This window comes from Solanum lycopersicum, chromosome 11 (genome assembly GCF_036512215.1).
Source record: "Solanum lycopersicum chromosome 11, SLM_r2.1".
Lineage (NCBI taxonomy): Eukaryota > Viridiplantae > Streptophyta > Magnoliopsida > Solanales > Solanaceae > Solanum > Solanum lycopersicum.
Window position 1 is genome coordinate 28558655 of NC_090810.1, and position 144179 is coordinate 28702833.

General features: G+C 36.3%; 3 protein-coding genes across 3 annotated transcripts; 1 reads left to right on the top strand and 2 right to left on the bottom strand.

Annotated features, from left to right (window-relative positions):
- Positions 1-18311: 18311 nt before the first annotated feature.
- LOC138339340 (uncharacterized) lies at positions 18312-31658 on the bottom strand. The gene is made up of 16 exons (XM_069290933.1): positions 31195-31658; positions 31047-31140; positions 30650-30806; positions 29818-30560; positions 29020-29172; positions 28526-28639; positions 27991-28050; positions 27766-27879; positions 21634-21873; positions 21455-21550; positions 20948-21038; positions 20688-20898; positions 20371-20591; positions 19148-19224; positions 18602-19055; positions 18312-18490 (listed from the first exon to the last, which is right to left on the bottom strand). Exons 1-16 carry the CDS (start codon positions 31656-31658, stop codon positions 18312-18314), a joined length of 3468 nt encoding a protein of 1155 aa, XP_069147034.1.
- Positions 31659-48814: 17156 nt separating this feature from the next.
- Positions 48815-50331, bottom strand: LOC138339341 (uncharacterized). The gene is made up of 2 exons (XM_069290934.1): positions 50152-50331; positions 48815-49003 (listed from the first exon to the last, which is right to left on the bottom strand). The coding sequence occupies exons 1-2, from the start codon at positions 50329-50331 to the stop codon at positions 48815-48817; spliced, it is 369 nt and encodes a 122-aa protein (XP_069147035.1).
- Positions 50332-117392: 67061 nt separating this feature from the next.
- LOC138339342 (uncharacterized) lies at positions 117393-120081 on the top strand. Its single transcript, XM_069290935.1, has 5 exons — positions 117393-117757; positions 117854-118142; positions 118717-118788; positions 118848-119165; positions 119593-120081. The coding sequence occupies exons 1-5, from the start codon at positions 117393-117395 to the stop codon at positions 120079-120081; spliced, it is 1533 nt and encodes a 510-aa protein (XP_069147036.1).
- Positions 120082-144179: the final 24098 nt, after the last annotated feature.

The window sequence follows — 144179 nt, forward strand, 5'->3', positions numbered from 1 at the left end:
AACTGACCAGTTCGACGGGTCACGCGACGGACCATCATGGTCACGACGGACCGTGACGGACTCCGTCGTCCCACACTTTTTGTAATTCTCCTGTTGCTCTCCTCATTTCCCTCGACGACAGGTAGGACGAACCATCTTAAGTACAACGGTTCGTCGAGGATCTCCGTTCCAAAACACATAAACTCGAAAATCTGGGTGCTAGGATCAACTCTCTGAACTTCATGACGGAACTGCAGCATGGACCGTCGTAGGCACGACGTACCGTCACAGACCTCCTTACTGAATTTGACCCATTAAACTTTGTGACGGATCTGCAGGACGGACCGTCGCAGGTACGATGGACCGTCACGAGTTGCGTAACCCCGACTGGGTCGGGTTTCTGCTAAAGGTTTTTAAGGGGTGTTTTGTACTATTCATGACAAACTGTATGAAATTAGTGGGGTAAGTTTAATAATTTGTTTACTTAGGGGTTAAAGTAGATAACTTTAAAATAAATAATGGGTTGCTTTTATCATAATGAATTATATGATAACTAGGGTAAAAGAAAAAGAATATTAAGAAGGAAAAATAAAAAGAACAGTGAGAGGGAGAAACGAGCGAGAAAAGTGAGAAGTGAAGAGGAAAGTAAAGGCTTTGAGAAGTATCTTGCTCGATCACGATTCTTTGGTGGAGGTAGGTTATGGTTGATGCTATTTCATAGTAAACTCTAAATAGCGATTGATATGTATTGTGTAGTATTGTAAAGTCTTCTATGTGCTTGATTTTGTTGTTGTATGTTGTGATTGTGGAATCCTGAATCTTATCCCTCGCTATTAAGATTATGCATTGAGATAAAAGAGGCTTGATGAACTAAAGCAATGAGATTAGTGGATCGGAGTGTCACGTTCCGACACGTAGTAATAGGGGAACGGGTGTCACGTGTTCTGACACGTAATAATAGGGGAATGGGTTTCATGTTCCGACAAGTAGTATTAGGGGATCGGAGTGTCACGTTTTGACATGGTAGTAATAGGGGATCGTAGTGTCACGTTCTGACATTATAATAAAGAAGAGGATGAATCTTGAACCATGTTAATGTACTCAATTTCAATGAACCTACTTCCAAAATGAGTATGGTGTGGAGGCTTGAGTCCTCATGGGTGTGCTTGGTGTTGTTACCAATGATTCTTGTACTTGTTGTTGTCACCAGTTAAGTAGTGTAGTTGATTTTATATTATTATTCAATATATATTGCTTTCTATTTTGAGTTGGCCGATGATACCTACTCAATACGTGTTTCTTGTAATGACCCCTACTTGTATTTTTATCTTTGTTAATTGTGGAGAGCAGCAAATGTGCCATCGACTTTGACTCGTCCGCAACTCTAGCCAGTCTCCAGCATATCAGATTTCAGGGTGAGCTATTATTCTTAGCTCGGACTGGAGTCTCGCCTTCACGTCTTGATGTCTTGAAGTTCGGACATGGACCATCTCTTTTACTTATGTTAGCTTCTCAAGTACTCTTAGGTTTAGAAATATGAGGATAGATGTTCTTGGTGTGATGACTTCCAGATTTTTGGGATGATAGTTGATAAATTTTAGAAGCTTATTTACTTGTTATATTAATAAGATTTTGAGTCTTCCGCATTATATTTGTTTCATTATGGTTGAACAATTGGGGTTTACATTTGTTGGTTCGCTCACATAGTAGAATAAGTAGGGGTGGCACTCGCAGCTCATTTTGGGTCGTGACAAACTTGGTATCAGAGCATTAGGTTCGTTGGTCTCATCACACAAGAATGAGTCTAGTAGAGTCTTGAGGAACGGTAGGTGGAAGCCCTTACTTTTCTTTGAGAGGCTATAGAACTTTAGGAAAAATTCCATTCTTTCTTTCTTTCGTGTTATTACTTGGATCCAATTGGTATTTAGGTGATACAAATTGGTATCTGACATCCTCACTCTATTTCGCAGATGGCTAGAACTAGAGCAACGACTGTGTCAACACCAAAACCAAACAGACAGGGTTCACCTGAGCCTTCCACTAGGGTTGTAGGTCGAAGAGGAGCAGTGGCAAGAGGCCGTAGTCGGGGTCGCGGGAGGACGTCCTCTAGAGGAAGAGGACAAACACCTGGTCCAGCTAGTACTAGGGCGGTGACTCCTCTAGTGTTTTCTGCACCAGCACCTCAGGCTCTAGGGGTACAACATGCAGCTGCTATGGATCCCCGCATGGATGCCTCATTGGAAGTAGGCACGTTTCCTCGGTTAACTACAGGGCCTATAATGACTAGTGATCAGCATGAACTTTTCATTAAATTCTTGAAGTTGAACCCTCCAGTCCTAAAGGGTGCTGAATATGAGGATGCATATGATTTTCTGGTTGATTGTCATGAGCTGCTACATAAGATGAACATAGTAGAATGATTCGTGGTTGAGTTTGTGACCTATCAGTTTTATGGAAATGTCAAAATGTGGTTGCGGTCGTATGTTGAGTGTCAACCAGCACAGGCACCACCTATGACTTGGGTATCATTCTCTAGCTTATTTATGGAAAAGTATATACCCCGGACGTTGAGGGATAGGAGGAGAGATGAGTTCCTGATTCTAGAGCAAGGCAAGATGTCTGTTACTACTTATGAGGCTAAATTTCGTGCACTATCAAGGTATGCCACCCAGCTTTGCTTCAGTCCACAAGAGCGGATTCGTCGTTTTGTGAAAGGATTGAGGTCAGATTTGCATATCCCAGCCTTTCAGGTAGCTGCAGCAGCAAAATCCTTTCAGGAAGTGGTTTACTTTGTGATAGAGGTGGAGGGGGTGAAGCTAGATAACTCCACCATGGCGTCGACCTCTAAGAAGTTCTACACGGGAGGTGAGTTTAGTGGTTCTTACTCCAGAGGGCAGAGTTCAGGAGGTTACCCAGCCCGACCTATTTAGTCTTCACTACAGGTTGTAGCTGGGGGTCCATCGTAGACCAGTCAACATTTCTCTGAGTTAAGGTAGTTAAAGGCCCAACTTCAGGAGTTGTTAGGTAAAAGCTTTAATAGGCCAAGTGCATCCCCATGGGGTGCTCCGGTTTTATTTGTGAAGAAGAAAGATGGAAGTTTTCGGATGTGCATCGACTACAGGCATTGAATAAGGTAATTATTAAGAACAAGTATCCTCTTCCTCGCATTAATGATTTGTTCGATTAGTTACAAGGTGCTTGTACCTTCTCAAAAATCGATTTGAGATCTGGTTATCATCAATTGAAAATACGGGCAGCAGATGTGACAAAAACTGCTTTTCGGACAAGGTATGGCATTATGAATTCTTAGTAATGTCTTTTGGACTTACGAATGCCCCTGCGGCTTTCATGAGCTTGATGAACGAGATTTTTAAGCCATATTTGGATCTCTTTGTCATTGTGTTCATTGATGATATACTGATATACTCAAAGAGCAGGAAAGAACTTGAGGAGCATTTGAGAATTGTGTTGGAAGTGTTGAGGGAGAAAAGACTTTATGCCAAATTCTCCAAGTGTGAGTTTTGGCTAGATTCAGTGTCCTTCTTGGGGCACGTAGTTTCTAAGGATTGAGTGATGGTGGATCCTTCTAAGATTGAAGCAGTGAAGAGTTGGGTAAGACCTACTAATGTTACAGAGATAAGGACCTTTGTTTGTTTAGCTACTACTGTCGATTTGTCAAGGGATTTCTTTGGTTGCTTTCCAACTGACAAATTTGACTAAGCAGAGTGTTCCATTTGTATGGTCGGACGAATGTGAGGAAAGCTTTCAGAAACTCAAGACCTTGTTGACTACTGCACCAATTCTTACCTTGCTAGTGGAAGGTAAGAACTTCATTGTTTATTGTGATGCCTCCTTTTCTGGTTTAGGTGCAGTGCTAATGCAGGAGAAGAATGTAATTGCTTATGCTTCGAGGCAACTAAAGGTGCATCAACGTAACTATCCGACCCATGATTTGGAGTTGGCTACAGTCGTGTATGCATTAAAGCAATGGAGACATTATCTATATGGGGTTAAGTGTGAAGTCTATACAGATCATCGTAGGTTACAATATGTTTTTACTCAGAAAGATTTGAATTTGAGACAGAGGAGGTGGATGGAACTACTGAAGGACTATGATATTACTATTTTGTATCACCAAGGAGAAGCTAATGTTGTGGCAGATGCTTTAAGTATAAAAGCAGGGAGCATGGGAAGTCTAGCTCACCTACAGGTTTCTAGACGCCCATTGGCTAGAGAGGTTCAGACTCTGGCTAATAACCTTATGAGGCTGGAGGTACTAGAGAAGGGTGGATTTTTTGCCTATGTGGAGGCAAGATCTTCTTTTCTTGAAAAGATTAAGGGAAAATAGTATATTGATGAGAAGCTGAGTCGAATTCAAAATATGGTGTTACGAGGAGAGGCTAAAGAGGGAATAATGGATGAGGCAGGCGTTTTGAGAATTAAGGGGAGGGTATGTGTGACCCGTGTTGATGATTTGATTCACACTATTCTTATAGAGGCTCATAGTTCAAGGCATTCTATACATCCTGGTGCGACCAAGATGTTTCGTGACCTAAAGCAACATTTTTGGTGGAGTAGGATGAATCGTGACATTGCTGATTTTGTTGCCCAATGACAGAATTGTCAGCAGGTAAAGTATTAACACTAGAGGCCCGGAGGAACACTTAAGAAAATGCCCATTCCTGAATGGAAATGGGAAAGAATTTCAATGGATTTTGTGGTTGGTCTCCCAAAGACATTGGATAAGTTTGATTCTATTTGGGTAATTATTAACAGATTAACTAAGTCTTCTCACTTCGTTCCGGTCAAGGTGACCTACAATGCACATAAGTTAGTCAAGCTCTATATCTCAGAAATTGTACGATTGCATGGAGTTCAACTTTCCATCATATCAGATAGAGGTACGCAATTTACTTCTATGTTTTGGAGTACATTGCATGCTGAATTAGGTACTAGGTTGGATCTTAGTACTGCATTTCACCATCAGACCGATGGTCAGTCTGAGCGAACGATTCAGGTGTTGGAAGATATGTTTCTTGCATGTGTGATAGAATTTGGGGGTCATTGGGATAACTTCTTACCCTTAGTAGAGTTCTCATACAATAATAGCTATCACTAAAGTATCGATATGGCCCCATTTGAGGCACTGTATGGGAGGAGATGTAGGTCTCCCATTGGTTTGTTTGATGCATTTAAGGTGAGACCATGGGGTACCGATCTTTTGAGGGAGTTGTTAGATAAAGTGAAATTCATTCAGGAAAAACTTCTAGCCGCTCAGAACAGGCAGAAAGAATATGCAGATAGAAAGGTTAGAGACTTAGATTTTATGGATGGTGAGCAAGTCTTGCTGAAGGTTTCGCCCATGAAAGGAGTGATGCGGTTTGGTAAGCGAGGTAAGCTTAATCCGAGGTACATTGGTCAATTTGAAGTTCTGAAGCGCATGGGGGAGGTGGCTTATGAATTGGCATTGCCTCCAAGACTCTCAGGAGTGCACCCGGTATTTCATGTGTCTATGCTGAAAAGAAACCATGGGGATGGAAACTACACTATTCGTTGGGATTCAGTTCTTCTTGATGAAAATTTGTCTTATGAGGAGGAGTCTGTTGCCATTTTAGATAGAGAAGTACGCAAGTTGAGATCAATGGAGATTGCATCCATCAAGGTTCAGTGGAAGAATCGGTCAGCTGAAGAGTCCACTTGGGAGAAGGAGGCTGACATGCAAGAGAGATATCCACATCTTTTTACAGATTCAGGTACTCTTTCTCGCCCTTGTTTTCTTCTTGTGATCGTTCGAGGACGAACGATGGGTAAATGGGTACCTATTGTAACAACCTGTTTTGTCGTTTGGAGCAATAGAATTACTTTTGATAAAAACTGACTGGGTCGATGGGTCACGCGACGGACCGTCATGGTCACGACGGTCCGTGACGGACTCCGTCCTTCCACACTTGTGTAATTCTCCTGCTGCTCTCCTCATTTCCCTCGATGAAAGGTAGGACGAACCGTCATAAGTACAACGGTTGAACGAGGATCTCCATTCCAAAACACTTACACTCGAAAATCTGGGTGCTAGGATCAACCTTCTGAACCTCAAGACGGAACTGTAGCACGGACCGTCGTAGGCACGGCGTACCGTCACAGACCTCCTTACTGAATTTGACCCTCTGAACTTTTTGAAGGATCTACAGGACGGACCGTCGCAAGTACGACGGACCGTCACAAGCAGCGTAACCCCGACCGAGTTGTATTTCTGCTAAAGGTTTTTAAGGGGTGTTTTGGACTATTCATGACAAACTCTATGAAATTAGTGGGGTAAGTTTAATAATTTATTTACTTGGGGGTTAAAGGAGATAAATTTAAAATAAATAATGGGTTACTTTTATCATAATGAATTATATGATAACTAGGGTAAAAGAAAAAGAATATGGAGAAGGAAAAATAAAAAGAACAGAGAGAGGGAGAAACGAGCGAGAAAAGTGAGAAGCGAAGAGAAAAGCAAAGGCATTGAGAAGTAGCTTGCTCGATCACGATTCTTCTGTGGTGGTAGATTATGGTTTATGCTATTTCATAGTAAACTCTAAATAGCGATTGACATGTATTGGGTAGCATTGTAGAGTCTTCTATGTGCTTGATTTTGTGGTTTTATGTTGTGATTGTGGAATTCTGAATCTTATCCCTCGCTATTAAGATGATGCATTGACATAAAAGAGGCTTGATGAATTAAAGCAATGAGATTAGTGGATCGGAGTGTCACGTTCCGACACGTAGTAATAGGGGATCGGGTGTCACATTCCGACACGTAGTATTAGGGGATCGGAGTGTCACGTTCCGACATGGTAGTAATAGGGGATCAGAGTGTCACGTTCCGACATGATAATAAAGAAGAGGATGAATCTTGAACCATGTTAATATAGTCAATTTCAAAGAACCTTCTTCCCAAATGAGTATGGTGTGGAGGCTTGAGTCCTCATGAGTGTGCTTGGTGTTGTTTTCAATGATTCTTGTACTTGTTCTTTTCACCAATTAAGTGGTGTAGTTGATTTTATATTATTATTCGATATATATTGCTTTCTATTTTGAGTTGGCCGATGATACCTACTCAGTACGTGTTCCTTGACCGACCCCTACTTATATTTTTCTCTTTGTTAATTGTGGAGAGCAGCAAACGACTTCGATTTGTCCGCAACTCTAGCTAGTCTCCAGCATATCAGATTTCAGGGTGAGCTATTATTCTTAGCTCGGACTGGAGTCTCTCTTTTATGTCTTGATGTCTTCAAGTTCAGACATGGACCATCTGTTTTACTTATTTTAGCTTCTTAAGTACTCTTAGATTTAGAAATTTTGGGGATAGATTTTCTTGGTGTGATGACTTCCAGATTTTGGGGATGATAGTTGATAAATTTATGGAGCTTATTTACTGGTTATATTAATAAGATTTTGAGTCTTCCGCATTATATTTGTTTCATTATGGTTGAACTTTTGGGGTTTAGATTTGTTGGGTCGCTCACATAGTAGAATAAGTGTGGGTGCCACTCGCGGCTCGTTTTGGGTCGTGACATCTAATTAGTCTAGTTTTAGCTTAACTCCAACAATATATTCACCAGCTAAACTACGTTATATATTTTAACTTATTTGAAAACTTAAAAACATGATAAGTCTAATTAATTTAGTTTTAACTTCATTCCAACAATATATTCGCCAACTAAATCACATTATATATTTTTTTTACTTTTTGAAGAATTTAAAAATGTTTTAAGTCTAATTTGTTTAGTTTGAATTTAATACCAACACTATATTGAAAGCTAAATGACATTACATATTTTAACTTATTTGAAGACTTTAACAACTTTCTAAGTCTAAATAGTTTAGTTTTAACTTAATGCCAACTCTAAATTCTATAAGTAAACCACATTATATAATTTAATTTATTTGAATAATTAAAAAAAATTAAGTCTAATTTGTTTAGTTTTAACATAATTTCAGCATTATATTCACTAACTAAATCACATTACATATTATAACTTATTTGAAGAACTTAATAACTTTAAGTCTAATTAGTTTGGTTTCAATTAAATTTCAACACTATGTTAACTAACTAAACCACATTATATAATTTAACTTATCAAACCAGATTTAAAACATTATAACTTAAATTACTTTAGTTTAACTTAATTCCAACACTATATTCACCAACTAAACTACATTATATATTTTAACTTATTTGAAGAACTTAACTACTTTTTAAGTATAATTTGTTTAGTTTTGATAATAAAGCAAACATTATATGCTCAAACTAAATCACGTTACATATTTTAACTTATTTGAAGATCTTAACAACTTTCTAAGTCTAATTAGTTTCATTTTAACTTAATGCAACACTATATAAACCAAATAAACCACAATATATAAATTAATTTATTAGAACAACTTAACAACTTTATAAGCCTAATTTGATCAGTTTAAATTTAATTTGAACACTATATTCACCAACTAATCCATATTATATATACATATATATATATATATATATATATATATTAACTTATTTGAAGAACTTAACAACTTTATAAATCTAATTAGTTTAGTTTAAACATAATTCCAACAATATATTCACCGACTAATTAACATTATATATTTTAACTTATTTGAAGAACTTAAAATTTTTTTAAGTCTATTTAGTTTAGCTTAACTTAATTCTAACAGTATCTTCACTAACTTAATCACATAACATATTCTAAGTTATTTGAAGAAATTAACAACTCTTTAAGTCTTATTTGTTTTTTTTATCTTAATTAGTACACTATATTCCCCAACTAAACCACATTATATTTAACTTGTTTGAAGAACATAAGAATTTATAAGAGCAAATAGTTTAGTTTTAACCTAATTCTATGTCACGATCCAAAATGATTCGTGAGTGGCACACACACTTACCTCCTTAGGTGGGCTAACCAACACATCTAAACCACAACATATACCAATAGTTCAACTTTAAATGATATAAATAATGCGGAAACTCCAAAAGATACTAACCACCAATTAAATTTCTAAAGTTTAATACTTATCATCCCAAAATCTGATAGTCATCACATCAAGGACATCTATTTCCAAATTACCAAGTCTAAGAGTGTTTAAGAAACAAAAATAAGCAAAAAAGATGGTCCATGTCCGAAATTCAAAGACATCAACATGTGAATTAGAGAATCCAGCACGAGCTAGAATTAATAACTCACCCTGAACTCTGATGTGCTGGAGACTTGCTAGAGCTGAGGGAGAATCGAAGTCGATGGTACACTTGCTGCACTCCACAAAAGAAAAGAGAAGAAAATACAACTAGGGGTCAGTAAAAGGAACACGTACTGAGTACGTATCATTGGCCAATTCAAAATAGAAACCAATATATATTGGATAATAACATAAAATCAACTACAATACTTAATAGGTGACAAGCAACAAACACATGAACCATTGAAAACAACACCATAATAGGTAATCCATTAATCATAGCATCAAGCACACCTATGAGGACTCATGCCTCCACACCATACCCATTTGGAAAACAGCTTCATTGAGAATAAGTACATTTAGTTACTTCAAGATACCCTCTTTAATGTTATTGTGTCGGAACGTGACACATCGATCCCATATATCGTGTCGGAACGTGACACTCCGATACAATAATATCGTGTCGGAACGTGACATTCCTATCCAATTATCTCATTACTTTATTTCATCAAGCCTTCTTTATTCAAGGCGTCATTTTAATAGAGAGGGTTTAAGATTAGAAATTCAACAGGCTCATAATTTTAGGCCAACCACAAACCACTAAATCAAAACATACTACCATACAATCAAGTACATAGGAGACTTTAGAATATCACTCAATACATATCGATCACTATTTAGAGTTCATCTATCACATAGAAGTACACCATAACCTACCTCCACAAAAGAATCGAAGTGAAGAAACTAGTCCTCCAATGCCTTTCCTTTCCTTATTGCCTCCGAACTTCTCCAATCTAGCAAGTATATGTTAACTTGTAAGCCAACGAGTCTATAAACACTCACTTTTATTTTATCTCTAGCCTAGACCCAAAAACTCATCTAATTCTATTACCAATTTACTAAAGGGCAAACCTAGGGGTAAATCTTAGTTCCTCCAATTAGCATAACTTAATAGCGTTCAATAATATACTATACTTAATATATAATAAACTATCTCAATATACTAAAAATCAATTTGTAAAAAGAAAACATATATTAGCATTGAGGATTAAAGTCACTGGTTTTCAAAAATTAGTGCTTACTCTAACATAACTGCATAGTATACTATAAACAAACTTTATAACCTTATTAGTCAATCATTACCTTAATAATTATGTCATCATTATCATTTAATTTAGAATCCCCCACTTACATACAATAACAACTTTCCTTCTCCTTCTAGTTAGTATAATACAGATACGATTTTTCTCAATTTTCTTTCTCAATTGAAACAATAAAACAATGACAATATAATATTGACTTGTACTCACTGGTTAACCATTTATATGTATGAATATATGATCGGTATCTTGGATGAGTATTTTTACCGAAAAGGTTAGCCGCTCCAATTTCCTTTCGTTCAACGCCACTCTATATTGTTCTCCTCTTCTCCTCTCATTTTTTTTACAAATTATTATCACTCTAATTATTATATATTAATTATAAAAAGTAGTAAAAATGACCCACTATTTATTTTAATATTATTTTCTTCATCACTAACTAAATAAATTAGTAAAACTACCCCATTAATTTCATAAGTATAATTATGAATAGCCCAAACCACCCATTTAAAATCTGTCCAAAAATATTTATGAAATAAAAATCTCCAGTACTTAAAACGACCAAAAGAGTCGTTACATTCTAACACTTTATTCACCAACTAAATTACATTATACATTTTAACTTATTTGAGGAATTCAACAACGTTACGAATCTAATTAGTTTAACTTTAAATTAATTTCAACACTATATTCGCCTACTAAATCACATTATATATTTTAACTTATTGGAAGAATTTAACAACTTTATAAGCCTAATTAGTTTAGTGTTTACTTAATTCAAACACTATATTGACCAACTAAATCACATTCTATATTTTAACTTATTTTAAGAACTTTACAACTTTATAAGTCTAAATAGTTTATTTTTAACTTTGTTCAAAGACTATATGCACCAACTAAATCACATTACATATTTTAACTGTTTTGAAGAACATAACAACTTTTTATGTTTAATTTGTGTAGTCTTTACTTAATTCCAACACTATATTCACCAACTAAATCATATTACATATTTTAACTTATTTGAAGACCCTAACATTTTTTTAAGTGTAATTAGTTTAGTTTGAACTTAATGAAACACTATATTCACCAACTAAACCACATTATGTTCTGTAACCTTTTTGAAGAACTTAACAACTTTATAAGTGTAATTAGTATAGTTTGAACTTATTTTAACTTTATATTAACTAACTAAATAACACTATATATTTTTTAAGTTATTTGAAGAATTTAACAACTTTATAAGTCTAATTAGTTTAATTTTAACTAATTTGAATAATTTAATGTAACAACCCAATTCATTGTATTGAGTACTAGAACTTTTTATTTCATAAGGACTCCTTCGATAGATTCTAAATGAATTTTTTTGGACTATTCATAATTATATTTATAAGATTAGTAGGGTAGTTTTAATAATTAATTTAGTTGGTGGTTAAATAAATAACATTATAATTTATAGTAGGTTACTTTCACACATTTATAATTATCCATTAATAATCAGGGTTCCTATCTTCAGGCATAAACTCAAAAGGAACTTAACGATGGCGACACGATTCGGAAGAGGTGGACGAGCTCCCCTGGTAGAAACTTCAATACTTGAATTTGTGTATTGCTAATATGTTAGAATGAAAATATTATTTTAATATTAAGTATTAAATTAGTTAATTGTGTTTAATCCCTATAATAGTGTAGGACAACAACTAGTTGTTTATATGTTGATTGTTTGTTTGGGCGAGAATGCATTATATTGTTATTTTATTTTATAGGAATTACAGGTGGGTACATATATTGTTACAATTGAAACGTGGGACGATATTAAAAGTGATTGGTTAAAGGGGAATTATTTAATGATTATAGTAATTGAAATTATTATTAAAAAATAAGTGGACTAAAGGTGAAAAATTTATAAAATTGAATTGTCAATGTTATTTTCGTGATTCTGAATGTATTTCATTGGTTTTGGTGTGATATTGATTTCCTCTGGTTAGTTTATTTGACAATTTCATGTGTTGGCTTCCAGGATATCATGACAGTTGTAGCTTTACCACCTTATAAATAAAAATTTGATATATTGAATTAAATATAAGGTGTAGTACATGGAAGTTATACAAATAGAGACTTACCCTTAGATTTGAACTTTAGGAAATTGATTATAGAATTAGAAGATTTTTTGGTCTAAGATAGACATATTACAATATGAGTATTTATAGATTTATTAACTTACAAACTATGCATATAAACTTGATAGATGGGAAAGGTTTGAAAGCATTGAAAAAACTAAAAGCCTTGGAGAAGTAGTTGGTTTACTTCAGTTCTTCGATAGACTTAGGTTATGGTTTATGCTCTTTGATAGTGAACTCTAAATAATGACTGATATGCATTGAATGATATTGTGAAGTTTTCTATGTACTTGATTGTGTGATTGTGTTGCTTGGTCGTGTATTGTCACGACCCAAAAATGGCTGTGATGGCACTCGTCTTATCCCACCAAGGCAAGTCAGCCTAAAACCCAATATCTAACAAAGTGCGAAAGTAAATGACAATCCAACAACAATTCCTATTATGAAACAAAGTCGTATTAATCCAATCCCCAAAATCAGGTTGTCACGTGCACAAGCCTCTAATGTAAATATTAGAATTGAAATAAAATAGAACTCTAAAATGAATTTGTGTTTAAGTAAAAACAAAGTCATAAACAGGTGTAGGAATGTTCGCTGAGATGAAAAGCAACTACTCACAATCCTCCACAAGATGCCTCGGAAACGAAGAGAATGGAAGGAATCATAAAAATTTGGGCTCGTAACCTACAAAAATTTGTAGAAGCAAGGGGTTAGTACCAAACCACGCGGTACCCAACAAGAAAACGTCTAAACACAAGTTAAGTGAACAGTAAATCGGTACTTCTTACGCCCTATGTAAACCTACACGCTATAGCCTAACAGTTTACCAAACACACAACTCTATAACCACACTCTATCAGATTACACATTCTTAATAACAACTCAATATTCAACAGTCACAAGCTTCACAGAGAAACAAACACAAGATCAACAAAACACGTGTTCAAGTTCATCAATAATAAAATGTGCAATGCCATGAGATGCAATGTAAAATATCGTGATGTGTGTCTTTCCTAACGATATACACCCGCTGTCTCTCAATCCGGAACCCATGAGGGACATATCTGTCCATGCATCTGTCGCGGTGCTCGACACGACCCCCGATAATAGTAACTTTCGCAGCGCACGATACGTCTCTCGAAATATAATACCATGGCGGCGTGCGATACGATCCTCGAAATAGTACATCTTCTCATCACTTAACTCTTATCACAATCATGTCTCAGATACAATGCAATTGACATGCTCAAATTAGAAACGAGGAGATAACCATTTTGATAACAAAGCACAATTTACAGCAAGGAATACAACAATAACAAATAAGCAACAAGTCTCCAAGTCACTCTCAATACCACTAAAGAAAATACACGAATTTCATAAGCTTAACAAGGGTTTAGAAATCTATTTTGCCTTAACCACTTGAATAATCGCTCTGGACTTGAGCCTTTCCTTTCCGTTGTGCTTCCAAATCAATGCAATCTATGCAAGTATATATATTCACAATAAGGTTTCAGAACTAACAACACTCACACTTTTGTGTGCTTAATCTTTACCTAAAAATTCACCCCAAATTTATAATCAAGTTAGTACTTCTTGGAGCCAACTAACATTTCAACTACTATATTTTTCATGTTCCAAGTCTACGGTTAAGTTCCTCTTTTTTTTTTCAATACCAACTCTAATAATTCACCAACAATTAAATATCTATGATAGTATAACAAACTTAAATTATTATATGCTAACAATAGTAAGGATATTTCTATAAATTTATTCTCCAATACTTTCATCTAGTCAAAGGCTTAATCAGTAGAGGTCACTATCCTGATACATTCTCCACTGTACAAAATACAAATTTTTACATATATTTTCCTTTCCAATCACTTCCAACAACCCAATTTAATAATATCTTATTTTATTATGTGAACAAGAAGAAAAAAAAGAAAATATTAAAATTGATGATTTTACGAAATGGAAAAAATAATAATTTGCAGATTTAATAATCCGCATCCAAATTTTCCAAATATATAATATTAGATCATATCTTGGCAATCATTGCCAATAATTGGGTTATTATTATTATTTTAATTTTTTTTCTTTTTACAACCATAAAAAATATTATAAAATAATTAAAATTTTAAAGGTTGGTAAATTCTCTTTCTTCCTACCATACATTCTTATATATATACGTATGTGTGCAACAATTAAGGAAGCCATGAGCAATTAATGCAGGGAGAAGAAATTATCTGGAGAAGTTCGTAGCCGCAATGACGAAAACCCTTCGCCCTTTTCTTATTATCCTTTTTATTATTTTTTTCCTAAATTAATTATGTACTAAAAGTGATAAATTTTACTCAAATATTTTGATATATGAGGGACAAATGGTATCAGAGCCCCATGTTCATAGGGCTCACGTGTATACAAGCCGAGTCAATGGAGAGTCTCAAGGATCAGTACGGAGAAGTTTGTACTCATCTAAGAGTCTATAAAGATTACTAGGAAACTTCCTTTTGTTCATTCTTTCTCATCGTGCGTAGTTTTGTGATTGGTCTTAAATCCCGAGACCGTGGAATGTATAATCTTAAACCATCTCTATTTAAGTAATGCCTTGAATAAAGAAGGCTCGATGAAATATTATTAACGAATGAAAAAGTGGTGATATTAAATGATAAATTAATGGTATGATTGGATCGGAGTGTCACATTCTGACACGATATTCTTTTGTCACGACCCAAAATGAGCCGCGAGTGGCGCCCACACTTATCCTCCTATGTGAGCGAACCAACAAATCTTAACCCCAACATTTACCGGTACATCAATTATAATGAACAAAACATAATGCGGAAAACCCAACACTCGTTAACAAAATCAATTAAATAGACTTCTAAAATTTAATACTTATTATTCCAAAAATCTTGAAGTCATCACATCAAGAACATCTATCCTCAAATTTCTAAATATAAGAGTATTAAGAAGCTCAAATAAGTAAAAAGATGGTCCATGTCCGAACTTCAAGATATCAAGACGTGAAGGAGAAAATCCAGTCCGAGCTAGGAATAATAGCTCACCCTGAAATCTGATGTGCTTGAAAATGGCTAGAGTTGAGGACGAGTCGAAGTCGATGACACGCTTGCTGCACATTACAAATAAAAAGGAGAAAATTACAAGTAGGGGGTCAATAAAAGGAACATGTACTGAGTAGGTATCATCGGCCAACTCAAAATATAAAGCAATATATACTGAATAATAATATAAAATTAACCATAACACTTAACAGCTTCCAATAAACAAGTACAATAACCATTGGCAACAACACCAAGCATACCCTTGAGGACTCAAGCCTCCACACCATACTAATTTGGGAAAACAGGTTCTTCGAATTTGAGTATATTAACATAATTCAAGATTACATCTCTTTATTAATATCGTGTCGGAACTGGACACTCTGATCCTCTAATACTACCGTGTCGGAACGTGACACTCTGATCCCCTAATACTATGTGTCGGAATGTGACACTCCGATCCAATATTACCGTGCCGGATCGTGACACTCCGATCCCCTAATACTACGTGTCGGAACGTGACACTCCGATCCCCTAATACTACATGTCGGAACGTTACACTCCGCTCCATCTATCTCATTATTTTATTTCATCAAGTCTTCCTTATTCAAGGAAAAATCTTAATGGAGAGGAATTAAGATTTAAGAAATTAACAGTCTCATCATTCTAACCCACACATTTATACAATCACATCATACAAACACATAATCAAGCATATAGAAGACCTTACAATACCACCCAATACATATCAATCGCTATTTAGAGTTTATCTATCACATAGAAATAAACCATAACCTACCTCCACCGAAGAATCGTGATCAAGCAAGCTACTTCCCAATGCCGTTGCTTTCCTCTTCGTTCTCTCTCTCTCTCGCTCGTTCTCCCCTCTTTCTGTTCTTCGTATTTTTCTTCTCCAAATTCTTTTCTTTTACCCTAGTTATCATATAATACATTATGATAAAAGTAACCTACTATTTATTTCAAGGTTATCCCCTTTAACCCCCAAGTAAATAAATTACCAAACTTACTCCACTAATTTCATAAGGTTTGTCATGAATAGTCTAAAACACCCCTCTAAAACTTTTAGCGAAAGTCTGCCCTAGTCGGGATCACGAAGCTCGTGACGGTCCCTCATCTCTATGACGGGCCGCCCTGCATGTCCGTTACAAAGTCCAGAGAGTTAAATTCAGTAATGAAATTTGTGACGGTCCGTTGTATCTACGACGGTCCGTGCTGCAGTTCCGTCGTGAAGTTTAGAGAGTTGATCCCAGTACCCAGATTTTTGAGTTTAAGTGTTTTGGAACGGAGACCCTCGACGGACCGTTTTGCCTATGACGGTTCGTCCTACCTGTCGTCGAGGGTAATGAGGAGAGCAGCAGTGGAAATTTCACAAGTATGGGACGACGGAGTCCATCACGGTCCGTCGTGGACATGACGGTCCATCGCGTGACCCACCGACCCAGTAAGTTTTTATCAAAGTAATTCTACTGCTCGAACCGACTAAACAGGTTGTTACAATAGATACCAATTTACCCATCGTTCGTCCTCGAACGATCACTAGAAGAAAAACAAGGGCAAGAAAGATTACCTGAATCTGTAAAAAGATGTGGATATCTTTCTTGCATATTAGCCTCATTCTCCAGAGTGGACTCTTCAACCGGCCGATTCTTCCACTGAACCTTGATGGATGCAATCTCCTTTGATCTCAACTTGCGGACTTCTCTATCTAAAATAGCAACATGCTCCTCCTCATAAGACAAATTCTCATCAAGAAGAACTGAATCCCAACGAATAATGTAGTTTCCATCCCCATTGTATCTTTTCAGCATAGACACATGAAATACCGGGTGAACTCCTGAGAGTCCTGGAGGAAATGCCAATTCATAAGACACCTCCCCCACGCGCTTCAAAACTTCAAATGGACCAATATACCTCGGACTAAGCTTACCTCGCTTACTAAACTGCATCACCCCTTTCATGGGTGAGACTTTCAGCAAGACTTGTTCACCCTCCATAAAATCCAAGTCCCTAACCTTTGGATCTTCATATTCTTTCTACCTTCTTTGAGCCTCTAAAAGATTTTCTTGAATATATTTCGCCTTCTCTAATGAATCCCTCAAAAGATCAGTACCCCATGGTCTCACCACAAATGCATCTCATGATCAATACCTGAGTTATAGCTATTATTGTATCAAAACACTGCTAAGGGTAAGAAGTTATCCCAATGACCACCAAATTCTATCACACATGCATGAAGCATATCTTCCAACACCTGAATCGTTCGCTCGCACTGCCCATCGGTCTGAGGGTGAAATGCAGTACTAAGATCCAACCTAGTACCTAATTAAGCATGCAATGTTCTCCAAAATTTAGAAGTAAATTGCGTACCTCTATCTGATATGATGAAGGGTGGAACTCCATGCAATCGAACAATTTCTGAGATATAGAGCTTGACTAACTTCTCTGCATTGTAGGTCACCTTGACCGAAACGAAGTGAGCAGACTTAGTTAATCTGTCAACAATTACCCAAATAGAATCTAACTTATCCAATGTCTTTGGGAGACCAACCACAAAATCCATTGCAATTCTTTCCCATTTCCATTAAGGAATGGGCATTTTCTGATGTGTTCCTCTGGGCCTCTGGTGTTCATACTTTACCTGTTGACAATTCTTGCATTGGGCAACAAAATCGCAATGTCACGCTTCATCCTACCCCACCAAAAATGTTGCTTTAGGTCACGATACATCTTGGTCGCACCAGCATGTATAGAATACCTTGAACTATGAGCCTCTGTAAGAATAGTCTGAATCAAATCATCAACACTGGTCACACATACCCTCCCCTTAATTCTAAAAACGCCTTCCTCGTCATTATTGCCTCTTTAGCCTCTCCTCGTAATACCATATCTCGAAATCGGATCAGTTTCTCATCAGTAAACTGTTTTTGCTTAATCTTGTCAAGAAGAGAAGATCTTTCCTCCACACTGGCCAAAAATCCTCCCTTCTCTAGTATCTCAAGCCTCATAAGGTCATTAGACAGAGTCTGAACCTCTCTAGCCAATGGGCGTCTAGAAACCTGTAGGTGGGCTAGACTTCCCATGCTCCCTGCTTTTCTACTTAGAGCATCTGCCACAACATTAGCTTTTCCTGGGTGATACAAAATAGTAAGATCATAGTCCTTCAGTAGTTCTATCCACCTCGTCTTCCTCAAATTCAAATCTTTCTGAGTAAAGACATACTGTAAACTATGATGATCTGTATAGACTTCACACTTAACCCCATATAGATAATGTCTCCATTGCTTTAGTGCAAATAAAACTACAGCCAACTCCAAATCATGGGTCGGATAGTCACGTTCATGCACTTTTAATTGCCTCGAAGCATAAACGATTACATTCCTCTCCTGCATTAGCACTGGACCCAACCCAGAATAAGATGCATCATAGTAAACAGTGAAATTCTTACCTTCCACTAGCAAGGTAAGAATAGGTGCAGTAGTCAAAAAGGTCTTGAGGTTCAGGAAGAGTTTTTCACATTCGTCCGACCACACAAATGGAACATTCTGCTTAGTCTAATTTGTCAGTTGGGAAGCAACAGAAGAGAATCCCTTGACAAATCGACGGTAGTAAAGCTCCTTACCTTTGTAACATTAGTAGGTCTTACCAAACTCTTCATTGCTTCAATCTTAGAAGGATCCACCATCACTCCATCCTTAAAAACCACGTGCCCCATGAAGGACACTGAGTTGAGCCAAAACTCACACTTATCAAAATGCTATACCATTATCAAAATGCTCCTCATGTTTTTCCCTGCTCTTTGAGTATATCAGTATATCATCAATAAATAAAATGACAAAGAGATCCAGATATGGTTTAAAAATCCCGTTTATCTGGCTCATGAAAGCAGCAGGGGCATTCGTAAGCCCAAAAGACATTACTAAGAATTCATAATGCCCATAACTGTTTCGAAAAGCAGTCTTTGGCACATCTGTTGCCCGTATTTTCAATTGATGATAATAAGATCTCAAATCTAATTTTGAGAAGGTACAAGCACCTTGTAACTGATTGAACAAATCATCTATGCGAGGAAGAGGATACTTGTTCTTAATAGTTACCTTATTCAGTTACATGTAGTCTATGCACATCCGAAAACTTCCATCCTTCTTCTTCAAAAATAAAACAAGAGCAACCCAAGGGGATGCACTTGGCCTAATAAAACCTTTAACTAACAACTCTTGAAGTTGGGCTTTTAACTCCCTTAACTGAGCTGGGGCCATTCTATAAGGGGGTATGGAAATGGGGCGAGTACCCGGCTCCAGATCAATACAGAAATCAATATCCCTATCAGGTGGCATACCAGGAAACATTGCGGGAAACACATCCAGAAACTCACGGACTATCGAGACAGACTCAATCGAAGGTACTTGGGAAGTGTCATCCCTGAGATGTGCCAAGAAATCTAAACAACCCTTACTAACCATTCTCTTATAACGAAGAAAGGAGATGATATGAACTGGGGTGTAAATATAGTCACACTCCTACACTAGCGGATCTTTCCCAGGCTTGGCTAATGTCACAGTTTTAGCATTACAATCTAATATTCCAAAATTTTGAGAAAGCCATGTCATACCCAGAATTACCTCGAAATCAACCATCTCTAGAATAATCATATCTACATGAGTATTGCTCCCCACAAAAGTCACAAGACAAGACTATACACCTTCTCAACTATCAAAGACTCACCCACAGGAGTAGAGACACGAATAGGCATGTCAAGCAAATCATAATATAAATCAAGACCATTAGCAAATGAGGAAGATACATATGAAAATGTGGATCCTGGAACAAATAATATAGAAGCCATGGAATCACAGACCAAAAGATTACCTATGATAATAGCATCAGATGTATCTGCTTCCGATCTCCCAGGGAAAGCATAACAATGGGCCCTATCACTTGTCTGCCCGTTGCCCCTACCATGTTGCATGATATTAGCTCCAGCTTGCTCGCCACCCCGGCTGATTTGGTGACTACCGTCACTTTGGCCACCACGTCCTCCAGAATGGCGGCCTCTCCCATGACCACCTCTACCTCTAACTATTGGGGGTCTGTAACTTTGTTTTGGACAATACCTCCTAATATGTCCAGTCTCTCCACATCCATAACAATCTCAGGAGTCAAGCATAGGTCTCTGCGAGAATGACGATGTCTGGGGATAACCTCCAAACTCAGAGAAATGTTGACCGGTCTGCGATGGACCCCCAGCTACAGCCTGCAGTGAAGACTGAATAGGTCGGGCTTGGTGACCTCTTGAACATTGCCCTCTAGAGTAGGAACCACTAAACTCACCTCCCCTACGGAACTTCTTAGTTGTCGATGCCGTGGTGAAGTCGTCTGGCTTTACCCCCTCAACTTCTATTACAAAATCAACCACTTCCTGAAAGGATTTTTCTGCAGTAGATACCTGTAAGGTTGGGATCTGCAAATCCAACCTCAATCCCTTCATAAAACGGCGAATCCTCTCTTGTGGACTGAAGCAAAGCTGGGTTGCATACCTGGAAAGGGCACGAAACATAGCCTCATAAGCAGTAACAAACATCCTGCCTTGCTCTAGGCTTAGGAACTCATCTCTCCTCTTGTCCCTCAAGGTCCGGGGTATATACTTTTCCATAAATAAGCTAGAGAATGATGCCCAAGTCATAGGTGGTGCCTGTGCAGGTTGACACTCAACATACGTCCGCCACCACATTTTGGCATTCCCCTGGAACTGATAGGTCACAAACTCAACACCGAATCGTTCTACGATGTCCATCTTATGTAGCAGCTCATGACATTCAACCAGAAAATCATAGGCATCCTCAGATTCAGCACCCTTAAAGACTGGAGGTTTCAACTTCAAGAATTTATTTAAAAGTTCATGCTGATCACTCGTCATTATAGGCTCTGTAGTCAATCGACGAAACATGCCTACTTCCAATAAGACATCCATGCGGGGAGCCCCAGCAGCTGCATGTTGTACTCCCGAAACCTGAGCTGCTGGTGCAGCAAACACAAGAGGTGTCTGGCGCTGATCAGATAACCCACTAAGATAAGTAAGAACCTGATTGATCATCTCTGGGTAGGTTGGGGTAATAATTCCTCATCTTGCACCTGTTCGTTATCCCCTTCCTCACCCTCTCTTACTACCTCATCAGTCGGTGAAGGATTCAACGCCCTTTTACAAGCTGGACCAGGTGTTTGTCCTCTACCTCTAGAGGGCGTCAACCTGCAACCTCTACCACGGCCTCTTGCCACTACTCCTCCTCGAGCTAAAGCTCCAGTGGTTTGCTCAGGCGCACCCTGTCTTGTTGGTGATGGTGTTGGCAAAGTTGTTGCTCTAGTTCTAACCATCTGCGAAATAGAGTGAGGATGTCAGATACCAATTTGTATGAACTAGATACCAATTGTATCCAAGTAATAGCACGAAAGAACGGAATTTACCTGAAGTCCTATAGCCTCTCAAAGAAAAGTAAGGGCGTCCCCTTACCGTTCCTGAAGACTCTACTAGACTCGTTCTTGTGTGATGAGACCAACGAACCTAATGCTTTGATACCAAGTTTGTCACGACCCAAAATAAGCCGCGAGTGGCACCCACACTTATCATCCTATGTGAGAAAAACAACAAATCTAAACCCCAACATTTACCAGTATATCAATTATAATGAACAAAATATAATGCGGAAAACCCAACACTCATTAACGAAATCAATTAAGTAGACTTCTAAAATTTAATACTTATTATTCCCAAAATCTCGAAGTCATCACATCAAGAACATCTATCCTCAAATTTCTAAATCTAAGAGTATTAAGAAGCTAAAATAAGTAAAAGGATGGTCCATGTCCGAACTTCAAGACATAAAGACGTGACGGAGAAAATCCAGTCCGAGCTAGGAATAATAGATCATCCTTAAATCTGATATGTTGGAAACTGGCTAGAGTTGAGGACGAGTCGAAGTTGATGGCACGCTTGTTGCACTCTACTAATAACAAGGAAGAAAATTACAAGTAGGGGGTCAGTACAAGGAACACTTACTGAGTAGGTATCATCGGCCAACTCAAAATAAAAAGCAATATATACCGAATAATAATATAAAATCAACCATAACACTTAACAGGTGCCAATCAACAAGTACAATAACCATTGACCACAACACCAAGCATAACCTTGAGGACTGAAGCCTCCACACCATACTCATTTGGGAAAACACGCTCTTCGAATTTGAGTATATTAACATAATTCAATATTACTTCTCTTTGTTATTACCGTGTCGGAAAGTGACACTCTGATCCCCTAATACTACCGTGTCGGAACGTGACACTTCGATCCCCTAATACTACGTGTGGGAACGTTACACTCTGCTCCAATATTACCGTGTCAGAACGTGAAACTCCGATCCCCTAATACTACGTGTCGGAACGTGACACTCCGATCCCCTAATACTACGTGTCGGAACGTGACACTCCGATCCATCTATCTCATTATTTTATTTCAACAAGTCTTCCTTATTCAAGAACATCTTAATGGAGAGGAATTAAGATTTAAGAAATCAACAGTCTCATCATTCTAACCCACCACATTTATAGAATCACATCATACAAACACACAATCAAGCATATAGAAGACTTTACAATACCACCCAATACATATCAATCGCTATTTAGAGTTTATCTATCACATAGAAATAAACCATAACCTTCTTCCACCGAAGAATCGTTATCAAGCAAGCAACTTCCCAATGACTTTGCTTTCCTCTTCGCTCACTCTCTCTCTCACTCGTTCTCCCCTCTTTCTGTTCTTCTTATTTTTCTTCTCCAAATTCTTTTTCTTTTACCCTAGTTATCATATAATTCATTATGATAAAAGTAACCAACTACTTCTTTAAAGGTTATCCCCTTTAACCCCTAAGTAAATAAATTATTAAACTTACCCCACTAATTTCATAAAGTTTGTCATGAATAGTCCAAAACACCCCTCTAAAACTTCTAGCGAAAGTCTGCCCAAGTCGGGGTCACGAAGCTCGTGACGATCTGTCATCTCTATGACGGGCCGTCCTGCAGGTCCGTCACAAAGCCCATAGAGTTAAATTCAGTAATGAAATTTGTGACGGTCCTTTGTATCTACGGCGGTCCGTGCTGCAGTTCCGTCGTGAAGTTCATAGAGTTGATCCTAGTACCCAGATTTTTGAGTTGAAGTGTTTTGGAACGGAGACCCTCGACGGACCGTTGTGCCTATGACGGTTCGTCCTACCTGTCGTCGAGGGTAATGAGGAGAGCAGCAGGGGAAATTTCACAAGTATGGGACGACGGAGTCCATCACGATCCGTCATGGACATGATGGTCCGTCGCGTGATCCGTCGACCCAGTTAGTTTTTATCAAAGTAATTCTACTACTCGAACCGACTAAACAGGTTGTTACAAGATCGGATTGTCATGTTCCGACATGGTATTTTTGGATACGAGTGTCACGTTTCGACACGGTATTCATGGATCGGAGTGTCACATTCTTACACGGTATTCTTGGATCGGAGTGTCACGTACAATTATATTAAATTAAAAATATGTTGAATTAATGGAAGATACTAAATCTCAAAGAACTCAAATCCCAAAGTGGTTTTGTTTGGAGGCATGAGTCCTCATGTGTGATCTTGATACCGTTGACATAATATGTGGTTACTTTATTGTTAGTGACACTTGTTCATGTTGTTTATTGCTTATCACATGTTAAGTGCTATAGTTGAGATACTATTATTCTTTGTATATTAGTTACTATTTTGGGTTTACCGATGATACTTACTTAGTACATGTTGCCTCGTACTGAGTCCTACTTGTTTTCTTCTTTATTTTGCTTTTATTAAATGCAACAACTGTACTAATGACTTCAGATTTCTCTTAGATCTTGCTAGCCTCTCGCATATCAGGTCCCAGGGTGAGTTATTCATTGAAGCTCGTGTTGGATTATCTCGGTCATGACATGTTATCCTATACTTTCGCACACATACCCGTCTATTCTTGTACTTTAGTGTATTTAATATTCTTAAACTTATTGGAGATTAGAGGTCCTTGATGTGGTGACTTCCAGGTGTTGTGAAATGATATTTAGTAACATTTGAGTTTCCGCGTTATGTTTTTATTTTGTAAGTTAGATTAAATTGGTTGGTTCGCCCACTTGGGAGGTTAAGTGTGGGTGCCACTCACGACTCGTTATGGGTCGTGATATTTAACAGATTTTTAAGTTTAGTTTATTTAGTTTTAATATAATTCCTACAATATATTTACCAACTAATTAAAATTATATATTTAAACTTATTTAAAGAATTTAAAAACTTTGTAAGTCTAATTGGTTTAGTTTTAACTTAATTCCAACACTATATTCACAAACTAAACTACATTATGTAATTTAACTTATTAAAACAGCCTAGTGACTTTATGAGTCTAATTAGTTTGGTTTAATATTAATTTCAACATTATATTCATTTACTGAACAACATTATAAAATTTCACTTATTTGTAGAATTTAGCAACTTTATAAGTCAAAAATGTTTAGTTTAGACTTAATTGCAACACTATATTTACCAACTAAATCACATTACATATTATAACTTATTTGAAAAATTTAAAAACTTTCTAAGTCTAATTAGTTTGGTTTAAACTTTTGTCACAACCCGAAAATGGGTGTGATGGCACTCGTCTTATCCCACCAAGACAAGTAAGCCTAAAACAGAATATCTAACAAAGCGCGGAAGAAAATGCCAATCCAACAATAATTTCTATTATGAAACCAAGTCATATTATTTCAATTCCAAAAATCAGGTTGTCACGTGCACAAGCCTCTAATGTAAATATTAGAATTGAAATAAAATAGAAGTCTAAAATGATGTTGTCTTTCAATTAAAAACAAAGTCATAACCTGGAGTAGGGAAAATTCGCTGAGATGATAAGAAACTACCTCACAACCCTCCACAAGATGCCTCGAAAACGAAAAGAATAACATGTATCATGAAGATCTAGGCTCGTAACCTACAAAAATTTGTAGAAACAAGGGGTGAGTACCAAACCACGGGGTACCCAACAAGTAAACCTCTAAACACAAGTTAAGTGAATAAAAATATGGGTACTACTTACACCATATCTAAATCTCCACGCTACAGCCTAACAGTTTACATTTTACCAAACACACAACTACATAAACACACTCTATCAGTTTACACATTCTCAATAACCACTCAATATTGAACAGTCACAAGCTTCACAGAGAAAAATCACAAGATTAGCAAAACACGTGTTCAAGTTCATCAATAATAAAATGTGCAATGCCATGAGATACAATGTCAAATATAGTAATGCATGTTTTTCTTAACGATACACACCCGCGGTCTTTCAGTTTGGGAACCTTGGGGGACATATCTATCCTTGCATCTGTCGTGGCGCATGATATGAACCTCGATAACATTAAACTTCATGACGTGTGATACGTCCCTCGAAATATATTATCCAGCGCCGCGCGCGATGCGACCCACAAAATGAAAATTCCTCTTACCACAACCATGTCTCAGATACAATGCAAATGACATGCTTAAATGAAAATGAAGAGATAACCTTTTTAATATCAAAGCACAATTTACTACAAGGAATACAACACCAACAAATAAGCAACAAGTCTCCAAGTCATTCTAAATACTAGACAAGAAAATACACAAATTTCATACGCTTAACAAGGGTTTAGAAATCCACTTGCCTTTGTCAATAAAATAATCACTCTGGGACTTGAGTCTCTCCTTTCTGTTAAGCTTCCGAATCAATGGGATCTATTCAAGTATATATATTCACAATAAGGTTTCAGAACTAACAACACCCACATTACTAATATTTACCCAGATTTATAATCAATATCATAATTCTTGATGCCAACTAACATTTCAACTATCATATTTTTTTCAAGTTTCATGCCTAGGGTTAAGTTCCAATTCCTCGACATAAAAAAAATTTGCATTCAGGGAATACAATTCACCTACTACTTGATTTCTTATCTTAATATTTAAACACCTTGAATTTCTAGGCGATAACTAAAGAAAGTAACCACGTTTTGCATAATTCACACATGACCCATACTTAAGTTGCATACAAAAAAAATATGCAGAATCCTACTTGTGCATAATTATCAATTATTAATTGCTTTCACGATTTTGCCCACTAGTTTATACCTGTCAGAAATTTGCTACCACCCATATGACTAAAGTAAGGAGAAAAATATTTAAGAAATCTAATCATCGATCTAATAGTTAAATAATAAAAGCCTCCGATCGATAGACAATTTATTCTTTCTATATACACCTCTTTATCTTAACAATTTTATATTATAACAAACCTTTAATATTTAAGATGTAGTTTTACCTGATTTTGACCTTGCTCCTTTATTCTACAGGTAAGTTTTCTGCCTCTCTTTCTTTTCCTTTTCCTTCTTAGTATTTTTTTCAGCTATTCCTTCGTTAGTTTCCGACTTTCAACCATATAAGGCCTTGACCTTATTTGATTTTATATAGTTAATTAATTATTATATAATAATTTATTTAATTTTAAAATCATCCCACTTATCCTTACAAGTCATAAATTATATATAAATCTATAAAAATGAGTTATATCAGAAAAAGGGTAAAATTCAGAAAATGACTAAGAGGGTCATTACATTATCCACCACTAAAATTCAAGTTAGTGCTCGAACATAAAGTAAAAGAAAGTACCAGAAGCTTCAAAAAGTTGAGGATATCTTGCACGCAGGTCAGACTGAGTATCCCAAGTTGCATCTCCCACTGATCGGTGCTTCCATTGCACTTCACTGAAGCAATCTCCTTGGTCCTAAGATTTCAAAACTGCCTATCAAAAATATATATAGGCTCCTCCTCAAATGTCAAGTCTGGACCCAACTCCACAGAATCAAGTGAAAGCACATGAGATTCATCTGGAATATACATTTGAAGCATAGATACATGAAAAAAAGGATGAACTACCAACAAACTAGGTGGCAAGGCCAACTTATAGGCCACCTCTCTCACTCAGATCAAAATTTCAAAAGGTCCAATGAAACTAGGGCCAAGCTTGCCCTTCAAAACCTCATCACACCCTTTATGGGTGATAGTCGGAGTCGAACATGATCACCCTCCATAAATACTAAGGCTCTAACTCTCCGATCTGCATAATTCGTATGTCGACTCAGAGCTGTCACAGTCTATACTGAATCATACAAACTTGCTCCATAGCATCTCTAAGCAAATCTGTATCCAAAGAGTCCATCTCCGCCGAATTGAACGAACCAATCAAAGATCTACACCTTCTGCCATACAACGCCTCAAATGGGGCCATCTTGATAGTAGAGTGATAACTATTATTGTAGGCAAACTATACTAAAGGTAAATGTCGATCCCATCTAGCACCAAAATCTATCACACACGCTCGAAGCATATCTTCCAATACCTGAATGGTCCACTCAGACTGGCCATCTGTCTGAGGGTGAAAGGCTGTACTCATCTTTAGCTGAGTACCAAGAACATGTTGTAATGTCTTCCAGAAGTGAGAAGTAAATAGTGAACCTCGATCTGATATGATAGAAATAGGAACTCCATGTAGTGGCACAATCTAACTAATATATAGCTCGGCTAACTTCTCTGCTGTATACTTCACCAAAACCGGAATAAAGTGGGCATACTTGGTTAGCCTATCAACAACAACCCCAATAGAGTCATAACCAACCATTGTGGTAGGCAAACCCACAACATAGTCCATGGTAATCCGCTCCCACTTCCAAGTAGGAAGAGGCATCCTCTAAGATAAACCCCCGGGCCACTGGTGCTCCCAGTTGACTTACTAGAAAGTCAAACACCTCAAAACAATGGGCCTCCTCAAGAATCAATCTAATCAAATCGCTTGTATTAGGCACACAAATCCTTCCTTAGATCCGTAAGACACCATAAGAATCATGGACAGCCTCCTTAGCTTACCCACTCAATACTTTGTCTTGAATGAGGCATAATTTTTCATCATCAAACTGGTGTGCACAAATCTGCTCGACTAAAGAAGATCGAGCCTCAATAAAAGCAATCATCACATCACTCTGCTCGTAGATCTGCAATTGAAAAAGAGTGTTAACTAACAATTGAACATCTCTAGCCAATGGTCTCTCCTCAATACTAAGGGATGCAAGACTCCCCATTCAATGAGTCTTCCTACTCAAAGCATCGGCCACAACATTGGCCTTCCCCGGATGATACAGAATGGTCATATAATAGTCCTTCAGCAACTCAAGACATCTCGCTGCCTCAAGTTCAAGTCTCTCATACTAAAGATATACTGAAGACTCCGATGATCAGTGAAGATCTCACAATGCACTCCGTACAAATAATGACGCCATAACTTAAGTACAAATACCACAGCCGCCTACTCCAGATCATGAGTAGGGTAGTTCTTCTCATGGGACTTCAATTGCCTAGAAGCATAAGCAATTACTTTCCCCTTCTGCATCAACACACCACCCAATCCAACTCCTGATGAATCACAATATACTGTAAAGTCTTCACCCTCATCAGGAAGAGTCAACATAGGAGATGAATTCAACAAAGTCTTTAGTTTTTTAAGACTCTGCTCACACTCATCAGAACTCTAAAAATACACATCCTGTCAAGTCAATCTAGTTAATGGAGCTGCAATAGCAGAGAAACTCCAAACAAATCGTCGATAATAGCCTGCCAATCCCACAAAACTCCGAATCTCACTAGGTGAAGTAGGTTGCGTCCAGCCTCTAACTACCTCAATCTTTGCTGGATCTACTCTAATACCCTCCTTAGACACCACATATCCTAAGAATGCCAAAGAAATAAGCCAGACCTCACACTTTGAGAAGTTGGCATACAACTTCTCTACTCTTAACCTCAGAAGTACAATCCTCAAGTGTCGGACATGGTCCTACTCATTCTTGGAGTAAACCAAGATGTCATCGATGAAAAGAATCATAAAAGAATCAAGGTAAGGTCGAAACACCCCATTCATCAACTCCATGAATGCTGCTAGGGCATTTTTCAATCCGAAGGACATCACTAGGAATTCATAATGCCCATACCGTGTCCGAAAAGCTGTCTTAGGGATATGTGATGCCCTAATCTTTAAATGATGATACCCAAACCTCAAATGAATCATACAGAACAATGATGCTCCCTGTAACTGATCAAATAACTCATCATCAATACGCCGAAGAGGATACTTATTCTTCACTGTTACCTTGTTCAACTGTCTATAATCAATACACACTCTCATAGTCCCATCCTTCTTCTTCACAAACAATACAGGGGCACCACAAGGTGACACACTAGGTCGAATAAAACCCTTACTCAATAAATCCTGCCACTGATCCTTCAATACTTTCAACTCTGCTGGAGCCATACGGTATGGAGGGATAGAAATAGGCTTAGTGCCCGGTTCCCAATAAATAGCAAAATCGATATCCCTATCGGAAGGAACACCTGGAAGGTCAGAAGGAAATACATCAGGAAACTCCTGAACCACGGGAACAGAGTCAATGGGAGGTTGTTCAATGCTAGTATCTCGAATAAAATCTAAGTAAGACAAACACCCCTTCTCCACAAATCTTTGAGCACGGATAAAAGATATGATCTTGCTAGGATAAGAACAACTAACACTCTTCCACTCAACCCTCGGAAAACTAGGCATTGCTAAAGTCAGAATCTTAGAATTACAAAGAAGGACAACATGATAAGGAGAAAGCCAATCCATACCCAAGATAACATCAAAGTCTACCATCACCGGAATAATTAAGTCTACCCAAGTGTCATACCCAGCAAAAGAAACAAGACATGATCGATACACTTGATCCACCACTAAGGGCTTACCCATGGGTGTAGAAATAAAAATAGGTACAGTCATGCTATGACATATCATATCAAATTTAGCAGCAAAATACGTAGACACATAAGCGAATGTAGAACCTGGCTCAAACAACACAATCGCACGTCGATAGCATATAGGCATGATACCTGTAATAACAGCATCAGAGGTCTCTACCTCAGGTCTCCCAGGGAAAGCATAATAGTAGGCTAGTCGTCCACCTCCAGCCTTGTGGTACCTCTACCCCCACTCTGCTGAGCTTCAACACCACTACTAGAAACTCTATTACCTCTACTGGACTGAACTCTGCCATGACATCTACCCTGTGGAGGTGGTGGTCTAGTCTGGAATGAAGAATTAGGTTGAGGCCTACTACGACCCCTTTGAGAAGTACACTGCCGCATTAGATGATCGGGATCTCCAAATGTAAAAAAATCTCTGACCTGAGAACTACTGTGTGGACCCTGAAAACCCACTACAATTTCCTCACCCCGTAGGTCGCTGCTCTAAACCGCACGAGCCCTTACACGGTCCATAAGAACCCCTAGATGTCTGGACACCCTCAAATGTCAGCATTGATGCATATATAGGTCCCCGCTGCTAAAAAAAACCACTCAGTGTCTATGATCCCCTACCTCCAACAGAGGCACCTTGAAATTGACTGGTATACGGTCCCTTTTAGGGTCCCCAAACTCCTCTCTCACCATCAATTCCGCCTCTTTGGCAGCACTAACAATGGAATGGAAAGAATCCCCCTCACTAGATGCCTGAAACACAGCTTACCTGATAGAGAACGCCAATCCCATCAAATATCTGCGGACCCTCTCTGTCTCATATGGAATAATGGGTAACTCATGCCTACACAAGTTGCAAAAACGCGCCTCATACTCTGTAAGCGATAAACTATCATGTCTCAGACTCTCAAACCTCAGGCAACTCTCCTCTGTCATGCTCCATTGGATAAAACGATCTTGGAATGCACTAGTAAACTTCTCCCAAGTCACTAGAGGAGATCCAACTGGAAAAACTCCTGAATAAGTCCTCCACCAGTTTCTCGCTGGTCCAAGAAGCTGGAGTGTAGCATATCGAACCTCATGTGACTCAGCTAATCCAACCACCTCTAGTAACTCTCGACAGGTAGTTAGAAACTCATGAGCATCCTCCCACTTCCCATCCTGAAATTGAGGTGGGTCCATCTTTTGAAATCTCCCATACCTACGCTGCTCATCCTCTGTCCGAACAACCATCGGTGCAACTTGACCCCCAACTACTGGTGCAACATCATTCTAAACCACATGATCTACTGGTAGTTGCCCCACCGCATCTTGAACAACTGGAGCTTGTTGCTCCTCTTTGTTCTGAGCCCCCTCTCTAGTACGAGAGTCATGTGGTATGGTAGTTACAACACCACCCTGAGAAAATCCCTCTAGAACACTTTAAACCCTCAATAGTGTATCCTGAAGCAACTGTATGACTACAGGATTTGGAGGAACCTGGTCCTCTCTGCCATGAACATGAGGTTCTGTAGAGACCTCTCTAGCACGACCTCTCACTGGTGCTTCTCCACGTCCAGGACTTATGGCTACTATTGTACTACTAGAACGACCTCTAGCTCGAGATCTACCCCTAACCCTAGCTGGGGCCTCAACAACTGCCTCGGGAAGTGCCTCCCCTCTACAACCAGTAACATTAGTTGTAGTCCTCGCCATCTGTCAAAAGAGTATACAACAACTCATTACGAAAGAAGGTGACTACGCATAATGAAAAAGAATGAATAAAAGTAAGTTTCCTAGTAATCCTTATAGCCTCTCAAAGATAAGTACAGACGTCTTAGTACTGATCCTTGAGACTCTACGTAGACACGACTTGTATACACGTGGGACCTATGAACCTGGGGCTCTGATAACATTTTGCCATGACCCAAAAATTGGTGTGATGGCACTCGTCTTATCCCACAAAGAAAAGTCAGCCTAAAACCCAAAATCTAACAAAGTGCGGAAGTAAATGACAATCCAACAATAATTTCTATTATGAGACCAAGTCATATTAATTCAATTCCCAAAACCAGGTCTCACGTGCACAAGCCTCAAATGTAAATATTAGAATTGAAAAAAAATAAATGTCTAAAAAGATGTTGTCTTTCAAGTAAAAACAATGTCATAAAATGGAGTAGGAAAGTTCGCTGAGATGATAAGCAGCTACCTCACAACCCTCCACAAAATACCTCAGAAACGAAAAGAATGACATGTATCACAATGATCCGGGCTCGTAACCTATAAAAATTTGTAGAAGCAAGGGGTGAGTACCAAACCACGCGGTACCTACCAAGCAAACCTCTAAACACAAGTGAAGTGAATAAAAATACGAGTATTACTTACACCCTATCTAAACCTCCACGCTACAGCCTAACAATTTACATTTTACCAAACACCCAAGTCAATATACACACTCTATCAGTTTACACATTCTTAATAACAACTCAATATTCAACAATCATAAGCTTCAGAGAGAAACACTCACAAGATAAGCAAAACACGTGTTAAAGTTCATCCATAATAAAATGTGCAATGCCATGAGATAGAATGTCAAATATAGTGATGCATGTCTTTTTTTTTTAATGATACACACCCGTTGTCTTTCAATTCGCGACCCATGGGGGACATATCTGTCCATACATCTGTCACGGTGCACGACACGACCCTCCATAATAGTAACCTTTGCGGTGCACGATACGTCCCTCGAAATACAATATCCATCGCGGTGCGTGATACAACCCTTGAAATGACAAATCCTCTTACCACAACCATGTCTCAGATACAATGCAAATGACATGCCTAAATGAAAATGAAGAGATAACCATTTTGATAACAAAGTGCAATTTACTACAACGAATACAACAACAACAAATAAGCAAAAAGTCTCCAAGTCATTCTCAATACTACACAAGAAAACAGACGAATTTCAAACGCTTAACAAGTGTTTAGAAATCCACTTGCCTTTGTGAATCGTATAATCACTAAAGGACTTGAGTCTCCCAATTCTGTTGAGCTTCCGAATCAATGGGATCTATTGAAGTATATATATTCACAATAAGGTTTCAGAACTAAAAACACCCACATTACTATGTGTTTAACCTTGACAAAAAAATTCACCCATATTTATAATCAAGGTCATAATTCTTGATGCCAACTAACATTTCAACTATCATATTTTTTGCAAGTTTCATGCCTAGGGTAAAGTTCCAATTCCTCGACATAAAAAAAAACAATTTGCGTTTAGGGAATAAAATTCACCTACTACTTGATTTCTTATCTTAATATTTCAACACCTTGAATTTCTAGGCGATAACTAAAGAAAGTAACCACGTTTTGCTTAATTCACACATGACCCATACTTAAGTTGCATACAAAAAAAATATGCAGAACCCTACTTGTGCATAATTATAAATTATTAATTGCTTTCATGATTTTGCCCACTAGTGTATACCTGTCAGAAATTTTCTACCACCCATATGACTTATGTAATGAGAAAAATATTTAAGAAATCAAAACATTAATCTAATAGTTAAATAATAAAAGCCTCCCAATCGATAGACAATTTATACTTTCTATATACACATCTTTATTTTAACAATTTTATATTCAAACAAACCTTTAAGATTTAAGATGTCGTTTTACCTGATCTTTATTTGCGGCTCCTTTATTCTACAGGTAAGTTTTCTGCCTCTCTTTCTTTTCCTTTTCCTTCTTATTATTTTTTTCTGTTGTTCCTTCGTCAGTTTATGACTTTCAACCATATAAGGACTTGCCCTTATTTTATTTTATTTAGTTAATTAATTATTATATAATTATTTATTTAATTTTAAAATCATCCCACTTATCCTCACAAGTCATAAATTATATATAAAACTATAAAAATGAGTTAAATAAGAACAAAGGGTAAATTCATAAAATGACTAAGAGGGTCGTTACAACTTTACTCCTACACTATATTCACCAACTAAATCACAGTACATATTTTAACTTATTTGAATAAATTAAAAAAATTTTAAGTCTAATTTGTTTAGTCTTTACTTAATTCCAACACTACTCACCAAGTAAATCATATTACATATTTTTACTTATTTGAAGACCCTTATTACTTTTTAAGTCTAATTAGTTTAGGTTTTTCTTAATGCAATACAATATTTACCAACTAAACCACATTATATAAATTTATTTATTAAAACTAGTTATCAACATTATAAGTCTAACTATTTTTGTTTTAGCTTAATTTGAATACTATATTAACCAATTAAATCATATTATATATATGAAGTTATTTGAAGAACTTAAATTTTTTTTAAGTTTAATTAGTTTAGTTTTAACATAATTTCAATATTATATTTACCAACTAAATCACATTGCATATTTTAACTTATTTGAAGAATTTATAAATTTTTAAGTTTAATTTGTTTAGTTTTAGCTTAATTTCAACACTATATTCACCAATTAATTCACATTACATATTATAACTTATTTGAAGAACTTAACAACTTTTTAAGTCTAATTACTTTAGATATAACTTAATTCCAACACTATATTCACCATCTAAACCACTATAACCGTCTTCGTGTCGTTTTACGGATTTCAATCATTATTTTTATAGTAAACCTTATTAATAGTTTTTACAAATAACTCATGTCTTATAAGAATGAGTTATATGATTTTCATATTTATTAAAAGATTATTTTATTGCTAATAATAATAATCGAAAAGGAAAATGTTAAACAAAAAATAAATAAAAGGGAAAATGTTGATGACTTTGTGAATAGCAATAATTTGCGCAGAGTGAAAAAAATAAAATCAAAAATTAAAAATAGCAAAGGTTGGAATACTAACTTGAGTCGTCGACAAGAGCATTCAGGTTATCGATACATTGAAATTTTCCTTTCATTTATAGTAGGGATATATTAATAATACTGACAACCAATTTGTACTGCCCATTATTAGCAGTAATGACTTAGCAAGTAGGCATATGACCAAATTGATGAAATTACCGTGTTAATGTTTTAAGATTAGATTAAATTGTGAATAGTGGTTTTATGTGTGTTCTTCGAATAATATTATGATTTAAGATTTGATATATTGGTATATTTGATTACATCGTGGGTGAATTGTATTATAAAAAAACTATTATATTTATGGGTTTGGAGAAAATGGTACATAACCCTAGACTGTGAAATTGGAGATTTGAGGGTTGACATGATAATTGACATCATATAATTTAGGAATTTGATTTTAGGTTTGTGTTAGTTTTTAGGTCTAAGGTAAAAACTATAGCAATATGGGTGTTGTTAGTTTTGAAATCTAAATGTGATTATCAATGTGAATAGATTGCTTTGTGTTTGAAGTTCAACAAAAGGAAAAGGCTCAAGTCCAGAGTAATTTCTTATTTGATTCAGACAAATGGATTTTTAAAAACTTGTTATCTATATGAAATTTGTGTATTTACTCATGGTATATGTTTGTGAGTAAGTAGAACTGGTAATGGGTTGACTTTTCTATGTTGAATAATTTTAATGATGAAAAAGGTGTAATAAAAGGCAATGTGATTAATTATTTATGTGTTATGCGTTGAGAATGTTTTCAAGGCTTGTTGAATCATTGTTTATGTGATATCATAATTGTGTTGTGAATTTTCCAATGTTATGAAAATGGTAATCTCCTCATTATTTGTGTGAACATGTCACTTGAATTTTCTGAGACATAGTTGTGACAAGTGTTATGTGAAATGAGAAAGAAGAAAAATTTAAAGTTGATAAACAATTTCAAGGAATGTATCGCGCGCCGCGATGGATACTATATTTCGAGGCAAGTATCCTGGGCCGTGATGATTATTATTTATCAAGGGTCGCATCACATGCCACGATGGATGCATGGAAAAATATGTCCCCCATGGGTTCCATACTAAGAGACAATAAGCGTGTATCACTAGATCATACATGCATCATTATACTTGACATTGCATTCCATTGCACTGCACATACTTATCATTAGTGAACATGATATTGTGTTTTGTTCATCTTGTGAATGCCATTGCATGGAACTTGTGATTGATAAATATTGAGATTGTTGTTGAGGATATATAATTTGGTAAAGTGTTGTTATTGAGTTATGTGCTATGTTAACTGTGAGCTATTAACTTGAGCTTATTTTTATATAGGTTGTAGTTGTGAAGGATTGGTTGGGATTGAAAGAGTAAGCTTCTTTCACCTACTTATCTTGTGTTTAGAGTTTTACTTGTTGAGTACCTCTAACACCACATAAATTTTTTCGAACTACAATTCGAACCGTTCATTGAAGTGAGTGAGACTTTACCAAGGAATTAAAAGTTTCTTAAGTATTAAGGTCAGTTCACTAGAATTAGCACCTAGAGTTTCAAAAAGAACTAGATTGGAAATAGCAAAATCTAAAAAGTTGCAAGTTATACTAAGCATGAGTTTTGGATCAACTTCAAACAATCATTAATCCTAGTACATGATGATTTAGGTGCACTAAAGATACCATTAAAAAAATCTTTGAATTACCTTTCCAAAGTTGCAGAATTTGCTACGTTACGAGTTGGTATGAGTGAGATATGACCTTTTGAAGTTAGGTTGTCTAGTTAAGAAAAGTTAGCCGAAGAGGGTTATTTTAGTCCTTTCCTTACCGATTTATATTTAAGTCGTTTTAGTTATATTTTAGGGTTAAATCCTTTTAGGTTTGGTTTTATAATTCCAATATACGCCTGGGGTTTTAGTTGAGAGTTCAAGAGGAGAAAAGATGAGAAAAGAGGAGAAAAGAGGAAAGGATGAAAGCGTTAGTCGACGTTCTTGAGTTTAGTTGTAGATTTTTGCCTTGGGTTTAATCCCTAAGAGGTATGTAAGCTTCCATAGTGTTGGGTTTGTTATTAAACATGCCAAACATATTATTTTCTGCGCAATGTCATTCTTAAAGATAAATATTTGAGTTCTTGATAAGTATTCTTGAAGTTTCATTAAGTTTGATGTTAGATTCTACTTGGATCAACTCCAAATAATCATATCTCTTAGAATATTAAGATTTTTGTGAGCCATAACCTATCCAAGTTAAGGTTATAGAATAAAATTTATAACGCCTCCAGGTTGACGTCAATCCAATTTTTACTTAAGAAGTTATGACTATTTTAGTAATCTGTACAATGTTTTTACGAATTAGACGACATGAAAACATTAAAAGGATTGTTTATGTTTTTTTTCTTCCAAAAAAACTCTAAACAAATTTATTTAACTATTAAAAGGTTGAAAACAATTGTATTTTCATCTTTACTAATGAACATCATAATTTTTGGTCATAGAGATTTCAATAAACTAATTCAAGAATCTCAAGAATGGTTTTTTTTTTATCATTCACCTTCAAGATAATGTTTCAAGGTTTCTATTCATGTTTTTATCCAAGCTTCTTTGAGAACTTTGTTCTTCCTACATAAAATAATTCTTAACATGTTCATAACATTGAATTCATAATTCAAATTCAAGGTAGAGTTGAGTTATGTTTTTGAGAATTCTTTGAAACGTTCTACAAAAATTCCTTTTGAGGAATCTTCTACGATTTCTAGTAACTTGTTTCAAGACTCAAGCAAGTGAGTATATGTAGCAAACCTTTTGATTGTCTTGAGTACTAGAACATTTTTCTTCATAAAATAATTTCCGATAAACTCTAAAGGGGTATTTTTGACTATTTGTAGTTATAATTAGAAATTAGTGGGGTAGTTTGAATAACTAATTTATTTAGTGGTTAAAGAAAATAATTTTTAAATTAGTGGACTACTTTTATTACTCTTATTAGTAATCATATAATATTTAGGGTAGTAAATATTTTGTCGTGTTCTTCCTACAGATTTGAGAACATCGGAGGCATTGAGGAAAGTTTAGACATTGGAGAAGTAGATTGATCGACTATCATTCTTCGGTGGAGGTACCTTATAGTTTTTTTTCTGTTTGATATATAAAATCTCAATAGAAATTGATATGTATAAATTGATACTCTATAGTTTCCTATGTACTTGATTATTTGGGTGTATATATTGGTGGTGTGGTTTCTTGTTGGCCAAAAGCATTTTGAGACAGTGAATTTATAATATTTAACCCTTTATGCCAAAATTACGCTTTGAATAAAAAGAGGTGATGAAATAAATTGATGAGATAATTGGATCGTAGTGTCACGTTTTGACACGGTATTATTGGATTAGAGTGTCACATTCCGACATGATATTATGGGATAAGAGTTTCACGTTCTTACATGTTATATGGATTGGAACGTCATGTTTTGATAATATAACATTAAAGGAAAGGAACATTTAATTAACTCAATATACTCAATCTCAAAGAAACTATTTTTAAAAATGAGTATGGTATGGAGACATGAGTCCTCCTTGGTGTGCTTGATATTGTGATTGATTGTGTACCTACAATAGTGTGTGGTCATTGGTTCATATTGTGTGTTGCCTGCCACCTGCTAGCATCGTATTCTTAGGGCTATGATACTTACTCATTACTTGTTCCTTGTGTTGACCCCTACTTATATTTTCTTCGTTTTCTTTTGTGGAGTGCAGCTAGTGAAACATTGACTTTGACTCGACCTCAGATATAGCCGATCTCCAGTACATTCGAGTTCAGGGTGAGCTTTTTATTCTAGCTCGTGCTGGATTCTCCCATTCTTGTCATGATGTCCTTAAATTTCAGACATGGACCATCTTATTTAGTTATTTGGTATTTTCAATACTTTTAGACTTGGTAATTGAGAACATATGTACTTTATGCGATGACTTTAAGGTTTTTGATGTGTAATAGAAATTAGAGATCAATTTTATCAGTTACTTAACAAGTTTTGAGCATCTGCATTTCTATTATTATTAATAGTTGAAGTATTGATAAATGTTGAGGGTTTAGATTCCTTTGTTCGCCCACTTAGGCTTTTAAGCATGTGTTCCACTCACGACTCGGTTTGGGTCATGACAAAATTGGTATCAAAGCTTTAGGTTAGATGATCTAATCACACAAAGACAGGTCTAGTAGAGTGTTGTGGAACGGTACATAGACGTCTTTACTTTTCTTCGAGAGGCAAAATGAATTTAGGAAAACTCATATTTATCTTTCATTAGTTCTATTACTTGGATCCAATTGGTATCTTGGTGATACGAATTTGTATCTTACCTTCTTCAGTCTATTTTGTAGATGGTCAGAACAAGAGCTTCAATTGTGCCAACACCAACACCGGCTAGACAAAGTTCTCCTAATTCAACAATTGGGGCTACAACTCGATGAAGAGGATTAGCGAGAGGCCGTGTTAGAGGTCACGAGAGAATGCCTAGTAGAGGCAGAGGACAAGCACCTAGTCCATCTAGGGAGAGAGGCGTTACTCCTCAAGCGACTGAAGAGGTAGTGAGAGAGGGTGATGATGGGGAAGAGGAGCAGATTCAGTAGAAGGAAGAACCATCCCAGCCTACTCCGGAGAAGATTTATCAGTTTCTCACTTATCTTAGCGGGTTATCTTTTCGAGTCCAGACACCCCATTTCTTTATGCACCAACTCCTCTGGTTCAGGGAGTACAACATGTAGCTCTTGTGTCTCCCCAGATGGATGAATCCTTAGAAATATGCATGTTTCCTAAATTGATTACAGGTTCTATAATGACAGGTGACCAACATGACCTTTTTATTAAGTTCTTAATTTTAAACCTCCGGTCTTCAAGGGAGCTGAATTTGAACATACATATGATCCTGGTTGATTTTCTTGAGCCACTACATAATATGGAAATAGTAGAACAATTCGGTGTTGAGTTTGTGACCTACTAGTTTCAGGGGTATGCCAAAATGTGGTGGCATTCTTATGTTTATTGTGACCTGCAAAGGAACTACCTATTACTTGGGCATCATTTTGTATCTTATTCATGGAAAAGTATATACACTGAACTTTAAGGTATAGAAGGTGACATAAGTTCCTGAGGCTAGAGCAAGAAAGGATGTATATTACTACTTATGAGGACAAAATTCGTGCACTACCCAAGCATGCCACTCAAATTTTCTTCAATCCACAAGAGCGGATTCACCGCTTTGTGAAAGAATTAAGGTCAGAATTGCAGATTCCAGCCTCTTCAAGGAAGTTTTTGATTTTATGATAGAGGTAGAAAGGGTTAACCCGAACGAATTCACCAAGGCATCGACATTTATGAAATTTCATAAGGGAGGTGATTTTGGTGGTTCTTACTCCATAGAGCAGAGTGTAAGGGATTATACAGCCCATCCTATTCAGTCTTTATTAATGGCTTCGACTTAGGGTCCTTCGTAAACTAGTCAGCCTCTTTCTGATTTGGACGTTATATCTAGACTTCTTCCTCTTTATAGATACCTACACTTTACTTCAGGACTTGTTATGGATTTGGAGAGGTCGGGAATATTTGGAAATATTGTCCAAAGCAAAGTTACAGATCCCTAGTGTTTAGAGGTAGAGGTAGTCATGGTAGATGTCGTCATTCTAGAAGATGTGTTGCCAAGGTAATGGTTGTCACTAGTTCAGTCACTGTGGAGGCCAAGTTGGAACTACTGTAGCGTAGTCTGGTAGGATAAATGGAAAGATAGGTGATAGAGCACAATGTTATACCTTCCCCCGGAAGTCAGAGGTAGAGACATCTACTTTTGTTATTAAAGGTGCTCTTCTAGTCTGTGTTTGCATTGCTTATGTATTTTTTGACGTTGGATATACATTTTATTACGTATCTTATTTATTTGCTACTGGTCTTGATTTACATTGAGATTATCATGACATGTCTATTCGTGTCTCTACTCTTGTGGGTGAGTCTATGATGGTTGAGAAGGTGTATAGGTCTTTCCTTATGACTTTGTGGGGATCAATATTTATGTAGATTTGATTATTCTAGAGATAGTAGATTTTGATATAATTCTTGGTATGACTTGGCTTTTTACAAACTTTGCTATCTTAGATTGTAATGTTAAGACTGTGACTTTGGCCAAGCCTGGGACAGATCCGCTAGTGTAAGAGGTTCACTACATTTTCACCCCAGTTCGTGTTATCTCTGTTTTTCGTGCTAAGAGGTTGGTGAGTAAGGGTTGTATACCTTTCTTGACACATCTCAGGGATAATACTTCCAAAGAGCCTTCAATCGAGTCTGTTTCGGTAGTCCGTGAGTTTTTGGATGTGTTTCCTGCAAACCTGTCGGGTATGCCACAAGATAAATATATTCATATCGGTATTGACCTGAAGTTGGGTACTTCCCCTATTTTCATTCCACCTTATAGAACGGCCGATCTGAGTTAAGAGTGTTAAAGGCACAACTTCAGGAGTTGTTAGGTAAAAGTTTTTTTTAGACCAAGTGCATTCCCTTGGGTGCTCCTGTTTTATTTATGAAGAAGAAAGATGGTAGCTTTTGGATGTACATAGACTACAGGCAGCTGAATAAGGTAATTATTAAGAACAAGTACCCCATTCCTCGCTTTGATGATTTCTTCGATCAGTTACAGGGTGCTTGTATGTTCTGTAAAATTTAATTGAGGTCTGATTTTCTTCAATTGAAAACATGGGAAACAAATGTGCCTAAGACTGCTTTTCGAACTAGGCAGGGGCATTATGAATTCTTAATAATGTCTTTTGGTCTTACGAGTGCCCCTGCTGCTTTCATGAGCCTAATGAATGGGAATTTAAGCCATATCTTTATCTCTTTATTCTATTTATTGATGAGATACTGATATAGTCAAAGAGTAGGATGGAACATAAGGAGCATTTGGGAGTTATAATGGGGTTTCTAAGGGAGACAAGGGTTTATGCAAAATTATCCTAGTGTGAGTTGTGGCTTTATTCAGTGTCCTTCTTAGTCACGTAGTTTATAAGGATGGAGTGATGGTGGATCCCCCTGAGACTGAATCAGTAAAGATCTAGGTAAGGCCTACTAATTATCAGAGGTAAGGAACTTTAATGGTTTAGCTAGCTACTATTGTCTATTCGTCTAGGGATTTTCTCAATTGCTTCGCAATTGACCAATTTGACTAAGCAGAATGTTCTATTAGTAAGGACGAATGAGTGTGAAGAAAGCTTCTAGAAACTCAAGACCTTGTTGACTACTACACAAATTTTTGCCTTGTCAGTGTAAATAAAGAATTTTTTTGTTTATTGTGATGCATCTTATTCTTGTTTGGGTTTAATGTTAGTGAAAGAGACGAATGTAATTGTTTATGCTTTGAAGCAATTTAAAGTGCATGAATGTAACTATCCGAACCATGATTTGGAGTCGCTGTAGTTGTATTTTCACAAAAGTAGTGGAGGAATTATCTATAGAAATCAAGTGTGAAGTCTATACAGATCATCTCAGTATACAATATGCATTTACTCAGAGAGATATGAATTCGAGGAAGAGGAGGTGGATGGAGTTATTGAAAGACTTTGATAATACTATTTTATATCATCCAGGAAACGCTAAGTAGATAAAATAGTGAGCATGGGTAGTTTAGCCTACTTACATGTTTTGAGACACCCTAGAATCTGGATAATGAATTTATGAGGTTGTAAGTACTTGATAAACGAGGATTTCTAGCTCATGTGGAGCCAAGATCTCTTTTCTTGACAATATTAAGGGAAAGAAGTTTGCTGATTAGAAGTTGAGCTGAATTCGAGATATGGTATTCTGCGGAGAGGCTAAAGAGGCAGTGATTGAGGACGAAGGCGTCTTGAGTATTAAGGAAAGGGTATGTGTGCCCCGTGTTGAAGATTTGACTCACAATATTTATGTAGAGGCTTATAATTCGAGGTATTCTATACATCCTAGTGCAACCAAGATGCATCATGATTTGAGACACATTGTTGGTGGAGAAAAATAAAGTGTGATATTGTTGATTTTGTTGCCCAATGTGTGAGTTGTCATCAGTTAAAGTATGAACACTTGAGTCCTGTAGGGACACTTCATAGAATGCTCATTCCTTAATGGAGTGGGAAAGAATTGAAACGGATAACGTAGTTGGTATTTTAATACATTGGGTAAGTCTTATTCTATTTGGGTAGTTGTTAACACGTTAACTATGTCTTCTCACATCAGTACGGTCAAGATTACTTACAATGCATAGAAGTTATCCAAACTCTATTTCCGTGAGATGTTCAATTGCATGGAGTTACAATTTTCATCACATTAGATAGAGTTTTGCAATTTACTTCTAACTTTTGGAGGACCTTTCATGCTGAATTAGGTAGTAGATTGGATCTTAGTACTGATTTTACCCTCAGATCGATGGGCAGTCGGAGTGAACAATTCTGGTGTTGGAGTATATGCTTCGTGCATGCGTGATAGATTTTGGTGGTTACTAGGATCAATTCTTACCCTTTGCATAATTTAGGTACAACAATAGTTACCACTCGAGTATTGATATGGCCCCGTTTGAGGCATTGTATGGGAGGAAATATAGGTCTAACATTTGTTGGTTTGATGTATTCGAGGTGACACTTTGGGGTACTGACCTTTTGAGGAAATTGTTAGAGTAAGTGAAATTCATCCAGCAGAAGCTTTTAGCAGCTCAGAGCAGGCAGAAAGAGTATGCAGATCGAAAGGTTAAGGACTATGAGTTTATGGAGGATGAGTAAGTCTTGCTAATGATTTCGCCCATGAAGGGTGTGATGCGGTTTGGTAAGTGACGAATCTTAGTTCGAGGAATATTGGACCATTTTATGTTCTATAGCATGTGGCGGAGGTGGCCTACGAATTTTCCTTGCCAAGCAGTGCACGCAGTATTTCATGTGTGTGTGCTGAAAAAATACCATGGTTATGGAAACTACATTATTAGTTGGGTTTTGATAATGCTTTATGAGAATCTTTCTTATTAAAAGTATCCTGTAGATATTCTAGGTAGGGAAGTCTGCAAGTTGAGGTTAAAAGAGATTACATTTGTCAAGGTTCAATGGAAGAATCAACCTGTTGAAGAGACAACTTGGGAGAGTGAGGTTGATATGCAAGAAAGATGTCCACATCTTTTCATCGATGCAGGTACTCTTTCTTGATCTTTCCTTACTTTTATTATTCGAGGATGATTAATGGGTAAATTGGAACCTATTAAGACAACCCATTTGATAGTCTTGAGTACTAGAAATTTTTACTTTATAAAATACTTTCCAATATATTCTAAAGCGGTGTTTTGTACTATTTGTAGTTATAATTAGGAAATTAGTGGGGTAGTTTGCATAATTAATTTATTTAGTGGTTAAATAAAATAACTTTTAAATTAGTGGACTACTTTTACTACACATATAAGTAATCATATAATATTTAGGATAGTAAATATTATATACAAAGGAGAAGGGTTTGTGAAGAGAGACTAGAAAGCCGCTATATCAAAGTTTATTGTAGGTCTTTGTGTTGATTGGATGATTAGGAGGCATTGAGTAAAGGAAATAAATTGGAGAAGTAGTTTGCTTGACATTGGTTCTTTGATGGAGGTAGGTTATGGTTTATTTCTATTTGATAGATAAACTCTTAATAGAGATTGATATGTATTAAGTTATATTGTGAATTTTCCTATGTACTTGATTGTTTCGGTGTATATATTGGTTATATGTTTTGTGGTTGGCCTAAAATTTTGCGATAGTGAATTTATAATCTTTAACCCTCTCTATCAAAATTATGCTTTAAATAAAAAAGACGTGATGAAATAAATTAATGAGATAATTAGATCGGAGTATCACGTTCCCGCACGATAACATTAAAAGAAAGGAATTTTGAATTAACTCGATATACTCAATCTCAAAGAACCCATTTATCCAAATCAGTATGGTGTGGAGGAATAAGTCCTCATAAGTGTTCTCTATATTGTGATTTATTGTGTGTACCTTCTATAGTGTGTTGTCACTAGTTCATGTTGTTTGTTGCCTACCACCTGCTAAGTATCATGGTTGATCTTATAATATCATTCAATATATATTGGTTTCTATTTTGGGTTTGTCGATGATACCTACTCAGTAAATGTTACTTGTACTGACCCCTACTTTTATTTTTCTCATTTCTTTTATGGAGTGCGAAAGTGTACAATCGACTTCGACTTGCCCTCAGCTCTAGCCAGTCTCTAGCACATCAGTGTTCAGGATGAGTTATCAATTCTAGCTCATGCTGGATTATGCCATTCATGTCAAGATGTCCTTAAATTTCAGACATAGTCCATCTTATCAACTTATTCAGTATTTTCAATACTTTTAGACTAGCTAATTGAGAACAAATATCCTTCATGTGATGACCTTGAGGTTTTGGGGATAATAAGTAATAGACTTTAGAGATCGATATGATCAGTTAATTGGCATGTTTTGAGTTTTAACATTTTTATTCTTATTTGTAGTTGAAGTATTGATATATGTAGGGGTTAAGATTCCTTGTTTATCCCAATTAAGAGGTTAAGAATTGGTGTCACTCACGATTCGGTTTGGGTCATGACAGTACAAGAGTGAAGAGTATGTATTCATGAGTTAAAAATACCAAATAGATCATTCATATCATGAACCATAATTCTTTAATTCTGAATTGACATTCAAGAGCTATTTAAAAGTAGAGCTCATGAAATTCTTTAAGTTGAAATGTTAATTCTTTTAAATACATCATTGATTTATGCTTTGAGGAAGTAAATAAGAGAATGAGAAGATTCATATGCATTAGTTCCATCTCCTTACTTAGACCATCGAGTCGAGTTGTTCATGCCCATAACTTTTGCATTAATTCCATAAATTGAGTATCATTCAGAGGAATAGTATCTCAAAGTTCTAAGTCTTGATTATTGAGTTCCTTATTCCTTTGGAGATTATATTCCTAACGATGGGTCTATTACATGATGCCCATGGAGTCCTTGAGTTGAATTGTTTATGCTCATAACCATGTGAACCCTATAAGTCAAACAATCTTGAGATGATAGGTACCTTTGAGTTCTCGAGTTGAATAGTTCATGATCATAATTTCGCATGAACCATCCAAGTTAAAAATCATGAAATTATATAAACATGAGATCATGATCCTTGAATCCATACTTTAATTAGAGAATTTTATTAACTAAGTTATTTTACTATTTATAAAGCTTTTTATATATAGCATATGTATTATTGTTTTATATTAAGTTGAGTATCCATAGTCTAGTATAATATCTTTGAGTTCAATATTTAGACTTTGAGTTCAGTATCGTGTTCTTGAGTATGCTGAGTTGAGTAAGTTGAGTAATTGAGTATTCTTGAGTATTCCTTGATTTTCATGTTTGAGAAGAGGTAAGTACGTTTCCATTTTTTAAAATCAAATATCAAGCTTCTGTTATTCTTTATAATTCCCCCTACATGAACGTACATTTGATGTATCGATCCAACCGACCTACATCTTCTCATGATGCAGACACATGTACTCAGGATCTCAACAAGAACTTCGTTGATATATCTGAGAGATCAAGTTAGCCATGGTGAGACTCCTTGCTTCCAGAGGATTTCATTTACTTTTCAATTTAGTGAGTATGTCATAGGTCTTTTCCCGACATCCAGCTCTATTTGTTAATGGTTTTCATAGATAGTCAGTGTCGTTTATAATTCCGTATTATTTATTTATTTTGTTAAATGTTTTAAACACTAAAGTTTCCTATTTATGCTGAGTTGAATATATTAATCTGATTATTCAAGAGTTTCCTTTTGAGTTAAAGTTTGTATCTCACTTTCATGAGTTCTTATTCACCGTTTATACTTTTTCATGCTTAAGTTAGTCTTCCACTTGTAGTCAGCCAGTATGATTGTTTTTTTGTGACAAACAATTGTTTTTGAGTGTGGGCCTCGTTGAGGAACTGAAATAAGTAAAAATATGGTCCATGTCCGAAATTCAAAGACATCAAGACGTGAATGAGAGAATCCAACACGAGCTAGGAAAAATAGCTCACCCCAAACTCTGATGTGCTGAAGACTGGCTAGAGCTGAGGGCGAGTCGAAGTCGATTCGATGGCACGCTTGCTGTACTCCACAAAATAACAAGGAAGAAAATACATGTAGGGGTCAGTACAAGGAACACGTACTAAGTAGGTATCATCGGCCAACTATAAATAGAAAACAATATATACTGAATAATAATGTAAAATCAACTACAATACTTAACAGGTGGCAAGAAACAATCACATGAACCATTGACAACAACACAATAATTGGTACACCATCAATAACCACATTAAGCACACCTATGAGGACTCATGCCTCCACGCAATACTCATTTGGGAATTAGGTTCTTTGAATTTGAGTATATTAAGATAATCCAAGATTCCTTTCTTCTAATGTTATTATGTCAGAACGTGACACTCCAATCCAATATGTCGTGTCGGGACGTGACACTTCGATCTTCGAATACTGTGTCAGAACGTGACACTCCGATCCAATAATACTGTGTCGGAACGTGACACTCTGATCCAATTATATCATTATTTTATTTCATCAAGCCTTCTTAATGTCAAGGCGTCATCTTAATAGAGAGGGTTCAAGATTAGAAATCCAACAGTCTTCTTACATTAGGACAACCACAAACCAGACAATCAAACATTCAACCACACAATCAAGTATATAGGAGACTTTACAATATCACTCAATACATATCAATCGCTATTAAGAGTTTATCTATCACATAGAAATAAACCATAACCTACCTCCACCGAAGAACCGAAACCAAGAAAGCTCTCCAATGCCTTTGCCTTCTTCAGTGCCTATGAATCTTCTCGATCTGAAGTCTAAGTCGCTTTCTTTCTTCTTTCATTCACTCTCTCTCGCTCCTTCTCCACTTCTATTCCTTTTTATTTTTCTTCTACAAATTCTTTTTACCCTAATTATCATATAATTGATTATGATAAAGTAATCCACTATTTATTTCCCAACTATCTTCTTTAACCCCCAACTAAATAAATTATTAAACATACCCCACTAATTTCATAATTATAAACATGAATAGTCTGTAACACCCCTTTAAAATTTAGCGAAAGTCTGACACCGTGTGGGGTTACGTAGATTGTGACTGTCCGTCGTACCAGTGACGGTTCGTCCTGCAGGTCCGTCACGAAGTTAGAGAATTAGTCCCAGTACCCAGATTCCAAGATTTGAAGCGTTTTTGAACGACGACGCTCGACGGACCGTTGTGCCTATGACGGTTCATTATAGTTACCGTCGAGGGTAGTGAAGGGAGCAGCAGGAGAAATTTCACAAGTATGGGACGACGAAGTCCATGACGATCCGTCGTGACCACGACGATCCGTAACATGGTCCGTCGACCTAGTAAGTATTTATCAAAAACAAATCTACAGCTCAGACCGACTAAAAGGATTGTTACAATAGATACCAATATACCCATCGTTCCTCCTTAAATGATTACAGGAAGAAAAGGTGAGGGCGAGAAAGAGTACCTGAATTTGTCAAAAGATGTGGATATCTTTCTTTCATATCAACCTCACTCTCCCATGTGGACTCTTCAACTGGCCGATCTTTCAACTGAACCTTGATAGACACAATCTCCTTTGATCTGAAGTTGCGGACCTCCCTATCTAGAATAGCAATAGGCTATTCTTGATAACACAGATTCTCATCAAGAAGAATTGAATCCCAACGAATAATATAATTTACATCACCATGGTATTTTTTCAGCATAGAAACATGAAATACCGGTGCACTCCTGACAACCCTGGAGGCAATGCCAATTCATAGGCAACATCCCCCAAGCGCTTCAGGACTTCAAATGGACCAATATACCTCGGACTAAGCTTACCTTGCTTACCAAACCGCATCACACCTTTAATGGGTGAAACCTTTAGCAAGACTTGTTCACCCTCCATAAAATCCAAGTCCCTAACCTTTCGATCTGCATATTCTTTCTGCCTACTCTGAGCTGCTAGAAGCTTCTTCTGAATGAATTTTACTTTATCTAACGATTCCCTCAAAACATCGGTACCCCAAGATCTCACTTCAAATGCATCAAACTAACCAATGGGAGACCTAAATCTCCTCCCATACAGTGCCTCAAATGGGGCAATATCAATACTTGAGTGATAGCTATTATTGTATGAAAACACTGCTAAGGGTAAGAAGTTATTCCAATGACCACCAAATTCTATCACACATGCACGAAGCATATCCTCCAACACCTGAATCAATCGCTCAGATTGGTCATCGGTCTGAGGGTGAAATGCAGTACTAAGATCAAACCTAGTACCTAATTCAGCATGCAATGTTCTCCAAAACATAGAAGTAAATTGCATACCTATATATGATATGATGGAAAGTAGAACTCCATGAAATCGAACAATTTCTGAGATATAGAGTTTGGATAACTTCTCTGCATTGTAAGTCATCTTGACCGGAATGAAGTGAGCAGACTTACTTAATCTGTCAACAATTACCCAAATAGAATCAAACTTACCCAATGTCTTTGGAAGACCAACCACAAAATCCATTGCAATTCTTTCCCACTTCCATTCAGGAATGGACATTCTCTGAAGTGTTCCTCAGGGCCTCTGGTGTTCATACTTTACCTGCTGACAATTCGGGCTTTGGGCAACAAAATCAATAAAGTCACGCTTCATTCTACTCCACAAAAAATGTTGCTTTAGGTCACGATACATCTTGGTTGCACCAGGATGCATAGAATACCTTAAACTATGAGCCTCTGTAAGGATCATGTGAAACAAATCATCAACACGGGACACACATACCCTTCCCATAATTCTCAAAACGCCTTCCTCATCAATTATTGCCTCTTTTCGCAATACCATATCTCTAATTCGGCTTAGCTTCTCATCAGTAAACTTCTTTCCCTTAATCTTGTCAAGAAAAGAAGATATTGCCTCCACAAAGGCCAAAAATCCTCCTTTCTCTAGTACTTCCAGCCTCATAAAATCATTAGCTAGAGTCTGAACCTCTCTAGCCAATGGGCGTCTAGAAACCTATAAGTGGGCTAAACTTCCCATGCTCCCTGTTTTTCTACTTAAAGCATCTGCCACAACATTAGCCTTTCCTGGGTGATACAAAATAGTAATATCATAGTCCTTTTAATAGTTCCATCCACCTCCTCTGCCTCAAATTCAAATCTTTCTGGGTAAAGACATACTGTAAACTACGATGATCTGTATAAACTTCACACTTGACCCCATATAGATAATGCCTCCATTGCTTTAATGCAAACACAACTGCAGCCAACTCCAAATCATGGGTCGGATAGTTACGTTCATGCACTTTTAATTGTCTCGAAGCATAAGCAATTACATTCCTCTCCTGCATAAGCACTACACCCAAACCACAATAACATGCATCACAATAAACAAGAAAATTCTTACCTTCCACTAGCAAGGTAAGAATTGGTGCAGTAGTCAAAATGTCTTGAGGTTCTGGAAGCTTTCTTCACATTCATCCGACCATACAAATGGAACATTCTGCTTAGTCAAATTTGTCTGTTGGGAAGCAACAAAAGAAAATACCTTGACAAATCGACGGTATTATCTAGCTAAACCAACAAAGCTCCTTACCTCTGAAACATTAGTAGGTCTTACCCAACTCTTTACAGCTTCAATCTTAGAAGGATCCAGCATAACTCCATCCTTAGAAACCACGTGCCCCAAGAAGGACACTGAATCTAGCCAAAACTCACACTTGGAGAATTTGGCATAAAGCCTTTTCTCCCTGAACAACTCCAATACAATTCTCAAATGTTCCTCATGTTCTTTCCTTTTCTTTCAGTATATCAGTATATCATCAATAAATACAATAACAAAGAGATCTAGGTATGGCTTACAAATCCCGTTCATCAGGCTCTTGAAAGCAGCAGGGGCATTCATAAGACCAAAAGACATTACTAACAATTCATAATTCCTATACCTAATTTGAAAAGCAGTCTTTGGCACATCTGCTGCCCGTATTTTCAATTGGTGGTAACCGGACATTAAATCAATTTTAGAGAAGACACAAGCACCTTGTAACAGATCGAACAAATCATCAACGCGAGGAATGGGATACTTGTTCTTAATAGTTACCTTATTCAGCTGTTTGTAGTCTATGCACATTCGAAAACTTCCATCTTTCTTCTTCACAAATAAAACAGGAGCACCCCAAGGGGATGCACTCGGTCTAATAAAACCTTTCCCTAACAATTCCTGAAGTTGGGCCTTCAACTCCTTAACTCAGCTGGAGACATTCAATAGGGGGGATGGAAATGGGGCGAGTACCCAGCTCCAGATCAATACAAAAATCAAATCCCTATCCAGTGGCATACGAGGAAGGTCTGCAGGAAACACATCCAGAAACTCACGGACTACCGAAACAGACTCAATCGAAGGTACTTGGAAAGTATCATCCTTGATATGTGCCAAGAAAGCTAAACAACCCTTACTAACCATTCTCTTAGCACGAAGAAAAGAGATAATATGAATTGGAGTGGAAATATAGTCACCCTCCCACACTAGCAGATTTGTCCCATGCTTGGCCAATGTCATAGTTTTAGCATTACAATCTAAGATTGTAAAATTTGGAGAAAGCCAAGTCAAACCCAGATTACATGAAAATCGACCATCTCTATAATAATCAAATCTACATAAGTATTGCTCCCCACAAAAGTCACAATGAAAGACCTATAGACCTTCTCAACTACCACAGACTCACCCATACGAGTAGAGACACGATAGGCATGTCAAGCAAATAACAATGTAAATCAACACATGTGGCAAATGAGGAATATACATATGAAAATGTGGATCCAAGATCAAATAATACAGAAGTCATGCAATCACAGACCAAAAGGGTACCTATGATAATAGCAAAAGATGCCTCTGCTTCAGACCTCCAAGGGAAAGCATAGTGGGCGTCCTCCTGCGACCTCTACCACGGCCTCTTGCCACTGCTCCTCCTCGAGTGACAGCCCTAATGGTATGCCTACACGCGCCCTGTCTTGCCGGTGTTGGTGTTGGCACAGTTGTTGCTCTAGTTCTAACCATCTGCGAAATAGAGTGAGGATGTCAGATACAAATTATTGCATTATTTTATTTCATCAAGACTTCTTTATGTCAAGGCGTCATCTTAATAGAGAGGGTTCAAGATTAGAAATCCAACAGTCTCCTTACATTAGGCCAACCACAAACCACACAATCAAGCATTCAACCACACAATCAAGTATATAAGAGACTTTACAATATCACTCAATACATATCGATCGCTGTTAAGAGTTTATCTATCAAATAGAAATAAACCATAACCTACCTCACCGAAGAACTGAAACCAAGCAAGCTACCTCTCCAATGCCTTTGCCTTCCTCAGTGCCTATGAATCTTCTCGATCTGAAGTCTAAGTCACGTGCTTTCTTCTTTCGTTCACTTTCTCTCACTCGTTCTCCACTTCTACTCCTTTTTATTTTTCTTCTACAAATTCTTTTTACCCTAATTATCATATAATCGATTATGATAAAGTAACCCACTATTTATTTCCCTACTATCTTCTTTAACCCCCAAATAAATAAATTATTAAACTTACCCCATTAATTTCATAATTATAAACATGAATAGTCCGTAACACCCCTTTAAAATTTAGCGGAAGTCTAACACCGTGTGGGGTTACGCAGATTGTGACGGTCCATCGTACCTGTGACGGTCCGTCCTGCAGGTCCGTCACGAAGTTCAGAGAATTAGTCCCAGAACCCAGATTCCAAGAGTTGAAGTGTTTTGGAACGAAGACGCTCAACGGACCGTTGTGCCTATGACGGTTTGTCATACTTGCCGTCGAGGGTAGTGAAGGGAGCAGTAGAAGAAATTTAACAAGTATGGGACGACGGAGTCCATGACGATCCGTCATGACCACGATGATCCGTCACATGGTCCGTCGACCCAGTAAGTATTTATCAAAAACAAATCTACAGCTCAGACCGACTAAAAGGGTTGTTACAGAAGTGAAGAGTTGTGAAGAGGTCATGATAGAAGGTAGTGTAAGTATTGCAAGTTAATATGAGTTAGAATATACCTTATCTAAAAAAGGGTTATTATAATGTAACCTTTTGTTCATAATAACCAAGTGTAAGTGCTGAATATATATAGAAGAGCCAGATTGTTAATAATGTGATAGATTAATCTAGGATTACAAATTTTGAAAGGAAAAAACTCATGTTATTATGAGGATGATAGAGTTATTTTAGAGATAATGTGCAGTAAGTTAGTAGGTAACACTTAAGTTGTGAAGTGGAATGTGAAGGTAGTTCGAGTATGCAGACTGAGAGGTAAGGATTGACAAATTTTCATGAAGTCCAAGTGGACAAGTGATTCCGAATTTCCATAGTAGTAATGAGGTATGGCATAGTAGGTGAGAAATTATATTGATATTCACATTTAGTAATAAACACTAAGCTTGAATTTGAGATGAGTTTCATAATCCAAAAGAATGGAAACATGAGGGCGATGATTTTAACATAGATATTAGATCTAGTATACTTGACATAGAGTAGGGATGAATTAATATGTTGCTTCAATGAATGCGAGTAGTAGAGACCCTAACCTTTAGATTAGGGCAATGAAGTGTGGCTCCGTCACAAGAGTAAAAAGGACCATTAACAGAATGTACACCAAATAGAGTTCTTAAATAGGTTCATAGCATCCACACATTATCTTTGGACCTAAGAGGGATATGATAATATTAAAAACCAAGGCAAGTGGTGAGAATGAGATTATAAAGAGTTCCAAAGTGTTTGAGGGATATATTTTTAGAGGATCTTTCAGTAATGAAGTGATGTTAGAAATTGGAGGTTGATGATCTTATTGTGTTATGATGGTGTGATAATTCATTATAAGTTTACTAATAAATGGAAATAAGAGGATTAGGTTGTACTATTTGAAATATTTAAATGAGATCCCTGAGTTTGATTCGAAAGAGTTGGTCAGTAGGAGTTCATGGAGTTTTTATGTTACTAAGCTTGAATGTGGTGGTAAAGAGTAATAGTTTGAGATGAGATTCTCTATAAAGAGGTATAGAATAGGAAATTCAAGATTTGGTCAAATCATAAATATAGTAAGATCAGACCATCAGACATAGACCTTAGTAAGAGCAAACCATTCTATACCCAGTTCAGTCTTCATCCGAGGACGAATGATCCAAAAGGGGAGATATGGTAACACCCCAGAAATTTTTTTTGATCTAAGACTCAAAACATTCATAGTAGTGAGTAAGATTTTACCAAGTAACTATTAAATTTTAAATTATAAATGCCAGTTCACTAGATTTAACACTTAGAGATCCAAAAAGAACTAGAATGGATATAGAAAAAATCTGAAATTTTACAAGTTAAGCCTAGTATGACTTTTTAATCAATTTCAATTGACCATAAATCCTAATACAGGATTATTTAAGTATGATATAAGATACAATTGGAAATATATTTGAATTATATATCCAAATCCACGAGTTTTCCATGTTTTGACTTCGGATGAGTAAGATATGACCTTTTGAAGTTAGCTAACCTGTTAAGGAACCGAATCAAATTTAATTCTTTTTTAGTTATATTTTAGGGTTATAATAATTTTTGGTTTGGTTTTATAATTCTAGTATACGCCTAGGGCTTTAGTTGAGAGTGCAAGAACAGAAAAGAAGAGAAGAGGAAATGATGAAGAATTTTGTCGACGTTCTTGAGTTTAATGGCGGATTTTTTCCATGGATTTAATACCTAAAAGGTATGTTATATTGCATATTGTTGGGTTCGCTCACCCACACGCCAATCATGATAACCGTGCAATTTCATTAGTAAAGTTGAAAGATTAGAGTTCTTGATAACTATTCTTCCAGTTTCGTTAAGTTTTGATGTAAGATTCTACTTGGGTAAACTATAAACTACCATATCTATTAAAATATCAAGAGTTACGTGAGCCATTACCTACAGTAAAAATTAATTGAATCTACTTTACAACACCACCAATTTCGCGTCAATCCAATTTGTGAGTAGAAAGTTATGGCTATTTGAGTAGCCTATAAATGTTGTTATGAATTAGACTACGGGAAACTTTAAAAAGGGTTGTTTTTATTTTTTTCTTACAATCAAAACCCTAAACGAATTTCTTGACCAATAAAAGGTTCAAAACAATCAGATTTTCATCTTTACTAATGAAAATCAAAATTATTGGCCATTGAGATTTCAAGAAACTAATTTAATAATCTCAAGAAAGGTTTTCTTGATCATTTACCTTCAAGCTAGGGTTTCAAGATTTGTATTCAAGTTCATATCCAATATTCTTCAAGAACATTTTTATTCCTATCTAAAAAAATTCCTAACATGTTCATAACCTTGAATTCATCATTCAATTTCAAAGTAGAGTTGAGAGTTAAGTTTTTGAGAATTCTTTAAAACTTTCTAAGAAAGTTCTTTTGAGGAGTTTTCTAGAACTTGTAGTAACTTGTTTCAAGACTCAAGAAATTGAGCATCAGAGTGAAGAGTATGTATTCATGAGTCAAAAATACCACCTAGATCCTTAATATAATGAATCATAGTTCTTAAATGCATAATTCACATTCAAGAGAGAGTTAAGAGTAGAGCTCAAGAAAGTCTTTAAGCTCAATTGTTAATTCTTTGTGATCCATCATTGATTTGAACTATGTTTTGATGAAGTAAATAAGAGAATTAGAATATTATATGAGTTACATATAGTTACTTAGACCTTTGAGTCAAGATGTTCATGCCCATATCTTCCGCAGGAATTCCGTTAATTTAGTATCATTGAGAGGAGTAGTATCTCCAAGTTGTAAGCCTTGAGTATGGAGTTCATTATTCATTTGTAGATTATATTTCGACTGATAGGTCTATTACGTGATACCATGAAGTTCTTGAGTTGAATTGTTCATGCCCATGATTCCACATAAACCCTATAAATCGAACAATCTTGAAATGAGAGGTACCTTTGAGTTCTTGAGTTGAGTAGCTCATGCTCAGAATTCTGCATGAACCCTTCAAGTTGAAAATAATTAAGTCATCCATAAATATGAGATAATGAACAATTCACAAAATCAACAACATTTCCCTTTTAATTATCTTTTATATATATTATATTTATTTTCCTTTCCTATTATTATATTAGGAACTAAAAAAACTTTTATTAAATATGTAATGTTATCGCTCATTCTTATAAGTCATAAATCACTTATATAAACTATTAAAATGGTTTAATATAAACATAATGATTGAATTTCATAAAACAATAAGAGGGTCGTACCGCGTATTGAGTGTTTACTTGATCTTGTTCTTCTTTGGTAACATCAGTATGTCTTCCTTCATTCACCAACTAAATCACATTATATATTTTATTTTTGTTGAAGAACTTATCAACTTTTTAAGTCTAACTAGTTTAGTTTTTACTTAATTCCAACACTATTATCAATTAGGATTTGTACTTATTCTAAACAAATATATTATTTCTAAATATAAAGCTAAGTGTCAACACTAGATTGACACAAATCGATCTTGCAAGAAAATCAATTTTGTCATGAATAGGATCAACTAGTGTTGGTACTTATACTTAACAAACACATTATTCCTAAATTAAAGCATAGTATAACCAATAGATGGATAGAAATCGATGTTCTAAGAAATTCAATTTTTTCATCTATAGGATGAATAAGTGTTGGTACTTATATTTAACAAACACATTATTCCTAAATTTGAGGTATGTTTCAATACTAGATGGATACAAATCGATCTTGCAAGAAAATAAGTTTTGTAATCAATATGATCAACTAGTAGTGGTTATACTTATCAAACATATTATTTCTAAATTTAAACCTGAGTGTGAACACCATATGGACACAAATCAATCTTGAAAGAAAATCAATTTTGTCATCAATATGATCAATTGGTGTTGGTACTTATTCCTAGTAAATGTATTATTTCTAAATTTAAATCAACGTATCAACAATAGATGGACACAAATCGATCTTGCAATAAAATCAATTTTATCACCAATAAGATCAACTAGTGCAGAAAGTTATCCTTAACAAATATATTATTTCTAAAAATAAAGCAAAGTGTCAAGACTAGATGGACACAACCGATCTTGCAAGAAACATGATTTTTTCATCGATATGATCAACTTGTGAACTTGTGTTGGTACTTATTCATAAAAAACACTAGATGGCCAAAAAAATATCTATCACATATTTATAGCTTATCATCAATACTAGATGGATACAAACATATTATAGAAAACAATTATACTTTGACTTCAGAAATTTATAATGAACAAAACTTATCTCCTACTTTGATGAAAGAAGCATTATAATCTTGTATCAACTTTTTTTATATGTTGAACTTCCTGAGTGTCTAAGCACGGAAAGAGGGAAAGAAGTAAACACTAGAAAAATAGAGTTTGAACCTATTTACATGAGCAGGTTACATTAAAGAAGATCACATAGGGATGAAGTCATACCCTTATGTCATTTGTATTTTTATTTCAAAGTAGTTCAATTTGATTCACTAACAGAAAGATCTCAACTCAAGTATGGATTCTCACCAACCTACTAATTTACCCAAAAGCGACGATGTATGATTGTTGTCTTTACAATAGAACCATTTATTTGTAATACTCCGAAAGTCTAAAGACTAATCTAGATCCTAACATGAGTGTGTAAATGTTTTCACACTGTTGATAAGTCAATTATAATATATATAAGTCATTCAAGAAGTATTACAATAAAAACTTCATGGAACGTCCAAGACATCCAAAAACTAGTTCAAGAGGTGCTAGTGTCCCTTAGCCTATTTGACTAAGTTTTAGGAGTCGGAAAATGATGAAATTTGATAATAAGGTGTCTAACACATATTACAGTTAGTTTAGAGTCAAAAAGTTTGGGCACAAATCCTCAAGGACAAACCAAGGGACCTTGAAGAGGATCCTTGTAATTGAGGCAAAAAGTTGTCAAGAGATAGTGTTCACTACTGACGCCCAAAGACGAGGAGCAGTCCAATCAACGGGGCGTCGATGGACATCTTAGGTTGACACTTAGAAATTTTAGCCAAGGTTCCATTTTGAAAAGTCTCAATTACAAACGCCGACTGCAAAGGACGGCTATGAAAAGTGCCAGTCGATTGACAGACGGCCCGTTGGTCGGGGTTTCATCTGTTAAGATACTGTTTTCCTTCACGTTTTTAGGTTAATTAAATTAATTAATTAGGTGGTTATTTATATATTTAGGGGTTAAGTGAATTCTGATTAAGTTAGTTAATGACCGATATAAAGACCCAAACATAATTAGACTAAACCCAACTATTATAATCCCAAAATCCAATTCGTCTTCCTTGGCTCTTCTTTCTCTATCAAACTTCATCAATTAGTGAGGTATGATACTCCTTTAACCTTTGGAACCTCTTTCCCCAAAGGGTTCCTTCAAGTTGATTTTAAAAATATAAAATTCAAGTGGGTTTACTTCCTATTCAAAAATTTTCTTGTGAATTGTTTTTTTAAGATTCCTTTTGTTTATTAGAGTAGATTAATATGTATTATGATTGAATTATACTATTTCTTGATGCATTGACCTAGATTGTGGAATATGACCTTTTCCCCTTACACTAGGTTGTAATCTTGAATTAGATTACATAATATTGATACTATTGGCTTGTTTCCTATGTTTTTATAATGATAATTTATGAGTAGATTGTGATATATTGTAATCCAATTGTTCTACTACTTAAGTAATTGACCTATGTTGTGAATTAGATTATGAAGTTGACCTAAGTCTATAATTCTAGGCTATGAAATAGTAATGAAATGTTGTGTAGTGATTCAATAGACTTTATTATTATGTTGAGTACTATTGTATAATTTTATTACATCCATTGTTAGATTGAATTGGATGGTTAATGGTAAGACCTTGATGATGGCTTATGAAGGAGATTGGGGTAAATCTTGTGATCTCAATTCATTAATTGGATTATGATTACTTGTGATTAATTGACGATGTTGTATCAAAGTATACCATATGTTAAGATTGATAGGGTTGGTATTATTTCAAATTAAACGTCTTTAACTATGATTTGTGACTTGTTAGGTAAGATGTAAATGTTTTGAGGATGATGATAACTGACCTATGTGCCTTATTATGATGTTATATGTAAATGTTCTTACCTCACATGAATGAATTGTAATGAAAGGACAAAACTCATGCAATTCTTATTGAGTTATAATTATGATGATTATATAAGGTATAGACCCTATTACCAAAATTAAGATATGATTATTAATTAAGGCATTAAAGACATTTCAAAAGGGACTCTAGATTAGCATCAGGTAAACTAGAGTGAGAAGTGTCTCTTTCCACACAGGGAAGATATGATAACTAATATATTCATAATATTGGAAACTATAATGCATGTATCATAAAGAGGGTCTCAACTACATCACCTAGTTATTAAACTATATTTTCTCCATAGGAATACTAGCTAGTAGATCCACAGAGATTATATATTCATGTTTTGGTACTACCTTGAAAAGTAGTTTGCCTTCTTTTGGTGTAGGGTTCCATGAAACCAGATTCCGCATTAGCTCATTTGGTCTATGTTGGTTCAGGATAGATATTCCGAAAAGGTAAAATGAAGTAAAAGAATGAACCCTAATTAGGATGAACTAAGGGGTTTAGCTTAGTCTAGGTAGGGTTCTGGGACTCTACCTATACACTATACTAGGTAGCCTTAGGAATGTCTTAGAAGGATGTTCTGATGTATTTATATGATTACAATGTAAATAATATGTTTATGATGATCTTACATGCATGTTTATGATACTATATGATGTTGGTTTCACTTATGAACATGTGTATGGTCTAGATTGATAAAGTATGAGGATGATTAGTCTAAAAAATATGGTAAGTGATGTTAGACAGTGGTTATAGTTCTTTTTAGGTTTACTTGATTGAGTAAGGTTATGAGGTTTTACTTAGTCATTAAACCAGTGGACTTAATAAGGGTTCATGAGTAATAGTCTTGGTTTGGTTATAATGTTATTGACTCTTATTCATGCTTGTTAATAGAAGGAATTGATGATAGAGTTGTCTTTATTATGTGCTCAATTATGTTGATATGCATGTTGAACTAATTACACTTAGAGTTGTTGGTCTTTTGATGTATGTGGTCTTGAACTAATCAATATGTATTATGAACTTGTATTGGCTATTGAATGTACATAATGCTTTTTAAAGTAAATTGCATGATTAAATGAAAGGTCCCTTTTTAACATGATTTTATGTGGTGTGTTTATATGGTCTCATCCTTAGCACAAGTGATGTACTAACCTCATTTTATCCCTTTTGCCCCAACATTTAAGGTTTCGGTCGTTAAAGAGTTTGAAACGATAGTGAAGGAAGTCTTGGAATCCTGACACTTCAAGTCGGGTAGGTCCTAACTATTTTGAGGACAATGCCATTTCTAGCTTAAGATATTGATTAGTCTGGAAGACAATATGTTTATTCCTTTAATTTGATTACTAAAGATTGTATAGACTATATGTGGATTTCATTGTATTGATGTAGGGGCTATGACCAATTGTTATACTCTTGTTTAGATGGTTATGAGATGAGAAATCTGGTTTTAAGACTATGTTATATCTTATATATATCTATATGAAATCAAAGTAGAAGAATAAGTAATATTCTTATATGGAGGGTCTATCTATTCGATATGAATATATTATGTGTATGTGATAGGTCTATGTAAACCGTAACGTAGAAGTATATGAAAATTATTAATTTTCTGCATTTTTAACCTATGAATGTAATGATGTAAGCTAAGAGGCTAGTCTTGGTCCTCGATGAGGACGACGACATGAATTACGTCTAGGGGTTTCTCCCTAGATGTGACAATCTTGGTATCAGAACATGAAGTGGAATATCTTTAAAGTCGATGTTTTACTTAAAAACGCCTGTGTAGTTTATTATTCATAATTGTGAAGTGCGCCACACTTATGAATAGGAAACTATGAGATTCTTAGGTAATTATCCTTTTCTTAGAAATCTAATATCGTGTGTCGAGAGTATGAACTCTATGTGCCCTTAGCATCTCATCCTATTATTGTTATTACACTCAATGAATACTAAAAGAACAACAACTCAAAGACTTGATGAAGAGATTTCCAATGCGGGAGTTCCTTCCCAAGTAATTCAAGTTCCTTCTCTTGAACAAGTTGCTAATGATGATCAAGATTCGGTCAATCCTCCTCTTTTGATGGATGGGGACAGAAGGGAAACCTTTCTCGAAATTTCCCAAGACATTACTACCCAAGAACAAGCCATGACAACCCAATATAACTAGGAGATTTTAGCACGAGCAAACCAACATGTTGATACCCTTTTAAGGGATTTGACAAGGATGACTCCCCCTACTTTCTATGGGTCCAAATTTGAGGAAGACCTCCAAGAGTTCATTGACAAAACCTACAAGATTCTCTATGCTATGTGATTGACTACTAGTGAGAAGGCCGAGTTATCCACTTACCAACTTAAATATGTGGCCAAAAGTTTGTACGTTCAATGGAGACACAATAGGCCTTTAAGAGGTGGATTGGTTACATGGGAGATTTTAAAGAAGGCTTTTCTTGATAGGTTCTTTCCTATGGAGATGAGGGAAGCCATAGTGGAGGAATTCATCAAGGAGGTAAGAGTGTACTTAACTACTCTTTGAAATTTACTAAATTATCAAAGTATGCTCCTTCTTTTATTTTCGATCCTATTGATGAAATGAGTCGCTTTGTGATGGGAGTGTCGGATGGCTTGAAGGAAGAATGTCATTCGACTATACTACATGATAATATGAACATTTCTCATCTCTTGGTTCAAGCTCAACAGGTGGAAGAAACAATTGTTAAGATTAAGAGTAGGGATGCCAAGAGGGCAAAATCTTATGATTGTGATTCTTCAAAAGGTAGGCTTGACATCGAAGACAAGCCTTGGTTCAAGAAGATGTTTCTAATAAAGTTCCTTCCAAATATCTCAACGCTCGTGAGGATAGGTTATATAACACTAAGTCATAAAAGGGAAAAGGTAGTAGCTCACCAAACAAGAATCCAACTTGTGGAAAGTGTGGCAAGAAGCATTGTGGTGATTGCCTTGTTGGGACAGACAATTGCTTTGGGCGTGGCAAGAGTTGTCACAAAGTTTGGGATTTCCAAAATGTTAAAGGCAAGACAATGTTATTGGTAAAGCTCAAGCAAGTGTATCTAATGTGGATCCTCAATGAAGTATCACTTTTATGCACTTCGCTCTTGGGGAGAAAAAGAGAGTTCTCCCGAAGTGGTTACCAGCATGTTACAAGTCTATCTATTGATGTATATGCTTTACTTGATTTTGGTGGTACATTCTTTTGTTATTCCCTTTATAACTAAAAGTTTGATTTTTTGCCCGATATTTGAAATGAACCTTTCATGATAACTACCCTATAGGTGAGTCGGTGGTTGCCAAGAGGGTATATAGAAATTGTCCTTTAATGTTTCCAAATAGAGTGACTCATGTTGAATTAGTAGAACTTGATATAGTCGATTTCGATGGGATTTTGGGGATGTATTTGTTGTATGATTATTTTACTTGCATTGATTGTACTAAAATTGTAAAGTTTAGTTTTCAAAATGAACCCGTTTTAGAGTTGAAGGGGGAAATTCTATTCCTAGAGTTCGTATCATTTCTTCTCTTAAGGCTTTTAAAATGATCTCAAAAGGGTGTCGATATGGAATTTTAAGCGTCAAAGATTTAGACTCCTAATGTCCTCCCATTGAGTTAGTCCTTGTAGTAAGGGTATTTCCGGAGGTCTTTCCTGATGAACTTTTTGGGATCCCTCCTAAACGGGAAATCAATTTCGGCATTGACTTCCAACCGGATAAAAATCCCATCACAATTCCTCCTTATTGTATGGTTCCGGATGAATCGAAAGAGTTGAATTCCCAACTCAAATATTTACTAGACAAAGGATACATAACACCTAGTATTTCTCCATATGGTGCTCCGGTTTTGTTTGTGAAAAAAGAAGGACGGGTCCCTTAGAATGTGCATCGATTATTTCCAACTCCATAAAGTCACTACTAATAAAAAGTATCCTCTTTCTCGGATTAAAAACTTGTTTTATCAACTCCAAGAGGAAAGCTACTTTTCTAAGATTTATTGTGATCGAGATATCAGAAACTTAGGGTGAGGGGTGAAGAAATACAAAAAATGGCTTTTCTGACAAGATCTTGTCACTATGAGTTCTTAGTGATGTCCTTTGGTCTCACAAATTCCCTAGAGGCATTATGGATCTCATCAATAGGGTGTTTTGAAGTTACTAGATTCATTTGTCATTGTCTTCATTGATGACATCTTGGTAAATTCAAAAAATGAGGGAAACACATGGACCATTTGTGGTTGGTGTTACAAGTACTTAAGGAGAACAACTATTTTCCAAGTATAACAAACAGGAGTTTTGTTTGAGGTAGGTGGAATTTCTTGGTCATATAATCTCTAGTGAGAGAGTTGAGGTTGATCGAAGGAAAACTAAGACGGTGAAAAATTGGCCTAGTACATTGACTACAATCGACATTGGAAGTTCTAGGGTCTAGTGGGTTATTATAGGAGTCATGTGAATGGTTTTGCGTCCATTCAATCCCCCTTGACTACTTTGATCCAAAAGAGTGTGAAGTTTTAATGATCGGAGGCATGTGAACAGAGCTTTGAAATCTTTAAGGATAGGATTACTTTCACTCAGATGTTGACTTTACCGGAGGTACCAAGGAATTCGTTGTATACTGTGGTGCATCCCGAGTGGGCTTGGGGTGTGTGCTTCTGTAAAATGGGAAAGTATTAGCCTATGGCTCTAGACAACTTAAGGTGCATCAAAAGAATTATAGAACTCATGATATAGATTTAGCGGCCGTGGTATTTGCCTTGAACATATGGACGCATTAATTATATTATATTCATGTTGATGTTTATACTAACGACAAGAGTCTACCATATGTGTTTACTCAAAAGGATTTGAATATCCGACAAAGAAGGTGGTTGGAATTATCGAAATATAACAACATGAGTGTTCTTTACAACCCCCAAAAGGACAATGTGGTTGCAGATACACTAAATTGTATGACCATGGTTAGTGTGTCTCATGTAGAAGAAGCCAAGGAAGACCTAGTAAAAGTTGTTCATAGGTTTGCCCCTTTGGGGGTTAGATTGGAAGATTCTCCAAATTGTATTTTTATGGTTCAACAGAACTCTTATTTATCTTTGGAGATTTAGGATAAGTCCAAACAACACCTTTATCAAGCATTGATGGAGTTGAAGGAGTCGGTAATTGGTAATCTTAATGAGTCATTCTCCTTAAGGGGGATGGAGTCTTGAGGTATTAAGGAAATTTGTGTATTCCTAATGTAGATGGCCTGAGGAACTAGATTACTGAGGAAGCTCATGGATCCCGTTACTCCATTCATCCGGGTTTAACAATGATGTATATGACCTTATGGAGGTCTTTTTGTGGGATGTCTTGAAGAAGGACATAGCAAATTTTTTTGCTAACTGTCCAAATTGCCAATAAGTGAAACTCGAACACCAAAGGTCGGGTGGCTTGCTTCAAGAAATCCAATTTCCTACTTGGAAGTGGGTAGACACTAATATGGATTTGGTGGTAGGTTTTGCCTCAGACACAAAAGCAATATGACTCCATATGGGTGGTTGTGGATAGGTTGACAAAATCTGCTCACTTTATTATCGTCAAGTCTACTTACTAGCCGGAGGATTATGCAAGGATCTTCAAAGATGAGATTGTATGTCGCCATGGTATTCTATATCTATCATATCAGATAGGGGTGCACAATTCATATCTAGGTTTTGGAGGCCTTCCAAAAAGGGTTAGGTACAAGGGTTAAGTTAAGCACCATTATTCATCCCTACACAGATGGTCAAGTGGAGCATACTATTCTAACCCTTGATAATATGCTTAGAGCTTGTAAATTTATTTCAAGGGAAATTAGGCTATGTACTTTCTTTGGTTGAGCTTTCTTCAACAATAGTTACCATTTATCTATATCGATTGCTCCTTATAAATCCATTTATGGTAGGAGATGTAGATCTCCAATTGGATTGTTTGAAGTGGGTAAGTCTTCACTTTTAGGTCCCTAATTTATTTATAAGACTTTTGATAAGGTTCATATAATAAGGAAACGCTTGAAATCTCCCTATAGTCATCAAAATTATTATGCCAACCATATGAGAAGAGAATTAGAGTTTTAAGAATGTGAAAGTGTATCTATAAATTTAAAAAATTAATGTGGTGGTAAGATCTGAAAAGAAAGGGAAGTTGAGTCCTCGTTATGTGGGTCCCTATAAAATTTTGCAAAAATTGGCAAGGTTTCATATGAGTTTAAGTTGCCTAGTAAATTGGCTTTAGTACATCTAGTGTTCCATGTTTCAATTCTTATGTAGTGTATCGGTGAACTCAATTCCATTCTTCCTATTGAAGGTATATGCGGTCAAGAGAATTTCTACTATGAGGAGGTTTTGGTTCAAATCCTTGACAAGTGAAGTTGTTAAGGAACAAAGAGGTGCCTTCCTTAAAGGTGTTATGGAAGAATAATCTAGTTCAAGGTGCAACATGGGAGGTCAAGGCCAACATGAAGTCCCGTTACCCTCATCTATTTTTTAACTAACGTTAGTTATTCCTATTTGTAGCTAAAATATTTTGTTTATTTGAAATTGCCTAGATTTTAGGTGACGTTGTGCAAAAATGTGCATGTTATTGTGAATCACAATGATCTTTATGCCTAAAAATTAAAAATTACTTTTTGCTTGTTTTGAGTTTATATTGTGCATTTTTGTATATTATGCCTTTATAAATTGTATTGAGCATTTTGGCATGTGTTGAAGGAAGTCGTGCAAAATGAGTAAGCTCGAAACGAATGGTAAACTCATATGAGTTGAAATGATGTTTTGAGTTTCATAGTGTAAAATTCCATGTGGTTATATGGATTTTGATTGTGAATCTTGCGTTGATATGTTGTTGGTGGTTGGGTTGCTAGTCTTGAGTCAATTTATTCCTTCTAAAGAATTTTAGATTCATTCGGGCACGAATGTTCCCAAGGTTGGATAATGTAGTACTCCATAAGTCTATGCCTAATCTAGATCCTATAATGAGATTCTAAGAGTTGTAATACTATTTATAAGACAATTATAATTTATATAAGTAATTAAGGATGTTTTAGAATCAAAACGTCAAGGAACGTCAATGACGTGCAGAAACTAATTCAAGAGGTTCTAGTGTGTTATAGCCGATTTGACTATGTTTTCAGAGTAGGAAAATGTTTAAATATTGTGGTGAGGTGTCTAACAAGTATTAGACTTAGTTTATATTCGAAATGTTTGGGTATGACTCCCCAAGAACTAACCAAGGGCCCTTGAGGAGGACCCTTGCAAATGTGGCTAAAAGCTATGAAAAGACAGTCTTCACTAACGAAGCCCATCGAAAAGGCGTGATCCAATAGGCGGGGAGTCGACGGAAACTTAGAAATTATTTCAAATGGTCCATTTCGACATGTCTCAGTCGCAAATGACAACTGCATAGCACGGTCATAAACAGTGCTCGTCGATTGACAGACGACCCGTCGGCCGGGGTTTCTTATGTCAAGACACTGTCTTGCTGCACGTTTGTAGGTAAGTTAGAGTAATTTATTAGGTGTTAATTTAATTTTTTGGCGGTTAAGGGATATATAATTGAGTTAGTTAATGACCCATATGAAGACCCAAACCTAATTATACTAAACCCAACTCTCATAATTCATGAAACCCAATTGCTCTTCCTTCTCTCTTCTTTCTTTCTCCCGAAGAAACCCCATTGAAGACTTAGCAAAGAAGGGTTATAGAGATTCAAAAGGATCACTATTCTCTATAAAAATTCATTAATTAGTGAGGTTTGTGATTGCTTTAACCTTTGGGACCTCATTATCCAAAGGGTTCTTTCAAGATGAGTTCAAAAAATATGATATTCAAGTTGAATTATTTCCTATACGAAATTGATATTATGAATTGCTTTGTGTTTGATTAATTTTTGTTATTATGATTATATTAAAGTGTATTATGATTGAATTATACTATTTCTTTATTCATTGACCTATTTTGTGGAAGATGACCTTTTCCCCTTAATCCTAGGTTGTGAGCTTGAATTGGATTATAAAGTATTGATACATTTGGCGTGGTTTTTGTGTGAATTACTACCCTATGTTGTTATTATGCTAATTTATGATTATATTGTGGTATATTGTAATCCAATTATTCAAGGGATTGAGTAATTGACCTAGGATGTGAAGTAGATCTTGGACATGACCTAAGTCTCTAATTCTAGGCTATGAACTAGTGATGAATTATTGTTTAGTGATTTAATTGAGTTCATTATTATGTTGAGTAATATTGTGTGATGGTATTATACCCATTTTTTGTTTAATTGGATGGTTTATGGTAAGACCTTTATGATTGATTATGAAGGAGATTAGGATAAGTCTTGTGATCTCAATTCTTTACTTGGATTATGATTATTTGGGATTAAGTGATAATGTTGTATCAATGTTTACATTATGTTATGATTGTTAGGTTTAGTATGATGTGGAATTGATAGGTCTTGAACTATAGGTTTTTAGTTATTGTCTAAGATGTAAAATATATAAGGATGGTGATAACTTACCAATGCCTTATAATGATGTGATATGTAAATGTGCTAACCTCACATGTATGAATTGTAATGAAAGGACAATACTCATGCAATTCTTATTGAGCTATTATAATGATTATTATATAAAGGATAGAACCTATGACCTATATTAAGATATGATGATTAATAAAGGCATTAAAGACATTTCAAAATGGACTCTTTGTGTCGCACCAAGTGAACTAGAGTGAGGAGTGTCCCTTCCCACATAGGGAAGGTTGGATCACTAATATACTCATGAGATTGGAGACTATAATTCATGTAGCATAAAGAGTGTACCAACTACATCTCCTAGTTCTTGACTTTTTCCCCCCATAGGAATACTACCTAATTGATCCAAATAAATGCAATGTTCATGTTTTGGTACTACCTTGGCAAGTAGTCCACCTTCTTTCAGTATAGGGTTCCATGACACCCGATTCCACATAGCTCATGCGGTTTATGTAGGTTAAGGATAGATGTTCCCAAAATGTAAAATAAAGTAATGGAATGAACTCTAACTAGGATGAACTAAGGGGTTTAGGTTAGTCTAGGTAGAAGTATGGGACTCTACCTATACAATGCAATAGGTAGCATTGAGGGAAGTCTTAGAAAGATGTTTTTATGTATGTATATGCTTATAAATGTAAATGATATGTATATGATGATCTTACATGTTGATGATGCTTTATGATGTTGTTTTCACTTATGAACATGTGTATGGTCTATATTGATATAGTATGAGGACGATCAGTCTAAATGATATAGTATGTGAAGTTGGACATTTGTTATGGTTCTTTTTAGGTTTACTTGATTGAGTAAGGTTATGGTGATTTGCTTAGTTGTTGCACTAGTGGTCTTAATGAGGGTTCATGAGTACTAGTCTTGCTTTGGTTTTGATGTTGTAAACTTTTATTCATGCTTGTTGATGTTATGATTTGATGATAGAGTTGTCTTGATTATGTGCTGAATTATGTTGATATGCATGTTGACTTGACTAAATTTATTATTGTTTGTCTTGTGATGTACTTTGTCTTTGTTTAATGAATATATATTGTGGACTTGTATTGTGTCTTGAATGTGCATAATGTTTTTAAAAGTAAATTGCATGTTATAATGAAAGGTACCTTCTTAACATGATTTTATGTAGTGTGTGCATATGGTCTCATAATTAGCACTAGTGATGTGCTAACCCCATTTTCTCCCTTTTCCCCCAACATTTTAGGTTCCGATCGTTGAAGGGTTTGACACGACATTGAAGGAAGTATTGGAATTCTCAGTCTCCAAGATTGTTAGGTCCTCAGTAACTAGAGGACAATGCCATTTTCAAAATTCAGATTTTGATTAGTCATAAAGGCAATATGTTCATTCCTTTCATTTGAGTACTAAAGATTGTATAGCCTATATGTGTCTTTTATTGTATTGATGTATGGGCTATGCCAAATTGTTATAGTCTTGTTTAGATGGTTATGAGATGGGACATCTGCTTTTAAGACTATGTTATATCTTACATATATTTATGTGCAATAAAAGTACAAGAATAAGTAATTTTCTTATGCGAAGGGTCTGTATACTCGATATAAATATATTATGCGTTTGCAAGAGGTTTATGTAAACCTTAACCTACAAGTAGACGAAAAGTTCGTTATTTTCCACATTTTAACCTATGAATGTAATATGTAAGCTAACATGCAATTCTTTATCCTCGATGAGGACGGCGACGTCGGTTACGTCTTGGGGGTGCTCCCCGGATGTGACATGATTAATAACAAGAATTTCAATGAACAAAAATATTATAGTTCTATCATAATAATAAAATTTCAAGAACATCAATAAATAAAATTTGGGAAATATTTTTTCAACTAGATATTATTATTGAAATGTAACTGTTTTTTAAATTACAATTTATCGATATAATCTAAGAAACAAGAATTCACCTTGAGTAGGAAAGTAGAGGACCCGAACTAAGTAGTTTACTATGTGTTGTCAAACAACCTTTAAGGGAGATGTGCATATACAAATGCCAAATCCTTCTAGCTAGTCAATTAATTACTTCTATACTTATCTCCAGGATGTGTGTGTTCAGCAAAAATCAAGACTAATAAGAACGCAAGCCACTTCTGAACAAACACATATAATATAGTAACTAAGTATATTATTACTCTAATTTTGAGACACTTTAACTTAATGAAAACAAAAAAGATTTGATATGGAGGTTCTAAGAATTCACCTTGATTTAAAGGGATGATGGTGCGATCTCCAGATGCACGACTCATTGCTGCGTGTGATTGTGATAGAAGGGCCCTGTGGCGATGGAGGCGTCACGACCTTCAATTGCTGCTGCGTGACCCCTTCTGCGCAATCTGTTGCGCACAACCTGCAGATGGGGGTGGGTTTGAACGTCGTCTCCTAGTGGAGAAGATGGCATGAGGTGGTGCCTATCGGGGAAGGGTGGGATGGGCGCCGATGGGGAGATGGGTTGGGGGTTCCTTAAATGAGAGTGGATTGAGAGAAATATATATTTGGCTCAGGGTTTTGATATTATCCTTGTTTTCATAAGAGAAGTGTTCAATTTACCTAAAACGGGTGTAACTACCCGCTAGGTCGTTTTAAGAACTAAAACTATTTTGAATCTTCCTGTAAAAATATTAAATTGAAACTTTAAAATATTCGATAACTATGAGAATTTAATTGATGGAAATTTTACTTAATAATTAATATAATAAATAGTTAGTGGTCCTAGTTTATAATTCATTTTAGTACCCTTTTATCTTTCGTCCGAGAATTAAGCTAAATAAATAGGGCTTAATAACAATAGGGCAAAAATTTGCGGTTGGCTACAGGGTTGCGCTGGTTCCTGGTAAGAACTTACATTTCTTCAATTTGTGTATTAAAATTATGCAATGGTCCTGTAATAATTTTATTTATTAGAAAAAAGAGATCCTATTCCTTTTATATTAATGGTGAAGGGAAGGATGGTTGTTTGTTACGTACTAAAAGAAAAAGTTAGATTTGTATAGATTAATTTTTGGTCTCTTTCGATTAATATGAGAATAATTGATGAAAATTTGATTATAAATAAAATAAAATAAAAGAGAAGAGGAGCAACATGTTGGGATGGAAAGATGGAGTAAAATAGGTTGTAGCCATTATATTGTAATGTTTAGTTAATGGTGGGTATAATAATTGGAGAGAGTGTGTGTAACATTTCGTAAATTTTATATCTAGTGAAGAGACCAATAGGTCTTTAAGAATGTGTATTGCGGATAGATAGACATTTCAATGAACAAATATTGAGAAATATTAGGCATAATATAGAAAATTGGTTAAGGGGTAATAGCCAATTTTTCTATAATATCCATTAAGCAAAATATTGGATATATAAGAAAATATTGGCTTAAAGGGTGTTAGTCATATATCAAAGTGTTAATGAGCCTGTTAAGGAAATGTACCTGCAATGAAGACCCTCAGCTAAAATTCAGAAATTCATCGGTTACAAACATATTAGGTACTACGCATCCAAGTGTCTAGCCTAGTACCCTAAGTTCATAACCATTTAAAATAAACATCTAGAGTGAGTGTTGCCCATGGAAATAGTGAGGGTCCTTGGGAAAATAAGTAAACATTCTGAAAGGAATCATAAATAATATTTAGTTAGGAAATAAAAGCAAACACATGTGCAAGCACATGTGCTAGACATGTGAAGAAGCGGCCAAAGGAGGGGACCGCCATAACCGAATTTTATTAGGGTAGTTTGGGGGGAAAACGTGCACAAGGAATAACTTCAAGTGGGTCCTAACATCCTGACAAATTCTAGGTCCTAACTAACTTTCCTAACTAGCTAAATAGCAAGGATTAAACGTAATGGACCCATTAGAGGACCCGACAACCTAGGACCAAAACCGGGTTGACGCTAACGTAGTACTAGTTAAAGAGACAACGTGGTACCTAACCTAGGATGGTCCAAAAGGTTAGACATGAAAAGGACAACCTAGTGCCTAACCTAGGATAGTCCAAAGAGTTAGTTAATATCCTAACGACATAAGGGTACTTTAGTAATAACCATATTCTACTTTATTAATTAATTTATCAACTTAATTAATTAATTTAAAGGGGGAAAACCTAAATCAAAAAATAATTTCTAGATTTCTATTAAGTCAAGAAAAAGACAACCTAGTACCTAATATAGGATGGTCCAAAAGATTAGTTATGGTTATAACAATTTAAGTGTCACGACTTGAGTCTAGACCCCAGACGAGACCGGCGTCGTTGACCTCTCAGAGGTCGCAGATAAGCCTATTTACATCATTCTCCCTTCGTCTAGGTTAATTTAACTGGAAAATTTAAAACTTTTTGTTTCTTAACATACAGACTAATCATTCTATTAGATTCATAAATGTTCACTATCAAGCATCTAACATTAAGATCGTCAATGAAAGAACTAGTTTAATATAGCATTAAATGTGTACTTGCCAAAATGGCACCAATACAATGTCTGGACATAAGTGGAAAGAAACACTAGTGGAACATACTCCACTAGCACAATCCTATAACAAAGCTAGAGAACAATGGGCAAGCTTCCTTGAAAGCATGAGTGCCTACATAGTACGGACGAATGCTCCACGTACGGATAGTTTCACCGTAAACATATAGCTCTAGCGTCCACCTTTGCCTGCACCCAAAATTGTAGAGTTGTATAGGGTTAGTACATACTTGTACTAAGCATAGGTATATGCAATCACACACCAAAGACATGCATGAGTGAGAATCACTCTTTCCTAACAACATGATTGTAGAAGGTCAAGTTAGTGGACTTGCCAAATTGAGATTAGAAAAGTTTATGAGCTTTTTAAATTTGAATTAGGATAGTTATTCCATGAGAGTTTTATGCATCATCATACTTAAATTTTGCACACAACACATAACAACGTACACATAGCACATATCATAATTCATATAACACATAACGTTGTTCATATTATTCGTTCAATTGCCATGAGACCTTTGAATCATGAACTTGACATTAAGACTTACAAAAAATGAGGGCTCAGCATAAGGGACCTCAACTAAGGAGTCTTATTTAGCAAACACAAAATCTTCTTCATTCATTCATACGTACTTCATTTTATTTCATTCATGGGCCAGTGTAAACACCAGCTATCTCTAGGATGTAGTTTAAGACATTCATCGGATTCGTTGTGCAATAACCAAGAATGACCTAATTTAATTACTTGACACTAACTCACATCTTTATTATTCTATCCTAACACCTTTGGTATGATTCTTTTAATTATGTGCATCATTTGAGGCTGACCTAATTCATTCACTGGGAACTTTTAACTTTAACTGACATAGATCATGTAAGCATCATGAAATCCCGTATCATTAAACCCCACATCAAATATAGGTGGAATCACCGGCCAAAGTGACCCAAAACATGCTAGCGTACATGGGAATCGAACCCCGCCAGATCCCTATATTGGCAGTATATGTTAGAAGGTTAGGAAATGTAAGGAGACCCATACCCGGCATGACGGACAGTCTCATTCTTATGAAAGTTGCGTGATCCTCCGCCCTTTTCAAATAAAGGAATCATCTCTCATAGTTATTCTATCGGTGCTCAATATAAAGTTACATTACATACAACTCATATGTCATAGAAGCTGGCTTCTAGTATGAGGACATCATTAGTATTAAGTGTGTTAATCTCAATACTTTCTAAGAGTGTTCATAGAGATTGGTCTTTTTATTAACTTTGCACTCACATAGGTGGGTACGTTTTAGTAACATTTACTTAGGCTCATTTGAAATTGCTCTATTCTTTTACATTAGTCGCATATCATGTTGTCACCACATTCATGAACATTATCACATTTGCTCTTCATAATTACTCACAATTATTTACGTGAATGTTCATTTCATCATATGACAATGCACTTGGCCATTTGTATTTTTCACACTCTTACTTAACCCTTTTAGGGTTTCATCATTTAATTACATAATAATCATTTCATCGTTTGCCAATTCACTTTTCCATTTAGTGTGCTTTATACTCGTACGTAACCTTCTAGGGTTGCATCATTTCATTACATACATCTTAGGTTCACTTAATTTTAAAGGTATGTTAGACTTATGGGTCTATACATACAAGTCATGAGGCTTCATTCATAGTTTGTTTAAGTGATCCATATCTTTCTAAGATTATGCAGTACACGAATTATGCATCTTATATGTATGCCAAAATCTCGATTTTGATCTAACTAGGCAACATTATTCTTGAAGATTTAATTCACGTATGACTTATGCATCTAAACGAAATTTGGACAAGGGAACCAAATTTCGAATCCCTTAGACAACACTTCTTATTTATTTATTGTATTTTTGTCCACATGACATTGGGACCTATGATCGAGCCCCAACATCAACGTTTCCTCTTTATTTTTATCCTTTGAATTACATGTTACTTGACCGAGGGGTTGTTAAATCAAACCCCTACAACCCTTTTAAAAAAATATATATTTCTCCTTGTCTATTTTGAGTTGACTATGAGGTTGTGGGATCTTATTTTCTTCTATTCTCCTCCTTATATATGCCCAAGAGGTCGTGGTTTGATTCCCACACGCCTCCCCCTTTATTTTTATTTTATTCGCCTCCATGATCTGCCTAAGAGGTCGTGGGTTTGATGCCCACGTGCCTCCCAATTTAGTTTTCTTTTATTCTCCACCTCAATCTGCCAAAGAGGTCATGGGTTTGATTCCCACACGCCTCCCCCTTTACTTTTCTTTTATTCTCCTCCTTAAATCAGATTGGGAGGTGGTGGGTTTAAATCCCACGCCTCTTATTTATTTATTTTTCTATGAAGTTACATTTTCCAGCCAATACCATAGTATGAGTCCCCTTCACAACATTTTTTTTTGCTTCTTTATTTTCACAATTTTTAGCATGGTGAGACCACGGGTTCATTCCTTCATGACGTAACTTGTTTTAATCCTTTTTTCCAACATTTTGAACCCTCTTTGCTGACAGAAATTCATCAATAGAGGCTGGAAATTTTCTTTTAATTTTTCAGCATCCTTTCATCATGTTAACCTTAGTTCTTAGGGAAATTTCGTAGTGCATTTAGAACTTTTTAGGTGTGTTTTCATGTATTACTTTAGAAAAGATTTTATCCATCAAATCAGCCACATTTCAACTCATATGAACTTCATATTTACATCAACATGTGTACATAAAATATAAAGAACTATCATGCAATTTCAAGTCCTGAACCACAAACAATAGTCACGGCAACACACACATAAACACGTAGTTACATTTTTGGAAAGATTAACATAAGTCACATAATTCCAAACATACATAAATACACATAATCATCACGAAAACACGTTTCATCCCTAGTTTCCTACCAGCCAACATATCCAACCTATGATTCAATGGAAGCTAGTGACAGGGACATGCAACGGGGAACAATCCTAGTTTTCATAATGAACATTCTCAAACTTAAGGTCTCTCTGGGGAAAGGGACCAAGATAAGAGAACCCATGACTTTTTGAAGTTCAAACATCGACATGCTGCCCAACTTTACGAAAAAATCCTCTATTTGCCTAATGTGTTTTATTAGTTGTTTGTTTATAATTTTCGTTGTGAGTTCTTCAAATGTGAAGAACTTTTGTTTACCTACTGTTATTCTACGTTATTTGGCAGAGAAAAATGTGAGTGAGAGTAATAGAGACATGAGAGAGAGATGAGCGTGGGAGAGAAGAGTTTTCTTAGGCTTAGGAGTCTAGTTTAGGGCTTAGCCAAATAATGTTTTAATTAATTATTAAAAATATGATTTCATTTTATTTTAAATCATCTAATAAATAATAAATATAAATTATTTACACTAATTTACGAACATAAATTCTAAAAAAAATTAATTCATTGCTTCCACCTAGGTTCGAACCCATGTAGACCAAGACTTCACTTTAAGAGCCCAATTTCGGCCCTCTCTCTAAAAAATGTCCCTCCACTTATTAAATAAATAATTAACTATTTATTCAGGGTTTAGAATACTACCCTTATCGTGGAAAAAGACCATTTAAACCCTAGACCCTCCAAACCTACAATTTTCCCTTTTTAAGTCCGGTAACGACCCATTCAAGTAAATATTTGTATTCTAGAGCCCTACATGTCTGGACCCAACCTTTTCTAGCTCAACTAACTCCCCAAGTTAGTTGGCTTCGATGTAGCAAGGATTCTAATGTCTAGTTCTACGCGCATCAATCCGTGTGAACCAGATATAATTGTTGGCATTCTAGACACATTAAGCATTACTTAGCATATCAATTTTTAGGTTTGTTACTTTATAGACCCCTTAAGAATATTCATCCCTGAATGACACTACTCTATGCCAATAATAAGTAAGTCATATTTAGAATTTACATACATAGGTAATTCAATACTTCTCATTGATGAATATCTGATTCACATATTATCAGGATGGTGTACATATTTGAAACCTACTAGTAGCTTCACATTAATAGACTTAGGACTCTTTCCTAAACTAGTCTCATAAAAGCATACAACATAATTAAACATGTATGTCTAACAAATTAGCAACCAACATGATGAATCAACGATATTAACCCCATATTAGTTCATAAACACCATACACAATCAAATACATGAAAGACTAATTAAGTCTACGCACCCGAGACTTCTCCACAGGTGCCTTCCTTTGCACCCCTACACTTGAGTGCGAACAATTGTTGCCTCCTTGGAGCCTCTTAACTTGGACTCTTAGGTTGAACCCTCTCCTTCCCCTGTTGTTTACTTCTCCTAATTGGACAATCCTTCACCATGTGACCTCATTAGCCACAACTATTAAAAGTGTTAGTGCTCATCACACACCCTCCTCCATGTAGTTTTCCACACTTCCTGCAAGGTCGTCTCTCCTAAGGTGTATCTACCTCATTGTTTCTCTTAACTTTGGGCTAAGAATCGATATCATAGAGACCCTTGGCTGAACTCGACTCCCCTTGGACGAAGAGTACTCTTCCTTGAAAAATTCTCCTCATCTTGCCTTGACCTTTTCCCTGCCCTATGATGCTTCCTCTTCCTGTTCTCCTCCACTCGTTGGACATAAACCATAAGACAGGATAAGTCCTTGCTCGCACACATAATAGTTGTCCTACACTCGTCCTCGAGATTCTCAACAATCTTAGATTCAACGTAAATGGGAGGATTAATCCTCGTGAAGTCTCTTAACTTGTTAGCCATGGGGCTAGCAGGTGGGTTCTTCCCTAGGAACACCTTGTTGCTCTGCCTGGGCTGTCATAGCCTGAGCTTGTAAGGTGATGGCTTGGTCCATCTATACCAGGGCTGTATTACTTCTCCATCTTTCAATTTAGTTGAGTTAACAGGCATCTCCATTTCAGAACCTGGAGCCTGGGGAGGAACTTGAATTACCCCAGCAGTTGCTCCTCCAATTTCTCCTCCTGTGTTTCTCTTCGTATTTATCTTTCTGAATCTCAAAAGCTTATTTTACATAAGCTCTTAAACCAAGAAATCACACATTAGATATGCCATGATAAGATCCGAAGAAGGGAATTTTCTTATGCATAATATAGTCTCAAAATAAGGATAGTGGTGCACTTTATTACCATGGCTTAGAAACTACTCGATGTGGTTGATGTGAACTTATTATACTAAAAATTTAACCTAGCATATGATTCCAACTTTTTCACGACTGTATTCGAGACCTTAGAAAAGACCGGCGTGGTTAACCTCTCAGAGGTTGCAGACAAGCCTACTTACGCCATTCTTACTTCGTCTAGGTCAATTTTAGTAGAAAATTTGATAATTTTTGTTTCTAAACATACATACTAATAATTCTATTATATTCATAATTGTTCACCATCAACCATCTAACATTAAGTTCATCAATGAATGAAATAGTTTAATATAACACTAAATGTATGCTTGCCAAAATGGCTCCAATATAATGTCTTAACAAAAGTGGAAAGAAATGCTAGTGGAACATAGTCCACTAGATCAATCCGTTAACAAAGCTAGAATATAATGGGCAAGCATCCTGGAAAGCATGAAGGCCTACCATGTCCGAATGAATACTCCACGTCTGGATAGTTTCAGTGTCAACCTGTAGCTCTAGCGTCTACCTGTGCCTTCACCTAAAATTGTAGAGTTGTATAGGGTTAGAACACTCTTTTACTAAGTATGGGTATATTCAAGAATACACCAAGGACATGCACGAGTAAGAATAGCTCTTTCCTATCATTATGATTGTAGAAGGTCATGTCAGTGGACTTGCCAAAATGTGAATAGGAAAGTGAGTGAGCTTCCCATATTTGGATTAGGAAAGTTTATAAGTTCCACTTATTTAAATAAGGAAAGTTATGCCATGAGAGTAACATGCATCATTATACTTCAAATTTTGCACACAACACACAATAGCGTACACGTAGCACATATCTTAATCCATATAACACATAACGTTTTTTATATCATTCATCCTTATGCCATGAGACCTTCGAATCATGGACATGACATTAAGACTTTCAAAAAATGAGGACTCAATATATGGGACTTCAACTAGGGAGTCTTATTTAGCAAACATAGTGTCTGGTTCATTTATTCTTACGTACTTCATTTCATTTTATTAATGGGCCATCTAAACACCAACTATACCTAGGATGTATTTTAAGACTTTTATCGGGTTCGTTTTGCAAGGAACAAGAATGACCTAATGTCATTACTTAAGTCTAACTCACCTCTTGATCATCCTATGCTAGCAATTTTTGTATCATTCGTTTCGTTATGTGCATCATTTGAGGCTGGCCTCATTTATTCGTTGGGAACTTTAACTTTAACTTACATAGATCATGTGAGCATCATGAAATCCAGTGTCATGAAATCCCACACCAAAAAGAGGTGGAATCACTGACCAAATTACACAAAACATGCTAGCGAAGATGGGAATTGAACCCCCCTAGATCCCTATATTGGCAGTATAGGCTTGAAAACTAGGAGATATAAGGAGACCCATACCTGACATGCTGGACAGTATCATCTCATGAGAGTTATGTGAACCTCCACCCTTCTCGAAAGAAGGCATCACCGCTCATAGCTAGTCTATAGTGCTCAGTATCAAGTTCCATTACATACAACTCGTATGTCAGGGAAGCTGGCTTATAGTATTAGGACATCATATCTCAATAGATGATTTCACATCTCATAATTAATATAAAGTGTGTTAATCTTAATTTTTTTATTAGAGTGTTCATAGAGAATGGTCTCTTCATTAACTTTACACTCTCATAGGTGAGTACGTTTTGGTAACATTATTTAGGCAACTTTGAGATTGCTCTCATCTTTTATATTACTCTCATACCATGTTGTTACCACATTAATCAACATTAGAACATTTTCTCTTAATAGTTAGTGACCCTTTTTTGCATGAATGTTTATTTCATCATATGACAATGCACTTGGTAATTTGTGTGTTTTACACTCTTACTTAACCCTTCAAGGGTTTCGTCATTTCATTACATAATAATCATTTAATCGTCTCCCAATTCACCTGGCCATTTAGTGTGTTTTACACTCCTACTTAACCCTTCTAGGTTACATCATTTCATTACATACATCTTAGGTTCACTTATTTTTAAACGTATGCTAGACTTATGGGTCTATACATACAAGACATGAGGCTTCAGTCTTAGTTCGTTCAAGTGATCCATATCTTCCTAAGATTATGTAGTACAAGACTTATGAATCTTATATATATGCCAATATCTTGATTTTGATCTAAGTAGGCACCATTATTCTTGAAAATTTAATTCACATATGACTTATGCATCTATATGAAATTTGGGCAAGGAAACCCAATTTTGAATCCCTTATACGACGCTTACAATTTTTTTTCATTTATTGTGTTTCGGTCAACATGACATTGGGACCCTAGACCGAGCCCCAACATCAACGTTTCAACTTTATTTTTATCCTTTAAAGTACCTCTTACATGGATGAGGGGTTGTGGGATCAAACCCCACAACCCCCTTTTTTTTTAATCTATTTCTCCTTGTCTATTCCGAGTTGACTATGAGATTGTGGGATCACCCCCCACAATATTTCTTGATTTTTTTTATTCTCCTCCTTAAATCTGCCTAAGAAGTCATGGGTTCGATTCACACATGCCTCCTTCTTTATTTTTATTTTTTTAAACTCCTTAATCCGCGTAAGAGGTTGTGAGTTTGATTCCCACACGCCTCCCCCTTTAGTTTTCTTTTACTATTCTCCTTAATATGCATAAGAGGTCGTGGGTTTGATTCCCACACGCCTCTCCCTTTTGTTTTCTTTTATTATCCTCCTTAAATCTGATTGAGAGGTGGTGGGTTCAAATCCCCCTCCTTTCATTTTTTAATTTTTTCTTTTAAGTTACATTTTCCAGCCAATAAAATGGTATGAATCCCCCTAACCACATTTCTTTTTACTTCTTTATTTTCATGATTTTTAACGTTGTGAGATCGCTGGTTCAATCCTCCATGACGTCACTTGTTTTATTCTTTTTTTCAACATTTTTAACCGTCTTTGCCGACAGAAATTCATCACAAGAAGCTGTAAATTTTCTTTTAATTTTTCATCGTCCTTTCATCAGTTACACCTTAGTTCTTACGGGAATTTCGTAGGCCATTTATAAAGTTTTAGGTGCATTTTCATGGATTCGTTTATACATGATATTATCCCTCAAATCAGCCACATTTCATCTCTATGAACATCAAATTTACATCAACATGTGTAAATGGAATATAAAGAACTATCATGCCATTTCAAGTCCTAAACCATGAACAATAGCCACGGCAACACACACATACACACGTAGTTACATTTTCGAAAACATCAACATAAGTCAAATACTTACAATATACATATAAAAACATAATAATTATGAAAACATGTTTCATTCCTAGTTTTCTACCAGCAAACATAACCAACCTATAATTAATTGGGAGCTAGGGATAGGGACATTCAACGGGGAACAATTCTAGTTTTCAGAATGAATATTCTGAACCTTAAGTGGTCTCTTGAGAAAGGGACAAAGAGAGAATAGAACCCATATATTTTTGACGTTCAAACCTCTACTTGCTGAGCAAAGAACACCTCCAAACACATGACTAAATCCAAGAGCTTCAACACCAACATGACGAAAAACCCCTCTATTTGCCTAACGTGTTTGATTAGTTGTTTGTTTATAATTTTCGTTGTTAGTTCTTCAGTGTGAAGAACTTTGTTTTACCACTGTATTTTAAGTTATTTTGCAGAAAAACGTGAGTGAGAGTGAAAGAGACATGATAGAGGGATGAGCGTGGGAGAGGAGTTTTCTTAGGTTGAGGAGTATACTTTAGGACTTAATCAAATAAGGTTTTATTTAATTATTAAAATATGATTTCATTTTATTTTAAATCATCTAATAAATAATAAATATAATTTAATTATATTAATTACCAACTTAGAATAAAAATAATATAATACATTGCTTCCACCTAGGTTCGAACCATGGTGGAGCAAGACTTCACTTCAATAGCCCAATTTCAGCCCTCTTTCCCCAAAATGAACCTCAACCTTATAAATTAAATAAGTAATTATATATTTAAGGTAATTACGATACTACTCTTAGCCTGGAAAACTACAATTTTACCCCTAGACCCTCCAAACCTATGATTTTCCCTTTTGAAGTCTGGTAAAAACTCCTTCAAGTGAATCTTCGTATTCGAGAAGCCTACATGATTGGACCCTAAATTTCCTAGCTCAATTAATACCCCAAGTTAGTTGTCTTTGATATATGAAGAATTCCGAGTTATGTTTCTATGCGCATCAATCCGTGTGAACCCGGTCTAATCGTTGGCCTTAAAGACACATTATGCATTACTTAGCATATAAATTGCTACGGTTGTTACATTAATTGTACGTTAGTAATTACCCTAGCTAACTTTATTAATTAAATTCTAAATTTGATTAATTAAATAAAAGGGATGAAATTGAAACTCTTATTCTAACCTAGTACGATTAAAAAACATCCTAGTACTTAACCTAGAATGGTCCTAAAGGGTTGATTATGGTTTGAATGACTTAGGGGTACTTTAGTACTTACCATAGGTCCCTAAATGAATTAAATTAAGGATTTAATTTATTAATGTAAACTAAAAATGTAGACCAAAACCATAGTCAACACAAAATTCTAGATTTTGGGTCAAGTCAACATTCTCCTATGTTTAGTGAACTTTGGATGGCCTTTTCAGTAATTAGTTAATCAATTTATTTACGTAACTTATTAAACCATAAGTTGAATGAGTCAATATCAGTTCTTAAATTTAAATATAACATTCAAACTCATATACAAAACGGACGCAAAGCCAGTAAGCAACTTACACAAGAAAATGGCAGAAAATTTATTGATTTCTCTAGGGAGATTTCAAGGTTTCGTTCAAGGTGGTAGTCGTAGATTAAGTTCTACATAAGGTATGTGTTTTTCTACTTGACTCTTTTTTCCAAGAGAACTTTCTTTCAAATGATTCAAAGGTCTTTAAAACTAGGGTTGTTTCTTGTCGTTCTTGTCGAACTCTTTTCCGTAATATCCTTGTTACGATTTCAATATTGAATAGGTTAGAAATCATGTTGTTGGTATGTGGTGCTGTCTTATCTTTATTAGTAAGGTTAGTTATTAAATAATGATTGAATTAACCTATAAATTGGTCTCGTTCGATGCTAAGTGTTATTATGTGAAATTAAAGTATGATACCACATTAAAGATATGTCATAAAATGTTATGTATGAAGATGTTACACTCTGTGATGCATACTTGTTATTAATATGACGTTATAAAGATTATATATTCATTAAATGCTAATATGATTGTGTCCAAGATGTTTAAAAGCGTTATGCCTAAAGTTATGTTATATGGTTGGCTAAATAGATCTCCATAAAATCATAAGTTGAATGAATGTTTGGGTTATGCAAATAAAATGGCTAACAATGTCTTGACCAAAAGTTGAATGGAATTGGCTTACATTATTGCTTTAAAATAATAATGGAACAATTGGCTAATGACAATGTCATGAAACTATATTTGAATGAATGTTTCGCTTGTGCCAATAAATTGGTTATGAAGTCATTTATAAATTTTGTAGGCGAATAAAAAATTTACACCAATATTATGTGCCCAATATAATGCAATGTCAAATTAATCATGACCAACAGAACAAAATGAATCCATACTAAGGTTATGTAAATTAATAGGACAAGTCCCAACATAACCTATACTATCTTATGTGACTAAATTTTTTTAATGCCAAATGAATAAGCACAGCTCAAGTAATTCAATGAATCCATAACTAAGGTCATTCCATTCATTGGGAAAACTCCAAACATTCTCTAAAAGAATGACATATGAACTTATGAAACTGATTGAATGAAGTGCTCATTGTCCATAAACGATCATATGAATCAACTCAACTAAAGTAAGTAAGTAACATGAGTTATAACATAATTAAAGGGGTCAAAATTTAATGAGTGACCAGAATGGGGTATTAAATGAAGTGAGACAAGTGTCATTCATACCTAAGATACTATTTAAAAAGAATACTCACGTATGAAGGTGTTAGAATGTCTGAGACCAGTCTCATTAACACCGAAGGATTATATGTAAGGATAATTCACATTCATCAATGTAAATAGAGAATGATATGTAAGAAAAATTCACATATCATCAATGTAAAGTAAGGATGACAAGTCATCAAAAGAGTAAATAAATATGTAAGTTTAAGGACAATTCACACTTAATACATAAAGAAGATACAAGAAATTATCTAATTAGCTATGACTACCTCATGCTAGAAGCAAGCTTTGAGTATGTATGCGTTGAATGTAAATAGAAACTTTAAACTAAGCAACGATAGGCTAGTTATTTTAGTGGTGATGCCTTCTTTCGTTAAGGGTGGAGGTTCACATAATTCTCATAAGTTGAGAGTGTCCACTAAGATAGGTATGGGTCTCCTTAAATATCCTAGTCTTTGACTATGTTGCCAACATAGGGAACTACCTAGTTGTTTCCACCTAAGCGAGCTAGGGATGTTTTGGTTTCACATAGGCTAGTAAATCAATCTCTTTTCGATGTGGGGAAGACATCATATTTCATGATTCTCACATGACCTATGTCGGTAAAAGTTGTAATTCGTCAAAGTATGAAAGATAATGAAAAGAACGTTACGAAAGGTGTTTGTGCAAGACAATCATGAGGTGAAATCAGATTGAAGTAATGACATTAGGTCATTCTTGGATATTACACTTCATGATCCAGATGAGAGTCATAAACTTAATCCTAGGTATAGATGGTGTTTACATCAGCCTACGAACAAATGAAATTAATAAATTTAAGTACGAATGAATGACAAAAGCAAACTCTATGTTTGCTAAAGAAGGCCCTTGGGTTGAGGTCCCATATGTTGGGCCCTCACTTGGGATATCTTAATGCTACATACAAAATTCCAAGATCTCGTAGATATGAAATGTTTAATATATATACCATAAAAAAGTTAAATAAATAACCCATAACTTCCCTAACATGAATGTAATGAAATCAATGGAATGATCAATAGAAAATGACTTCAGAAATATAATGAATATATAATGTAATGAATGACTTGCTATAAGAATAATCAAAGCATGTCCAATGAAGTTTACAATAAGTAAAGGTCATAGCAAATAATGATTTTTCACTTCATCAAAATGAACAAAGCAAAATAAAATGGGCTTATAATGGCTTCCTTTATTAAGAATTATGAAAATATCAAAGACAATAATTAATACAAATATGCTTATCCAAAATGATTAATTAATGTATTTAGCCAATAAAGATTGGCTTATAAAGATTTCATGCCCAAAGTAATCAACATCATAAGCTTTCCTAATATGGCCCAAGAACTATGCACATTATGAAATCAACTAATGAATGAGTATAGTCAATAAGTATTGACTTATATATATATTCATGCCCCAAATTATAGTGAAGTCATTTCCTTAATCTCTTGAATCACTTACATGATTCATTGTGGGTACTGCACTACAATAAATTATTGCACTTGTAAGAAAAACGTAGGACCAAAGGAATTATTGAACTACACATCAACAAGAAGAAAAAGACTGAAAAATAATCTATGTGTACAAAGTGGAGCTCTCGGCTTAAGAGGAAATTCTCCCTTCTTCTAATCTTTATCGTGCTATCTAGAACTTTGAAACAATCTGTCATTATAAGTATCTTATGTGAACCCGTAGAAGAATTCAAACAAGAATAAGGATGGCCAAGTTGTCTAAGGCGCCAGGCTTAAGATCTGGCCTTCCCAAGAATTGGCTATAATGGAAATGCCCAACATGGACGAAGTACTTGTGGCGAGTGTGGTTGTTTGCATGGAGGTGAATTCATGGTAATGTCTAATAGACTAGTATGATTATCGATGAGGAAGACAAGGATCAGTTGGTTGCATACCAACTCAAGAATATGGCTTAGAAATAGATTTGCTTCACAGGTGTTATGCTATAAAAGACTTTAGAAACATGGTAGTAAGGTTTCAGTTTCAAAATGAGTTGGGTTAAAAGGAGAAGGGTGTGGTTTGAATCCAACAGGACAAGGCAAATGCTCACCCTCAGCCAAATCCTAATGTTGAAGCTGAACACCCAAGGAGAAATCGGTTCTATGCGTTGAAAGGAAGAGAAGAACAAGGGAAGTCCGCGGATGTGGATAATGGTAACTTTCTTGTCTTCTCCTTTATTATTTATGCATTATTAGATCCAGGATCTACCTTGTCTATGGTTACTCATTTGGTGGCTAATAAATTTTACTTACTACCCGAGATCTTACTTAAACCATTTCTAGTTAGTACTCCCATAGGAGATAGTGTTAAGACCTAAGGGGTATATTGTGAAGCAGATGGCATAGTGGCAAGTCCCTTTTAAATTAAGGTGGGCCACAGTAGGTTCAAATCTTAAGGCAAACAAGATGTTATATAATAGGTTAAATATACACTTCCTAAGTCTGGTTTATGCTTAGGAAACTCTAAGTTTAAGTGCTTTAGTCGATTCGGTGTGATAGGTCACTAATAGTTTTTCATATAATAGCAATATGTGAGTTAAAATGAAGTTATGTTTGCATTTCATGTGTTGTTTTGTGTAGCATAGAAAAGGTTCCTGCGTTGCATGATTTGTGATGTGCATTAAGTTAAGTGTGATTGAGAAGGAAATTCCTCAATCAAAAAAATAGAACTTCAAATAATCTTGAATGATATGCATAATCCAAATAATTGTGAATTAGATATTCAAAAAAGAGAAACGTTTAATTATGACAAAGTAAGTTTCGAAAGTTACCCTCTTTGTTTAAGTGATGTGTAGTGTCATTCGGGTATGAATGTTCCTAAGGGGGGGGATAATGTCACATTTCAGAAAGTTTTATATCTAGTGAAGAGCCAAATAGGTCTTTACGAATGCATATTTGGGATAGATAGACTTTCCATTGCCCAATATTGAGAAATATTGGGCATAGTATAGAAAATTTGCAAAGGTGTAATAGCCAATTTCTATATAATACCCAATAAGCAAAATATTGGGTATATTAGAAAATATTGGCTTAAAGGGTGTTAGACATATATCTAAGTATTAATGAGCTTGTTTAGGAAATGTACCTGCAATGAAGACCCTAAGCTAAAATTAACGAATTCTTCAGTTACAAACACATTAGATACTTTGCATCCAAGTGTCAAGCCTAGTACACTAAGTACATAAACATTTAAAATGGTCATGTAGAGTGAGCAGTACCCAAGGACATAGTGAGGGTCCTTGGGAAAATGATTGAATAATCCCAAAGGAACCATAAATAATAGTTAGTTATGAAAGTACATCCAAAACATATGCAAGTACATGTGCTAGACATGTGAAGAAGCGGCCAAATGAGAGGACCACCCTAACCGAATTCATTAAGGGTAGTTTAGGGGAGAAAACGTGCACAAGGGACCACTTCAAGTGGGGCCTAACTTACTAACCAACTCTAGGTACTAACTAACTGTCCTAACTAGATAAATAACCTATTACTAAGCGTAATGGACCCATTCGTTCACTCGACAACGTAGGAGCAAAACTGGGTTGACACTAACCTAGTAATAGTTAAAGAGACAACCTATACCTAACCTAGGATGGTCCAAAATGTTAGTTATGTAACTCTAAAACTTAGGGGTACTTTAGTAATTCCACTAGGTTACATGATAAATTAATTAATTAATTTAAAAGGTCTAAAACCGAAAATACAAAGGAAATTTTCAGATTTTGATTAAGGCAACAAAGGGACAACGTAGTACCTAACCTAGGATGGTCCAAAGAGTTAGTTAAGATCCTAACAACTTGAGGGTAATGTAGTAATTAACCTAAGATACTTAATTAATAAATTTAGCAATTTAATTAATTGATTTAAAGAAGCAAAACAAAAATCACAAAATAATTTCTAGATTTCGGCCCCTACCCTAGCTCTATAATCCACCCGTCTTCCCCAGTCCCTGAAAGCCCTCCGGGGGCCTAGCCTAAGAAAGAAAAAGACAACCTAATACCTAACCTAAGATGGTCCAAATGATTAGTTATGGTTATAACAACTTAAGGTTATATTATTAATTACCCTATGTAACTTAATTAATTAAATTAGACATTCAATTAATTAAACTAATGGGGTCAAACCGAAATTTTTATGCTAACCTAGTACAATTAAAGAAACATCCTAGTACGTAATCTAGGATGGTCCTAAAGGGTTGATTATGGTTCCAATGACTTAGGAGTAATTTAGTACTTACTATAGGTACCTAACATAATTAAATTAAGGATTTATTAAATTAAAATAAAGTAAAAATATTGACCCAAACCATTGTCAACACAAAAATTCCAGAGTTTGGGTCAAGTCAACATTCTCCTATGTTTAGTCAACATAGGAGGGGATTTTTAGTAATTAGTTAATTAATTTATTTAAGTTAATTATTAAACCCTAATTTGAATGAGTCAAGACCCGTTCATAAACCTAAAAATCACGTTCAAACTCATAGACAAGAAGTACGCAAAAGCAATTAGCAAGGAGCGCAAGAAAAAGACAGAAAATTTATTGATTTCTCTAGGGAGATTTCAAGGTTTCGTTCAAGGTGGTATTCGTAGATTAAGTTCTACATAAGGTATGGGTTTCTCTCCTAGAATTATTTCTCAAAGACAATTTTCTTTTGATTAATTCAAAGATTTTGAAAACTAGGGTTGTTTCCTATCGTTCTTGTAGAAATCCTTTCCCTAGTATCCTTGTTACGATTTCATTGTTGAATGGTTTAGAAATCATGTTGTTGGTATGTGGTGCTGGATAATATTAATGTGTATGATTTTTTATTAAAAAATATTGAATGAACTAATTAATTGGACTCGTTTAATGTTAAGTATTATTTTGTGAATTAAAGAATGATACTGTGTTAAAGATATCCGAAAATGTTATGTATGAAGATGTTGCATTCTGTTGTGCATACTTGCTGTTAATATGATGTTATAAAGATGATATAATCATCAAATGCTAATATGATTCTACCAAAGATGTTTAAAGGTGTTATGCCTAAAGTTATGTTATAAGGTTGGCTAATCAGATCTCCATGAAATCATAAGTTGAATGAATGTTTGGGTTATGCCAGTAAAATGTCTAACAATGGAATAATTGGCTAATCAGAATCTCATAAAACTATATTTGAATGAATGTTATGCTTGTGCTAATAAATATGTTATGAATTCATTTCCAAATATACTAGGCCAATACTAAATTTACACCAATCTTATGTGCCAATATAATGCAATGTCAAATTAAGCATGAGTAACAGAGCAAAATGAATCCTTACAAAGGGTATGGCAATTAATTGGACCAGTCCCTACATACCCTATACTATCTAATGCGACTAAAATGTTGGAATGCAAAATTAATAGGCACATCTAAAGTAATATAACGAATCCATAACTAAGCGCATTCCATTCATTGGGAAAACTCCCAACGTTCTCTAAACGAATGACATATGAATTCATGAAACTCATTGAATGAAGTGCTCATCGTCCCTAAACGATGATATGAATCTACTAAACTAGAGTAAGTAAGTAACGTGAGTTATACCATAATTAAAATGGTCAAAATTAAATAAGTGACCAAAATGGGGTGTTAAAGGAAGTGAGACAAGTGTCATTTACACCTAAGCAACTATATTAAAAGAATACTAATGTATGAAGGTGTTAGAATATCTGAGACCAGTCTCATTAACGCCGAAGGATTATATGTAAGGACAATTCACATTCACCAATGTAAAAAAATGGTGATATGTAAGGACAATTCAAATTGCATTAATGTAATTTATGGATGACAACTCATGAAAAGAGTAAATAAACCTCAATCACATTCTACATGTAAGTTTAAGGACAATTCACACTTAATACATAGAGAAGATATGAGAAATCATCTAATGAGATATGACTAACTTATGCTACAAGCATGTTTTGATGATGTATGAGTTGAATGTAAGTAGAAACTTTAAATTGAGCAGCGATAGGCTAGATATGAGTGGTGATGCCTTCTTTAGTGAAGGGTGGAGGTTCACGTAATTCTCATAAGATGAGATTGTCCACTAAGGTGTGTATGGGTCTCCTTAAATATCCTAGTCTTTGAACTATGCTGCCAACATATGGAACTACCTAGAAGTAGGAAATTTAATATTGTTACTTAGAGGAATTGAAGTTAGACAATTATTTTATGGAAATATTCTATGTCTATGCTTGCTTGTTATCCGTTTTATAGAATAAATGGGATCATTGATTTTTGTGCTATTAGAGTTGGTGGGTTATAAAGAATTAGAGGAATTTCAAGTTGGATAATAACAATATAATGGTTTAAATGTCTAAAAGGGAAACAATTGCATTAAGTAATTACAATAATTGTTTTATGTTCAACAGTTGTCGCCACTGGTTTCAGACCATTGGCTTTAATTTAAAATTTTTATATTTGTTTATCGTATAATAAAGTTAGTTTTTGAGACAAAGATATCTAATTAAATATAGGGTGTATTATATTTTATGTAAGCTATTAGGGTTGTAGAATTTGGAAATTATGACTTAATTCTAGGCTTGAAATTTGGAGAAATTGAAAGAGTTAACATATTTATTAACATAACGATTAGAAATTTGCATCTGTATTTGAGTGAGTTTTTGATTCTATAGTAGACATATAGAAATATGGGTGTTGTTAGTCTTAAAATATTATTGTGATTATCTATTTGACAGGATTATATTTATTTAGGAGTCAATCAAAAGAGAAAGTCTCAAATTCTGAAAGAGGAAGGCTCAAATTCTGAGTAATTGCTCATCGATTGAGGCAAGTGAATTTCTAAACACTTGTTAAGTTGTACGAAATGTGTGTATTTCCTTGTGGTATATGTTTTTGAGTAATAGGACTTGGTGATGGGTTAACATGTCCACATTGATTAATTTTAATGATAATAAAAAGATAATAAAAGGCAACCAGATGAATTGTTTATGTGTGATGTCTTCAAAATAGAGAGTGATTTGAAAGGCTTGTTGAATCATTGTTGATGTTGTTGTGAATTGTGGAATGTTATGAAAAGGTCATCTCCTCGTTATTTTTGTGAACATGTAATTTGCATTGTTCTAAGATATGATTGTGACAAGTGTTATGTGCATTGAGAAAGAATGATAAATTAAAGAGGGTGTACCATTTTGAGGAATGTATCATACTTCACGATGAATAGTATATTTTGAGGGAAGTATCGCACGCTGCGATGGATACTTTATATAAAAAACGTATTGCACGCCGCGAAGGTTGGTATTATCAAGGGTCGTATCGCATGCCACAATGGATGCATGGATATATATGTGCCTCGTGTGTTTTAGACTGAGAGACAACGAGTATCACTAGGGAAGACATGCATCACTATACTTAACATTGCATTCCAGTGCATTGCACTCCATCTGATTGCACATATTTATTATTAGTGAACTTCATGTTGTGTTTTGCTGATCTTGTGAATGCCTTTTTGTAAATATTTTATTGATTAATATTGAGTTTTTTTTTTAAGATATGTCACTATTAATGTGTTGTTGATTTAAGTGCTATGTGAATTTTGAACGGATAAGTTGGGATTTTTTAAGCATGTTGTAGTTGTGAATGTGGTAATTGAGGAATATTAAATTTGTTGTTGAGAATATGTTATTATATAATGTTGTGATTGATATACACTTGTAAATTGTGAACAGTTAGATTGGGATTATTTTATGCAGGTTGCAGTTGTCGCGATTCGATTGGGGTGGTAGGATTACTTATATTTCATCCCCTTAACTTTTTCTTATGATTTAACTTGATGAGTACCATGTGGTTTGGTACTCACCTCTTGTTTCTACAAATTTTTGTAGGCTACGAGCCTGAATTTTTGTTTTACTTGTCATTCTCTTCTTTTCTGAGGCTTTTTGGAGATTTTTGAGGTAGTTGTTTTTCGTCTCAGTGGACTTTCTTTCTCATTAGTTATGATCATGTTCTATTCTAGAAACAAGTTCATTTGAGACGAGTATTTTCTTTTGAATCAATGAAAGTACTTTTAGAGGCTTGTACACATGACAACCAAATTTTTGAGGGTATAATACCCGCAGTGTAATGGTTATGAATTTTAGACTGAGTCATTTTTTAGGGATAAGACTAGTGCCATAATGTTCATTTTTGGGTCATGAAAAAATATTTTATCACGATACAGAAACAGACGTGATGACACTTGTCTTATCCCGGCATGACAAGTCAGCCAAAAATTAAACTATTACAATAATATGCAGAAATTCTGTAATAGACTCAAAAATCTTGTTGTCACATGTACAAGTCTCTAAAGTAAATGAACTTATTTCTACAATAGAACCAGATCAAAAAAGGAGAAAGAAAGTCCACTTAGACGACAAAAATCTACCTCAAAAATCGCCAAGAAGCCACCAAAAAGAAGAGAATGAAAAGTACCACTAAAATTCAGGCTCCTAACATACAATAATTTGTAGAAGCAAGGGGTGAGTACCAAACAATATGGTACTAAGCAAGTAAATCCCTAAACACAAGCATAGGGAATAGAATGAGGGTACTACATACATGTTTACAAAACATATAGCACAAAAACAACACTCTAACAATTTCATATCCTCAACAACACCACTCTACAATTTCATATGCTCAACAACAACATTTTTAACAATTTCATATCCTGAAAAAATTACACTCTAATTAATGCATATCTTCAACAACAGACTCAATATTCATCAGTCACATGTTCCATAGAAAGGAACTCACAAGATTAGTAACACACAAGATCAAGTTCACAAATAATAGAGAATTGTGATGTAATGAAATGCAATGTCAATGTCAAGTATAATGATGTATGTCTGACCTAATGGTACGCACCGCTATATCATAGTCTAGGACCCATGGGGGACATAATTGTCCACGTATCTATCGTGGCATACGATATGATCCTCGATAATAGCAATCATCGCAACGCGCGATAAGTCCCTAGATATAAAGTATCAACCACAATGTGACATACGTCCCTCGAAACATAGTATTCATCGCGGTATACGATACGACCCTCGAAGTGGGACATCCTTTTTAATTTCTCGTTTTTTATCAATGCACAACACTTGTCACAACCATGCCTCAGAACAATGCCAATGATATATTCATAAAAATAACGACAAGATGACCATATTTTTAAAATTGCACAATTCACAACAACATCGAGAAAGATTCAAAAAGTCATTCAAACCATTCTCCAATAACAAGACATCACACAAAAGTAATTATTGAAATTGCCTTTTTTACCCATTTATTTTCATCATTATAATTAATCAATGTGTACAACTCAAACGATCACCTAGTCCCATTACTCCTAATTATATACCATATGGATTTACATGCATTTCATCCACTTCCCTCAAATAGTCGAACAATTACTCGAGATCTTGAGCATTACCTTTTCATTGAACTCCCAAATGAATGCAATCTATCTAAATAGTTAATCTGTAACAACCCATTTAGTCGGTCTGTGCTGTAGAATTGTTTTTGATAAATACTTACTCGGTTGACGGACCATGTGAAGGATCATCGTGGTCACGACAGATCGTCATGGACTCTGTCTTCCCATACTTGTGAAATTTCTCCTGCTAATCCCATCACTATCCTCGATGGCAAGTATGACGAACCGTCATAGGCACAATGGTCGGTCGAGCGTTTTTGTTCCAAAACACTTAACCTTTTGAAATCTGGGTACTGGGACTAACTCTCTGAACTTCGTGACGGACCTGCAAGATGGACCGTCATGGATACGACGGACCATCACAAACTGCGTAACCCCAATCTGGATACTGGGATAAATTCTCTAAACTTCGTGACGGACCTGCAGGACGGACAGTCACAGGTATGATGGACTATCACAATATGCGTAACCCCACACGGTGTCAGACTTCCGCAATATTTTAAAGGGGTGTGACGGATTATTCATGATTATAATTATGAAATTAGTGGGGTATGTTTAATTATTTATTTAGTTGGGGGTTAAAGAATATAGTAGGGAAATAAATAGTGGGTTACTTTATCATATTTGATTATATGATAATTAGGTTAAAAAGAATAGAAGTGGAGAACGAGCGAGAAAGAGGGAAAGAAAGAAGAAAGCAAGCGACTTAGACTTCAGATTTAGAAGATTCATAGGCACTAAGGAAGGCAAAGGCATTGGAGAGGTATCTTGCTTGGTTTCGGCTTTTCGGTGGAGGTAGATTATGATTTATTTCTATGTGATAGATAAACTCTTAATAGCGATCGATATGCATTGAGTGATATTGTAAAGTCTACTATATACTTGATTGTGTGGTTGAATGTTTGATTGTGTGGTTTGTGGTTGGCCTATTATAAGGAGACTGTTGGATTTCTAATCTTGAACCCTCTCTATTAAGATGACGCTTTGACACAAAGGATTGATAAAATAAAATAATGAAATAATTGGATCAGAGTGTCACGTTCTAACAAAGTATTATTGGATCGGTGTGTCACGTTCCGACACGGTATTCGGGGATCGGAGTGTCACATCCCGACACGGCATATGGGATCGGAGTGTCACGTTCCGACACAATAACATTAGAGGAAAGGAATCTTGGATTATCTTAATATACTCAAATTCAAAGAACCTAATTCCCAAATGAGTATGGCGTGGAGGCATGCGTCCTCATAGGTGTGCTTAATGTGGTAATTGATGGTGTACCAATTATTGTGTTGTTGTCAATGGTTCATGTGATTGTTGCTTTCCACCTTTTAAGTATTGTAGTTGATTTTATATTATTATTCAGTATATATTGTTTTCTATTTTGAGTTGGCCGATGATACCTACTCAGTACGTGTTCCTTGTACTGACCCCTACTTGTAATTTCTTCCTTGTTATTTTATGGAGTGCAGCAAGCGTACCATCGACTTCGTCTCGCCCTCAGCCCTAGCCAGTCTTCAGCACATCAGAGTTCGGGGTGAGCTATTGTTCCTAGCTCGTGCTTGATTCTCTCCTTCACGTCTTGATGTCTTTGAATTTCGGACATGGACCATCTTTTTACTTATTTCCAGTTCCTTAAATACTCTTAGATTTTGTAATTTGAGGATAGATGTTCTTTATTTGATGACTTCAAGATTTTGGGGATAATAATTGATAAACTTTAGAAGCTTATTTATTGGATTATATTAATAAGTTTTGGGTCTTCCGCATAATATTTTGTACATTATGGTTGAACTATTGGTAAATGTTGGGGTTTAGATTTGTTGGTTCGCTCACCTAGTAAGTTAAGGGTGGGTGCCACTAATGACTCGGTTTTGGGCCGTGACAAACATGGTATCAGAGCGTTAGGTTCAATGATCTCATCACAAAAAGACAAGTCTTGTAGAGTCTTGCAGAACGGTACGGGGACACCTTTACTTTTCTTCGAGAGGCTATAGGAGTTTAGGAAAACTCCATTCTTTCTTTCTCTCGTGCTAGTACTTGGATCCAATTGGTATCTAGGTGATACAAATTGGTATCTGACGTCCTCACTCTATTTTGCAAATTGTTAGAACTAGAGTAACAACTGTGCCAACACAAACACCAGCAAGACACGGTGCGTCAGAGCCAACCATTGGGGCTGTAACTCGAGGAGGAGCAGTGGCAAGAGGTCGTGGTAGAGGTCGCAGGAGGACGCCCACTAGAGGTAGAGAGCAGAGAACTGGTCTAGCCAGGACTAGAGCAGTGGCTCTTCCACCGACTGATGAGGTAATAACAGAGGGTGAAGAAGGGGAAAATGAGCACGTTCAAGATGAGGAATTACAAGCCCAGCCTACCCCAGAGATTATTAATAAGGTTCTTAATTATTTTAGCGGGTTATCTGATCAGGGAAAGACACCTCCAGTGTTTTCTTCACCAGCACCTCAGGTTCCGGGAGTATAACATGAAGCTGTTGTGGCTCCCCACATGGATGCATAATTGGAAGAAGGCATATTTTCTCGATTGACTACAGGGTCTATAATGACAGGTGATCAACATTAACTTTTCACAAAGTTCTTAAAGCTAAAACCCCGAGTCTTCAAGGGTGCTGAATCTGATGATGCCTATGATTTTCTGGTTGATCGTCACGAGCTACTACATAAGATGGACATAGTAGAACGATTCGGTGTTGAGTTTGTGACCTATCAGTTTCAGGGGGATGCCAAAATGTGGTGGCGATCGTATGTCGAGTGTAAACCAGCGCAGGCACCACCCATGAGTTGGAGATCATTTTTTAGCTTATTTATGGTGAAGTATATACCCCAGACTTTGAGGGATAAGAGGAGAGTTGAGTTCCTGAGCATAGAGCAAGGAAGGATGTCTGTTGCTGCTAATGAGGCTTAATTTCGTTCACTATCCAGGTATGCCACTCAGCTTTGCTTCAGTCCAAAAAAGTGGATTCGTGGCTTTGTGAAATGATTGAGGTCAGATTTGCAGATTTCAGCATTACAGGTAGCTGTTGCAGCAAAATCCTTTTAGGAAGTGGTTGATTTTGTAGTAGAGGTAGAGAGAGTGGAGCCAAATGACTTCACCACAACATTGACATTTAAGAAGTTCCGTAAGGGAGGTGAGTTACTCCAGAGGGGAGAGTTCAAGAGGTTAACCAGCCCGTCCTATTCAGTCTTCACTGCAGGCTGTAGCTGAGGGTCCATAGCAGACCGGTCAGCATTTTTCTGAGTTTAGAGGTTATCCCCAGACTTCGTCATTCTCACAGAGACCTATGCTTGACTCAAGAAATTGTTATGGATGTGGAGAGACTGGACATATTAGGAAATATTGTCCAAAACAGAGTTACAGACCCCAATAGCTAGAGGTAGAGGTGGTCATGGTAGAGGCCGCCATTCTGGAGGACGTGGTGGCCAAGGAAATGGTGGTCACCAAATCAGTCGGGGTGGCGGGCAAGTTGGAACTACTGCAGTGCAACCTGGTAGAGACAATGGACAGAAAGGTGATACGACCCATTGTTATGCTTTCCCCGGGAGGTCTGAAGCAGAGGCATCTGATGATGTTATCGCAGGTACTCTTTTGGTCTGTGATTGCATGACTTCTGTATTATTTGATCCTGCATCCACATTTTCATATGTATCTTCCTCATTTGCTACTTGTCTTGAATTACATTGTGATTTGCTTGACATGCCTATTCGTGTCCCTACTCCTATGGGTGAGTCTGTGGTAGTTGAGAAGGTTTATAGGTCTTGAGAAGGTGTACAGGTCTTGCCTTGTGACATTTGTGGGGAGCAATACTTATGTAGATTTGATTATTCTAGAGATGGTCGATTTTGATGTAATTCTGGGTATGACTTGGCTTTCTCCAAATTTTGCAATCTTAGATTGTAATGCTTAAACTGTGACATTGGCCAAACCTAGGACGAATCCGCTAGTGTGGGAGGGTGACTATAATTCCACTCCAATTCACATTATCTCTTTTCTTCGTGCTAAGAGAATGGTTAGTAGGGGTTGTTTAGCTTTCTTGGCACATCTCAGGGATGATACTTCCCAAGTACCTTCGATTGAGTCTTTTTCGGTAGTCCGTGAGTTTCAGGATGTATTTCCTGCAGAAATTCCTCGTATGCCACCTGATAGGGATTTGATTTATGTATTGATCTCGAATCGGGTACTCGCCCCATTTCCATCCCCCCCTATTGAATGGCTCCAACTGAGTTAAGGGAGTTGAAGGCCCAACTTCAGGAATTGTTAGGGAAAGGTTTTATTAGACCAAGTGCATCCCCTTGGGATACTCCTATTTTATTTGTGAAGAAGAAAGATGGAAGTTTTCGAATGTGCATAGACTACAGACAGATGAATAAGGTAACTATTAAGAACAAGTATCCCATTCCTCGCAGTGATGATTTATTCGATCAATTACAAGGTGCCTATGTCTTCTCTAAAATTGATTTAAGGTCCGGTTACCACCAATTGAAAATACGGGCAGCAGATGTGCCAAAGACTGCTTTTAGAACCAGGTATGGGCATTATGAATTCTTAGTAATGTCTTTTTGTCTTACGAATGTCCTTGCTGCTTTCATGAGCCTGCTGAACGGGATTTTTAAGCCATACCTGGATCTCTTTGTTATTGTATTTATTGGTGATATACTCAAAGAACATGAAAGAACATGAGGAGCATTTGAGAATTGTATTGGAGTTGTTGAGGGAGAAAAGGCTTTATGCCAAATTCTCCAAGTGTGAGTTTTTACTAGATTCAGTGTCCTTCTTGGGGCACGTGGTTTCTAAGGATGGAGTGATTGTGGATCCTTCTAAGATTGAAGCAGTAGAGGGTTGGGTATGACCTACTAATGTTTCAGAGGTAAGGAGCTTTGTTGGTTTAGCTAGCTACTACCGTCGATTTGTGAAGGGATTTTCTTTTATTTCTTCCCTACTGACAAATTTTACTAAGCAGAATGTTCCATTTGTATGGTCGGACGAATGTGAAGAAAGCTTCCAGAACTCCAACACCTTGTTGACTACTGCACCAATTCTTACCTTGCCACTAGAAGATAAGAATTTTATTGTTTATTGTGATGCATCTTATTCTGTTTGGTTGCAGTGCTAATGCAGGAGAGGAGTGTAATTGCTTATGCTTCGAGGCAATTAAACGTGCATGAACGTAACTATTCGGCCCATGATTTCGAGTTGGCTGCAGTTGTGTTTGCATTAAAGCAATGGAGGAATTATCTATATGGAGTCAAGGGTGCAGTTTATATAGATCATCCTTGTTTACAGTATGTCTTTACCTAGAAAGATTTGAATTTGAGGCAGAGGAGGTGGATGTAACTATTGAAGTACTATGATATTACTATTTTGTATCACCCAGGAAAGGCTAATGTTGTGGCAGATGCTTTAAGTAGAAAAACAGGGAGCATAGGAAGTTTAGCCCACTTACAGGTTTCTAGACGCCCATTGGCTAGGGAGGTTCAGACTCTAGCTAATGACTTTATGAGGGTGGAAGTACTAGAGAAAGGAACATTTTTGTCCTGTGTGGAGGCAAGATGTTCTTATCTTGACAAGATTAAGGGAAAGCAGTGTACTGATGAGAAGCAGAGCCGAATTCGAGATATGGTATTGCGAGGAGAGGCTAAAGAGGCAATTATTGATGAGGAAGGCGTTTTGAGAATTAAGGGAAGGGTATGTGTGCCCCGTGTCGATGATTTGATTCACACTATCCTTATAGAAGCTCATATTTCAAGGAATTCTATACCTCGTGGTGCAACCAAGATGTATCGTGACCTAAAGCAACATTTTTGGTTGAGTAGAATGAAGCGTGACATTGTTGAATTTGTTGCCCAATGCCCAAATTGTCAGCAGGTAAAGTATGAACGCCAGAAGCCCAGAGGAACACTTCAGAGAATGCCCATTCCTGAATGGAAGTTGGAAAGAATTGCAATGGATTTCGTGGTTGGTCTTCCAAATACATTGGGTAAGTTTGATTCTACTTGGGTAATTGTTGACAGATTAACTAAGTCTGCTCACTTCATTCCGGTCAAGGTGACTTACAATGCAGAGAAGTTAGCCAAACTTTATATCTCAAAAATTGTTCGATTGCATGGTGTTCCACTTTCCATCATATCAGATACAGGTATACAATTTACTTCTAAGTTTTGTAGAACATTGCATGTTGAATTAGGTAATAGGTTGGATCTAAGTACTGCATTTCACCCTCAAACTGATGGTCAGTCTGAGCTAATGATTCAGGTGTTGGAGGATATGCTTCGTGCATGTGTGATAGAATTTGGTGGTCATTGGGATAACTGCTTACCCTTAGCAGAGTTTTTATACAATAATAGCTCTCATTCAACTATTGATATGGCCCCATTTGAGGAACTGTATGGGAGGAGATGTAGGTCTCCCATTTGTTGGTTTGATGCATTTGAAGTGAGACCTGGGGGCACCGATCTTTTGAGGGAATCGTTAGATAAACTAAAATTCATTCAGGAGAACCTTCTAGTAGCTCAGAGTAGGCAGAAAGAATATGCAGATCGAAAGGTTAGGGACTTGGATGTTATGAATGATGAACAAGTCTTACTGAAGGTTTCATCCATGAAAGGTGTGATGCGGTTTTGTAAGCAAGGTAAGCTTAGTCGGAGGTATATTGGTCCATTTGAAGTCTTGAAGCGCGTGGGGGATGTGGCCTATGAATTGAAATTGCCTCCAGGGTTGTCAGGAGTGCACCCGGTATTTCATGTGTCTATGCTGAAAAAATACCATGGTGATGGAAATTATATTATTCATTGAGATTCAATTCTTTTTGATGAGAATTTGTCTTATGAAGAACAACCTATTGCTATTCTAGATAGGGAAGTCCGCAAGTTGAGATCAAAGGATATTGTATCTATCAAGGGTCAGTGGAAAGATCAGCCAGTTGAAGAGTCCACATGGGAAAGTGAGGTCGATATGGAAGAAAGATATCCACATCAGTTTACAAATTTAGGTACTCTTTCTCGCCCTCCCCTTTTCTTCCTGTGATCGTTCGAGGACGAACGATGGGTAAATTGGTATCTATTGTAACAACCCATATAGTCGGTCTGAGCTGTAGAATTGTTTTTAATAAATACGGGACCATGTGACGGATCGTCGTGGTCACGACGGATCGTCATGGACTCCGTCGTCCCATACTTGTGAAATTTCTCCTGCTGCTCCCTTCACTATCCTCGATGAAAAGTATGACGAAACGTCAAAGGCACAACGGTCCGTCGAGCGTTTTCGTTCCAAAACACTTTAACTCGTGAAATCTGGGTACTGGGACAAACTCTCTAAACTTCATGATGGACCTGCAGGACGGACCGTCAAGGGTACGACGGACCGTCACAAGCTGCGTAACCCCAATGGTTACTGGGATTAATTCTCTGAATTTCGTGATGGACCTGCAGGACGGACCATCACAGGTACGACGGACTGTCACAATCTTCGTAACCCCACACGGTGTCAGACTTCAGCAAAATTTTAAAGGGGTGTGTCGGACTATTCATGATTATAATTATGAAATTAGTGGGGTAAGTTTACTAATTTATTTAGTTGGGGGTTAACGAATATAGTAGGGAAATAAATAGTGGGTTACTTTATCATAATTGAATATATGATAGTTAGGGTAAAAAGAATAGAAGTGGAGAACGAGTGAGAGAGAGGGAACGAAAGAAGAAAGCAATAGACTTAGACTTCACATTGAGAAGATTCATAGGCACTGAGGAAGGCAAAGGCATTGGGGAGGTAGCTTGCTTGGTTTCGGTTCTTCGGTGGAGGTAGGTTATGGTTTATTTCTATGTGATAGATAAACTCTTAATAGAAATCGATATGTATTGAGTAATATTGTAAAGACTCCTATATACTTGATTGTGTGGTTGAATGTTTGATTGTGTGGTTTGTGGTTCGCCTAATATAAGGAGACTGTTGGATTTCTAATCTTGAACCCTCTCTATTAAGATAACGCCTTGACACAAAAAAGGCTTGATAAAATAAAATAATGAAATAATTGGATCAGAGTGTCACGTTCCGACACAATATTATTGGATCGGAGTGTCACGTTCCGACACAGTATTTGGGGATCGGAGTGTCACGTCCCGACACTGCATATGGGATCGGAGTGTCATGTTCCGACACAATCACATTAGAGGAAAGGAATCTTGGATTATCTTAATATACTCAAAATCAAAGAACCTAATTCCCAAATGAGTATGGCGTGGAGGCATGAGTCCTCATAGGTGTACTTAATGTGGTGATTGATTGTGTACCAATTATTGTGTTGTTATCAATGGTTCATGTGATTGTTGCTTGCCACCTGTTAAGTATTGTAGCTGTTTTTATATTATTATTCAGTATATATTGTTTTCTATTTTGAGTTGGCCGATGATAACTACTCAGTACGTTTTCCTTGTACTGACCCCTACTTGTTTTTTCTTCCTTGTTATTTTGTGGAGTGCAGCAAGCGTGCCATCGACTTCGACTCGCCCTCAGCCCTAGCCAGTCTTCAGCACATCAGAGTTCGGGGTGAGCTATTATTCCTAGCTCGTGCTGGATTCTCTCCTTCACGTCTTAATGTCTTTGAATTTTGGACATGGACCATCTTTTTACTTATTTCAGTTCCTTAACTACTCTTAGATTTGGTAATTTGAGGATAGATGTTCTTGATGTGATGACTTCCAGATTTTGGGGATAATAATTGATAAACTTTAGAAGCTTATTTATTTTGTTATATTAATAAGTTTTGGGTGTTCCGCATTATATTTTGTTCATTATGGTTGAACTATTGGTAAATGTTGGGGTTTAGATTTGTTGGTTAGCTCACCTAGTAGTTTAAGGGTGGGTGCCACTCACGACTCGTTTTTGGGTCGTGACATAATCAATATAAGATTTCGAAACTAACAACATTCATATTACTATAGCTTTAGTCTAGATTCAAAAAATTACCCAAAATTATAATAAAGTTTCTAAATTTTGATTCCAATCTATAGGTCAAATCTAATAATTCTTAAATTTCAAGTCTAGGATTAGTTAAGTTATAATTTTTTCAAATACTAAAACCCTAATAGTTTTTATAGAATAAAATACACACAATATCTAATTATATATACATCAATTTGGATCTCTATATGATAACCATAATAAAATTCCCACCCAACAACTGATTATTCTACCAGTAACCTTCGCAACGAGTCAATATCAAAACTAACATATAGTATATAAAAATAAAATTATCAAGATTCTGCAATTTCCAAAGTTTAACTTGTATTAAAAAATTGTCAAATCATTAATTTCCCCTTAATATTTTCATCATTATTTAACTATAGGATACAATTTCATTTTCCATTGTTTCTATTACATCAAACATATTCCCCTTTCATTACATTAATATATTATTATATTAATATAAATCACTATGCAGTTTAATGCATACCTCAAAGAATATTGGATAGGTGGTATGTTTTTTTTTTTACCTGAAAGAACTTCGCTTGACTTCTTTTTTTTCCAGATCTTGAGCAATCGCTAGTTATTTGAGTTATGACTAAGAAATATCCCACTTCTTTCTACTTACTTCAATCTTATATATAGGCCAAGTGGTATAGGGTCTTAAAATTTTTAGATTTAGCCCGTTATTATTTACTAAATTAATTAATTATTTATAACTTTTTTGTCAATTAAATATCTGTAGTTATTGAATAGTCAAAAATTCCCTAACACAATTTATCAACTAATAGAAATAACTCGAGGCAACTATCGAGAGGGGTAAAGATGGTAATTTTATAAAGATTTCCAAAATGACGTTTGGATCGTTACATTATCAATCAGTAAAAAATCATGTTCGTCCTCGATTATAGAGAAAAAGAAGTAAGAATAATTGACATTACCAAACACATATGGTATAATTTCCAAAGTAAATGTTTATCTCTCAAAGTGAGCTTCTACTTCAGACCATTTCATCAATATTAATTACTGAAAATTGACCTTTCAAATAAAACTTTAAAATATCTACAAATCAAGAGTGGTTATCAACCTACATTGTAACCCATGAACTCGATCTAAAGTGGAATGTATTGGACCATAATACAATCATTATGATGAATATTTAATGGTATAGCTAAGATAAAATTCTAAATCGATACCAGCTATAACAAGGAGTGAACTTTAACCAACCACCACAAAACCCATAATGCAAAAACTATCACAAATTTAATCTACTTCCATTCTCATACTGAAGTTTTCCACGAACTTAAGCTATAAAAATATGATATTTAAACATCACATACTCATGAAGAATAATAAAACTCACTTATATAATGAAGGAATTGATTGAGTAACCACCTACCGAGTGACGCATTAAAGCATACAAAACCTCTAACAACACTATCGGACAACCAAAACTCGCTCTTCACGATATCTCTCTCATAAGTTCTCAAAGGCAAGTTGCAGATGTCTAACAACAAGAATACTTCAACTGCTCTAAGATAGTCAAATATATCATATATAAAATGACCTAGTCTTTCCAAACATCATATCCTATAGAGGACATTGCAGGATCGGTACACCGGATCCACCACTAAGGATACACCCATAGATGTGGAAATAATCGTAGCATAAGCTACAAATTCACACTCCATATAATGTTAAGTATGAGGAAGGTTGTCACATAATATTATATGGAAGAGATATAAAATAATACAAGATACTCCTTATTGTCTATATAAATAAAATTTTAGCCCTCCGACTCAATTTCTCAATTTTCAGCCACCCACAATGAACCAATCTGATCTCTATTACACTATTAAAAAGACCTAATTCATCAATTTCCAAATACAACCCTCATATGAAATTGTTTCTAGAGTAAAACAAGATCATAAAAATGAGTAAGAAGGTATGCCAATATGACAAACATCTACTTCACAATTCCCAAAGAAGCCTCTGAAAAGAAGAGAATATATCCCAAAGGTCCGGTTTATTAACTGATGTATTGTGGTTTCACGGTACTTTCTATGTTTTTCCTAATGTTTTGTATGTGTCTAAGGACTTTTTTGTCTTGGTTTTAATGTTGTTTTCTCTTTGTTTGCACAAAATATGTCAAGAAGGAGAACATGTGAGAATTATGCTGAAAATTGCAGAAGTGACGACCTACCTTGCCATCGACGGTCCGTCAAGACCTCGACGGTCCGTAGGTGGCCACCATCGTATGCAGAAAAAGGTTGCTAAAGGAAGTTGTGGATTTCTTACCAAGTGTGGGGTTAACGAGGCTCTCAAGGGACCATCATAGCCATGACGGACCATCCTGCACGTCTGTCATTGTTAATAAAAAGTAGCCATAGTTCCATCTTCAACGAATTCAAAGTATGGAACTGTCACGACCCAAATCGGACCGCGACTACCACCCACACTTACCCTCCTGTGTGAGCGAACCAACCAAATCTAAACCTTAACATTTCAATATAATATCAACAAAAGTAATGAGGAAGACTTAAACTCATTAATAACATCAATAACTATTATTATCCCCAAAATCTGGAAGTCATCATCGCAAGAACATCTATAATCAAATTACTAAACTAAGAGTATTCTAAAAACTAAAACAAGTAAAAGCTAGTCCATGCCGGAACTTCAAGGCATCAAGATATGAGGAAGAAGATCCAGTCCAAGCTAGAAGCATTAGCTCACCCTGAAGATCCGATGTAGTGAAGACTGGCTAGAGTTACTGTTGAGTCGAAGATGACAGCACTTTTGTTGCACTCCATAATTAAACAAGAAGAAAACATAAAAGTAGGGGTCAGTACAAAACACGGGTACTGAGTAGATATCTTCGGCAAACTCAAAATAGAAAACAATATATATCAGATAATATCATAGAATCAACTATGATACTCAACATGTAGCAACAAGAAGTACTATATCATTAACAATTACCGTTAAGTTCACACATGAGGACTCAAGCCTCAATACCATACTCATTTGAGAATCATGTTCATTAGATTTAGTATATTAACATCTTTCAAGATTCATTATCTTTATTTCTTTTGTGTCGGTACGTGACACTCCGCTCCCTCAATATTCATTAATCCTCTTGTGTCGGTACATGACACTCCGATCCCCTAAATCTACGTGTCGGTTCGTGAAACCCGATCTCCTAAATCTACGTGTCGGTTCGTGACACCCGATCCCCTAATACTACGTGTCGGTTCGTGACACCCGATCCCCTAATACTACGTATCGGTTCGTGACACCCGATACCCTAATTCTACATGTCGGTTCATGACACCCGATACCCTAATACTACGTGTCGGTTCGTGAAACCCGATCCTCTAATTCTACGTGTCGGTTTGTGACACCCGATCCCCTAAATCTACGTGTCGATTTGTGACACCCGATCCCCTAAATCTACGTGTCGGTTCGTGACACTTGATCCCCTAATCTCCTTCTATCATTTCATCAAGCCTTCTTTCTTACCAAGGCATCATAAATCTCATTATTTTAGTTCATCACGCCTTCTTTTATACCAAGGCCTCATCATTCACAAAGAGATTAGGGTTTTGCAAGATTTGGGATTCAATAACTTCATCATGCTTATATAATCATAATTATATAATTACATTCATGCAAGCATACAATTAAGCACATAGCAGGGTTTACAATATTATCAATACATATCATTCGCTATTAAGAGTTTACTACGAATATCGTAAGAGAAACCATAACCTACCTCCACCAAAGATTAGTGATCAAGCAAGCAATTTCCCCAAGCTTTGTTCTTCGTTTTCTCTCTTCCTCGTTCAACTTTCTCTCTCTTTCTCTTGTTCTTTCTATTCTCTTTATTCAAACCCTCTTTTTTTTTACCCTAATTAGTATATAATTAAGAATAAAAAATGGCAATAATAACCCACTAATTAACTTAAGGTTACCTCTTTTAACCCCCAAGTAATTGAGTTATTAATATAAATCCACGAAATATATAATTATAGCAAGAATAGTACAAAATGCCCCTTTAAAACTTAACCTGAAATCCGACTCCGACTGGGATTATGCAACCGATGATGGGCCGTCGTGCCTGCGACGGTCCGTCCTGCTGCTCCGTCACAGAGTTCAGAGACTGAAATTCTTTGAAGAGTCTGTGACGGTCCGTCACGTCTGTGATGGTCCGTCCTGCACTTTCGTCACAAAGATCAGAGAGTCGATTTCAGTACCCAAATTTCAGAACTTCTAAGTGTTTTGAAACGAGACCCCTCGACGGTCTGTCGTGCCCATGACGATCCGTCGTGGGTTCCGTCGTCTCAGCCTGCTTTTCAAGAAATAAAATCTGCTGCTCAAAACGACTAAATAGGTCATTACATTAGATACCAATTTACCCATCGTTCTTCCCCGAATTATCACAAGAAGGAAAACAAGGGTGAGAAGGAGTACCTGAATCTTTAAATAGACGTGGGTATCTTTCTTGCATATGTGCCTCCTTCTCCCAAGTGGCTTTTTCAACCGGTCGATTCTTCCATTGAACCTTGATGGATGCAACCTCCCTTGACCTCAACTTTCGGACTTCTCTATCTAAAATACCAACAGGCTCCTCCTCATAAGACAAATTCTCATCAAGCAAAACTGAATCCCAACGAATAATATAGTTTCCATCCCCATGGTATCTTTTCAACATAGACACATGAAATACCGGATGTACTCCGGACAGCCCTAGAGGCAAGGCTAACTCATAAGCCACCTCCCCTACTCGCTTAAGTACTTCAAAGGGACCAATGTACCTTGGGCTTAGCATGCCTCTTTTACCAAACTGCATCACCCCTTTCATTGGCAAAACTTTCAACAAGACTTGTTCACCCTCCATGAACTCTAAGTCTCTAACCTTCCGATCTGCATATTCTTTTTCCCTTCTTTGTGCCGCTAGAAACTTTTCTTGAATTGACTTCACTTTCTCCATCGAATCCCTCAAAAAATCAGTACCCCAAGGTCTAACCTCGAATGCATCAAACCAACCAATGGGGGGCCTACATCTCCTACCATACAATGCTTCAAATGGAGCCATATCAATGCTTGATTGATAGCTATTATTGTACGAGAACTCCGCTAAGTGTAAGAAGTTATCCCAATGGCCACCAAATTCTATTACACACGCACGAAGCATATCCTCCAACACTTGAATCGTTCGCTCAGACTGGCCATCGGTCAGAGGATGGAACGCGGTACTAAGGTCCAACCTAGTACCTAATTCAGCATGCAATGTTCTCCAAAACTTAGAAGTAAACTACGTACTTCTATCTAATATGATGGAGAGTGGAACCCCATGCAACCGAACAATTTCTGAGATATAGATTTTAGCTAACTTCTCAGCATTGTAAGTCACCTTAACCGGAATAAAATGAGCAGACTTAGTTAACCTATCAACAATCACCCAAATAGAGTAGTACTTACCCATCGTCTTTGGAAGACCAACCACGAAGTCCATTGCGATTCTCTCCCATTTCCATTTCGGAATGGGCATTCTCTGAAGTGTTCCTCCGGGCCTTTGGTGTTCCTACTTAACTTGTTGACAGTTTGGACATTTGGCAATAAAATCCACAATATCACGCTTCATTCTACTCCACCAAAAGTGTTGCTTTAGGTCGCGATACATCTTGGTTGCACCAGGATGTATAGAATAACTTGAACTATGAGCCTCTGTCAGAATAGTGTTGATCAAATCATCGACGCGGGGTACACATACCCTTCCCTTGATCCTCAAAACACCTTCCTCATCGATTTGTGCTTCCTTAGCCTCTCCTCGCAATACCTTATCTTGGATTCTGCGCAGTTTCTCATCATTAAACTTCTTCCCTTAATCTTGTCATGAAAGGAAGATGTTGCCTCCACACAAGCCAACAATCCTCCCTTCTCATTTAATTCTAATCTCATCAAGTCGTTAGCTAGAGTCTGAACCTCTCTAGCTAGTGGACGTCTAGAAGCTTGCAAGTGAGCTAGACTTCCCATGCTTCCCGCCTTTCTACTTAAAGCATCCGCTACAACATTCGCCTTCCCTGGATGATACAAAATGGTGATGTCGTAGTCCTTCTGTAATTCCATCCATCTCCTCTGTCTCAAGTTCAAATCTTTCTGAGTAGAGACATACTGTAGGCTACGATGATCCGTATAGACCTCACACTTAACCCCATATAAATAGTGTCTCCATTGCTTTAACGCAAACACTACCGCTGTCAATTCCAAATAATGAGTTGGATAGTTACGTTCATGCACCTTTAATTGTCTTGAAGCATAAGGAATCACATTCTTCTCTTGCATTAGTACTGCACCCAAACCCGAATAGGATGCATCACTATAGACAATGAAATTCTTACCTTCCACTGGCAACGTGAGAATTGGTGCAGTAGTCAACAGAGTCTTGAGCTTCTGGAAGCTTTCCTCACACTCATCCGACCATACAAATGGAACATTCTGCTTAGTCAAGTTCGTCAGTTGGGAAGCAATAGAAGAGAATCCCTTGACAAAGCGGCGGTAGTAGCTAGCTAACCCAACAAAGCTCCTTATTTCTGACACATTAGTAGGTCTTACGCAATTCTTCACTGTCTCAATCTTAGAAGGATCCACCATCACTCCATCCTTACAAACCACATGCCCCAAGAAGGACACTGCATCTAGCAAAAACTCACACTTGGAGAATTTGGCATAAAGCTTTTTCTCCCTCAACATTTCCAATACCATCATCAAATGCTCTTCATGTTCCTTCTTGCTCTTTGAATATACCAATATGTCATCAATGAATACGATCACAAAAAGATCCAGATATGGCTTAAAAATCCCGTTCATCAAGCTCATGAACGCAGCAGGGGCATTCGTAAGGCCAAAAGACATCACTACAAATTCGTAATGCCCATACCTGGTTTTAAAAGCAGTCTTGTGCACATCCGTTGCCCGTATTTTCAATTGATGATAACCGGATCTTAAGTCAATCATAGAGAAGACACAAGCACCTTGTAACTGATCGAACAAGTCATCAATGCGAGGAAGAGGATACATGTTCTTAATAGTTACCTTGTTCTACTGTCTGTAGTCTATGCACATCCTAAAACTCCCATCCTTTTTCTTCAAAAATAATACCGGAGCACCCCAAGGAGATGCACTTGGTCTAATGAAGCCTTTGTTCAAAAACTCTTGAAGTTAGGCTTTTAACTCTCTTAACTCCGCGGGAGCCATTCTATAAGGGGGTATAGAAATGGGGCGAGTACTCGGTTCAAGATCAATATAGAAGTCAATATCCCTATCTGGTGGCATACCTAGAATATTTGCAGGGAACACCTCCAGAAACTCGCGAACCACCGAAACCGACTCAATCGACGGTACTTGGGTAGTGTCATCCTTGAGATGTGCCAACAAAGCTAAACACCCTTTACTAACCATTTTCTTAGCACAAAGAAAAGAGATGATACGCACTGGTTTGGAAGTGTAGTCACCCTCCCACACTAACGGATATGTCCCAGGCTTGGCTAACGTAACCGTTTTAGCATTACAATCCAAGATCGCAAATTGCGGAGAGAGCCAAGTCATACCCAGAATTACATCAAAATCACCCATTTCTAAGATATCCAAATCTACATAAGTGTTGCTCCCCATAAAGTTCACCAAACAAGACCTATATACCTTTTCAACTACCCTAGACTCACCCACCGGAGTAGAAACACGAATAGGCATATCAAGCATTTCACAATGTAAATCAAGACCATTAGCAAATGCGGAAGATACATATGAAAATGTAGAGCCAGGGTCAAACAATACAAAAGCCATGCAATCACAAACCAGAACATTACCTGTGATGACAGCATCAGATGTCTCCGCCTCTGATCTCCCACGGAAAGCATAACAATGGGCCCTTTCGTTTGTTTGTCTGTTTCCCCTACCATGTTGTGGTGTAGTGGCTCCAGTTTGCCCATTACCCCGGCCGTTTTGGTGACCACCATTACCTCGACCACCGCGTCCTCCAGAATGACGACCTCTCCCATAACCACCTCTACCTCTAGCTATTGGGGGTCTATAACTTTGTTTGGGACAATTCCTCCTAATATGTAAAATCTCCCCACATCCATATCACTCTCTAGAGTCAAGCATAGGTCTCTCCGAGAAGTGTTGACCGGTCTGAGGTGGACCCCCAACTATAGTCTGTATTAAAGACTGAATGGGTCGAACTGAGTAACCTCCGGAACCCTGTCCTCTCGAGTAAGAACCATTAAACTCACCCCCCTTTCGAAACCTCTTTGATGTAGTTGCCATGGTGAAGTCATCTGGCTTTACTCCCTCTACCTCTATCACAAAGTCTACCACTTCTTGAAAAGATTTCGCTGTAGCCGCTACCTGTAAGGCTGAAATCCGCAACTCTGATCTCAACCCCTTCACAAAACGACGAATCCGCTCTTGTGGACTGAACAAAGTTGGGTGGCATATCTGGATAGTGCACGAAACTTAGCCTCATATGCATTGACCGACATCCTACCTTGCTCTAGGCTTAGGAACTCATCCCTTTTCCTATCCCTCAAAGTCCGAGGGATATACTTCTCCATAAACAAGCTAGAGAATGAGGCCCAAGTCATAGGTGGTGCCTCTGTTGGTTGACACTCAACATGTGACCGCCACAACATATTGGCGTTCCCTTGAAACTGATAACTCACGAATTAAACACCAAACCATTCTACTATACCCATCTTGTGTAGTAGCTCATGACAGTCAACCAGAAAATCGTAAACATCCTCGGATTCAGCACCCTTGAAGACTGGAGGTTTCAATTTCAAGAACTTACTAAAAAGTTCATGCTGATCATTTGTCATTATTGGCCAAGTAGTTAGGCTTGGAAACGTGCCTATATCCAATGAGGCATCCATACGAGGAGCCATAGTGGCTGCATGTTGTACCTCTGAAACCGGAGGTGTTGGTGTAGAAAACACTGGAGGTGCCTGGCCTTGATCAGACAACCCACTAAGATAAGCGAGAACCTGATTGATCATTTCTGGGGTAGGTTGGGGTGGCAATTCCTCATTTTGCACTTGTTCATTCTCCCCATCCTCCCCTTCACTTATTACTTCCTCAGTCGTTGGAGGAGTCACTGCCCTAGTATCAGATGGGCTAGGTGCTCGTCCTCTTACCCTAGAGGACGTCCTCCCATGACCTCTTCCACGGCCTCTTGCCGCTACTCTTCCTCTAGCTACAGCCCTAGTGGCTGGCTCGGACGCACCCTGTTCCGCCGGTGCTGGTGTTGGTGCGGTTGTTGCTCTAGTTCTAACCATTTGCGAAATAGAGTGAAGATGGTCAGGTACCAATTTGTATCACCTAGATACCAATTGGACCCAAGTAATAGCACGAAAGAAAGAAAGAAAGAATGGAATTTTCCTAAAGTCTTATAGCCTCTCAAAGAAAAGTAAAGGCGTCCCCCTACCGTTCCTTAAGAATCTACTAGACTCGTTCTTGTGTGATTAGACAAACGAACCTAATGCTCTGATACCATGTTTGTCACGACCCTAATCGGACCGCGACTGGCACCCAAACTTACCCTCCTGTGTGAGCGAACCAACCAAATCTAAACCTTAACATTTCAATATAATATCAACAAAAGTAATGCAGAAGTCTTAAACTCATTAATAACATCAATAAATATTATTATCCCCAAAATCTGGAAGTCATCATCACAAGAACATCTATGATAAAATTACTAAACTAAGAGTATTCTAAAAACTAAAACAAGTAAAAGCTAGTCCATGCCGGAGTTTCAAGGCATCAAGACATGAGGAAGAAGATCCAGTCCAAGCTAGAAGCATTAGCTCACCCTGAAGATCCGATGTAGTGAAGACTGGCTAGAGTTACTGTTGAGTCGAAGATGACGGCACGTTTGCTGCACTCAACAATTAAACAAGAAGAAAATATAAAAGTAGGGGTCAGTACAAAACACGGGTACTGAGTAGATATCATCGGCCAACTCAAAATAGAAAATAATATATATCAGATAATATCATAGAATCAACTATGATACTCAACATGTAGCAACAACAAGTACTATATCATTAACAATTACCGTAAAGTTCACACATGATGACTCAAAACTCAATACCATACTCATTTGGGAATCATGTTCATTAGATTGAGTATATTAACATCTTTCAAGATTATCTTTATTTCTCTTGTGTCAGTACGTGACACTCCGCTCCCTCAATATTCATTAATCCTCTTGTGTCAGTATGTGACACTCCGATCCCATAAATCTATGTGTCGGTTCGTGACACTCGATCCCTTAAATCTACGTGTCGGTTCGTGACACCCGATCCCCTTAATCTACATGTCGGTTCGTGACACCCGATCCCCTAATTCTACGTGTCGGTTCGTGACACCCGATCCCCTAATACTACGTGTCGATTCGTGACACCCGATCCCCTAATACTACGTGTCGGTTCGTGACACCCGATCTCCTAATTCTATGTGTCGGTTCGTGACACCCGATCCCTAATACTACGTGTTGGTTCGTGACACCCGATCCCCTAATTCTACGGGTTGGTTCATGCCACCCGATCTCCTAAATCTACGTGTTGGTTCGTGACACCCGATCCCCTAAATCTACGTGTCGGTTCGTGACACCCGATCCCCTAATCTCCTTCTATCAATTCATCAAGCCTTCTTTCTTACCAAGGCATCATCAATCTCATTATTTTAGTTCATCACGCATTCTTTTATACCAAGGCCTCATCATTCACAAAGAGATTAGGGTTTTGCAAGATTTGGGATTCAATAACTTCATCATGCTTATATAATCATAATTATATAATTACATTCATGCAAGCATACAATTAAGCACATAGCAGGGTTTACAATATTATCAATACATATCATTCACTATTAAGAGTTTACTATGAATATCGTAAGAGAAATTATAACCTACCTCCACCGAAGATTAGTGATCAAGCAAGCAATTTACCCAAGCTTTGTTCTTCGTTTTCTCTCTTCCTCGTTCAACTTTCTCTCTCTTTCTCTTGTTCTTTCTATTCTCTTTATTCAAACCCTCTTTCTTTTACCCTAATTAGTATATTATTAAGAATAAAAGATGGTAATAATAACCCACTAATCAACTTAAGGTTACCTCTTTTAACCCCCATGTAATTGAGTTATTAATATAAACCCACGAAATATATAATTATTGCAAGAATAGTCCAAAATGCCCCTTTAAAACTTAACCAGAAATCCTACTCCGACTAGGATTACGCAACCTGTGACGGGCCGTCGTGCCTGCGACGGTCCGTCCTGCTGCTCCGTCACAGGGTTCAGAGACAGAAATTCTCTGAAGAGTCTGTGACGGTCCGTCACGTCTGTGACGGTCCGTCCTGCACTTTCGTCACAAAGTTCAGAAAGTCAATTTCAGTACCCAAATTTCAGAATTTCTAAGTGTTTTGAAACGAGTCCCCTCGACGGTCCATCGTGCCCATGACGATCCGTCGTCTCAGCCTGTTTTTCCAGAAATAAAATGTGCTGCTCAAAACGAATAAACAGGTCGTTACAGGAACAATAAAAGCCATTGACGGACCATTGTGCACGCAATAGACCATCATCCATGTCCGTCAATAGTAACAGAAAGTTGGTGAAAAAAGTAGCAGAAAAAAGGTAAGTATGGAATGACAAAGGGTCTCGATGGTCCATCGAGACGTCGACGGTCCATCGCTCCAATCGTCAACTCAGACACATTTTTTGGGAAGATTTTCCTTAAATAGAATTTTCCTCTTTTTTTAGGACTTTATTATTATAAATACTTGTAAAACCTCATTTTTTGGGTTAGACTCTTTGATATTTTCTATTTTTATTGTTCTAATTGATGAATTTTGAGATTTTGTGAAAATTACTTTATTTTTCGGAATCGTTTGTCAGAAGTTTTTGATTAATTCAAGTAATCTTCTGGATTTTTTTCAATCTCATTAAATTAAGTGTATCAATTCTTATCTAATTAATATAAATTGTGTGATTATTAAAATGGGTAACTAAACTCAATAACTAGGGTTGCAAGAACCATGTGTAAATACCAAGGTAAAACTTAGCTAAAATAACAATTTTTGAATCGTGTCTTGAATGTATTGAGAATCCTTTCACTTAGAAGTCTTTTTAACGAGTGTACGCGTTAGAACTTTCCGAACCAAGGAGGTTGATAATAAGAAAATAATTATCAATGTAGATTTAGTATACACTATCTAATAGGCTAGTGTTGGTTGGTGCGAAGTAACAACAAAGACAAACATTGTAAGGCTTAATATGAGGTAAAACTAAAGTTTAGGAAAGCATACAGACATAGTCGGATGAAGGTGTAGAGTCAAATTTCGTAGTTGCTTGACCAAGGAGTTAGAGATATATAACTTACCACTTCGCATGCAAGATACTAGAAAATGATTGTTATAGCTAGAATTACCGCGTTATGAACCTATGGAGAACACTTAAACCCTAGTTATTTTCATTACTTGCTAAAAATCAAATCTTTGAACATGTTACTTATTAACATATAAAAAGCTAATTACAGCTATTGTTTAAAACCCCCATTTTTGTTACTGTTTCTTGGAAAGGACTTGACTTAATAGATGTAATAATAAATTAAAGTTAAGTCTAAGCTATTTCCTCTTGGGATCGACCCCAACCTTATAATTGGGTTCTTTACTTGATACGACCGCTTATACTTCTTTTCAAGAAGTAAATTTGACTGTATCAAATTTTGTCGCGTTGCCGGGGAAAATGTCTCTTAGAATAACTTTAAGCTTATTACCAAATTTTAGTCAACATTTTCTTGATTTTTCTTCTTGTTTTTGTTTTTATCTCTTTCAGATCTAAGTTCAGTCTATGCCAAGTACGCGTAGTAGAGGAGAACACATACTCTCACCCGACCCTAAAGTAGAGCGCACAGTACGCAGAAAATGAATCAAAATTTGGGTATTCTCGATGAAGATCACAACCCGAAACATCCACAACTGGGTGATTCTCATGACCAACTATTACCTGAAAGTTGTGTGGAAGGTGAAATAAGGAGGAAACCTCCCAATCCACTCTCTCAAGAGTATTATAGGGGATATGATAATAATACAGACTTTTACAGGCCTCTTATCTTGCCTCTCCTTTCACATGGCCATTCTTCCTGGTAACTAGTAGTCTGATGCAAATGCTCACCGCTAGAGGTTTGTTTTCTGGGCTACTTTCTGAGGATCCCTATGCTCAAATCTAAAAGGAGATCTTGATTGTAAGAGTGGTATGGGGAAGCCTGATTTGAATATGGACATAACTGGGTTGAGAGTGTTTCCTCCCTTACTGATTGAAGAGGCCGCTACATGGTTTATTAAACTCCCGTATAACTCAATCTGCACTTTTAATCAATTGAGGGATGTGTTCATAGCACGTTACTACCCGGTGTCTAAGAAGCTAAACCACAAGATAGGGTGAAAAACTTAAACATACTAGCGGGAGAACCAGTTAGTATTTCTTGGGATAGGTTCACCTCATTCTTGAGAAGTGTCCCAAATAACCACATCAATGATGAGTCACTGAAAGAATACTTCTATGGGGGACAAGATGATAATAATAAAGAAGTACTAGATACGTTAGAGGATGAATCTTATGGTGAGTGCCCTTATGTTGATATTGCTGAGAAGTTGGAGAAAATCTCCCAAAATAAGAAATCTTGGAGCACTAGGAAGTCAGATACTTGGAGAAACACTTATTCAGTGCAATCCGCACACAACCAATCCACAAATGAGATTCGTGAGGAAATTGATCAAATGAGAACTAAGCTTGGGTTGGTGTTTAAACATGTCACTAGGAGTGCAGAAAAGGTAAATGTGTTGAACTACTTTTCTAATCATCAACCTCCAACTGATCAGTATTACTACGAGGAGGACTCTTATGCGGTAAATGATTAGACGAGGGGTTTCCGACTAAACACCCAAGGCTCCAATCAGGAAAATTAGCACCAAGGTCAAGGAAACTAAGGTCGGAACAGTGGTAATTACAATCGAGAGAGTCATTATGTCAGAGACAGGAATTACAATCTCGACAACAACTTCAACCAGGGTAACTATGGTAACAAAAATGATAGGAGTGGGGGCCCTATGTTCCATCTCATAATCGTGAAGTTACTCCTAGGGATGGTGGAGGTAGTATGCGCAAGTTGAGGATATATTGCAGAAAATGAAGATGAGGTTTGATGCTAGTTATGAGCACACTAAATAATTCAGGAGTGAATAAGAAAGTATTGGGAAAAAAGTTGATGCTCATGCAATCTCAATCAGGCATCTATAGTTTCAAATGGCCCAATTGTCTTTGACTGTGAAACCACACCAACCGTGCACTTTTCGTAGCAATACTGTCCAAAAACCGAATAATGATGGAAATTGTATGGAAGTCACAACTCGACGGTGTAAGCAAACCATTCACACACCGATGCCGTCTGTTGTAAAAAATATGATAAGAGGCGATGATGAGGTAGTGGAGGTTAGTGATAAGTAAGAAGACAAAACGGGGAACGAAGCTAAGATACCCCAAAAGGTTACCCGCATCCCTAGACCACTACCTCCACTCCCACAGAGGTTAGTGAAAAATATCGAGGATGGTAAATACCTGCGTTTAATCACTATGCTCAAACAGCGTTCCATCAATGTTTCTTTAATAGAAACTCTTGAACAAATTCCCGGTTATGCAAAGTTCATGAAGGATATGGTTATTAAGAAAAGATCGGTCAGATTTGAGCATGATAATAGAATGTAGCATTGTAGTGCTATTGCTATGATATCTCTAGTGGAAAGGAAAGAAGATCCGGAAGCCTTCACCATTCCATGTACAATTGGTTTACTACACTTTGCAAAAGCATTATGTGACCTTAGGGCAAGCATAAATCTCAAGCCTCTATCTATTTACAAGAAGTTTGGTTTGGGTGACCCAAAGACTACTACGATGCGACTACTGATGGCCAATTGAACAATGAAGAGGATTCTTAGGGTACTCGACGATGTGTTAGTCAAGTTGGAGTCAGATTTCTAGCCAATTTTGTGATTATGGATTGTGAGGTTGACTTTGAGGTGCCTATTATCCTTGGGAGACCATTCCTTGCTACGATAAAGCCTTAGTTGATATGGAGAAAGGGAAAATGAAATTTCGGTTGAACAATGAGGAAGTGACTTCCAACATTTGCAGGTCCATAAGGCAGAGTGGTGAGTTCCAATCGGTATCTGCCATATCTTACAGAGTTGAAAAGTCATTTGATGTACAAATAGAAGAGTGTGTGGGTGTAGAAACACTAGCGACAGTGATCATGAATTTTAATAATGATCATATTGAAGAGTATGAGTCATTGGTCGCAGCACTTAATCGAGGTGATGTTCGGTTTAAACCAAAGAAGTTGGAGTTAGATCTGAAGCATCACGAGTCTCTACCCGCGAAACACTATATAGAGGAGGCTCCAAAAGTAGAAAATAAGTATCTACCACATCATCTCAGGTATTTATTCTTAGGAACAGGTGACACTTTATAGGTAATTATTGCATCATATATAAATGTGCATCAAGTTGAGAGTTTGGTGGAGGTGTTAAAAAGGTTCCAAAGAGATATTGGGTGGACCATTGCAGATATTATTGGGATCCCTCCCGGGATTCGTTCACAAAAAATTCAACGCACGCCCGATAATAAGCAAAGTATTGAGCACGAGAAACGTTTAAATCCACCTATGCAAGAGGTGGTAAAAAAGGAAATCATAAAGTGGTTGGATGCTTTATTGATATATCTAATTGATGATAGTACATGGGTTTGCCTTGTCCAGTGTGTAGCTAAGAAAAAGGGAATTGTGGTCCCCTACGAGAAAATTGAGCTTGTTCTGATGAGGCCGGTGACTTGATGGAGGGTATATATGGATTAACGAAAATTAAATGTATGGATTGAGGAGGACCATTTTCGTATGCCCTTGATGGATCAGATATTAGATAGACTTGTAGGAAAGGGGTGGTATTATTTTCTTGATGGCTATTAGGGTTATAATAAGATTTAGATTGCACCGAAAGATCAAGAAAAAACCACCTTTACTTGTCCTTATGTGACATTCGTGTTCAAGAAAATGTCGTTTGGGTTATGTAATGAACCAGCCACATTGCAGATATGTATTATGTGAATATTCTCAGATATGGTGGAGGACACTATTGAGGTGTTTATGGATGATTTTTTAGTGGCTGGTGACTCCTTTGAGCGGTGTTTTAGTCATTTGTCCTAGCTTCTTAATAAGAGTGAAGATTGCAACCTTGTGCAAAATGGGGAAAATGTTACTTCATGGTGAAAGAAGGTATTGTGTTGGGTCATCGCATTTAGGAGAAGGATATAGAGGTTAATCTAGTTAATTTTGAGGTCATAGAGCGACTTCCTCCACCTATCTCTGTAAAGAGGTGTGAGAAGTTTTCTTGGGCATGCAGGCTTTTACCGGAGGTTCACCAAGGATTTATCAGAGATTGCACATCCTTTGTGCAAGTTGCTTGAAAAAGAGGGTAAGTTCCATTTTGATGAATCTTTTCTTAGGACATTTAGTATGTTGAATGAAAAGTAGGTGTCTGCACCTATCATCATTTCTCCGGATTGGAGAAAGACCTTTGACTTGATGTTTGATGCAAGTGGGGTTGCTCTTGGTGTGGTATTAGGTCAAAGAAAGGACAAAATCCTTCATCCCATTTACTATGATAGTAAATCCCTTAATGAAGCCCAAAACAACTACAACGTGACTGAACAAGAGATCCTTGCAGTAGCCTTTGCTTTCAAAGAATTTCACTCTCATTTGCTTGGCACTAGAGTTATAGTGTATACTGATCATTCTGCTTTGAGATATTTGATGGCAAACAAGGATGCAAAACTGAGGCTGATTCATTGGGTATTACTACTTCAAGAATTTTACTTTTGAGGTAAAATATAGAAAAGGGATCGAAAATAATGTTGTTGATGACTTGTGTCGATTAGAAGATTGAGCAATAAGAGAGTTGGGTGCAAAGGTTGAGATTGATGATACTTTCCCTGATGAGCATGTATTGGATGCCTCCCAAGACTTGATTCCATGGTTGGTAGATTTTTCAAATTATTTGGCTAGTGATATGGTCCCACCGGACTTCTCCTTTCATTAAAAGAAAAAGTTTATGCATGATGTGAAGAAATTCTTTTGGGATGATCAATACTTATATACGAGTTGTGATGATGGGCTTATTCGACGTTGTGTGCCAGGAGTTGAGATGTTGAGTGTTTTGGAGGCATGTTATTCTTCCCCTGTAGGTGGGCATCATAGTGGTATTTGAACTGCTCATAAGATTTTTCAATGTGGCTACTATTTGCCAACAATCCACCAAGATTCTCACGAGTTCGCCACGGCATGTGATAGATGCCAAAGAGACAGTGGCATTTCACAGAAGCAAGAGCTCCCTCTAAATCCCATTTTGGAGATTGAGTTGATTGATGTGTGGGCCATTGACTTTAAGGGCACTTTATTGAGTTCTCATGGGATGAAGTACATTCTTGTGGCAGTTGATTATATGTCTAAGTGGGTGAAATCTATTGCAGTAGAGAAGAATGAAGGGAAGAGTGTCAACACGTTCTTGAAAAAGAACATATTTTCCAGATTTGCCACCCCAATGGCTATAATTAGTGCTGGGGGATCTCACTCTTGCAACAAGCCGTTTAAGCAATTATTGGAAAAATATGGAGTTCTCCATAATGTTGTCACTCCTTACAATCCTCAAACTTGTGGGCATGTTGAATTATCATTACAAAAATTAAGCAAATTTTGGCAAAAATGGTGAATGATAGCAGAACGGATTCGTCAAGGAGGCTTAATGATGGTCTTTGGGCGTACCAGACAGCATAGAAGACTCCCATTTATATGTCCTCATAACAACTTGTATATGGGAAGGCTTGTCACTTACAGGTTGAATTAACGCATAAGGCCATGTAGGCAATGAGGAAGTTGAAAATGGATTGGAATGAGTCTGCGAAACAGAGGTTAAAAGGGTTGAATGATCTTGATGAATTTCGCTTGAAGGCATATGAATCTTCAAACCACTACTAAGAAAAACTGAAGAAGTACCATGACCAAAACATTAATGAGCGGGATTTTTTTCTAAGGTATTTGGTGGTTTTGTTAAATTCTAGGTTGCATTCGTTTCCGGGGAAACTTGAGTACAAATGGACTGGTCCCTATTTGATCACCCAACTATTCCCTCATGGTTCAGTTTAGTTAGAGAAAAAGGAGGGTGTGAGGTTCAAGGTGAACGGCTAGCGAATCAAAATATATCTATGGCATGCTGAAACAACAAAAGAAGTGATCGAGTCATACAATCTTGATGAAGTCTGTGCAATGAAGAGTCCTCCGTGGAGCCGGGACGTTTAACCAAAGCTGATTGGGAGGCAACCCAATATGTATCCTCTAGCCAATTATAGGTTATTTGTGATTCTCTATTCATAGTTGCATTATTTTTGCTTTTATTTATTTAAATTCCATCTTACTGCTCTTTTCTTTTTCATTACTAGTGTTTACTAGAGCATAGATTAGGGACCGTTTCAAAAAAGTGTGTGAAAAATACAAAAAGATTAGCTTAATGGGCGTTCAATGTGGAAGTATTAAATCACCAGAAATCTACAGAAAAATTAGTTTGCTGTACCCATCCATGGAACAATCGATGGACCATTGTGTCATCGATGGACTGTTGGTGGGATCCGTCATGCCCAGGTATGTGTTTCAAATTATCCATGATAGGTCACCCTAGATGGACCCCCATGAAAGAACATTGACCTTGTTATGGTCCATCGTTGGGAATCGTCGCGTATTTACCCACCGATTCGACCCAACTTGTTCGGATGAATATTTCAAGTTTTAAATTTTTAAAATTCTCACTTCTTGACATAACCCCTCATAACCTTTTCTCTCTTCATTTCCTACCATTTCTCCCCACTTCATCACTATTAACTCTTATTCCCTTTTCAGCTTCTGATTTCCCACGTTTTCCCCGAATTCCCTCAGTCCCTTTCTCTCCCAAATTCTCCTAGTTTCTTCAGTACATTACTAGTCAGTGTATGTGGTGGTTGGTGCCGATGTTCAAATCCTAGAGTGTATACTCTTATTTGTCAACTACAGTTGTCAGGTATGTTGTTCTGATCTACTAAGATTAGCTTTTGTTAATATTCATGATTAATATGATTTCTAACTTTTTGGGTAATTAATATTTGACCATATTGCATGCTAAAACTTCCACAGAAATGTCGTATGTACCTTATAACACTCTAATTTAAATGGATGGGTGTGTATTGTCAAAAAAATAGATTGTGTTCCTGACCTAGGGTTTTATAGGTTGTCAAAAAATGCATATTAAAACTAGGAAAATTCATGCCCTATGAATGATGGGATGATAGGTAAATTTTTAGTAAACTTAGGCTTCTAAGAATACTTAAATCATTATGGTATGGTATCAAAGTTTGGCTTCAAAACTCTATTCCATTGAAGGTCAGTACGAGACACCGTCGACAAACCGTCGGTCCCTCGACGGACCATCTTTGGGGTCCATCAATCTACCTTCCCTATTTTAGTTTGAATGTTCCTTGATGGACCACATTGACGGACCATCGTTACTTCGAAGGTCCATCCTGCATAACCATCGACGCTGTCAGAGCCTTTGTTTGTGACATTTTTACAATTTATTCTATGTGTGTCTCGATAGACCGTTGTCCCTTTGACGGTCCGTCCTCCTAAACCGTCGACACTATCAGAACCTCTTTTCAGATGTTTTTAAAATTAATTCTAAGTGTTCCTAAACGGATCCCCATGATGGACTAGCGAGCCTACGACGGACCGTCCATGGGTCCGTCCTGCACTCTGTTCTTCTGCATTGTCCTTTCTTTTCTATGCTATGCTGCTTCCTCTTGTACTAACTACTTCTCTATGCAGGAACAAATGGCACCTAAACAGGACCGTGTCTACTCACGAGAGCGTTCTAAGTCTGTCGCCCCGTCGAACCAGCTTATCATAATCTCATATGATGAGCATGAGCTAGAGTATGTTCCACCGGGCACTCTCACCCCTACCCCAGCTACTCACTCCACTACTGTCACACCCTCGAGGGTATCACCTACCGTAGTCACTATCTCAGAGTCTAAAGAGGAGCGCATACTGACAGGTACACCTTTTGTATCTGCTACACAGTATGAGAGAGCATCTAGATCCTAGGATGCTTCCGGTACTGAGGTAGTGTCCGGTTATGAGGAGGACTTCGGGTGTGAAGAGGCCTCTGCTCCAGCCACCACATCCCAGTCTGCCTTGTCTGATGAGGCTGATAGTGCTTACTCTACTCCAGCGCCCAAGACTGGCGTCTCCATATCGATTGATGATCAACACAACCGGTGGTGTGTTGAGGGTCAATATGAGGTATACACCGATGCCAAGCTTCCGAATGACAAGGGGGTCATGACCTGGACCCTTCAACTAGAGTGGAAGGTCCTTACGGGGAGTATCCCCATCATGCTGGCTATTCATGAATTATTCACCAGGCATTGACTGGAGAGGATGGCTCATGATGTGGGCCGCTACAGTGAGGATATGGTCCAAAATTTCTATGCCTCCTATGTGGTAAGTCTTCGATCTCAGCTAGACAGGGGGCAGCCCCACCAAACATGCTCGTTTGGATTACGTCAGAGTCCACAACAAGCGGGTTCACATTTCCTAGTCGTCCATCGGTAGGTATATCTATGGCAAGGATGTTAATGCCACCCGAACACCTCTCACCGCCAAGTTTGACTATCGGTGGAAGTTGATTAAAGATTGCCGATTCCAACGTGAGCTAGAGTTGAGAGCGAACAACAAGTGGTGGATTGCACAATATCTTTCTGTCGATGGTGAGGCTGCCGATTGGGTGCTGGAGCCCAAGGGAAGTATCAAGAAGTCTAACCTTACCTTCACGACCAAATTGTTGTGGTTACTTGTCCAACACTGCCTTTCTCCCACTGCTATCGATAATATTGTCACCTGGTATCGTGCAAAGCTGAATGCGGTGATGATTGCGGGATTCGAGGTGGAACAATAAAGGCCAACGACCTTATATTATATACTTTTATGCATTGGGGAAAATTGTATGTATTTTTGTTCGGGTGGGGGCAATTGTATGTACTTTTTTTGGGGTGGGGACAGTTGTACTATCCTCTCATGGGATTTTCTTGCCTGTTTTCTTTTCCCCCATGACATTGGTTTTTTTTATTGCTGAACCGGCATGTTGGTATCTTTTGTACATTGTATTGAAATGGAATCTGAAGCATGATGGCTAAACAAAATTATATCCTGATTTAAAAAAAAATGTTGCATGACTAGGCACAGTAACTGATAAATGTGTGGCTCTATGCATGACTTAGAGATACAACACTGCATGACCCTAAATCTAAGACTCGAACTAGGTGTCTGATAATACCGTAGAGCAATGAGATGTAAAGTGAATGTGAGGAAAATATGAATAGTCTTTTTACTGAGCTAGAACTTGCCAGTTTAGCCTGCTAAAAGTAAGTCGTAAAAAGCAATTAGGAAAGGATCATATACCTTGTTCAATATAGGCAATCTTTAGCCTAAATAACAGCAAAACCGAATGAAATTAATCCCTTCTTGATCCAAATGATTTCATATTAAAATAGACTTATTTTTTTCAACCCAACTAATCTTTTCTAGAAACAATGTGTTTGGTCTGGTCCCTCCTTGGACATGTGCACCTGAGCTTATGCCAAAAGCATAAGTCGAGGGTGGCTAATGCAAAAAACAACCTTGTCATGCCTTGACCCAACTTTTGATATTGTGTACCTTAACTCATGGCAAAACAATGAGTTGAGGGTGACTATTATGTGAAATACTCCGAAAAGTGGGTGTTGAAATAATCAAGAGAGAGAAAGAACAAAACAAAAGTGACTCAAGAAAAGTTGAAAGCAAAGTGAAAAAAAATTAGAAATTTTTAAAAAAAATACAAGAAAAGATAAGAGACACTAATACAAAAGAAAAAAGAAGTGAGAATAGCAAGGTTAAAGAATATTGAGAAAAAGGGTGGAATAAAACAACAAAAAGGTAGGACGCTTATCCATTATGTCAAGGAGCGCAACAAGTCACTAAATATATCTAAACGTACTCTACCTGACCCTGAGCGTAAGTTACAAGCTAAGAAAGTCCTATCGTGTTCCTCATAGTGCACTATGGTAAACTTAAAGAAGTGAATATAAGGGCAAGCCTATGGGAACAGTTATAAATGAAGTGAGAATTTTTTCTGAGAGTAAGTGTTGAAAAATAATCCTTATACTCAAACTGAAATCTTTGTGAGGACACAAGTTGTAATACCGGAAAATTGGTACCTTAATTAGAGATCAAAGAATATAGGTGTCGCTGTATGGTGAGTCTGTGTCATGGTCTGATCCACATAACCAAGCCTAAACGTTGCATAAATCAAATTAAAATTAATTGGTATTGATAGCCAGATGATTGCAAAAAGATAAAATAAGGATACTTTTGAACAAAGATTTTGTGATGAGTCATAAAGTGTCGCTTGAACACAAACAACGAATATATGTTGAGGGTGTTGATGTACCGTGGTTTTATGGTCTTTCAATTCTTTATCCTTATGATTAATGTGTGTCTAAGGAATTTTTGTATCGGTTAATGTAGTTTTCTCTTTGTTTGCAAGAAATCTATCCAGAAAGAGAACGTGGGAGAATTGTGCTTAAAATTACAGAAGTAACGACCTACGGAGCCATCGACGGGTCGTCATGACCTCGACAATCTGTATGTGGCCACCGTCGCACGGAGCAAAAGGCTGCTAAGGGAAGTTGGGGAATTTGGACCAGGGATGGGGTTAGCGAGGAGCTCAATGGACCGTAATAGCCATGACGGACCGTCTTACACATACGTCAATGTTAACAGAAAGTAGCCCCAGCACCCATCTTCAAAGGACTCTAAGTATGTAAGAACGGAAGCCATCAACGGCCTATCGTGCATGCAATGGACCGTCATCCATATTACTTGATGGTAACATAAAGTTGGTGAAAAAAGAAGCAGAAAAGAAGTTAAGTATGGAGCGACGGAGGGACTCGATGGTTAGTAAGGATGTCGATGGGCCGTCGCTCCAGTCGTCGACTCAGACACGTTTTTTGGGGCAGCTTTTCCTTAAATAGGTTTCCCTCATTTGTGAGGTTTCTATTATTATAAATACTTGTAAAAACCTTGTTTTTGGGATTAGAGTCTTGGATATTTTCTATTTGTATTGTTTTAGGTGTTGAATTTTTGGATTTTGTGAAAATTACTTTATTTTCAGGAATCGTTTGTTGCAAGTTTTATATTAATTCAAGTAATCTTCTGGATTTTCTTAAATATCATCAAAGTAGTTGCATGAATTCTTATATAATTAATATGTAATGTGTGATTATTAACATGGGTAACTAAACTCCATAACTAGGTTGTGGAAACCATAAATAAATAAAAAGGTAAAACATAGCTAAAATAACAATTCCTGAATTGTGTCTTCCATGTATTAAATATATTTTTGTTATAGAAGTCTTTTTAAATAGTGCACGCGTTAGAACTCGCCTTGAAACTACTTGCCATACCAAAGAGGTATATAATAAGAAAAGAATTACCAATGTAGATTTAATATACACTATCTAATAGGCTAGTGTCAGCTGGTGTAACAAATAAGCCAAACATCGATTATAATGCTTAATATGAGTAAAGATAAGGTTTAGGAAAACATACACACGTATCTGTACAAAGGTGCTGAGTCAAATTTCCTAGTTGCAGGAGAAAGGATTAGAGATATATAACTTACCACTTTGCATTCAAGATACTAGGAAAGGATTGTTATATCTATAATTACCGCGTTATGAACCTGTGAGGAACACTTAAGCCCTTGTTACTCTCATTACTTGATAAAAATCATATCTGTGAACCTGTTACTTATTAACTTGGAAATAAGCGAATTACAGTTATTGTTTAAAACCCCCTTTTTGTTACTTGTTTCGTGGAAAGGACTTGACTAAATAGAAGTAATAATATGTTAAAGTTAACTCTAAATCATTTTCCTTGTGGAATCGTCCCTAACCTCATAGTTGGGCTCTATACTTGATACGCCCGCTTATACTTCTTGTCGAGAAGTAATTTTGAGTGTATCAGTAACCTAAAAAAAGTTATAGAACCAAGGGTCAGTACCAAATATATTGTACTAAGAAAGTTAACCTGTAAACACAAGCTAATGGGCTTAAATCTGGGTACTCCTACCACCCTAACCGAACCTCCACAATTACAACCTGCATAAAAATCAGTCCAACCTAACAGCCCACAGTTTACATAGCATATAGTTCATTAACAACACTTAAAATAATTATATATCCTCAAAAACAACACTAAAACAAAGTACATATCTTCAATAACAACACTTCCACAAATTAAATATCATCAAAAGCAAGCTCAGAATCATCAATCACAAGTCCACAGATAGGCATTCACAAAATCACCAAAACACAATATCATGTTCACTAATGATAAGTATGTGCAATGCAATGGAATACAATGTTGAGTATAATTATGCATGTCTGACCTACTGATACACACCTACTGTTTCACAGTTCGAGATCCATGGGGGACATATATGTCCATGCATCCATTGCGGCATGCAATAAGACACTTGATAATAGTACTCATCACGGTGCACAATACGTCCCTTGATGTATAATAACAATCACGGCTAGCAATACGTCCATTGAAATATAGAATTCATTGTGGCCCGCGATATGACCCCCAAAATGGTATATCCTCTTTAATTTCTCATTCTTTCTAAATGCACAAAACATGTCATAACAATGTCTCAGAATAATGCGAATGACATATTCACAAAAATAATGAGAGAATAAATTGCACAATTCGCAAAAACATCAACTATGATTCAAAATGTCTTTCAAACCATTCTCTTTTATCAACATATCACACACAAGCAATTATTCACATTGCCTTTTTTGCCCTTTTATTTTCATCATTAGAATTAATCAATGTGGACAAGTCAACCCATAACAAAGTCACATTACTCCAAAACATATAGCACAAGGATTTACACACATTACATACACTTAGAAATGGTTTATAAATCCATTTGACTCAATTAGTCAGGAGTTCACTCTGGAAATGAAGGTCTTCCCGTATTGTTTACTTCCCACTCAAAGAAATCTAATCAAATAAATGACTACTATAAAATTTTGATAATAACAACATTCACATTAGTAAGTTTTTATCGTTGACCAAAAAACGTCACTAGAATTTATTATGAAGTTCGTTAATCTTGATGCGAATTCACATTTCGACTATCATATTTTTCAAGTTTAAGTCTAGGGTTAAGTCTTAATTTTTCAACACACAACCACCTTTGTATTTTTTTATATAACAGCACATTTTATATTTAAATATTTTTTTTAACAGGTAAAAACTTGAGTCACGATACGATAACAAAAATTCAATATCAGATCCATGTTTCATTTCCGGGAGCTTCTACTACAATATAACGTAGAAGACTAACTTTAGTTTAATAGAATATCCTTAATAACATACATTAGTTTTCTACAAACTATGTAATTATAAGATAATAACTCATAAGAAGAAAAAAAAATTGTACGCGAATAAAAATAAAATTGTAATGTTTTTGAATTAGGTGGAGTCGATCGGGAAGGGCGGGATGCCGACTTGGTCGGTTGTGGGTTTAATTAGAGAGGAGTTAGAGAGAGATAACTTTGACTCAGAGCTTTGTTATTATCCTTCTTTTTAAAGAGAAGTGTTTAACTTAGTGACCACAGGTGTTACAACCCTTTATGTTGTTTTGAGAACTAGAACTATTTTAAATCTTTCAATAAAAATTTTAAATGGAAAATTTGAAGTATTCGATTGTTAGGATCGAATCCCCACACACACACTTGATGAATAAAGAAAACATGAACTTTAGAGCGAAAGAGATGAGATATCTAGAGAAAGAAGGAGAGAAACCAATATTTAGTTGTAACACCCCGTGAGAAAACATCCACAGAGGTGGGGTATATATATTAATAAATTAGAGTATTTTTGATACAGAGAATAAATGGAGGATAAATAGTACAACCTATTAATCAGGATCAACAACCTAACAATTCTCCCACTTGGAGACTGATTCAATCATCCAATAATACATTCTCTAAAAAGATATCTTCATCATCAACATCATTAAAGCACCGCAACATCTGTAGCAACAACTACAGAAGACCAACCGAGGTTTTGCATAAACACAGTTTCCCAACATCAACACATTTCATCAATATGTCTGTCAGGTTCTTTGCACCGTCTATCTTCTCCAAGCACATATCACCATCCTCCACTGCACTACGGGTGAAATTGTATCGCCTTCTTATGTGCTTTGTCTTCCAATGGTAGACTAGATTTTTCACCAACTGTATGGAACTCTGGCTATCTGAGTAAAGAATCTCTCGCTCTTCTTCTAGTCCAATTCCTCCAGATAATCTGCCAGCCATATCATCTCTTTCCCTGCTTCAGCGGTTGCCACATACTCAGCTTCAGTAGATAAAAAAGAAACACACTTCTGAAGCTTGGACATCCAACTCACTGTTGTTCCACCTATGGTGTAACTGTACCCGGATATACTCTTGCTCGAGTTCACATCCCCACCAAGATCAACATCCAAGAAAACCCTATAGAGTCCCCTTAATTTTTCCAAAACAATGTGAAGTATTGTATGTACCTCTCAGATATCTTAGAAGCCACTTCACAGCTTCCCAATTCACTTTTCGCGGGTTCGCCATGTACCTGCTAACAACTCCCACTGCATGTGCTATATAAGGTCTAGTGCAGACCATAGCATACATCAATCTCCCAACTGCTGAAGCATATCAAACAAGTGCCATATGATCACACTCCATGGCAGTCTTGGGGAGCTTCTCCTTTGACAATTTAAAGTGATTTTCTAATGGAGTAGTCTTGGGCTTAGAATCATTAACCCTGAATCTGCTCAGCACCTTCTCAATTTACAACACCTGAAATAGATTTAAAGTGCCAGCAAATCTATGCCGGGAAATCTTCATCCCCAAAATCTGCTTCGCTGGACCCAAATCTTTCAATTGCTGCAGACAACGTTGTCTTTAGATTTTTAATCTCCCACATAAAAGATCCTGCAATTAACATATCATCCACATACAAGAGTAGAAAGACATATGAATCAGTGTATTTCTTGAAGTAACAACAAGGATCCTTTTCAGTTTTGTAGAATCCACTCTTGGTCATGAAGGAGTCAAACTTCTTGTACCACTTCCTTGGTGCTTGCTTTAGTCCATACAAGGTTCCTGGTGAGGTTTCATACCATGTTATCCTTGCTTGGAACCACAAATCCTTCCGGTTGTTTCATATATATCTCTTTGTGCAGATCTCCATGTAAAAACGTTGTTTTTACATCCATTTGCTCTAGATGCAAATTCTCCGATGCAACAATACTCAACAGAATTCGAATAGAGGTTAACTTCACAAAAGGAGAAAATATTTCAATATAATAAATACCTTTCCTTTGTGAATATCCTTTAACCACTAAATGATCTTGGAACCTTCTTTATCTATCTTGTTTAGTCTTAATTCTGAACACCCACTTGTTCAACAAAGCTCTCTTCCCTACAAGTAACTCAATAAACACCCATGTGTCATTTTTCTCAAGTGACATCATCTCATCATCCATAGTTTCTCCCACTTGATGAATCCTCCACCTGTAAGGCCTCATGAAAAGAATCTGGTTCTCTCTTATCAGTTAACAATAGATAGAGCAATGAAGGTGAATACCAATCTGGTGCCTTGATTGTTCTGGATAATCTCCTTAACCCCTGCTCAGGTGTAACATGCTCCACTTCAGATTCTTCAGTAGGAGTTGGTTGAGTATCTGCTTCAACCTCTCTGGGTTGTTCTTCCCCAACTCAACCTCAACTCCCACTTTCTTTGTAATCTATAGAACCTTCTGCTATCTGTCCTTGTACAGGAAAGACTCATCAATGTCACGTCATAATGTCTCAGGATCTTTCTGTTCTTTTCATCCCAAAACCTGTAACAACACAAATCAGAACCATATCCTATGAAGTAACACTTCACAGCCTTGGAATCAAGATTCTCTCTCTTTTCTTGATCAACATGAACATAAGTAGTGCAACCAAATGTCCTCAAGTGTGAGTACTTTAGTTCTTTTCCTATCCACACCTCCTCTAGAATCTTGAACCCTAAAGGAACTGAGGGTCCCCTGTTGATCAAGTATGCAACTGTTTTCACAGCATCCGCCCAAAATGTTTTGTGCAGCCCATAGTGTATCCTCATACTCCTTGCACGCTCATTAAATGTTCTGTTCATCCTCTCACCAATTCCATTCTGCCTTGCCTTACCAAGAACTATTCTCATCAATCTGATTCCCTCAGCTGCACAGAATTCCTTGAACTCTTATTTATCATACTCTCCTCCATTGTAAGACTTTAGGTATTTGACTTTCAAATCAGTCTAATTGTCAACTTCAGCTTTCCACTTCTTGAGAGTTGCAAACAAATCCTGCTTTTACTTCAAGAAGTAAACCCATACCTTTCTGCTGGAATCATCAATGAAGGTAACATAAAATCTGGATCCTCCATGTGATGATACTGGAGATGGTCCCCAAACATCTGTATGGACCATTTCCAACCGCAGTTCATTTTGCTCTCTTGGAGTCTTTGTGAAGCTTACTCTTTTTTTGTTTGCCCATAACGCAACTCACTCAAAGACCCAAATACACAGACTTCAGACCCTCTAATGCTCCTTTTGCAACCATTATCTTCATTCCTTTAGCACTCATGTGTCCAAGTCTGTTGTTCCACAAACATGAACAAGAAGCACCTTCATCAACAACGGCCATGTTAATACACCCTGCAGTGGTGTCCAAGGTTCTAAATTTTGTGCCACGAGCTACTACCTTAGCACCTTTCACAATCTTCCACGAAACATTCCCAAACTATGTTGCGTATCTTGTGCTATCCATTTGACCAACAAAGATAAGATTTTTCATGATCCCATGACTATATCTGACATCCTCTAATGTCCAATGGTTTCCCAAGGTGGTCTTTATGAAAACATCCCCCTTTCCTTCAATCTCTAAGACTTTATTGTTAGCAAGATATACCTTTCCAAAATTTCCAGATTTGAAATTTTTGAACAACACCTTGCTTGCAGACAAATGGAAAGATGCACCAGAATCCAAAATCCATGATTCAATCGGGTTGTTCACACTAAGGATTAGAGAATCCCCAATGTCCTCTGCTGAATTTACATAATCACTGTACTCTCCAAATTTCTGATTCTGTTTCATCTTTGGCTTTGTATAGATCGTCCGAAAGTGCCCTTTTCCTCCACAATTCCAACAAGTCATGTTTAATCTGTTCGGGGGTTTTCCTTGATTCTTTGATTTTGATCGACCATGTTGATTTTTGCCTTTCTTCTTACTTCTCCCCCTTCGGTCCATGCTGAGAGCACTGCCCGATGAATCTCCCACTTCTCGTTTGCGAATAATTTCGGTAAGAACAATAACACGGATTTCATCAAACATCAGTTTCTCAGATCCACAGGAATTACTAATCATAGCAACAACAGTATCCCAAGACTCGGGAAGAGATGACATCAAAATCAATGCCTTAATTTCATATTTTAAATTAATATCCAAAAATTTGAGTTGAACCACAATCGTATTGAACTTCTTTATATGATCAGAAATGGATCCATTCTCAGACATCTATTAATTGAACAATCTACGCATCAAATATACCTTGTTCATCGCTGATGGTTTTTCATACATGTTTGACAGTGCATTCAATAGATCGGACGTAGTCTTCTCCTTCACGATGTTTAACGCCACGTTTCTTGATAAGGTCAACCAGATCAACCCTAGATCCTTGCGATCCTTGAGTTTCCACTTCTCCTCCATAAATTACGGCTTCACCCTTGTTTACGGTTTGTGAAGATCTTTCAAGTACAAATAATCTTCGACCTGCATCTTTCAGAAACTGAAATCAGATCCATCAAACTTTTCAATTCCAAGCTTCGAACTATCCATCTTCAATGATCGTGTTGAATATCGTTGGCTCTGATACCAGTTGTTAGGATCGAATCCACACACACACACACTGGATTAATAAAGAACACAAGAACATAAGAGAGAAAGAGATGAGAGATCTAGAGAGAGAAAGAGAGTAACCAATATTTCGTGGTAACACCCCTTGAGTAAACTTCCAGGGTGGTGAAGTATATATATTAATAAATCAAAGTATTTTTTGTTAAAGAGAATAAATGGAGAATAAATAGTACAACCTATTAATTAGGCTCCACAACCTAACATCGATAACTATGAGAATTTAGTTGATAGAAAGTCTATTCAATAACTATTAATGTAAATAGTTAGTTGGGCCTAGTTTATAAATCATTTTATTACAATTTTATATTTAACCCATGAAATTAAGCTAAACAAAGAGTAGTTACTAATTTATTCGTCATTATTCAAAAACAATAACAATAGGGCAAAGAACATTAGTTGGCTACAACGTTAAGGTAGTTCCTTGTAAGCACTTACATTTCTACAATTTGTGTATGAAAACTGTCAATGCTACTGTAATGATTTTGTTTATTAAAAAGGGAGATCCTATTCCTTTTATATTAATGGTAAAAGGAAGGACGGTGGTCTGTTTCGCACTAAAACAAAAAGTTAGGTCTGTATAATTTTTGGTCTTTTTTTATTAATATGAGAAGAATTGATGGAAATTTGTTTTATAAATAAAATAAAATAAAAGAGTAGAGGAGCAACATGTTGGGATGGAAAATGGAGTCAAATACGTTGTAGCGATTATATGGTAATGATTAGTCGATGGTGGGTGTGATGACTTGAAAGAGTGTGACAACGTAAAAGTTTGAATGTTCTGCCAAGTTTATGTGTTTAGAACAAAAATAAAATAAAATAAATTTGATATAGTTTTCGTGCAAATTTGTGGGTACATATTTCCTTGCATAGGAAATATAATATCATTTAGTTTCAATCTTTTAAGATTGGTTGTTATTTCATGATGAAGTACTTGGTGTACTTTACCATAGGAAACTTTAATAAGTTCATGATATTTATGTTTAATCCTAGATTTAAAATTTAACAAATATGTTTCATGATATATTACTTAACACCATAATTAGGAGCTTGAATTATAGCGACTTAATGAGTTTTTTTAATTTAAGTTAGAAGTATGTGAGTGTCTATGAACTCGTTTACTTAAGAATATTGCACAATTGTTATATTGGAAATGTTCAGAAACATTGCGAAGAGTGAAAGAAAAATCGTGAGTATTGGTAGCACGTGTTTGGCAATTAAGGTATGTTAAGACTTTTAGACTTGTTATAGGATGTTTTCCTAATTAAAGATTAAAAATGAAATAGACAAAGGGTAAGGGTGAAAAATGATGGTACCATACCAATGTTGTGACAGGCATTGGTACAAGTATCGGTGTTATCACTGGAAAGTTTAGTACTATAGTAGATATATGGTAAATGTGAGAATGTCAAAGAATATGGGCATTAGCAGATGTATTATTGAATTAATTTCTTGTGTGATAGTGTTTCATATTTAAACCTGTATATTTGAAATAGTTAATATGGTTATGTGTTATCATGAGATTTGATTAATAGAGATGCATCATTATCAACTTTATCGAAACAATATTGTGCACATGTGTTGAAATTTGTTTGATTATAAGTTAGGCATGTGGATATCGTTCGTGCTGGGGAAGCTAACATGTTAAAATAATAATTGGGAACGTGGAGACCATCAGTGTGGAAATTGTTTGATGTAATGATTGTGCGTTGAGATTGTCCGCACAAACACGTGGAGATCGTCCATGTCAGTATTGTACATCGCGTATCCCCCACGGGTCATGAAATCTCAATGTATTTCGGAGGAGTTTCATGTATATACGGTAGAGAGAGAATGATGGATATTCTGAGGCATATCATTTCATGGTGGCATATTGCATTGCATCTCATGACATTTTTTATTCTTGATGTTTATGTGTTTTATTGATGGCTGAAAAGTAATTGATATTTGATTAACTATATTTGATGAAAGTCGACAAGTAAGTGCAATATAGACTTGTATAATTAAGAAATTGATTTTTTTAAATTAACTCCCGTCAGTACTTGTTCGTTGTCGTACTATGAGAGTACTTGGCCGACGTGATTTCTCAATCATAATACATTTGTTGCACTCTTTTGAGGTGTAGATTAGATTTAAAATTCGGGCACATTCATGGAACTTTAAATGTGAGTTTGGATAATCTTGGAGTTGTGTTGCGCTGCTTGAGATATTTTGCGGCCCGCACCTTCAATCAACCTCTATTTATTAGGTTATTTTTGTATTCTGATAGGATATTTGTTACGTTAGATTTTTATATTAGTTTGAACTTGTATCCTATTATTGAAGTTCTTGTACTTATGACACTAAATTTTGGGGTGATATTTATATATTCTGAATGTATTTTAAATACTCAGTATGTTTGGTATTTACTTTTCACTTTTAGGTTTAATTGGTGAAATTTATTTGGTTGGCTTACCTATCGGTTGGGAACATAGATTCCATCACGAATCATGATTTTGGCTCATGATAAATTGGTATCAGAGCTCTTTGTTGATGTGTCTCACGAGTACAAGAACTTAGACTAGTAGAGTCTTGCGGATCGGTACAGAGACGTCCGTTGTTTATCTTCGAGAGGTTATATGACTCTAGGAGACTTTTTTCTTTCATTCCTTATCGTGCGTTTGTGGATTGGTTAAGGTAAAAATTTTTTATTCCATTCTCTCATCTACGGTGAGGAGACATTTCAAATTTAACTCTTGCGAAACATGATTACATTGCATGGTTGAGTACATATGTTATGTGGTTAGGAAAATATCTTGACAATGATCATTTCACTTCAAAAGAAGGATATTGATGAGGTTGGAGATAGTAAGAATGGTTTTTCTTTAGGTATTATTCAGACAAGGATACTAAAAATTCATTTGAATTTATTAGGACGATTTTGATGACTTGTTGTTAAGATTAGTGAATAACTTTGTAATTAAGATTCACAACGTCGATTTATTGAACAGAATTGTATGGTTTGGAAGATTCAATTGATAAAATAAGTGTTTAGAGATTATAATTAGGCTACTGGGAGAAGTGGACAAAGGATAGAGATATGAAACGTGATCACTCCTCATGAGGTTTGAGAGGGTAAGATTTGTATACATTTTTTTAATCCTTCAGAGTGAAGGTATACTGAAGATAAATTAAATAGTTCAAGTTAAATGGTGACCATATTGGTGTTTATTTGATAGAAGTCACAAGGTTGGTTAAGTTTAATACATCAAAAGATTATACAAGGTTAAATCGAATATCAATCAGTAAAGACATTTAAATGGAGGTTATTCATAAATTATGATAGATACATATTGTTAGGGAATTTCCAGATATTGGATTGAGGATTAATAATATTTATCGAAAATAAGTGGAGGAATAGATTTTTTTTATTCAAATGATTTTTTAATAGAAAGTTGATGAATTTGTATGACGACACCAATAGATATGTATGTGTAGTAGTTATGAATCGCTAAATAGACCATAGAAAAATATAGTAGTGATTGGAAATACAAACTTCATAAATTACTAATTGTATTGGGATAACCAAAGTGGTTAAAGGTATCACTTGATATTCACTCAATTTACTATAGTTTTATTTCGAGTGTAGATCTACTTTGTAAGTACATACCTTATTTGGATTTGAAAATGTTTTGAAGCTCTTCTTCTATGTTTGAACATATTCTTGACCAGTAGATGATTCTTAGTTGTAGATCGATCACATCGATCTTAGGTTGTTGACATTGTAGTGATTGACACGTGGAAAAACATAACTATTCTGAAGGTTCTAGACTTTGATAGCATGAAAAATGGAGTAAATTTCATTACATCATACAATTTCATACTAACTTTAAATATATCTAATGTTTCAAAATTTAAGTGGAAGAATAGTCTTAATACCCATCCATGAAAGGTATCATTGTCTCTAAAGTGTGGGAACAAGGGTTGCTTCACCTATTCGTCTTATGTTGTGAAACTAGGAATGATATGTCTCCTTTAAAGCACATTCCAATCGGGCAAGAATTTTGTAAGGGTGTTCCATGTGAGTTTTATATAAATATTAGTATTGACTTACAGTAAGACACTTGGCCTATATTTGTTATTTCTTATTGGAATACTCTTATGAATATGAAAGAACGGTAACAAGAATTATTGAGTAAAAATTTTTTGGAATCAAATATACTTTTATTGGGCGTTTATATCATATTGGGATTCCTTTGTTGTTTTCTTGATTAAGGATATATTGGTATACTCTCATAGTAGGAAGGATCACGAACATTATTAATGGATGGTTCATAAAATTCTGAAGAAAATTAAGCTCTATTAATATTTTTTTAAAAACTGTTGGTTTCGATTAGTTTGGTGGCATGGTTGAAATGTGTAGTAATCAAGAAATGTATTATGAGGATCCCAAGAGAATTGAGGCAGTTCGTAATTGGGCCTCAACTATTTTAGTTGTGATATTTAAAGTTCTTAGGCCTGTTTATTAGTATCGATGGTGCTCTCATTCGTTAAATCTGCATTATATTGATTAACCAAGAAGAAAGTGGTTTTTTGATTGTTTGATGTGCGTGAGGTGAGCATTCTAAAGCTCAAATTTGGGATATTCACATGTTCCAACTAAAGGAATCATGTCCTATTTATACTTAAAGAAGAATTGGAATTATTCTCTTTATTTGGTTTCATGTTCTATTAGGAAAATGGTTGACAATGTAATCATATTTGTAGTTGCGTTTGAATTGTAAGAAAAATCATAACTTTATAATTAGAGGATGGTTTTCAGAGAATAATTCAATTACTCATTAGAATTTTCTTGAAAGACATTTGGACTTAAAAGAGGTTTTTGAGAGAGGTTTAAACAAGAGAGAAGAGAGAAGAAAAAGATTTGTTTTGCGACGGTCTTTTTCTCCGACCAACAACCTTCATATAGTGTTCCCCAATTAAAAACTGTTGGATTGAGCTGAAATTTGAACCGAGTGTTTCTGACCTTTTAGTGGTTGATTTGAACGGCGAAGATGGGATTCACTGATCAACAAGATACTATTTTAGGTCCGGAACAACAACTGTGTTTGGGAGGTGTTTCTTTCTATTTATCTTTTTGTTGGGTATTAATGTACAAAAGTAAGTGATAGCTTATGCCTTGAAGTAGTTGAAACAGATTAACGAGAAGGATTATCGTATCCATAATTTGGAGTTGGTAGTTGTATTATTCACATTGAGGTTTTGACGGTATTACTTTTATGGTGTGTATTGTGAGGAGTTGCAGGATCACGATAGTCTTCAATATATATATATATATATATATATGTATATATATGTATATATATTTCAATGAGAGAAATATCAATCTGTGACATCAAAGATATTTGAGTTTCTCAAGGACTATGACATCAATATCTTTTATCATATGAATAAGACAAATATGTCAGTAGATATATCAAGTGGAAAGGCGATGAGATGAGTATAGGAAAGTTAGCTTCCCTGCAAGTGATTTCAGCTTCATTTGGCCAGGGATATTTAATCATTAGCCAATACCTTTGCAAGACTTAATATTTCTAATTTGATAGAGTTGTGTATTACATTGAGGCGGAGTTATCCTTATTGGATTAGATCAGGTCTTATCAGTTTGATGATGGAGATTGATCTAATATTTTAGACAGTGTGTCACATGAAATATAAAAAATTTAAAACTTTATGGCGAGGGAGTTTTTGAGTTTTTTAGATAGGTTGACTAGAATAATCATGGATAATGCCCATAATTGAAGGTATACAATTGATCCAAGGTCTACTATGATGTATCGTTATCAACAAATGATGTATGAACACAAACAATCTTGAGACGTTATTGAAAGAACACCCATACTAGAGTAGAAGTTGGAAATGATTTTACGGACTTTGTGGTGGGGTTCCCTACGGACCTTGGGTAAGGGTTGATGTTGTTGGGGTCATTGGGAGTCGATTGAGAAAGTATACATATCTCGTATTAATTTAGACTATTTATAAGTAAGAGAAGTTAATACTTTTTTGATTGAGAGATAGTTTTATTACATGTTATGTATTATTTTATATCGAGACATATAAATTGTTTTTTTTATTTTTTGGCTTTCTATGCAAAAGTAGTTGAGACTCTGGTTGATCTTAGTACATCCCTACATACACAGACTGTTAGATAGTTTTGAACAGACTATTGAGGTCCTTAAAAATATGTTGTAGGGGTAGGTAATCACTTTGATGATTATCGGGGATAAATATTTGCTTTTAGTGGAGTTGCATACGATAGGACTTGTCATTTTAATATTACGTTGGCTCTATTCGAGGCATTGTATGGTAGGATACCTAGATCTTTAGTTTGTTGGTGTGAAATATTTGACGCTAGTTGTAGGCCACACATCTGCATATATAGAGAGTGCTTGGACAAGGTCATCTTGACTCATTATAGGTTTCTGAACGCTTAGGATATGAAAATGAGTAATGCAGATTGAAAGGTTCAGGATTTTGAGTTCACAATTAAGAACACATTTTATTAAGGTTTAACTCTCAAAGGATGTAATGAGATTTGTAAAGAAGGATAAGTCAAGTTGTGGTATATTAGCCTTCTTGAGATTGTTCAGAGTATATGTGAGGTGGTTTATGAGCACCTTTGTCACCTAGCTTGTCGAGTATTCACATTATATTTTATATCTTATTGCTAAAGAAGTACCATCAAGATGGTTCTCATGGGATTTAATGAGATTACGTGTTACTTGTAAGAATGACTTTTAAGGAGAGACCAAGAACCATCTTAGATAGATGAATGTAGAAATTGAGGTTGAACAAATTTCTCCAGTAAAAGTTCAATGGAACAATTGTGTGATTGAGAAAGCTACCTGAGAGATTGGGTAAAACATGTGGATCAAATATCTGTAACTTTTTGAGCATTCATAAACATTCTATTCTTTTATCTTTCGAGGACGAACATTTTTTTTAGTGGTAGATGATGTAACAACCCTCTTGGTCGTTTTGAGAACTAGAACTATTTAAAATCTTCCTATTAAATTTTTAAATGGAAACAATGAAATATTTGATACGAGAATTTACATGATTAAAATTTTAATAATAATTAATATAGTAAATAGTTAATGGGCCTATTTTATAATTCCTTTTAGTATCATTTTATATTTGTCCTGTTAAATTAATTAAGCTAAATAAAGAGGGGTGAATTATTTATTAGTCGTAACTCAAAAATAATAACTATAGGGCAAAGTGCAGCGGTTTGCTACAGTGTTACAGTGGTTCCTATTAAACACTTAAATTTCTTCAATTTGTGCATTAAAATTGTGCAATGCTCCTATAATAATTTTGTTTAATACAAAAAAAATATCCTATTCATTTTATATTAATGGTAAAGGGAAGGACAGTGGTCTGTATCGTCCTACAAGAAAAAGTTAGGTTTGTATCGATTAAATCATTGTCTCATTTGATTTATATGAGAAGAATTGTTGGAAATTTGTTTTATAAATAAAACGAAATAAAAGAGAAGAGGAGCAGCATGTTGGGATGGAAAAATGAAGTCAAATAGGCTCTAGCCATTATATGGTAATGAATAGTAAATGGTGGGTGTGACGATTGGAGAGAGTGTGACAAAGTAAAAGTTTGAACGTTTTGCCAAGTTTAAGTGTTTCGAACAAAAATAAAATGAAATAATTTTGATATAGTTTTCCATCAAATTTGTGGGTACAGATTTCCTTTCATAGGAAATATAATATCATTTTATTTCACACTTTTAAGATGGTTTGTTTCGTGAAGATGTACTTGGTGTATTATACCATAGGAAACTCTAATAAGTTCATGAAATTGAAGGTTAATCCTAGGCTTGGAATTTAAAAAATATGTGTCATGATATATTAGTTCACATAACAATTAAGAGCTCTAATTATAACAATTTAATGAGTTTTTTTTTTAATTTAAGTTAGAAGTGTAGTAATGTGAGTGTCTCTAAATTCACTTACTTACGAATATTTCCTAATTGGTAAATTAGAAACGTTCGAAAACTTTGGGAAAACAAATGAAAAAACTGTGATGATTGGTTGCACGTGTTTGGCGTTTAAGGTATTTTAATACTTTTAGACTTGTTCAAGAATATTTTCCTAATTAACAATTAAAAATAAAATAGACAATAGGTAAGGTTGAAAGATGGGAGTCTCGGATGAATGGTTTGATGGGCATTGGTACGAGTACCAATGTTATTAAGGGAAACAATATTACTATAGTATGCGGATCGTAAATCAAAGAATGTCGAAGCATATGGGATTAGATGATCTATTATTGAATTGAATTCCTTGTTTGGTTGTGTTTTTTATTTAAACATGTATATTTGAAAGAGTTGAGATGGTTATGTATTATGTTGATATTTGATTGATTGAGATGCATCATCATCCCCTTTATTGAAACAATATTGTCAACATGCATTCACATGAGATTGCGTATATGTTGGGCACGTGGAGCTCGTTGGTTAGATGTTAAGATAATAATTGTTGCTGGTGTAGACCGTCCGTGCGGAAATTTTTTGATATTATGATAGTGTGTTAAAATCGTCCGCACAGACACGTGGAAATCGTCCGTGTTGGAATATTGACCTCTCGAGTCCCCCATGGATCATGAATTCTCAATGTAATTTAAAGGAGTATCATGTATATACATTTGAGAGAGAATACTGGGTATTCTGAGGCATATTATTTCATGATGTCATAATGCATTGCATCTCGTAACATTTTTTATTCTTGATGATTATGATTTTTATTGGTGGTTGAAAAATAATTGATATTTGATTACCTCCATTTGATTAAACTTGACAGGTAAGTGTTATATAGACGTGAAAATAAAGAAATAGATTTTTCTTATATAAAATCATGTCATTTATTTCTTCGTTGTCGGTCATTGAGATATATAGGTAACACGTGGTTTCATACTTTTACTACACTTGATAAACTCTTTTGTGGTGCAAATTAGATTTAAAATTTGGTCACGTTCTTAGAGCTTTGGATAAGAGTTTGGATTATCTTGGAGTTGTGGTGCGCATCTTGGGATATTCTGCGGCCCACACCTTCAATATGTAAATCTCCTAATTATATAAATTTAATTGTATCGATCAATAAAATTTTATCAATATCAAATCTCATATATAAATCTCCTTAAATTGCAAATCGATATTTCATTAATTGATAATGTATTTCATTTATAATTAATAAACGTATTTCATACTAAAATGAAATATCCTTTACATTTCATCATAATTAGGAAGTTATTACTACACTGGAACTACATTCAAGCTCGAAAGTATATAATAATTCTATCTCGCATTTCATACTTGAATGGAGTATATGTTAACTCTTTACCTCTACATCATAACATGAGACATTAAGTTCATGATTAGACGATGAACTTATAGATTTGTATATTACTGTAGAATTATAAGTATAATTATATCCTAATTCATAAAAACGTAGTTTCGTATTCCAAATATGGATTACAGATGTTTTTTTAATTTATTCCACAAAATGATACAAAATTGTTACATTTTTTGAATAATTAATTGTATGTTTCGAATGAAATTTTTGTCTTATGATAAATAACAAAATTATAATTAATAGAAATATTTTAAAGAAACGACCTCCGGATGTCGATTTTATTAAAAGTAATTGGATATAATAAAAAAATTATGACCTCGTGACGTCGTTATCACATTAAATTTTAAGATGAGTAAAATGTGATCATATTAATTAAATAATATTTACATTGAGAGGTCAGTATTTTATATTATTTTATTTTTTCACTTATTAAAATCATCACCCGGAGGACGATTTATTCAAAATTAATTGATCCTATTTATTTTTTGGAAGCCATTGTAAAAATATTTAAATTAAAATTAAAAATGGCATAATATTTATTTTTACCGACTTCCTAAAGTCAATATTATAATATTTTTTGTTTTTATTTTACACAAAGCCATCCGCATGTGTCACGACCCAAACCGGATCGCGACTGGCACCCACACTTACCCTCCTATGTGAGCGAACCAACCAATCTAAACCTTAACATTTCAATATAATATAAACAGAAAGTAATGCGGAAGACTTAAACTCATTAATAAAATCAATAACTATTATTATTCAACATCTATTATTCCCAAAACCTGGAAGTCATCATCACAAGAACATCTACCTTTAAATTACTAACTAAGAGTGTCTAAAAAGCAAAGAATACATAAGAAGCTTGTCCATGCCGGAAGTTCAAGGCATCAAGACATGAAGGAGAAGATCCAGTCCAAGCTAGAAGCGTTAGCTCACCCTGAAGATCCGGTGTGGCGAAGACTGGCTTGAGTTACTGTAGAGTCGAAGATGACGGCACGTTTGTTGCACTCCACAAATAACAAGAAGAAAAACATAAAAGTAGGGGTCAGTACAAAACAAGGGTACTGAGTAGATATCATCGGCCAACTCAAAATAGGAAATAGTATATATATCAATATTATCGTAAATCAACTGTAAAACTCAACATGTAGCAACAACAAGTATTATAATCATCAATAAGTACCATCAAGTTCATCAATGAGGGCTCAAGCCTCAATACCATACTCATTTGGGAATTACGTATATTAAGTTGAGTATATTATCATCTTTCAAGATTCATTATCTTTCCTTCTCTTGTGTCGGTACGTGACACTCCGATCCCCTACTACTATGTGTCGGTACGTGACACTCCGATCCCCTAATTCTATGTGTCGGAACATGACACTCTGATCCCCTATTTCTATGTGTCGTAACGTGACACTCTGATCCCCTACATGTGTCGGAACGTGACACTCCGATCCCCTACATGTGTCGGTACGTAACACTCCGATCCCCTACATGTGTCGGAACGTGACACTCTGATCCCCTAATTCTATGTGTCGGAACGTGACACTCCGATCCACTAATACTATGTGTCGGAACGTGACACTCTGATCCACTAATATCATTCTGTAAATCATCAAGCCTTCTCTATTCCAAGGCATCATCAATCACATTTCTTTAATTCATCAAGCCTTCTTCTATACCAAGGCATCATCATTAATAATGTATATTAAAGTTTCTTTTCAAGATTTGGGATTCAATATTTTCATCATGCTTATCTTATCACAATCACATAATCATATTCGTGCAAACATACCATTAAGCATATAGTACGGTCCGTCCTGCAGGTCGTCGCAAGAGTCAGAGAGTCAATTTCCACTAAACAATCTATGACGGTCCCTCACGCCTGTGACGGTCTATCCTGCCATTCCGTCACGAAGTTCAGAGAGTCGATTTTCAGTACCCAATTTCAGATTTTCTAAGTGTTTTGAAACGAGACCCTGCGACGGTCCGTCGTTCCCATGATGGATCGTCGTTTAGTCCGTCGCCTCAGCCTGTTTTTCCAGAATTTAAGTTTGTTGCTCAAAACGACTAAAAAGGTCGTTACAATAGATACCAATTTACCCATCGTTCGTCCCCGAACGATCAAAGGAAGGAAAACAAGGGCAAAAAGGAGTACCTGAATCTGTAAACAGATGTGGGTACTTTTCTCGCATATCCGCCTCCTTCTCCCAAGTGGCTTCTTCAACGGGTCGATTCTTCCACTGCACCTTTATGGATGCAATCTCTCTTGACCTC

Bases quoted from the DNA above. Each gene is read 5' to 3' on its own strand.
- LOC138339340 (XM_069290933.1), bottom strand. From the start codon at position 31,658: ATGGTTGTTCGGACAGAGGATGAGCAGCGTAGGTATGGGAGATTTCAA. The intron at 20,592-20,687 runs GTCATTCTCGCA...ACAAAGTTACAG, and splicing joins GGAGGTTATCCCCAGACATC to ACCCCCAATAGTTAGAGGTA. The intron at 18,491-18,601 runs GTAGAAAAGCAG...TTGAGATACTAG, and splicing joins TGTTGTGGCAGATGCTCTAA to AGAAGGGAGGATTTTTGGCC.
- LOC138339341 (XM_069290934.1), bottom strand. From the start codon at position 50,331: ATGAGGCTGGAAGTACTAGAGAAAGGAGGATTTTTGGCCTTTGTGGAG. The intron at 49,004-50,151 runs GTATGTGTGTCC...TATCAAGAATAG, and splicing joins TTTTGAGAATTATGGGAAGG to CCTATTGCTATTCTAGATAG.
- LOC138339342 (XM_069290935.1), top strand. From the start codon at position 117,393: ATGGAGAAAGGGAAAATGAAATTTCGGTTGAACAATGAGGAAGTGACT. The intron at 117,758-117,853 runs GTATTTATTCTT...GGTGTTAAAAAG, and splicing joins TATCTACCACATCATCTCAG to GTTCCAAAGAGATATTGGGT. The intron at 118,789-118,847 runs GTAAGTTCCATT...AATGAAAAGTAG, and splicing joins CAAGTTGCTTGAAAAAGAGG to GTGTCTGCACCTATCATCAT.